The following is a 144179-nucleotide window of genomic DNA, read 5'->3' as shown; positions in this document are numbered from 1 at the left end:
CTAACTTTGCATCTTCATCAATGTGGAATGGTAAGTCATTAATGTATATCAAGAACAGTTACACGGTTAGTCAGGCCATTCTTTTGTGGGGATTATTGAAAGTCAGATTGCGTTGCGCTAAAAATATTGTGTGTCAGCTTAGTGTTGATCAGAATAGATAAAGAGCGAAATGTCTGAGTACGTTCAGTTCTGCTCAGCTGTTTGAAAATCAAATAATGTAAGAGGTTTATCAGCACAGTAATTCATTAAATTTTCTAAGGGGACGTTTCATAAACTTTACAATTTATTTGAATTACATGATACGATGGCATATATTGGAATACTCCTACCCTTGATACTTTTGAAGACTGTATCTGTTTAAATAAATAATTAAATTTTCAATAAAAGGTTGCCTCCTAATCGTGTACGTTTATCTACAACTGTTATCTTCTTGTTCTCAGGGAGAAACTGGATCCAGACAGTTACGATTTGACTTGCATGTGTCAGATTTCCGATACTTAATATGCGATTAGTATAAAGTACATACATATTAATAATATACAGACCCGAACACGAGTAATCATGCTTGAGACTAGTTGAGATTTACTGTACTTTGGCTTGTAAGGAGCCGTTGCAGGAACCCTCTTCTTTCACAGGATGAGCTCAGGAGGGCTTCCGTCGAAGTTTGGGACAGCCGCGAGTAGCAGTGCCTTGTTGTATTGTTTTTATTTCACAATAAATTATTTTTTACTTTTAAAGGTTTATTCTTTCATGCCTGCTCTCCTTGAATCTAAAGCCGCGCACATTCGCAGGAGATGGATTTTTTTTCACTACTTCATGTTGGTGTTATGCCTAAATCAAATAATCTGGCACATTAAGTGCTACACTAGTAAACAAAAAATAATCTGTCTCACTAGTCACAGTATTTGCAATAACCCATCATCACTGTACCGTACAACTGTAATAGCAGTTATATCACCACCAGGCTGAACTCGCCAACTGCAACATCGCCTTTACCAGCTTCGCTCTCTCATTAGCACCGCGTCGTTACCCCACAAGCGATTTCTCGCAACAGAGGGCGGTATTGGATATATACAATGGTGAGCTCCACAGCAAGTTTCCCTAAACACTGAATGACAACAAATCGCTCGGCCCTCAAACAAAAACATCAATTTAAAGATCACTCGACGCGAAATACTATCAGAAGCCGAAAGGATTTAATAATTCCTATTACAAAAACGACAGATGGTGAAAGATGTGAATATTACCGTACTAGCAGTTTAATACGTCATGATTGCAGGATCTTGACAGAAATTGTTTTCAGAAGAATGGAAGAACTGGTAGTTTCCGACCTCGTCTGAGAATTAGAAAATGATTTTGACAAAATGATCTACAATACACTCTTTCAAATTCTTAACGTAGCAGGGGTAAAATACAGGGAGCGAAATGTTATTTACACCTTTTGCAGAAAGCAGACGGCAGTTATAGGAGTTAAAGGGCATGAAAAAGGAAGCAGTGGTTGAGAATGGAGTGAGATAAGTTTGTCGCCTACCCCCTACATCCTTCGGGCTATATTACATTAAAAATGGGGTAAAGAAAATCAAAGAAAAAATTGGAGAAGCAACGAAAGTTCAGGGAGAAGAAATAAAAACTTAAAGGTTTGCTGATGACACTGTAATTCTGGAAAACAGTAGAGGAGTTGGAAGCAAAGTGGAACCTATTGGACAGCTTCTTGAAAGGAGGATACGGGATGAACATCAGCAAAAGCAATGCAAGGGTAATAGAATGTAGTCGAACCAAATCTGGTGACGTTGAGGAAATTAGATTAGTGAATGAGACACTAAAAGTAGCTGATGAGATTTGTTGTTTGGGCACTAAACTAACTGATCGTGATTGAAATAGAGAGGAAATAAAATGTAGAGGGACAACGGCCAAAAAAAGCGTTACTGAAGCAAAGAAATTTGTTGTCTTCGAATGTAAATTTAAGTGTTGGAATGTCTTTGACGAAGACATTAGCCTGCAGTATAGCTTTGTACGGAAGTGGATGACAAACAGTTCAAACATGAGGAGAATAGCTTCTGAAATGTGATAAAGCTGGAGTCTAGACGGTTAGATCGCGTAATTAATGGAGTACTATTGAATAAAATTGGGGAGAAAATAAAATTGTGTCAAAGTTTGAATAAAAAAAAGCGATCGCTTGATAAGAAAATTTCTGAGATATCAAGGAATCAAAAATTTTCATGGAGCCAGTCGAGTACGAGGTCGCAAAAGGCCAATGATGTTTACGGCATTCGACGGGGCACATACTGTCCACCCTGCAACCACAACATTGGCGGCTATTGGCAACAGAGGGTGGTATTGGATATATACAATGGTGAGCAGAGCGTATCTACAACAGCAATTGCCGAATTGAAATTACGTCAGAAAGAACGCAAGGAATTTTGTAGAGTGAGAAATGTACATGAGGAGTACAATGATGTCGATACATGCTTAGCCGGTCAGGGTGGCCGAGCGGTTCTAGGCGCTACAGTCTGGAACCGCGGGACCGCTACGGTCGCAGGTTCGAACCCTGACTCGGGCATGGATGTGTGTGATGTCCTTATATTGGTTAGGTTTAAGAAGTTATAAGTTCCAGGAGACTGATGACCTCAGAAGTTAAGTCCCATAGTGCTCAGAGCCATTTAAACCATTTGATACATGCTTAACAAGTGAAAGTGTTACTGAAGCAGGTGTCGGGCTATGTCGTTTAGCATCCTTGTTGGACAGTGAAACATGGTAAAGGACAACAGTTGTCAAAGAGCGGGTTCTAAACACAGTTATGTGCATGGAAGGTCATCAGCAGCATAGTAAACAGCAGTTTTGGACGGATTTCGAGTAAGTCGGAAGCAGTATGTAGTGCGTAGGAAAAGCTATTGATATTCAAGGAAGGATAAGTTACACTTGTTACAAGGATGCTCGATACAATTTACAGGATGTGCATGATAGTGACCTACCACGTTATGCACATAAAAATTATGCGCGACATAGATTACAGTGATATCAAGGGAAGCAGTGGATGGTTGCACAACTTCAAACAGTTCTACAGAATTGCTAGAAGTAAGATGAAATTGTAAACAAAGCGTCAACTTTACGATGCACCGCAAACTGCGGAATCGGCCCGAAAAGTGGTAGATGAGATAAACGAACTTATCCCATTGGCATTAGTTTTCAACTCTGATCAGTCGGGATTTGAAAAGGAAATGCATGTGAAAGGAACCCTGGAAATCAAAGGTACTAAGAGGATTGTATCAAGTCAGCTAACATCAATGCCTTACCACATTCGTATACAATTATGCCGACTGAAAGTCTGGATGGAAAAATTTGCTGTAAAGTTACTTATTGTGCTGCGAGAAGTTGTAGGTGCTCTGCCGCCTATGATTCTTTCTCGAGGGCGTGATCTTGCAAGGGCAGTGAGAAATATTTACGTGAAAACACGCAAGGATGGGGAAATCGGCGTAAGAGAACTATAACTATAGTATGAGAAGCGCTTTCGGCAGTAGCTGATCAAAATAGTTTGCTTTTGCTTGGTTCCTGGTCCGTGTATAAAAGCCATAATCCAATATAGCAAACCATCCCTCCTGGAAATTGCAGTGTGACATTGCAGTTTATTCTCCCCATAACCACTATAGAAATTCAGCTTCTGGATGTGATTTTTTCGTCCCTACAAAACATATTATCTCATTACCTGCAGCTGCTCCTTAAGAGAAAGCCGTTTCTCGATAAGCTGCACGACAGACTGTTTCGCATTCGGTTGCATGCCATCACATTCCATCAGTAATTATCGCCCCGTTACACAATATCACTATATATGCATTCTTTAAGAGTGGATGCCTAGCTGATTGTCGTGCACGTTTTGTAGTCCACAAGGAGTTCGCCTTCCATTTTGATAACTGTGGTGCACCATTTTCATTTGATCTTCATGGCGCAAGTTAATGTTTTGTTTTGAACATTTCTTGAATGTCAACGATGTCCATTTTGTGAAGTGTAATATGTACTTCTCGTATATAGTTGATCTCTGCATTTTCCGAACATCCTGGGCCCTCTTTATGCACATGGTGAGTCGTTAGGAGCTAGTATTTTTCCTTTTATAATTGTTAGCACAACACTTTCAAGTTAGCCTAACTAAAGATTGAACTTGCGACCACGCACTGAAGGGGTTCTTTGTTAGTATTGGAGGGAAATGTTGTGGTAAGAGTTAAAAATTGTAGAGAGAGAGACAAGGGACGAATACAGATGATCGGTTTTCCAACGGATGTAGGCTACCCAGAGATGAAACTTGTGCAGGACAGAGTGACGTGGAGAGCTGCATCAAACCAGCCCTCGCACTGAAGAGCACAACAACGACAACCACTGGATACATGGATTCCATGGAGTAACAGGTTTTAAGCACATCCATTGGATGAACGGTGCTTATGTGGCCAAACAGTTTACCTGATATCATGTCTACTAAGAACGTCTGCGACGCTCTAAAGCCAGATGCACGGTATTGAAGCAAGCTGCGGACCAGATCACGGGTGACGATTAAAGGGTGTAGGAATGCTGTGTTCCCTCAACGCCGTTCAGAACTAGGTGGCTGTCTGATTCAACTGATTACGTCTGAAAACAAACTTAATCGAAGCAGAGATGAAAATGCACACATTGAGATCAATACTCTGACATTAATAAGTAAGTTCAAAAATGGCTCTGAGCACTATGGGACTTAACATCGATGGTCATCAGTCCCCTAGAACTTAAACCTAACTAACCTAAGGACATCACACAACACCCAGCCAACACGAGGCAGAGAAAATCCCTGATCCCGCCGGGAATCGAACCCGCAAGACCACGAGATGCGGGCTAAAAAATAAGATGATAACGGTAACTCGAAGTGCCTCAGCCATTCATAACATGCAAATCGTGTTGCAAGTAATGGAGATGTGAGGTTAACTGTTCGCGTCCATGAAATGGTCGTCAATGAGACGGAAATTTCCTCATCCCAAGGAATGGCCGCGTGTGCTGGTTACAGCCAGCCACAGCGTCACGGTCGTAAATCGTAGCGGCTCTTTCATCGAGTGGGCCCGGCGTAATTGCCGCCCGCCCTCTCCCGATATTGGCCCTAAATCTGCTGGGGAAAATGCGGAAAACAAGGCGCCACGTGCAGCAAACGCGGAAACGACGTACCTGCTGTCGCACAACTGGCAGGTAGGTAGCGGTAGCGTCGAGTGTGACAGTAATCACTAAGGGGATGAAGCAGTTGCCGTGTTTCGTTTAACAGTAGGTATATAAGCATACATCATTTCAAAAATGATTTCAGCTTAAAGACTGATACAACTGAGAACTAATGTATAAATAAGTTGACGACTCCGGTAGTTGGCAGCTGTGAACATCGCATCAAAAACTGTCAGATGTTCATTGAGAAAATTAAGTGGATTAGAGTTGGTCAAAGCACTAGTACAGACATCCCGAATGTGGTCCCATGGTTTACAAAAGTTCCTGTGGAGGTCACATTGAAACTGTTGGCAGAGCATTTTCCTCCTGAAACGGTAAATTTGTTCCGACATGTTGTAGCGAGCACAGCTTGTTGTACGGCGGTAAATTTTATGGAATGACGGGTTCTCCGTTGTCCCCAGAAATGGCCAATTTTTTATAGAACGTTTTGAGGAACGTGCATGGAATTCGGCTCCCCTTCGTCCGTCTTCATTTCACCGTTATGTTGACAACACGTTTCTGGTGTGGCCACATGGGGTGGAAGCTCTTGGGAACTTCCAGAAACTTATGAACTGCATGCACCCAAACAGCCAGTTCACCGTCGAGACAGAGAAAGAGGGAATGCTGCCGTTTCTAGATGTTCTGGAACAGTGGGATGGTCGGCCGATGTGGCCGAGCGCTTCTAGGCCCTTCAGTCTGGAACCGCGCAACCGCTACTGTCGCAGGTTCGAATCCTTCCTCGGGCGTGGATGTGTGTAATGTCCTTAGGTTAGTTAGGTTTAAGTAGTTCTAACTTCTAGGGGACTGATGGCCTGAGCTGTTAATTCCCATGGTGCTCAGAGCCATTTGAGCCATACAGTGGGACGGACGTCTCGGTCACTCAGTGTACCGCAGGCCGACGCACACTGATTTATATGTTAACGCCAAGAGTTTATGCCATTCAGCCTCGAAAAGGGCAGCTTTGAATACACTGGTAAACAAAGCAAAAGCAGTTTCTGCCGAGGACCACTTAGATTCCGAAATTAATCATGTGATGTTCATATTCCGAAAGAATGGCTATGGGCCACGTGATACCAAGTCAACGTCCTCCAAGAAAAGGAATTCTGAGAATGTTGAGCATTCACGTGATGCGTCACCGATTGCAGTCATTCCCTTCTATGGCGCTACATTCAGCAGAATGGGCACAGTTCCGGGAAGACGAAGTATCAGATTTATTTTACGACCTCCTGAGAAGACAAAGCAGATGCTACGCGCAGTCTTGGTCTCGGCATTCTGGGATTTACAATATCCCATGTGAATGCAAGAGCAATAATATCGGTCAGTCAATTCGCACCGTTTCCGATCACTGTGCACGACATCGACGGCAAATAAACAATCGAGAACTGGAGAAATCTGCAGTTACTGAGTACAGCCTCACTGACAAACATAAAATACTGTTTGACGAAACAAAAGTTTTGTCCGAGGCTCCCACGTGCTGGGACTCTGTAATTTAAGAGGCTGTAAAAATAAGAATGTGTAAGAAAACCTTCAACCTGAGGGCGGTCATAATCTTAGCGGTGCTTGGAAGCGAGCTCTCGATGCAGAGAATTGTCAGAAATATTCGTCGCAATGTTTATGCTAGGGCGGGAACGGTGGCACCACCAGCGCAGATATTGACACCATTTGCGACAGCATGATGTAACTATCGACCAATCAGCCGCTGTCTTTGGGCTGTATAAGGCCGTCACAGTAGCAGTTTTAACGTTTAGTTGCTCCCAAAGAGGTTAGAAAAAGAGGAGATGAAACCAGCACCACCATAATGATGTGTTCATAACATTTTGTCTCGAGTGAGTATTCGTACTGCAGTGCAGTGATACTCTATACTGTATTAAAACACATACTCAAAAGTGACTGCTTATTAAATGTATGAAAGCTGGGATGGCAAGTGTCGCACAGCATTTAATCAAAAAACTCACTTTCTGGGCTCAGCAAGATGGTGCCCCTGGCTTCAATCGATGGTTATGCTAGGAGTAGGTAGTGCCATCTCCCATTATTCTAACCTCCTTGGTTGGTCCTGACGAAGACGATGATGGACACTGTTGAAAGCTTGATGTTTTGCTCTGAACTGATGCAGCAGGAAGTCTGAGAATGTTTCTACATGCATTCAAACAACAGATTTTCAAAATGAGAATTTCGAATGACCGAGTGAACAGATGTAGAAGATACGACAATGAGACTCATAACGTGGACGCGAATTCCACTCTTCACATTTGACTTTTGTGTGGTTTTTTTAATTAGTGAAGCGTATCACAGAATTTATCCATAAACAGTTTAGGACAGCTTCCTTCCCGTCCTTCTATAAGTAAAGAAAAACAAAAAGTAAGTAAAGACTCCATAGTGACTGTATCTTCTTGCACTTTAAGCTATTCATTTCGTATTCTGTTCTCCATTTTTATGTTATTTATACAGATCGTTATCACATTTCGCCTGTTTCTACTTTTCCATCATCATGTAGTTGCCCGTTTTGTACAGGAAATTGAGCAATATGGATGTCTGTAACGTTTGTGAGATAGGCAACCAGGTTATGAGTAGGGAGCAGAAACAAATCAACGGTAAATACAACTGTGTGTCACCTGAAGGTGGGTAATGTAATGCAAAACAAAAACAGTAAAAATGAGTGACTGTTACTGTTCTGCTATGTTCTTTATATTTTAGTGAAAATTGCATGTACTCAAAATAAAAACACCTTGTTTTGTTTAAAGTTTCTCCAATTGGCTTTTTGTTTCGTACTTTATGCCCTCGACATCTTTTGGGAATCAAGTGTTAGCTTCTCTACTTCTTTCGGCCCCATATAATTATAATGAAAAAATCAGAATATTTCCTCTACTGCTAGAACCTTGACCTTCTGTATTCTTTAATTGCAAGTAAAAAATAAATCATAAAAATTTTATTTCTACATCACAGCAAAGGGATTGTTTTTCAGTTCTTCCAATGCTTTCATAGCTTGCAATAATTTATATCCAATTTGCTGTTTCAGCCGTTAACAAGATTATCATGATGTTTTACATCAAAATCAACAAACGATTTTTTTACATCAAAATCAACAAACGATTTTTTGACAATCATTCTCATGATGTTTGGTAAAATTGATTTGGGTTCCAGAAAGTGTAATGTGAAGCAATTAAGACTATACGACTGATCTTAGAAATAATTAAAGAGGTAAACCCACAATAATAAAGTTTGTAGAATTAGAAAAAGCTTTGTTAATGTAATTGAAAATCACAGGACATTTTGAAATCATCAGAGATAAAATACAGGGAACGTAAGGTAACTTGTAGCGAAACCAGATTGCAGTTATAACAGCTGAAGGACATGAAAGGAAGGTAGTAGTTAGTAGGGTTGTAGCCTATCCCCCATATTATTCGATCTATACATAGTGCAAGCAGGAAAGAAAGCTAAGGAGGAATTAGGACAAGGAATTAAAGTTCAGGGAGGAGAAATAAAAATTTTACTGTTTACTGAATAGACTCTCATGTAAAAGGTAAAGGACTTGCAAGAAGAGTTGAATGGACAGATCTTGTCTTGAAAAAAGTTTATAAGGTGGACAACAGCCAAAGCAAAACAAGGGTAGTGAAATGTAGTTGTAAAAAATCAGATGATACTGAGAGTAAGAAATGAGACACGAAGGTTGTAAACCATATTTGCTTTAGGGTAACAAAGTAATTGACGATGGTAGACGTGAAAAGGATATGAAATGCATGCTGATAACAATATGAAAATCTTTTCTGAAAAAGATAAATACGTTAACATATAATATAAAGTTCTGTGTTAGGGAATCACTAGCAACACAGTGGCGTTATAAGGAGTGTGGAGTGTGACGTTATAAGGAAATCAAATGTGCTTATGATACGCTGTGGATATACTACAAGAAGAATTTGAAAAGTAGTGCTTCACACGAATGCAGACAGTTAGGCGGGTAGTAAGCTAACTAATGAAGAGGAACAGAAGAAAAGAAGTTAATAGCACAGTTTTACTAAAAGAAGAGACAGTGAGATAGGATATCACGAGCCAACAAGGTAGCGACAGTTCGGTAATAGAGACAACTGTGGGAGAGGGAGCAGAAACTGCAGAGACAGGCCAAGCCTTGATTACGCTAAGTAATTTCAAGTTGATGTGAGTTTCAGAAGTTATTCGTGGAGTGCTGCCTCAAACCAATCTTTGGATTGCAAATCACAATAACAGCAACAGAATATTATTGTGTGCTGGTGTAACACGTCTATGTAATGTTAATAGTGAATGTAATCAGTGAACTAGCCAGTTGTGGACAATTTATGGCAAATTGTTTTGTCATATTGAATGATCTACAGGTTGGACAATTTGTATTAAAAACGCCAGTTTTGCTATAACTGTCTATCTTAATGGTTATACTGTGGATCAGATTTTATTGTGTTTAGCTGAAAATAAAACACATATTTTTACTTTGAACGGATTTGCAGTTGTATGTGAAGTATTTCCCGAGTATGAGAAAAAACAGTTTGAATTTTGTTTGTGTATTTTTTGTTGTTACTGTCTATGTGAGGTATTTCCCAAGTACGAGAAAAAAACAGTTTGAATTTTGTTTGTGTATTTTTTGTTGTTACTGTCACATTTTCCTGTGTGTGGGAGACGCTGTTAAAGATGTTACGGTAGTATCCATTCACTGTCTTTAATAATGTTCAGTTCTTTATGTAGATGAAGACTGTGTGCTGTGATCATATTGGTTCTGTTGGCTGTATACTTGTTTGCTTGTGGTTGATATAAGAAATGGTGAACGGTATTGTGGGCGACAGTGAAGTTTTGGAAAATTCTAGTTTGTGCTTTTTATTAAGTATTCTTTCCTGAATTTCAGGATATTTTTATCTCAGAGTTAATGTATTATTCATGTAGTTTACAGAATGCATCTTGGTCTATCAAGAGAAAAATTATCACCTACATAACACTTTTTAGTCAAGGATCTTTTTCCCGCTCAATATGCTTAATTTAACGTGTCAGCTGTTTGTATTTCAGTTTTTTTACTGAATTCGTGTGTCTTTCAACTCAAAATCTCCATAAACAGACGTTGCGGTTATTAATTTATGGGCTTCATCTTGTCCTGGTGAAGCAAGCATTCATTTATTTATTATTATGTAAATGTGAAGCTCTCTAAATTCTACATTGTTTAAAGTGAACAAAGCTTCTCTCCGCCGAATAGCTTTCTCATTAGTATATACTTAGTCTGGTTAATTAGAATTACGCACGAATTAAGTTTGTCTTTTTTCTTTTCAGCGAAGAATTATCTCTTAAGAGGTATAGAAGTTTAAATATAAATGCTTTACGCTTGTAAGTAGTGAGATTAATCGCAAAAAGACTGACAATCCCCTGTATTATTTCTTTGATCTTGAATGTTATGATGGTAATCTGCTGAAAAGCGTAATTTACAGTTGATATGGATAAATAAAATGACATTCTGAGAGTAACGTTGTACAAGTGAACCACAATACCTGGTCTCTCTCGAAATCTTCTGCGTTATAGTGGTACACAAAGATAACATAATTAGGAAAATGATTTCTTCGTAAAAAGAAGACGGAAAGTCTTGAAATTAATACAGAACGCACGTTCAATTGTTGTAAGAAACTTTCCGCAAATTGCAATACAGAGGCTTTTTCTTCGCTTCGTAAATCACCGTCTTTGGTACTAGTGCTTTCGAGCGACAGTTTGAGGAAACTGTTTAGAAATGTGCTGACATTTTTGTTCTTCTATTTTACCGTTGAATTCATACATATTATGAAAATGGATGTACATATATCTGTATGTATGCGTGTTCCACATGTCTTCCTAAACCATGGGACCGGGGGTGGAAGGAGCTGGCGGCATGTAAGATATACGGATATGTCTTTTGCCGCAGAATAATTTCTTGTATTCAAATACGAATGTTATGTGCAACATTTTTTTTGTACCTTTGCATCGCTCTGCAGTGTTCATTAAGTCATGGAAGGCTGCCAATATTGTTTTCGTAAATCAAACAGCATTAATACAAACGAGTCCTGAACTCCTGCGTCTCCTAAAATCGCCATTGACTTTCTATGTGTCATGTACAGCCAACTGGGGACACCAGAAAATTATGAAGATACCAGCAGAGGGGTCAAAATGTGGATTGTGAAGGTTAATTCTGAAGACGAACGCGAACACGATCACAACAAGGCCTTTATTTTGAAGCCTGCAGTCTTACAGTGTACGATACTTGTTATATATACATTGTTAGCTTCCAACTCCGCTGTTTACGATTTTGTTCTTCTGCTTGTTTACAAAGCAGTCATTGTTCGTGTCAGTGACGTAGTGGCTGTGAAGGAGAGAGAGACTCATCGGTTGTTCAACCTGTTACCCCTAATGGTCTTCGTTGCGTGTCGCAAGAAGTGGAGCATCGATCGGAACAGCGTAGGCCAGTAAATAGAAGCCACGTCGTCTGACCACCGATCTACGTAGGGTATATTTAAGCAACCGTTGATAGATCAAACCAGGTGATATACCAATGTACGTGTGTAGTGGAAGGTGAAATACCTCCAAATGTGTTTGAATGGAGGAACTTTTTTTTTTAGAAAATATTGCATTCGTAAACACTAACTGTAAAGACAGTGAAGTAACACAGCTCGTTATAATAAGCGTTGTCTTTCGGCTATTTGTAGCGTTGTTGCTGAACGAGCTATAGCTCATAGGTTTTAAAATCAAAGTACTACTTGACTTTATATTCTGTTTCTTTTTCTTAGTGATTATTGTTGTAGTTTTAAATTATTATTTCTAGAGCCAGCTACCTCCGAACTCATGTTTTAATAAGACTCATGGAATGTTGAAAAATCTTAATTCTCGACGAAGTTGATAGTGAAGACTATTTTAGTCCTAAGTATTCTGTGTACAATATTTTGTGTTAGGATCATGGTACTACAATATCCTACGAGACAATCATGGTGAGAATACCAACTCAGAATTTCTTTTTCTGATTAAACTGTCGTAATTAGATCACTGCCGCCGTTATGATTAATCACAATGAGGTATTGTTGTGACGTAGGCGGTTCAGTACAGCAAGATCGGTTCTTTACGGTGATAAGCAAAACATTCTTTCGCGAGAAAAAAAGTACGAGTCAGACGTGCTGTCCCAAAAGATGGATATGGCCGTGGAAAATTTCGTTTTTTCACAATTCGTTGCGGGTTTCATTCATCGTAGCACTCAGTGACATCTGACTGTTGCGTTATGAGAAACATCTGTCTTCCACAGTGCATTGTGTTCGTTAAATCACATGTGGGATCAATTCTTTATTTATTCTTGACACACACACACACACACACACATATATATATATATATATATATATATATATATATATATATATATATATATATATATATATATATATATATATAGTGGATAGTCGTGCCGTTTCTTCCCACTGAAGTATTTTGACATTGCTGTGTACCTGTGGTGGTTAACCGAAATATTAATATGCTGTCCTCTATCTTCAAGACATTTCTATAAATATTGTCGTACTTAATTACGTCGAAAGTAGAAGAGCTACAATTACAAGGCTGTCAGAAAGTGTCTTACAATATCGAACATTGTCTTTTCCGTGATAATATCGGTTCTTAATGATACATTATACTGATACTGAATAGTAATAGAACGCATAATCATGGGAACTTACTGTTACCAAATACATAAAAAAAATTTACATCACCTCGGTTCCGAGAGTTCCGGAACCTGTACAGAAAATTGGATTAGAGATCAACATAAACTTCAATTTCGCCCTTTTTATTGCTCATGGAAAGCACACACTGCGTGTTGTACCGCCATACTGGAAGACCTTCAGAGGTGGTGTTCCAGATTAGTGTAGACACCGGTACCTCTAATATCCAGTAGCACGTCGTCTTGCATGGATGCAAGATGCATTGATTTCTGGAGAACATGCTGACCACTCTAGTCGAGCGATGTCGTTATCATGAATCAAGTCATTCACAAGATGTGAATGACTAGATTGCTGAAAACTACGTTTGTTAAAGTCAAGGGGCAAACTACGTTGGTTAAGTCAAGAGGCATACCGAAAAACATTTTTCTATTTCAAACTCGCTATTGTTGAACTTATGAAGGAAAAGGCTGATCAGGAACGAAAATTAGAACATTCGGAACGGATTGCAGACGTCACATTTTAAGTGGACTTGAATTAACGCTGTCCACAGTAATAGATTACCAGTGTGATTTGATTGGGAAACATTTTAATGATATCGCATTTTGACGAACACAGTCCAGTTCCCTAAGCTAACTGACATTAAGGAAGACGATAGATTTTAAGAATTCACTGTGGCCTTGAAAGAATTACAAGGTTATTTTCTTAAAAAATTTTGAGAACACTGCCAATCATTTATCTGTTTTAGAGCAGTTTTTGAGACCGTTCCCTTTTCAGTTGAAAGTGCACCATATGTGCATATGAAACTGATAGATATGCAAAGTACTTCCTGTTGCAATGGCAAGAACTTTCTGCGCTTCCATGTCTGCATATTAAGGCTGTAAAAGTGCTGCAATATTTCAACAAACATATTGGTGTGAAACTCGTTCTTTCGGTTACAGAACTAAATCCATCATGATTAGATGGCTCCTTTATGCGAAAATCCTGTGCGGCTGACCCCGGCGGAGGTTCGAGTCCACCCTCGGGCATGTGTGTGTGTGTGTGTGTGTGTGTGTGTGTGTGTGTTTGTCCTTAGCATAATTTAGGTTAAATAGTGTGTAGGGACTGATGACCTTAGCAGTTACGTCCCATAAGATGTCACACACATTTGAACATTTTTTATGCGAAAATCTGAGAAAGTGTCAGCATCTGTCAATATGCTGATAGTTCGCATTAAGTCTTCAGTCAGCCAAAATTAATTAAACAATATGTAAATTTGTTTTGTTTGCTATCTGTGTTGTTGAGAAATGTGAAATATAAAGCTGAGTCATATGCAGCGCGACTGCACTGCTATTTAAATACGGCGCATTCACAGTTTCCCCCTGTCTCCCTTCCTTGGTCTCAGCCGACGTGGTATGGCGGTGGGTTAAGGGTGCAGAGAGAACGAGCGCTGTGTGACTCGTGTGCCAGGACATGGCCCAAAAGCCGAAATCTTGGCCATCCCTAATCTAACCGCAACATTCGGACATAATACATGACATATCTTGAACAGTGACGACCCTTTCCGTGATATTTGAAAGTTTGGTTTATTTTTGTTTGGCTGCTTAGAACGTTTGTCAGTCCTCGAATAGTTTGTATTCTATCCACAAGTTTTCTTGCATCACTATTTTCCTGATCAGGATAACAAGTAGCCAGAATATAATAATGTAACGTAACATATTTTATCCTTTCTACGTATCTCGTCTCAGATTCTCAACGAATCTATGCACACGTCCCGAAAGTTCACTGAAATACAAAAAGATGACCTGAGAGTTATGAGCAGGGCGTCAAGTAATTTCACGGAGCAATACGGCGCAGTAGTTAGCACACTGGAGTCGCATTTGGAAGGACGGTGCTCAAATCCCCATCTAGGCATCCAGATTTTGGTTTTACTTAGTTTCCCTAAATCGCTACAGGCAAACACCGGGATGGTTCCTATGAAAATGACGTGGCCGATTTCCTTCACTCACCCTTTCGTAATACCAGTTTGTGCTCCATTTCCAATGAAATCACTGCCGACAAGACGATAAATTCTATTCTTCCTTCCATCGAGTAAATTCCAGCAATATCTGGTAGCGTTGTTTCCAGGTTAGGAACCAGAATCGTGAAATTCATCATGGTGCTTTGGAAGTTAAGAATTATTTTGGCGTTGTAGTGTGGACAAATGTCGCAAGAAATTAAATTTCTTGCTCGGTAAATATTTGACAATACGGAACAGAAGTGGTCGTCAGTAATATTATCTCAGAATGAATCACCCACTTTGCAGAAGTTTGCGGTTAGTCACGAAAATACCTGGCAGATTAATCAGTTTGCCAACTTCGCATTTGAAGGTCAGTTCTCTTATCAACTGAGTCACCCGAGTAGGCCCTGCGGATAAACACTCTCTTTCTTCTAACCACAACAGAAGAAAAGTAACAGCCCGCTGTGGTATCGGTCGGCCGTACTTTGAAATATACTTGCCGCCAACAACACCGCCATGTTTCCTATAGCTGTCACCATAACACGAGAACGCTGCCACGAAAGATTACGCCTGTGCCAATGAGATGCAAGCATCCCTTCCGCAGCTCCAGCGGCAGGTGTACTTCATTTCCAACATTCGTAGACCCACGCCATTTTGAGTGTTTGCCAGCAGAATAATATTTACAGACTTTCATAGTGGCCAGGGCTCGACATTTTCTGAATATACTCTATGTGGAAGACTGACAGATTTATAAATATTTTGTATCTTTACGTATTTATGCATTCAAATCTACTGCTGCCAACTGACACTGCTAGAAAATTATATATTAATGTTACTATTTGCTATTAGATGTGGAAATGTAAATGATGTCCCGTGCTTCTTGACAGAGCGTAGGGGAAGTGGTTTGTAGTTGCCTTCCTCCGACTGTAATTGGGATGAATGATGATGATTAAGACAACAACACCCAGTCATCTCGGGGCAGCTGAAAATTCCTGACCTCGCCGGGAATCGAATCCGGGACTGCGTGCTCGGGAAGCGAGAACGCTATCGCGAGACCACGAGCTGCGGACCTGGTGTTAGACGTAAAATAAATTAATATCTGAATTCTCTGTTCATTAACAGCATCTGTTCCTCACTCCTGCATCCATTAAAGAACTACAACACCCGCGAAAGTCAAAGTTCGTACTTACAGCCACAGTTCTGCGTAAAGTTATTATTCTGTCCAGCAGCTTTCAAGGTGAGTTTTGTAGCAATCGTAGACCCCCAGAGTGACCCGGAAGAATACTCTCCATAGCGTACGTAATATTGCCTCCCCGATTCATGCTCGTTGTGCTGCGATTCTCATCAAACATGTGGTGTTAAACACTTGAAATTGTAGTTCTCATGCAGCAAATCTTGTTATGTGGGCTGAGGAGGATGCTACTATGTTCACTGTAGTACTATCTAAAAATGGTTCAAATGGCTCTGAGCAATATGGGACTTAACATCTGTGGTCACAGTCCCCTAGAACTTAGAACTTCTTAAACCTTATTAACCTAAGGACATCACACACATCCATGCCCGAGGCAGGATTCGAACCTGCGACCGTAGCAGTCGCGCGGTTCCAGGCAGAGCGCCTAGAACCGCTAGACCACCGCGGCCGGCTGTAGTACTATCTAAAAATATCGTTGTCAGCTAAGCGCTGATATAATTTTTATGGTGTAGGCTCTGTTTCGCATTAAGAACGTGTGATGAGCGTACCAGACCACAGTTTGTAGCCCCCTCTGACTTACCAAGTGGACAACCTTAAAAACTACGGTCTTGGCATTTTCTATCGATTTCCTTGTTATTCATACTCTTTCATTAGATAAAGATGGCGCAGTACACGAGAATTCTATGAGACTCGCCGATTCCATAATAGTCTCTCTGTGAAAGATGAAACCGCGTTCGCAGCTGTACAGCTTTGAAACGAGCGCCCATCACCACGCTTCTTGACGTAACCGTGGTTATAGCATCAGACCCTTTTCCTTCTATAGGTGTGGTTCTACCTTGTGGCATGATATAAAGGAAGAAGATTCTAAATATAAAAATAAGGACAGAAGTTGTAGCCCAACTCAGTTAAAATAAAAGCCGACACCGAAAAAGAAAAAAAAAGGACAAATAACATCCACCATTTTCTGGGCTCTAATGATTCAAAATGAATATGTATTTTATTGAGTCTCGTCATGTGATAGTCGAGATTTTTCATCAGCTTACGAACCACACTCATAATACTATAATGAGAGTGTACAGAATAAATTGCTGCTTAGTGTAGCACCAGTGGAAGATGGCAGGGGAAGCAAGACTCTTTTAGCCTTTGATTGGATGGGATGGATATAAGTAAAGGAGCCTGTCCGTTCTGCTGATAACGTGGGGCAATTTGCCTGCCTGGCTTACTGGCAAGCATGGGCAGGCTAAAAGCGGAATGTGTACACCTGTGGTTCAAACTACGTACGAAGAGGTATCTCGATCGGAAATCGCCATCTTGGCGAAACTGTCAACTCTTGAATTGGTAGCAACCAATAGCTGCAAAATTGAAGGACAATAATCCTACACCTTGTCATCATCTCTGTCTATTTATTATCACTCGTCCGCCCTCACAACAGCCATGAAATCACAAAGAACTTAGTATTAATAACTTAACACAGAAATATCTTTGATAGCGGCGTAAGCTTGTAAGGTTGTTAAGCTCGAATACTGATGTGGTTTCACAGCTCCCAAAAGCTGTACCATTACAATTTGCACGTTTAGAGTCTCATTTGAATCACTAACTTACTTACTCTCTGTATGGAGTGAACCACACACTTTTTCTTGATCACCGGGTGTGTTATATACGTCCAATACCGTGTCAACAGCTGCGCAGTCGAGATATTACTTACATGAAATCCGTAATATCTGTATCAACACAGAGGATTAACTACTGACCACTGCAGTTATTGATGCTCCAAATGTCCTATATTTCGAGTAGATATGGACAGTGGTGTCTCTTGGTTGTGACGACGCATTCTACAAGTTATATACTGTACTTGATCATTGTTACAAGATTAAACATGATGGACAGATTATGATTGGTAAAATTTCCGTACCTTATGTGGTATTCTTTACCAACGACATGGTCCTGCAATTATGCAAATAGATGCACGATCACAGAGGTTTCGGATTTCGTATTATTATTTAATCTGAGTGGTCTGAAGTGAATGGAAGGGTCGTGGGGTTTGAAGATTTGTCGCATATCGCCTACGACGCCCGAATTTAGTGACAGGGATGATGGGGAGGGGGAGCGGGGGGGGGGGGGTTGGGGGGGGGGGGGCGGCAGTGCGTAAGATATGCGAGCCGTCAGTTATGACAGGTATGTAGTGAATGTAGCAGCAAGTCGTTAGCCGAATTTGAAAGTGGGATTATAATTGGCGCAAGAAGTCTGGATCTTAACATTTCGAAGATTACACAAGAAATTTTGGAAATTTGTGGTTAGGTCTTATGGGAACAAACCGAGGGCATCGGTCCCTAAGATTACTCACTGCTCAATCTAACTAAAAGTAACTTATGCGAAGAACAACGCACACACCCCTGCCCGAGGGAGGACTCGTACCTCCGACGGGGAGAGCCGCGTGAACCGTGAAAGGCGCCCAAGACCGCTTGGCTAACCCGCACGTCTCGCAATTTTGTTTTAAGTTCCCTTCCTTTTATCAATAAAAATATTTTTATTCGCAAAAATGACGAACGTGCTAAATGCCACACAGTTATCGACATAAATCTCAAGCATTTTTCAGTTTTGTTATAAATAAAAGTTTTACATCTTGAAAAATGACAGTCATGGTAGTTAAATCTTTTTTATTTACAGGAAATGACGTGTTTCGCCTTTTTGAGGCATCACAGATTGGCATAAAAATTAATGTAAAAAATTTTGTGAAGAACCGTAGTCCTATCGTTATGGCATGAATAAAAGTTCCTAGTCAAACTTTACTATTCATTTCTTTACTATTCAGCGATGGGTATGCCTATGATCTTTCAACGTTGTTGCAACTGGTTGTGTTTTAATAAACAACAATTTTACCAGCTGCTAGCGGAGTTCTATCTAACATCATGCCTTTCAACAGCTGCGGTCGCCCGGAATACAAAACAGTTTGTGACTTTCAGATACCGCAGCATGTGTTGCAGATCCTTTATCTTTTCAGTTCACAAGTTACTTTTACATAGCTGTGACAGTAAAATTAGGTTCTTTATTATATCAGCAGTAATCCCGTTCTTGAAAATCTTGTAGGTGCTCCAGTCTTCAAGTCCATTAAACATTGTTCTCGTCTTGACGACTCCAGGTGCAATTTTTTCACTTCAAACGAATTACGTTTAGAAATATTTATTTTTGCTGTCTCAGTATGTGTATCGGCTGCTTTTTTTAAAAATAAAAATTTTCTCAGGCTGGCGCATATAGTAACCACAAATGGATTATTAGTTGTCGCATTCTCCGTACGTTTTACAGTGTTCTTCGGTACTTGACACTCTGACATTCTTGCAGCCTCTTTAAGTTTTTCAGTCTGGGCAAAACCTCTGTCACGTCGGAGCAAACAACACTTAGCCCGCTTTAGCTTCATCAGTGGGCCGGCACATGTCGCTTATGCTCGGGGCTCATATCAACTAATAGCGCTTTTCAGGTTGTGCACAACTGCACTTCGCTTGGTTGTTCGGTTTCTTGTTGTTGTGGTCTTCAGTCCTGAGACTGGTTTGATGCAGCTCTCCATGCTACTCTATCCTGTGCAAGCTTCTTCATCTCCCAGTACCTACTGCAACCTACATCCTTCTGAATCTCCTTAGTGTATTCATCTCTTGGTCTCCCTCTACGATTTTTACCCTCCACGCTGCCCTCCAATACTAAATTGGTGATCCCTTGATGCCTCAAAACATGTCCTACCAACCGATCCCTTCTTCTAGTCAAGTTGTGCCATAAACTTCTCTTCTCCCCAATCCTATTCAATACCTCCTCATTAGTTACGTGATCTATCCACCTTATCTTCAGTATTCTTCTGTAGCACCACATTTCGAAAGCTTCTATTCTCTTCTTGTCCAAACTAGTTATCGTCCATGTTTCACTTCCATACATGGCTACACTCCAAACAAATATTTTCAGAAATGACTTCCTGACACTTAAATCTATATTCGATGTTAACAAATTTCTCTTCTTCAGAAACGCTTTCCTTGCCATTGCCAGTCTACATTTTATATCCTCTCTACTTCGACCATCATCAGTTATTTTACTTCCTAAATAGCAAAACTCCTTTACTACTTTAAGTGTCTCATTTCCAAATCTAATTCCCTCAGCATCACCCTACTTAATTCGACTACATTCCATTATCCTCGTTTTGCTTTTGTTGATGTTCATCTTATATCCTCCTTTCAAGACACTGTCCATTCCGTTCAACTGCTCTTCCAAGTCCTTTGCCGTCTCTGACAGAATTACAATGTCATCGGCGAACCTCAAAGTTTTTATTTCTTCTCCATGGATTTTAATACCTACTCCGAATTTTTTCTTTTGTTTCCTTTAATGCTTGCTCAATACACAGATTGAATAACATCGGGGAGAGGCTACAACCCTGTCTTACTCCCTTCCCAACCACTGCTTCCCTTTCATGTCCCTCGACTCTTATAACTGCCATCTGGTTTCTGTACAAATTGTAAATAGCCTTTCGCTCCCTGTATTTTACCCCTACCACCCTTAGAATTTGAAAGAGAGTATTCCAGTCAACATTGTCAAAAGCTTTCTCTAAGTCTACAAATGCTAGAAAGGTAGGTTTGCCTTTCCTTAATCTTTCTTCTAAGATAAGTCGTAAGGTCAGTATTGCCTCACGTGTTCCAGTATTTCTACGGAATCTAAACTGATCTTCCCCGAGGTCGGCTTCTACTAGTTTTTCCATTCGTCTGTAAAGAATTCGTGTAAGTATTTTGCAGCTGTGGCTTATTAAACTGATTGTTCGGTAATTTTCGCATCTGTCAACACCTGCTTTCTTTGGGATTGGAATTATTATATTTTTCTTGAAGTCTGAGGGTATTTCGCCTGTTTCATACATCTTGCTCACCAGATGGTAGAGTTTTGTCAGGACTGGCTCTCCCAAGGCCGTCAGTAGTTCCAATGGAATGTTGTCTACTCCGGGGGCCTTGTTTCGACTCAGGTCTTTCAGTGCTCTGTCAAACTCTATACGCAGTATCGTATCTCCCATTTCATCTTCATCTACATCCTCTCCCATTTCCATAATGTTGTCCTGAAGTACATCGCCCTTGTATAGACCTTCTATATACTCCTTCCACCGTTCTGCTTTCCCTTCTTTGCTTAGAACTGGGTTTCCATTTGAGCTCTTGATGTTCATACAAGTGGTTCTCTTATCTCCAAAGGTCTCTTAATTTTCCTGTAGGTAGTATCTATCTTACCCCTAGTGAGATAAGCCTCTACATCCTTACATTTGTCCTCTAGCCATCCTTGCTTAGCCATTTTGCATTTCCTGTCGATCTCATTTTGGAGACGTTTGTATTCCTTTTTGCCTGCTTCATTTATTGCATTTTTATATTTTCTCCTTTAATCAATTAAATTCAATATTTCTTTTGTTACCCAAGGATTTCTACTAGCTCTCGTCTTTTTACCTACTTGATCCTCTGCTGCCTTCACTACTTCATCCCTCAAAGCTACCTATTCTTGTTCTACTGTATTTCTTTCCCTCATACTGTCAATTGTTCCCTTATGGTCTCCCTGAAACTCTCTACAACCTCTGGTTCTTTCAGTTTATCCACGTCCCATCTCCTTAAATTCCCTCCTTTTTGCAGTTTTTTCAGTTTTAATCTACATTTCGAAAGCTTGTGGTCAGAGTCCACATCTGCCCCTGGAAATGTCTTACAATTTAAAACCTGGTTCCTAAATCTCTGTCTTACCATTATATAATCTATCTGATACCTTTTAGTATCTCCAGGGTTCTTTCATGTATACAACCTTCTTTCATGATTCTTAAACCAAGTGTTAGCTATGATTAAGTTGTGATCTGTGCAAAATTCTACCATGCGGCTTCCTATTCCATTTATTAGCTCCAATGCATATCCACCTACTAAGTTTCCTTCTCTCCCTTTTCCTACACTCGAATTCCAGTCACCCATGACTATTAAATTTTCATCTCCCTTCACTATCTGAATAATTTCTTTTATTTCATCGTACATTTCTTCAATTTCTTCGTCATCTGCAGAGCTAGTTGACATATAAACTTGTACTACTGTAGTAGGTGTGGGCTTCGTATCTATCTTGGCCACAATAATGCGTTCACTATGCTGTTTGTAGCAGCTTACCCGCATTCCTCTTTTCCTATTCATTATTAAACCTACTTCTGCGTTACCGATATTTGATTTTGTGTTTATAACCCTGAAGTCACCTGACCAGAAATCTTGTTCCTCCTGCCACCGAACTTCACTAATTCCCACTATATCTAACTTTAACCTATCCATTTCCCTTTTTAAATTTTCTAACCTACCTGGCAGATTAAGTGATCTGACATTCCACGTTCCGATCCGTAGAACGCCAGTTTTCTGTCTCCTGATAACGACATCCTCTTGAGTAGTCCCCGCCCGGAGATCCGAATGGGGGACTATTTTACCTCCGGAATATTTTACCCAACAGGACGCCATCATCATTTAATCATACAGTAAAGCTGTATGCCCTCGGGAAAAATTAGGGCCGTAGTTTCCCCTTGCTTTCAGCCGTTCGCAGTACCAGCACAGCAAGGCCGTTTTGGTAATTGTTACAAGGCCAGATCAGTCAATCATCCAGACTGTTGCTCTTGCAACTACTGAAAAGGCTGCTGCCCCTCTTCAGGAACTACACGTTTGTCTGGCCTCTCAACAGATACCCCTCCGTTGTGGTTGCACCTACGGTACGGCTATCTGTATCGCTGAGGGACGCAAGCCTCCCCACCAACGGCAACGTTCATGGTTCATGGGGGGAGGGTTGTTCGGGTGTAACTCAAAAAAAGTTCCTTTTGGCAGTTACCCCGTTATTGATTTCCACGCTGCAGATGTAGCTGATCGATCATCAAAGTAATTCCAGTTTCAAAGATAAATTCTTTTACGTTAAAACTGTCCAGAAATTACAAGTTGTTTAGCTTGGAAATAGCTTCGACGTCTGCATAACGAGACTGCAAACGTTGTACATGGTGTCGATTAACAGGAGTGCTTTAAAGCGAGTACGTGGCAACCTGAGAGACGAAAATCTGCGAAACTGTGTCTGTACTTATGCTGAAAGTCTGCGCAGGATATATATGCTTTCAGCGTTTCACAAGTAATTAAATAATAATGAAAGGATGTTTAGTTTGTGACATGCGTTGTTGAGAAATATGAAAGTAAACTAAGTGGACGTAGTTCAAGTTCCTTGCTAGACTACAATGCCATGTGGAACGTTCCAGTTTCTTCCTCTCTCTCTCTCCCTCTCTCTCTCTCTCTCTCTCTCTCACTGCACTTAGACAGCGTGGCGTGAAAGCGGGAGGAAAGGGGGGGGGGAGAGAGAGGGGAGAGTGAGGTCAGAGGATAGCGACCCGCACGCATGCAGGATTCTTGACCGTCTTTGCTGCAGCATCGATATAACCAGAGAATGTGAGAAGGATAGTACAAAAGAAATAATAATTGGGACAGGTAAGTTTCTATATATATATAATGCTTTTTGCGGGCGACCATGTAATCACACCGGACAATGAAGGCCAATTACAAATACCAGTATACAGAGTAGACAACATAAGCCCAAATTATAACTTACGGTATCGAGGATGTGACATAAATTTTAAAGAAGAGAGAGACGTAAATAAGAAAATTCTGTCGACTTTTATGCGGATTGATATGAAAGCATTAAAGGGTAGAACTAGGAGAGAAACCAAAAGTAAATTTTATAGAGGCATAGCACTACCACAGTAGAAAGTTGGACATTAAGAGCAAGATACCTAAGATAACTTGAAACATCAGACATGATCCTTTGATCAGTGAAACGTTGCGCAAGAGAAGGCAAAATAAGAAATGAAGAAATAAGGAAAGAATTGGGAGTACAGCCATTAGCTGAAAAAGTAATCCACGAATGCAGGGTTGAAAAGAGCATATGTTGCGCATGTAACCTCATAGAAACCCTCGACAAGCGATGGAATATAAGTCTATTGGTGGAAGGAGTGTGGGAAGGCTGAGGAAGAGGTGGTGAGGCCTAGCAGGCCTAATCCTGGTTTGAGTCAAAAGTATGCGGACTTATGCTAGTGGAAATTGAGATGAGGCCATAAAGGTTACTGAAATCTGCCTGCGACACTGGAAAGAAGTCGCCATTCTAACTCAACTCAGACGTTTATTGGGTTCAGACAGGGACTCAGTACAGGCTAGCCCCTTTCATGAACCCAGCGAGGTGGCGCAGTGGCTAGCACACTGGACTCGCATTCGGGAGAACGTCGTTTCAATCCCGCATCCGACCATCCTGATTTAGGTTTTCCGTGATTTCCCTAAATCGCTCCAAGCAAATGCCGGGATGGTTCCTTTGAAAGGGCACGGCCGACTTCCTTCCCCGTCCGATGACCTCGCTGTCTGGTCTCCTTCCCCAAACCCAACCCCCCTTTCAAGAATGTTGTCGTCCACAAACCACTTTCTCATAGGTGCCTCTTAATGACAAGGTGTATAGTCGTTCTGATACAGTCAACTTTTACATGCTGTTCTTCTAATGTGCGCTGTACGCAGGGCTGCTAAATGTGTTCTTATCCTTCCGAATTAAACGTTTTTGTAAGTGTAGTAAGGAAACCACACCACAGCTACGAGAAACACCTCCATACCATAAACACTCCCTTCTCTAAACTTCACAGTTGGCACTACGCATGATGGGAGGTAAATATCTCCAGATATTCGCCAAAAGCAAAACATCGAAGTGCCACAGCATACGGTATGATTTTTCACTCCAAATCACTCCCATCCACTGTCCGGAGGGTAGCTCTTTCCTACTCGTGAAGCGTCTACTGCCACTTTCTACATACACTAAGGTGAGATCGCGTCGTACTTCCTTTTTCCCGGCATAGTGAAGCAACTCGACGTAACATGGAGTTAACAAATCGTTGGAAGTCTCCTGCTGAAATATTGCCTCTACAGCTGTCCATAGTTGCAGGATTTTGTACATGAACTGACCTCTCGATTATGTCCCATAAACGTTGGATGGGATTCATGTCGGTCGATCTGACTGGCCAAATAATTCCAGTCGCTGACATTTATCACCCAGTGACATGGCGCACTGTCACCCTTAAAAATTTCATCGTTTCTTGGGAACATGAAGTTCATGAATGGCCGCAGATGGTTTCCAAGCATTCCCACTCGATGATCGGTTTTGCTGGGCCAGAGAATCCAGTTCATTGCATGGACCATCACCAGGTTGCCTTGTTGACACCCTGGGTCCATGGCTTCGAGGGATCTGCGTCACACTCGAAACCTACCATCACCTCTCGTCAACTGAAATCTGGATCCATCGGACCAGGTCAAGGTTTTCCAGTCTTCTAGGTTCCAACCGACATGGTCACGAGCCCAGGATTGGTGCTGCTGGCAATGTCATACTGTTTTCAAAGACACTTGAGCCTCTCGTCTCCTGCCATAGGAAATTAACGACAAATTTCGCCGCAGTGTACTAATGAATACGTTCGTTGCACGTTCCCCATTGATTCTGCGGTTATTTCACTTAGTGTTGCTTGCTTGATATTACTAAGAACTACTGTGCACATAAACGCTGCTCCTCTCGTTCGTTAAGTGAAGGCTGTGCGCCACTAAGTTGTCTATGGTGAGAGGTAAAGCCTAAAATTTGATATTTCGGCATATTGAATTTCCTAACGACTTCCTATCGATTTTACCATGCCGCATTCCAAGTCTGTTAATACCCGCCATGTGGCCACAATCACGTCGGAAACTTTTCACGTGAATCACCTGAGTATAAGTGACAGCTCCGCCAACACACTGTTCATTTATACCTTTTGTAAGCGACACTACCGCCATACGTGAATGTGCATATCGCTATCTCTTGACTTTCGTCATTTCAGTGTAAATGTGTGGCTTACGAGGAACTGTACCCCATTCTTTACAGCTCGCTTCGCACTTTACGTGCTAGCTGGGCTGCTGGTACCACTTTGGAACTCAGGACTCATCCTTCCGCTGATTTCATGCGCTTCTTTATAACCATCCTGCGCAGTGCTCAATGGTCCATGTCCTTCAGTACATAAGGTCTTCCTGCTCTTAATTTAGCTGTGCTTGTTTCTTCGCGTCTTCGCGTTTTCACTCCAGAGTCACGTCACCGACGTCACCAACCAGTTGAAATGTCTGTGATTTTTTTTTTTTTTTTTTTTTTTTTTTTGACCGAGTGTATTCAGAACGTCGTACTCGGCTGTAGTTGAGGAACAACTCAGCTGACGGGCCTTAACAGCAGTCTCTATTGCAAGAGGAATTTTGTAGATCTTGATCCCAAGATCTTCTTTAATTTCTTAGGCAGTTATCAATGATATGATCGTACCTTTGCGTCAGCCATACTGCGTCACAGGCAGCTGGCGGTGTAGCAGACTGGCAACACTCATTTTAGCAGATGATCTTCGTCAGCTATCTTTGGATAAACGATATACGTGGTAACGGAAATGCGTGGTATTACCATTAGGACAGCGTGAATTTTGTGTAGCTTGTTTTCTTGTTTTCACATATACTACATATGTTTATTTTCCATATATTTGATGTACAAATACTAACTCTACGACATTACATTATATTTGTAAATGTTTTTTTTTTCCATTTCATAACGTTATAGCATCAAGACATGCGACTCTTGTACATCTTTCGGGTGTCAGTTTGTTTTCTATTTCAGTGCTAACATTTTACTCTTTAATTTGAGGAATCCAATAACGAAAGTGCCTTGTGTTTACTTAGAATATTGAGACTGTCTTATTTTTTCACGTATCATACTTCTGCTAAACGTTTTCATAGATGCTCGTGAAACTGTTACAGGAAGTACGCTTGAAAGTGCGTGTGTCACCTGTAACATGTCACTCTTGGCGGAATACTGAAGGAGCATTAAACAACCGAACTGGAGTTATTAGTTCACATACTATCGACACTGATTTGACACCGCAAAATGGAACCGTTCAAAGATTTCAAGGGCCGGCCACGGTGGCCGAGCGGTTCTAGGCGCTACAGTCTGGAACCGCACGACCGCTGCGGTCGCAGGTTCGAATCCTGCCTCGGGCATGGATGTGTGTGATGTCCTTAGGTTAGTTAGGTTTAAGTAGTTCTAAGTTCTAGGGGATTGATGACCTTATAAGTTAAGTCCTAGAGTCATTTGAACCAGATTTCAAGGTGGTCTTCTTTGCTGAAGTTGGTGTGCAGAGTATGATTGTTGCGGGGTAGCTGGTAATGAGTTATGGAACCACCAGCAGTCTGCAGTGCGTCGGTGGAGTGCTTCCAATACTTTGAGGAGTTGACAAGAAGTGTACTGTTGTGTGAGTTGCACGTTTGGCGTCTGTCTTCGCGTGATTTAGCATTTGATAAATTCGTGGTTTGTCACTGTATTTACAGGTAACGTGTGAGTGTTTTCGAATTATATCGACAGGATTCACGGATGAAAGGGGGAGGGATGGGGTTGAGCTTGTGGGGGGAGATCGGGGTGACGACCATATAGGCCGTCTCCTACACAATGGAGACACGCTGCATAAATTTTCCCCTAATATCTGTAAATAAAAGAAGGGTTCAGTTCAGTCCATTACAATCCTTGAGTTTCCAAATAATTCATTAGTAATTTTGTTACAAGTGGTTATTGCCCATTGGCACGTTTTAGTTTTCTCAACTCTTATTTTATGAAATAATAATTTCTCCGAAGAAGACATTGTACATTACAAAGAAGATAAATAAGATTTTGATAGTTATGTAACGATAAGATAGTTGTCCTTGATGTGTTATGTACTCCTTCTTAAAATAGTTGTAATGATCTTTTTTGTATTTTTCTGCTTGCTTAAATTTCCAAGTGAAATATTTCTGTTTGCAGTAGTAACAGAAGGAGTCTATCAGTGATTCACTATATTATTTCAAAACTGCTGAACCACATAAAATCTGGTCTCATTGTAAGGTAACAGGGGATAATATGGAACTCTCTCAAGTAATTTAAAATTTAAAGCACAGCAGCAGAGATAATATGCTGGGCAAAATAGACCGAAAAATACTTGTTTTGTGTTTTGATGGGCGTTGTAGTTCCGTTGCATAGTGTTTTGGTTTTCTTTTAATTGCAACGAATTATATAAGCGTGGTGATAATTTGTAAAATTATATAATGTATTTAGATTTAAGTATTTAAATACTATAAAATATTGAAAACGAATTGTGGCCATGTTTAGTGATTTTGACTACTGTGGTGTCATGTGACCTGACTCAGGACTGTGGATGTGAGCGGGAAAATCGGGGCCTTTTGTCATTGGCCGCGGTGGTGGCGAGTTGGGAGCGGCAAAAGTGCCGCGAGTGCAAGCATGGACGCAAGTATATGCGAAGGAACAAAGTAAAAGTGTGTGGGTGTGAGACAGTGTACGAATTGCACCGATTATTATTTGTGAACTTAAAAATGCATGGCCACAACGTTAAAGTGTTTATTATGAATAAATAAGTTTCAATCTGAACGTGTATAGTTCAATTCACTGCTGTTCAAAAGCCAGCCAATATCTGACTCAATAATAGGGGCGCAAATGCAACCGTTTACTGCTAACCCCCTTTGCAGATGAGTCACGTGAAAAATATGTAGTAAACGAGCCCGAGATCTGTTGCATCATTGGTTTATCACGTGTTTCACATGGAAGTTATATGATATGGGTGAAAACCAGGATTGGTCTAAAAATACGGTATTCGTTTGGAAATCAGTCCTACCTCTATTCTCAGGAAATTGTACAACTGTACGGAATACCATTGTTCTAGCATGACGCGACATGAGCGTGCCTTCCAAATAGCTCATTAGATGAAATGTTACTTGAAAATGTGATTTTAGATAGAACATGTTCATCAGATACACCGATAGCATTAGGTGTTCTTTGACTGAGTTTTACAGGACCATTACTGTTCACAAGGCTTCAAAGTAAGTTGTAAGATAATCTGAGAGGTACTTTCATTGTGATGTAGAACTTTGGGATTATCAGTAGGACGTTATCGCAGCTGGGAAGCACCGACAAAGTCTTTACACAGGAGTAGCAGCACAAACTGGAGGAAACCTACAACGAGGAAAAGAATAATATCTGTAATAAAGTCAGGCTGTGGTACACAGCTTAAAATCCATGTTTCAAAATTCTGTTCATGAGAGAAAAACGTAATACCATATTTTTTTAAAAATACAAGGAAAAAAACTCTACGTATAAACACGGACACTTCCTGAAGCAAAAATATGCTTCTCACTCCGCCGTCTCTGCAGTTAAAGTAATTTACCGGTGAACGCCTGGAAAAATACTATTCTCGTCATGTTTACCTAACTAACTAAAAATCGCAGGATAAAAATTGTAGGAAAATAGCAGTGCTTTTTGTTGAACGTTTTGATATACAGTTAGTCCTCATACTGACTTTATTAGAAATTTTGCTTCATATTGGTAGTAAATTACTACGTGTTGTCTACTTCACTGTACATAGTACCGTGAAACGTCCCAAACAATTTCCAACTTATAGCGTGAACAGATTTTTATGCATAAACTAAACATGCCAGAAAATTTCATTCTTAGAAAATTCAATTCAAAGTTGTGTTTAATCAGTGACTCACCTCTGTTGTTGCTCATACATTCTAGCTGCATAATCTTCTTGGTTTACATGTTCCTCATTTTCTCTCATCCGTCCTTTTGTTTTCCTTGTTATTCTGATCTCTTTAGTTGCCTTTTCAGCTTTGGCCACTCTCATGGACTCAACTGCGACCAGTGATTCCATCATACTGAACCCAGAATATATTCCTAGCAACTCTAGAACTCCACACTAGTTACATAACACTTTTCTAGAGGCATAATAACTTTCGAGAATTGAAATATACCATAAACTCAAACTTTAGAATGGCTAGAAGCAAAACAACCCTTAAAAACCAAAGATATGCAAGGCAAAACATAACAGAATTGCAAAGTTTATCTTCTAACAGAGCTGCCAACTAGAGATACAGTTGTATATTATATTTTTCTCTAACGAGAGTCTAATGATAACATTTCACGTGTGAAACCAATGGAGATATGCGTTGGTTTTTAGCTAGCTTCCAGATAGCCGATACAATCCTTTGAATTGCCATTTTGTTCAAAAAACGCTAAGCGTCTGTTCAAGATTAAAAACGAAATATTGATTTTTTTGAAGTGAGTTCACAAACAAGAGATATTACACGCGGCTTTGTGTTTGTTAAGAAGGAATGACAAATTCGAAGATAAACTGTTGTAAGACGACCAAATGGTGATTTGTCGATATTACTGAAGTGTGTATTATCAAATGACCTGTAAGATGAGTTCATTCACATACGCCAGAATGAAAAACGAGATTAAGTATCCCTTAACTCCGCCCGAACAGGCAGAATACTTCGTGTTACTTGAGTCTTGTAGTATGCTTTTGCAGTATGATAACTGTACATTACCGCACATACCTTATCACTTACCACGTATCGTTCGAGAGTATAACTTTTGTGGCAGTTCAAACATCAGTTATGCAACCTCCCTATCACTCGACGAAACGAACCATTTTCGATTCGGTAAGTCCTCAGATAAGCAACTCCAGTCCTGGCAGCCCGTACTGCTCCATTAGAAGCTGCTGGAACTCTCACAACCGAAAGATAAGGAAAGCAAACAGCTCACGTACTCAAGAGAAGTGTAAGAGGCTAAAAAGTCAACGTAGCAGTCAGATAATTGCAGCAAAAAACTTCCAGAAATTCTTCGAGATTCCGAATGACATCATGTGTCAGTAAAGTGTTAGACTCTTGTCTGTTGGGAACCATCCAAAATTCTCGATCCTGTAGCACTACCCAGCGAACAGAACTTAATAGTGTGCGAGTTGTGATCACACTGCATTTTATTGACACATTGTATTTCAATGTTACCCAGGTCTTTTGTGTTTTCTCTGCATGTCTCCAGGAGAATCCTTTGGTGAAATAGTCAACTTCTCTACAGCCTATTGCTCTCAGCACTTTGCTACTGCTTCGTATCTAAATACCATTCACTCTGTTAATGGAACGCCCTTCTTGCTTCTTATATTCTATTTCGGAAGGGCGAACTTGCCCGGATTTTAAAGAACAGCGATAGTTATTCTCAAGATCCATGCCTAAAGGAGACAGGAAATAGTTTCATGAGCCTTCTCCTGTGTTTGAACTAAGCTGTATATAAATTCTTTAGACGCATTTTGACATCTGTGCAGACTCATACCACAAATAAATGATAGACCATATAAAATTAATCTTAATCCAGAAACAAAGCAGCACTATCACTATTTCTAACGTAACATAAAGTATGTCAGTGCCAGTATGCTGAAAGCATGTTCTGCGTCTACATCTCCATCTACGTGGATACTCTGCATATCTCATTTAAGTGCCTCTGTTATTCCACTCTCGAACAGCGCGCGAAAAAAAAACGAACACCTGTATCTTTCTGTGCGAGCACTTATTTCCCTTTTTCTATTGTGATGATCGTTTCTCCCTATGTAGGTCGGCGTCACCAAAATATTTTCGTATTTGGAGGAGACAGTTGGTGACTGAAATTTCATGAGAATATTCCGCGACAGCGAAAAACGCCTTTGTTTAAATGGTGTCCATCTTAAATCTTCTACCATGTCCGTGGCACTCTCTCCCCTGTTTCACGATAATACAAAACGTCCTGCCCTTCGTTAAACATTTTCGATGTACTTCGTTAATGATGTCTGGTAAGGAGCCCAGGCCGCGCAGCATTACTGCAAAAGAGACCAGACAAGCGTACTGTAGGCAATCCAGACAAGCGTACTGTAGGCAATCTCTTTAGCAGATCTGACACATTTTATAAATGTTCTGCCAATAAAACGCAGTCTTCGGTTTGCCTTCCCTTCAACATTTGATATGTGTTCTTTCCAGTTTAAGTTTTTCGTAATTGTAATTCCTAGGTATTTAGTTGAATTTACGGCCTTTAGATTAGACTGATTTATCGTGTTACCGAAGTTTAACGGATTCCCTGTAACACACATGTGGATGACCTAACACTTTTAGTTATTGAGGGTCATTTGCCAATTTTCGCACCATTCAGATATCTTTCCTAATCGTTTTGCAATTTTTTATCTTCTGATTAGTTTACTAGGCGATAAATGACAGCATCATCTACAAACAACCTAAGACGGCTGTTCAATTTGTCTCGTTTATAGAGCTAAGGAACAGCAGAAGGCCTATAGCACGAGCTTAGGGAACGCCAGAAATCATTTCTGTTTTACTCGATGACTTTCCGTCAGTTCCTACGAGCTGCGACCTCTCTGACAGGAAATCACGAATCCAGTCACGTAACTGAGATGATATTCCATAATTAAGCAACTTCACTGCAAGCCTTTCGGAACTCTAGAAATGAGGAATCAATTTGAAACTCCTTGTCAAGAGCAGTGTACACTTCGTGCGTGATAAAGAGCTAGTTGCGTTCCACAAGAACGATGTTTTCTATATCCGCGTTGACTATGGGTCAATAGACCGTTCTCTTCGAGGTAATTCATAATGTTCGAACACAGTATGTTCCAAGACCGTGCTGTACATCGGCTTTAATGATATGGGCCTGTAATTAAGTGGATTACTCCTGCTACCTTTCTTGAATATTGGTGTGACCTGTGCAACTTTCCAGTCCTTGGGTACGGATATTTTGTCGAGCGAGCGGTTGTATATGATTGTTAAGTATGGAATTATTGCAAAGCATACTCTGAAAGGAACCTATTTAGTATACAGTCTGGACCAGTTACTCATGTTGGCAGCTGTTCTTCATTCGATTTCTGATATATATACTTCTTCCTCTTTGGTGAAGGAATTTCGAAAGGCTGTGTTTAGTTACTCTGCTTCTGCAGCACTGTCGTTGATAGTATTTCCATTGATGTCTCGCAGAGAAGGCATTGACTGTAGCTTGGCGCTAGCATACTTTACATACTACCAGACTCTCTTTAAATTTTCTGCTAGAGTTCGATATAAAGTTTCGTTATGGAAACTATTATAAGGATCTCACATTCATGTCAGCGATAAATTACAGCTTCTGTAAAAGATCGCCAATCTGCTGTTCTCTTGTAGCGACAGTCAACGTGGCCTATACAACAGCTGTAAGGGAGATGCTGACATGGAGATATAGATAATATTTAACATTGTGGAAGACGAATGACGACTGATATGTAGCCATAAAAATTCCAGTTCCGACGCTGCTAAAAGTCTGTGTACTACCAATTTTTAAATCATTTTCTTGAGAGAAAGACACCTGTTTACACTAATTTATTTTTCCCTTCCCTGAGAGCTAGGGAGTATAGAGATATCACATTTCCTTGCTCCCGGTTACGGGTGCCCTTGGCAAAAATATTTCAACTGATTGATAAATGATTTGTTTCCGAGCTCAGCGCGGTGAGATCCCAAAAGGTGAGCTTTATTGCATCTTTAAATTCATGGTTCACACGAAAACGTATCTGTATGTGGCAAGACGAATCGATAGAAGGATTTGATACAACCGACGTCGTGATCAACATCATCATCACCGCCACCGCCACCACCACCACCATTGTCACCCATTTGACAGTGAGAGAACGATAAAGATTTATTCTAGACTTTTTCATGCACTATACTCTTAAACCTTACGCATGCAGACCATTCCTGCGAGTTTCTAACGTCATCTTTCATTAGGTCGTTGACTTTGTTTTGTTTTTCTCTCTTGGAATAAAGCAAACAACACGCTTATCTCTATGGCAAGCTGAGAAAACAACAGTTTTCGAATGGGTTCCATATGCAATGTTCACATCTCACAGGCAAAAGTCATCTTACCATTACATGTATACAGAGAATGGCTATGAGAAACTGACAAGTTCCAATTCGTCACTACACATCTTGCGGTAAATCCACGGAACAAACAATAACTTCCTACAAAATAAAAGCCAAAACACTGTCAAAAACGTGTACTCGATATCTGTTGCCTACAAATGAGTAATTGTGTAGAATTCGCTTATATCGATCATATGTCGTTTATTATAGCACTCCGTCTTCAGGCCACAAGTGGCCCGTCGGGACCATCCTATCGCATGTGTCATCCTCAGGTGAGGATGCAGATACGAGGGGCGTGTTGTCAGCACACCTCTCTTCCGGTCATTATGTTGGTTTATTTGACCGGAGCTGCTACTATTCGGTCGAGTAGCTGCTCAATTGGCATCACGAGGCTGAGTGCACCCTGGACGGTCACCTATCCAAGTGACGGCCACTCCCGACAGCGCTTAACTTCAGTAATATGATGGGAACCGGTGTTTCCGCTGCGGTAAGGCCGTTGCCTCGTTTATTATAGAGCCATCAGAAACTGAAGGAAACGTTGTTTACAACACTTAAATGCCGTTGTCTTTCCTGTTGTCTGTAGCTCTATCTGAAAGTTTTATAGGTTATAACAGTTCTGGGACCCTTGATGGCGTCCAGCAAGTGTAGATGCTTTTCAGGAGTATGTTGTTATGTTTTCACTGCAGTGGTGATTCTACGTATATTTTCAGTAATTCTTATGTAGTGGTATTGCCTGGGGGAAGGGCAAGCAACAGTTCGCACGTGTGTTTGGATTGCTTCCTACTACAAACAGGCGCTCTTTGTTTTCAAGTCATTTAGTGGCCAAGGCTTTGCTTCCATATTTCCACATGAAAAGTTCACCGAAAATTATGTGATAAGTGCATCACGAGGAAGTTCTTCTTTATCTTTTTGGAGATGTCTTTTCCTTGAACGGGAAGTCGGTCACGGACGTTTAGTGGGCTTCCCAGCAATCGCTGTTTCCGCACACCGTTCGCAACTGCAACAGGAAAGAGGGGAGGTGATAGTGGCTCACAAAGTACCATCCACGAAACACCGTTTGCAAGTGTAGACGCAGAAGTAGCACTCCTACCTGTCAATATTAGCATTGTGATTTGTTTAGACATACGGACAGACACAGGCACCTCAATTTTCCCATCTATAATGGCCTACGGATAGTGATCATAAATCTGATTTTCAGTATCATTCAGCATTACACTGTCTGTAGATGTCAGGCAACGTTTCCCATTCGTCAATAACCAGCGCAAGGATGATTAAGTACGTCGCTGTTACGTTATTGTTTACAGTTACTGTAGTGGCTGTTGCTGACAGTGCAGATGAATCCTGTAACATAAGTCGACAAAAATAATAGCGTGGGATGAAAGCTTAAAGGATTCTCTCGAAGAAAAGCAGCAACGCTGCGTGAATCAGATTCAGTACGTGAAGACCTTTCTGGCTACTTAACTGTGTCTATCGTACTGTTTAATATACCTATTAAACGCGTAGCACACGCTTTGCTTGCAATTCAAAAGTTGACGTTAGACTAGCGTCACCATATCCGTTATTGCCCCGTTTTTCTGTCCCATTTGTGTGGTATTCATTGCCATACAATGTTCAGGCTCTTTACGCTCGCTTATTTTTGTAGGGAAGTACTCGAATACAAATAAATGATACTGGTGCGTTATTTTTCAAGCCGGAAATAGCGAAAACATATAGTGGCAATATGTGTTGGCACCATTTAAAGTATGATAGTTGTGCAGTGCCTAAGACACTACGTTGAACGGGGTAAAAGCAACCATGCTCATCATTTTGTATGTATTTCTGTTATTGCAGTGTAAGTATGTCAAGAGCAGGCGAACGTGATAGGTACTTTCGTAAAATAAGGGACAATCGCCTTCAGCCACAATAGTAATTTTATTTCAATATCAGATACATTTAGGACCCTGGGGGCTCATGTTCAGATGCTTTAACAGTCTATTTTTTTTTTCTCTCAGATGTAGTTTATCTCTGGCCCGGCCAAGATTACAGTAGCATATTACAAAGTGACACACTGTGAATATAAGTTTAAAAAACTAAGACAAATCTAAAAATAGCTTACTGTTTCCAGTGGTGGATACAGGGTTTTGAAGCACAGTGTGAATAAACATGATTATCTACATACATACATTTTCCTCTCCATAGCACATTTGTAAACACAAATCAAAACAGATCAAAGAATTTCACATGCAAAGATCTTTATTTCTACAAATACTCGGATGCTATGATTTCAGAGAAGATACGAAGCTATTACGTTATTAATTATACGGAGATATCATTTATAAAACAAATGTTATTGAACATGGCAAATGTGGGTGTATGTTATCAGATGTCTGCACTAGTAACTATTTTTTCTTTAGGAAAAATAGCTTTTAAAATTACTGACAAAAACGTGGCTGCTAACTCATTCATTTGTTCATTCAACATGTTTGCAGAACGGTATTCTTTGTGTAACATCATTTCTAAGTGTTCTAGTAAATCAATTTTTTACCATGGCTTTCTGTGTGTACATTTAGGCTATTGTGGATGTCACTTAGTTTGTCTCTATCAAGGTACATGCGGTTATCTGTTGTGGATTTGTCAAAGTGGTTAAGCCTAAAAGCATCCTTGCGTTCTTCGTAGTGTGTACGTTTTGCCTGTGTTGAATGCAGGACAACTGTTATATCGTAATTTATGTATTTCACTGTGTCCTGTTATTGGGGTGCTCCTGTTTATTGCCTAAATAAGTGTTTCTTGTTTATGGAGAAGGATATTTTAATATCGGTGTTTCTAAATAATTTAGTGATCTTTTGTGATGCTGTCTCATGATAGGAAATGCTTCTGATAACGTGGTCTGTCCGTTATTCATGTAGTGATTCTATTAGTGATATTGGCCTGTGTTTTTTTATATAGTTTCAGAATATGCCAACTACGGTTGTATGCTATAAAATGGTTGCACTATTAAATATTTGTTTCTTTACGAAAAAATTAAATTTTATAAAATTACTGAAATGCCTGAATGCTCATTATTTTATTGCAGCTGCTTTGATCATATCAATCTCTTGTGTTTATGCTTTGCAGCTGCAATTGCTCTTCACGTTAGCCAAGAGCAGTTAGTGCTCTGTGGCATCAACTGCAGCAATCAGCAAGGAATATGTAAGAGGCTAGGGATGATCTAGATATTTGTCGAAACCGAACACCGTTTTCTTAAATAAAATATTTAACGCGGTCTAAACTGCTTTCATCATTAACTTCCGTATTAATCGCAGCACATGTGCTCTTCACATGCACATAATGTACATATCACAAACACGACCACCCACCCACCCACCCACCCACCCAAACACACACACAAACACACACACACACACACACACACACACACACACACATGTTTATAGTTCTTACCAGTGTCTGAGTTGTTTCCACCTTGTTTTTTTTTGTTTTTAGCAACGTTCTGTTATCTTCTATTTTTTTTATCCAGTATTAACGGCAAATTTGTTGTTGGATAAATTAATGGCGAACCCAGACAGGCGACGACCTAAAAATACTGACAGCACGGGGAAAGTGGTGGTGGTGGTGGTGGTGAGGTTGATGGGTGGGGCGAGGAGGAGAGGGGTGTACATTTTCCTGCAGGAAGGGATAGCGGCAGGTGTGCAGAATCTCGGTCTGGTTGTACCCATTGACTTTTCAGATGATCAAGAATCTTGTTTGTTTATATAAGTAGTACCTATTTAACCTGAGGCATAAAAATCCTCAAAAACTATCCCCTCTGAGTTTGACGGGGATGGAATGGTCCGGTAGTGAGTTACTGAATACTGTTTCTGTAGCAAAAATACGTAAACTGGTTTGAAGTAAATTACAAAAAAATATTATGTTTGCCAGCACTTCGTTGTTGCAGTTGTTTTGGAAGCCTCGCTGGAGATCCAAGGAAAAGTGGATCTGATGTTAATCACTAGAAACCGCATGGAACCCCAAGAATGGTCGTAATCTGTGTGGAAGTCCTCTCAAGTCGGCTGCGGTGAGCGGTGGGGTGGCGCCGCGGATTGGATGAACGGACGGTCTGGGCATGCATGTTTCATCTTGTCAGTTTCCTCGTCGATTGCAGGCTGTTCTTTGCCCCATTGCGAACGAAGCATCAATTTCAGCTGCTCATGCAGGATTTCAGCGATGACCAACCATTTTGCAGCAAGCAGGAGGAGGCCGTGGAGCTGTATGCAGCGATGGTGCCGCGAGCAGAAACTCAGTAGAGGAGAGAGGGCATTTGAGGAATGGCGCTCCAGTCACACCAGCTCCACGGCGTGAAGACTAGTCATAACACTGGATGGTGCATATGCTAAAAGAAGTATCGGTAGGGAGCATTGCGGGGTGGGACGATAATTAATTAAGAACTGGAAATTGTTCAGATACAGCGCCCATTTTTACATTTATTGCTCTTCTATTCTCGCAGACTGATTTTGGTCCAAACAAGGTGATAAGAGGCTTGTGGTACGATGTGAGATTAATTGCAATACCGTATAAGATAAAGATTTTCTGAATGTTGTAAATGATTCCTAACTCCACATTGTTGGTTAGGGAATAATAATCTGTTGCAGCTGCTAGCATTTTTGATGAATGCATTCCACGTAATTTTGTGCGGAAGAACTGGTGTGAAGGCATACTGAGGTACATCTGTCGCCAAAACCTAACTTTTCTTCGTATTAGACGTGACTACCGAAAGGACTAATATTAAGCAATTTTTCAGCGTGAGAAACGCGTTTTGACATTTCTGAGAGCATATGAATATGACGCCTGTCGCCGGCCGGAGTGGCCGTGCGGTTCTAGGCGCTACCGTCTGGAACCGCAGGGTCGCAGGTTCGAATCCTGCCTCGGGCATGGATGTGTGTGATGTCCTTAGGTTAGTTAGGTTTAATTAGTTCTAAGTTCTAGGCGACTGATGACCTCAGAAGTTAAGTCGCATAGTGCTCAGAGCCATTTTGACGCCTGTCATTCTGAAGAGAATCAAAGGATGACAAAACAGGGCGAGTTTAGGTGTCGACAATTAGCTGCCGTGTCATAAAGAGAAAGACGTACTTCGGCGTGTAATGTAATTACCCCATTTATGTCCCCTGAAATTAAATACAGTGTGCGCAAAATATTCGTACACTGCAAGGAAGATGCAATTTACATGATTAGCGAAACAATCAACAGCCCTGGATGAGGTAGAAATAAAGCCCAAAATCATGAGCTTCAACCACTTCTGCTATAAAAATCTGTGAGCGTTGACACTCGTTACCACCTTTGCATTTCTTACATCTTTCAGAATAGTGCCTCGATACTGCAGAGAATGGAAACTCGTCAAAATGGGAGCAAAACTCTTAAAAGTGCAGCTATTTACACATGTTGGTTAATGGTCGCATCATCATAGAGAAATTATACGACCCAAGAGATCTCAAATCCTTAATCAAATCGAGAATACGAAATTTTTATTTTAATCTAATCAAGAGAACAATTAATAACCCAGAGCAATGTTGTGAAAAGTGTACAAAACTAAAATAGAATGGCCTTAAACTCCGTTGGACTCTCAGTTAATTGGAAGCCGGCAGGAAGCAGACTTTCACAGCCTGACAAATATTTAATAGACAACTGAGAATTCAAGTTCTATAAACAAATGAGTTAAATGTAAGCAGCGAAACTTACGTCCTTGAAGTACAGTAAGAGGTCGCCAGTCAGCACCTTCTTGCATATTAGGGCTGACTGAGCGTTTGTTATTTCATATTAATATTTCTATGTCACACAACATCAAAAGTGCTGCCCTCTAGCGATATGTGCTCATGTTGTTGCTCCGTTGGCGGTGCCTTGACATTGTGACTTGAACTCAGCTACTGGTTAGGTCTATTTCTTGTATACGACAGCACTTGTTTTACTTGATCTTTGTACGGACATTATCCAACGTTCTTGTAAATGTGTGTAATAATCTTAGATGGTATGTACTTACGTCTTCAAAATTGTGTTTAATTAATTTTCTTCGAGCTTGACATAATTTCATTTCCTTGGTTGGGATATACTGTAAAAAATTATTTGCACTTACTTCTCTTAGTATTTGACACCAGTCTTATGATGACGCACTATGCCGGAAACGCTTTATGAGCACAATAAAGGATTCGACACTATATGGATCTGTATTACATGTGACTTCTCAGCATTTTTAAATTCACTTTCATAGTTGCCGTTATTATGGTAGCACACATCTACCAAGACTTCAGGTCCGCTTTACAATATATGACAGTCATATCACAGTGTGCAATTTCCGTAATAATTCTTTGTTTGATAATGATTGTAAGTGCTTGTGTGTAATTTTTAATCCCAGGAAGTTTATTAACTGCGTCTACATGCAGGTGTATCGTTTTCAAACACTCTTCCTTGGTGTGTGAGTTGATTATTCTAGTTTAGGCTGGATAAAAATCTTCAGGTTTTATATTAATCCACTGTTTCGCAGTGTGCGAAATAAAGTATCCACATTTTTTAATGACTTTTCCATGGTGACCCAGTTACAATGATCTCATTAAGGTAGCTAACGCAGTGGGGAAGTAACTATTCAAAATACGGCTGTAGTATGGCTGGATCATTATCACTTCTGAATTGTAAGCAGTTGTGTTGACATAAGCCGCAAGGCTTGTTAATGATCATGACTTTTTCAGATTTCGTGAGAAGGTAATTGTGAGTACAAAACTTGCAGATTTACTGTTGAGGATATTGGTCTCCAATTAGTTTGAGCATTACTTTCTATAGGCGGCAAACTTGACACTACTAACAGTAACTGCTGAGCAGAAAAAGAAAAGTAAAAAAGAGCGATGGACCAATGAGAGAATTTCAGATTGAAAATATTCAGATTACCATAAATTTACGTAACCGGAATTTTATGGATTTTTGTTTCTCTTCTATTTTATTTTATTTATTTATTTTTTTACCGGCTCATGTAACTGATGCTCATTTCTTGGGCCGCATTCATTCTTGCTTTGCGCAGCGCGAGGTTATGCGAGCCACAGGTTGGACACCTGTGTTGTCTACAGAAATGTGGTTAAAAAGAAGATTTTATTGATATGTGAGCTTTGAAATTGTTAGTGCGACCTAACCCAAGTGTGAAAACAGCACTGCAATATTGACAAAGCGTGTCCCGGTTTGCCAGTGGAATGGTTCCATAAACCAGGTTAACTGTGTCAGGAATTCTGAATCTAAGCAGAAAGAAAGTATTTATACAGACTACAGTAGACGGATTAGGATTTGTTAGGACAGGTAATGTGAATATTCTTGATGCTTTCAAAGACTCACAGCTGTCTAACTGAAGGAACAAGAAATAATATGAGAACATTTTCAAAAGAGCAACTGAGTTATGTATCTTATTCCGACTAAAGCTCATACAGGCGTGTAAGTAAATGAATTTGCTCACCCGTTGGTGAATACCATCAAAATTGTTTCCACGTTGACGCACGACGTGCCTGGTTCTGTCACTATCTCTGAGCTGGTTTCCTTATCGCGTCTCCTCCCCGAGAACGTGGACTTCAGTTCAAGACATGCATCTACGCAACTGACAGGACTGAGTGGTTGGAAATGAGCGAAGAGGGAGATAGCGCGTATTTGGGTCGGTCCTGTGACGCTCTCATTTAGGGATTCCACTTAAAGACGTCTGTCAGATACGGTAATAGCACCACCGATCCAGGGCGAGATAATTCGATTGCATGTGAACCAGGCTACTGCGCGGTGCACTCGGTTTTCCGGGGCCTGTTGCACGCCGCTGGGAGGTACGCCGTCGGTCACCGATCAAGAAATGTTAAACAGATAACAGCGACATTACTTTCGTAAAAATTGTTTGACAAAGGAAGTGTGTCCTGTCAGGCAGATGGTCACTTAAACAAAGGCCTTGGGGGAAAAAGTCAGCTGCTGAAAAAGGGAAGAAAAAGAAAGCTCTTGTTTATTGTTAGTTTTAAGCAAGAAACAGGTCGAAGTATTGTACAGGTTAGCACGGAAGCGGGCACAAGGAACGCAATCTCATAATTTGAGGGGTCTTTGAGGAGTCCGAAGTTCCTAACCCACTTTCTAGTTTTTGTCATATACTGAAGGCTAAATCTCGTCCTTCCAGCCTTAGTCGCCCACTTCACTTTCCATCTGTTTGAAATTCTTGTCACAGTGCTTTCTTCATGTCTCCTAAGGCTACTCTATTCTACCTACCTATTTTACTCAGTATTGTGGCTAAGAGTGTTATGCCTCCGCTGAGGACCTAACGTGTTATCACCTCATCCCTTGAGCAGTGATCTTTTTTTTTTTTTTTTTTCTTTTATGATGTCACGGTCTGTTTTTCTTTCGGTCGAGCCTTTTCTGATTTATACGATCCATATGCAGAGTTCCTTCGCTTATAACTGTACTTCATTTTATCATTGTTCAGCTTTCATTTCTAAGGAGTAGCAAGCAGCAGACGAAAGATTTAACGAAAACTTTCCTTATCGCGACGTTCGCTAAGAGACTTGCCGTTTCCAGGAAGGCACGTTTAAAAAGGACCACTCGCTTTCATATTGTTTATCTAAATCAAAACTAGATCAAACATAGAGCCTAGGAGGATAATTCCTCCAACGTGGCTGAACTATTTCTTCCTTGTGGTCCGCTGATACCTGTCGACAGAGATCGCGGGCGATGGGACATGAAAGTGCAACGATACAATTCATCGGGAAGTAATGGATTCATACGAAAGGGTGTCGGCTTTTCGTATGAATCAGTTGCATCACGATTCGGGTTCACGGCTCCAGTTTTATGGCACCATGCGATAAGCTTATTGATACGAAAAACTCGTATGGGGCCTGAAGATGGGAAAATGAATTGCCGAAACTTGTAGCGTTCGAAATAAAATAAAATACGCTAAAGTATACGGCTGTTTGTAAAGTTTATTGAATTGAGAAACTCTCGTTTATGCAGTATAATTCCTTCTTGATGTTGCGATTTTTTCTGTCAGTATATTTCTAAGGAAGAATGTGGTCCCATTTTGTTACTACGAAGAATATGTGTTCCGTTTTCATGTTACTTCCGAGTACCGAAGAATGTGTGGCGCCCCCGCCGAGCGAGCCATGTGAAGTAGCTGGTTGCTAACCGCATGGGCGACCATGGTCGTTCCTTCAGCGAGACGCGATCACACATTGTCATGGGACGTTATGGGAATTGTTAAAAAAGGATGCTATATGATTTTGCTATTACCGAAAGGTTCATCCTGTTAGGATTATAAGAAATGACATGAAGCCTAAAAAGTAGCTCTATCGCAAGTTGGAGGTTTCATGTCAGAGGACTTAATCTATATCTCTCAATAATTTGCAATGGTTTTTCTATTTCTTTTTGCTTGCTTTTAAGGTAGAAAAGTACCTTCGGAATGTTTTGACTCGAGGTGAAGACTGATATTTCCTGCAGTATCAGATCATATTTTTTATTTGAAAAGAAGCTGTTAATATTACCGAGAATTTCCAGAGTACATTTTCTGCCGACCAGAAGCTGAGTTTTAAGTCTATTAGCAGCATTGTGGAAGAAGTCAATTACAGTCGTCACCCCTGCACTGCTCTCACAGTCTTTTACTATTTGGTACCGCAACGCAACGAATCTCCCTTTATCAGTCGCAGGTGATTCAGAGGAGAGAATTGAGAATATCACTTCATGATGTTTCCGCCTGTGAATCCCAAAAACTGTAACCAGTTTCTCTCTGGAGGTGTGTGGGAATATCATCGCAAGTGGAACGTAGTCATACACGACCGTTTATCCTGCCCCACCAGGTAAACACTGGCGAGGCAAAATATTATGACCACATGCTTAATAGATTTCTGGTCCATACTTGGAACGCAGTACAGTACCGTTTCTATAATTTTCTGGTAGGTTTGTGCACGTATGTGATAACAAACGTGTACACCCAAGTCACGTTATTTCCGTAAATAGCGGGCCGCTGGTTTGTGTATGTTGTGATAGCCTCCGATAGCGACCAAGAAGGGTTCCATCGCATTCACACCAGGTGAAATTTGTGGCCAAGACGTTAACGCGATTTCAATATCACACTATTTAAATGACTGTAGCATGAGTCTGATTCAAGACATGGATAATTATACTGTCGGAAGATGACATCAGAGTCAGGGAAGACATCAGGCATGAAGGGATAGAGTTGGTACGCAGTTAAAATGTCTTCGTTTGCTACCATAGGTTTCACGCAAGCGAGGGAGAATGTTCTCCACAGCAGAATACTGCTCACACCAGCCTGTGTCCATGGCGTGACGCACATTTGGAGCCGCCGTTCGTCTCGATGACAGCGTTTGAGGAGGCAACCATCGGACTGGTGTAGCAAGAAACATCCCAAGAGCCGACACGGTGAAATCCCGGTAGCTCCGTGCCCACTGCAGTCATGATTGTCGATGGGGGGTCAATATGGGAACAAGTAGGCGTGGTCTGCTGCGGAGCTCCATGTTCAACAACGTACGATGAACGATGTGCTCCGAAACACTTGTGGAACCCAGCAGTGAGCTCTTTCGGTAGAGGTACCACGATCACCATTTCTTCTGCTTTACAGAGTAGACAAGCTTCCGAATCCCACGTTCTGTGAAGAGTCGTGAACATCTAGCCATTTAGCGCCTATTAGTAGGTCTACTGTCCTACCTCTTTCCACAGAGGCTGACGACAGAAGCATGTGAACATTCGCCCACCTTCGCCATTTTCGAGATACTGTTTCACAGGCTCTGAGTAATAATAATCTGCCCTTTGTCAGAGTCGCTTACATTTATGGATTTCCCCATCTGCAGCGCATATCTTCGCTAAGATGATCTACCATCCTTCTCTTCACCGCTTACATACTTTCCTTAACGCATCACATGCCCGCAACACCACTAGGCGATATCCAACGCTGCGCTGAGCAATGATCACAATGTTTTGGCTGCTCAGCGTACAGTATATCATTTGAATACTATATTTCATTGCAATTACAGGGTGATTATAGTTAAACTTTTAAGTCGCTGTGTAAATGCCGCCTCTGGTCAGAATGAAGTCAAATTGCAACAGAATATTATCGGAGAAGAGGGAAAACGTATGGCAGAAGAATAGTGTGAAAGTTGATCAATAAATAGCACTGTCTGTGTCGGAATACGTAAATGAAAACACTTGTCTTGCGCACGACCCACTGAAATTAATATAAACACGCCGAGTACATGGACTTTCCTCCTTCCGCGTCTCAATGCAGGATCGAACTCGGCTTATAAAGCTGTATTACAAGAATGATCACGGTCTACCGATGTTGCGGACACTGGTCCGACGACTACCGTGGGTCTGCAGAAAATGATTCGGAAATTCGAAAAGACGGGTTCTTTTGGTGTGCAACCTGGTAGAGGGAGGAAACGAATTGATTCGACGTCAGTGGAAGCAGTGGCCACAGCAGTCTAGGAGGAGAGGTGTGGTGATGTGCAATCGTGTAGTGTACGGAGAATTGGCCGAACACTGGACAGCCCCTTGAGCAGTGTGCGTAAAATCCTACGAAACATCCTTCTTTGCTATCCATGTGCACGAATTGCTTCCTCTTGACCAGCCAGCAAGAGAGACCTATGCTTCAGAATTTCTTGCTCGCGTGGAAGTGAACAATCCGTAAATGTAAAGTAAGAATGAGAGCCTTTCCGCTTCAGTATTTTTCTTTTCGTTTTTCAGCAGACAGTCCGCAGGACTTATTACTGTTTTCTTGGAGTTCCCGTCCCCTGACAAATACGAATTAGAAATTTGGTGTAGATTCAGAGTTCAGCAAATTTCTGGCTAGCGGGAGGTATGCACAGAATTAACGCTGTGAAATACTGCAATTCCGTGAATAACACCCAAATCCGTCGTACCACTACGAAAAGTCCAGGCTCGCAGCATAGGTCGTCAACGAGAGGGAGACCGGAGCGGATGTTTTAAGCAAGTAGAGTGAGTACGACACTGGCCTGTTGCTGTGTGGGCAGCCTTGTCCCGCTCCAGGCGCTACGGGATCACACCATGTGACGTGACACGGCGGAGGGGGGCGTGCCTCAGATGCGTTGTGCGGTGCTTCGCAGGCTGCTGCGCGTGTGTGGCGCCGCCATTTGTGGGGGCCAGCAAACAGTGTCGTGTCCGAGTAGCACTTCACTACGGAAACATCATTTACTGTATTACAATATTTACAAAAATTATCAAGATAGGTTACTCTAATGTTTGGCAACTACATGGTGACAGAGAAAACGGGAACTTTTGGAACCTCCAATGAAATAGAAAAATCCAACAATTTTTTTTTTTTGGCAGCAATTGAACCACTACAGCTTTTTTAAGGAACATTAATCCAAAGGATTAATGTTTGGAAATTACGTCCCATATACTCCTATACTTATTCAAATTTCCAATCAGCTCCTGAGGTTCCTCATTTATTTCTGCAACATATCAGCTGAGATACCAAGAATTTCGTCTTAAATTCTTTGTTTCCGTTCAACCACTGTTCCTGAAAAAAAAACCTAATCACAAAGGGCCAAGTCCGTTGATCCCTCGGCCCTGGGAATGTCTTCGAATCGAGATGACATGGTTACCGAGCATTTCTCACACAACTTCCACTGTTCATGATTGCCTAACAGAGTGCGATGTGGCACCATCCAGTTGAAACCAAGTTTCGTGAAGATTATTCAATACAGGTGGAAAAAAAAGACTGAAAAAGCTCAAAATAACGATTCGAATTGATAGTCACCGTGATTCTTTCTTCATTATCGAAAAACTGAGACCCCACGGCCCCTTGTGACGAAACTGCACACCGTATTGTCCCCTCCTTAACGGTTAAAGGGCTTGACGTCTAAATATATTATAATTTATAATTTTGGCTACATAGGAATTCATGAAGCATATTTGAATGCACCTAACGACACAGTGGCTATAAATGATTTCGCTGAGGGTGGCATATCATCTGTTAGTAAACCAATTTACTCTTGAATGGAGAAAGATATGAGTTCCCTTGCAAGAGTAAAAATAATGTAGAAGTGTTAGGGAATATATCGATTGCTACAGTGTGTGACCACTACTGCATCAGACGTCGTGTCTAGCTAACACAAATCGTGAAAAATGTTTTTAGAATTATATGTGATTGGAATTTTGTACAAGCAAATAATTACCTGCATTAATGAGGTGATAGTTAAATCGTCAAGAATGGGGAAGAACCTACGACGCGAGAATGTGAAATGTGAAAGAGTGCAAGATTTTTACCCGAGTCCTTTCCTAAAAGTTAATTATGAAACTTCTTGCAAAAAGATTTTGCATCTTGAAAATTTGAAATTTTATTTTTTAAAACAGTAACTAAAATATTGATATAAAAACTAGGAATACATTGTCTACACTCACATAAAGTAATTTATTACAGAGTTGCAACTGGCAGCATTTTTTCGGTGGTACTGAACAATGTTAACAATGGAATTTCTCGAAATGTAATTTAACTTCTCTTCAGACAGTATGCGTCGTATGCGACTGATTTTGATCTGCAACTTCCATCTGTTAATTCATATAAGTTACTTAACGGTCTTACTGTCTACATGTTTTGCTGATGTTCAATTTACGTTTAGTCATCAGTAAGTACAGCAGTAAACGTGTTGATATTGTGTGATAGCTACTTCATCAAGCGACATGTATTCGTAAAGACGGTTGTTCAGATGCCAGTCGGCCGTCTATATTTTCTGTGATTTTCCTAAATTGCTTAAGACTAAAGTGACATATTTCCTCTGATAGGGTATGCGCGATTATATTCCCCATTCCGAAGTTACTTATCGTGTCACAGTCCACCGGCTGTAAAAACCTTCTTTGTGCCACACGCACTACACTTATCCTCTCACTGTCGAATTAATGTTTCCTTTGTTCTCATCTCAGCGGACACAACAGTTAAAATGAAAACAAACTTGTAATCTTTTACTTGCTTCTGCAAGAGGAGCGCGAAAAGGCTATACTTCGTCGAAATCACACAGGAGGTTCGTCGTTACTCAAGCGGAAGTGGCATTAGCTAAGCAGCGAGTTCGCCGCGGGCCGTGTCGACACGCCGTCTGTTACCAGTGCGGTCGCCTCGCCACGTCCTGCTCCACTGCCCTCTGCAGCTGATGGCGCGGACTCACTCGTTCTAGAGCCGGGAGACCCTGCTGGCTTATCGCGCTGGGTGGCCTGCTACTGCTCCTACCAAAACGTCTTTATAAACCAGTACTGAGAAGCTTAGCACAAACTGCTAAAAGTCTGATTTTTCACCACCACATTGTTATCTTGTGATCAGATGATATGAAACAAGGGAAAAAAAGCAGTAAACCGCAATATTGAACCTGCTGACAACCATATGAAAATATTTATATCGTTCTGTGGCATGATATACCTTAAAGCTTTTATCGGGTTCGATTCCCGGCGGGGTCAGGGATTTTCTCTGCCTCGTGATGGCTGGGTGTTGTGTGTTGTCCTTAGGTTGGTTAGGTTTAAGTAGTTCTAAGTTCTAGGGGACTAATGACCATAGATGTTAAGTTCCATAGTGCTCAGAGCCATTTGAACCATTTGAATCTTAAAGCTTCTATCCAATTAGATACCGTCAAAAGTAAAACTCAGCAACAAACATGCATTGTCAAACATAAAAGTCAACCTACAACACCTCATGTTGGCGTGTTTGGCCTTGAGAATATAATCTTAAATTAAAGGCAGCCCCGTCACCTACCAGTCCCGAATGATGCTACTTCAAATGGTTCAAATGGCTCTGAGCACTATGGGACTTAATCCGAGGTCATCAGTCCCCTACACTTAGAACCTGACTGACCTTGGACATCACACATCACACACATCCATGCCCGAGCAATATTCGAACCTGCGACCGTAGCAGCAGCGTGGTTCCGGACTGAAGCGCCTAGAACCGCTCGGCCACAACGGCCCACGAATGATGCTACTGCGTGCCATGAAACGTATGAACATTACATTTATAGATTCTGAAATCCAATATTACACGTATCTTTCAACTTGTGCATACACATAGAGTGGGCAACTGCAAACGTAACGCCGCTAATTCGAAGAAATTGGTGGTTGCTTCCCGAGGAGTACAATACTAAAGTGGGCCCCGAGACGCGTGCATTCTCATTTAGTACGCTGACGCATTCCTTTATTACAGTCAAAAAATCTCCACCTGTTCTAAATTTGATAGCAGTCACCCCTTATCCTCGAAGAGCACTGTCCTCATGCTGTCTGGTGAAACCCAACGATTGATGCTTATTTTTGAGGTGCTTCGCCATCGCCGATTAGCCATTCTCATTTATTTAGTCGAATAACCGATTTGAAATGCGCCATAAATCAACTTCGGTTTATCTTCTTTGTGTTTATTTTTCGTTTCCCCTGGTCTTCTTTCATCCTCCGTGTGTCCTATTTCTATCTGGAACCAATTTTCTCCTTCAGCAGACCTCTTTCCTTACTGAAATCCTGTCTTTTGTGTGCTTTTCCAAAAAGTTTTTCGTCGCCAATTATGTCTATTCTAATCCCAGTGTTTTTCAAACCTTTGTCGATTTTGGTGAACTATGTAGGTTTGGATATGTAGCTGTTTAGAAGGTTGAATGACTCCTTGGTTAGTCTTATTGTGCATTTGGTATATGTGGCCATAAAACTGTAGTCTTCTTTTCCTCATTGCATTAGTTAGCTTTCCCATTTTCAAATAGAACTCTCTGATCTTAATTTGTATTCAACATTACTATTACTTCTAGGTCTCAGTATTTTCATTAGAAGTTTTCAAAGTTTTCCAGTTTTTCCTCGAGCCCCAAATCTTGTTATTTTAATTGTTTCTGCTGCATACATTGTTTCAGGCCTTATCGCTGTTTGCTAAGCTTAAGTTTTGCCTTCCAAGATAAAGATTTTTTTGTTTTAAACAAGATAATTCAAACGTACTAAGACAAACTTCGAGAGACATGAAGACGCCTTGAGTAAAAAAATGAGTATACAAACTCTTGTCCGGATATCTCATCCAACGACGCTACAGGAGCCGGCACCTGTAAATATATGCATACGTATAGGGTAATTCCTTTACGATGTTAAAAACTTTCATGGATGATTTAGAAGGATGGATGTATCAATCCGAGGTAGGAGATCATGGTCCGGCGACGAAAATTAGAAACGAAAATCATTCAGATATCTCTAAGAGCGGAACACATGTATCCATAGTGTTTTTGCTAAGATTATAGGGTAGGCTATATTAAGAGGTTGCAGTACGGACAAAAACAAGAAAAAAAAGACTAGTAAACGTGGGCTCTAAATGTATACCTGAGGACCTGTGAGCACTTTGTCAGCTTTGCTCTGTGTGAAACACGTCACATCCGTTGAACAAGTGCTCACGTCTCCTAAGCTATTTTTGAATTTGAATTTGATTTATTGCTCACTTGGAGGCCTGCTGCCTTCGATTTTGTAACAGGTCGTTCATTTTACAGTTTTTCATGTAGATTACAAAACTTATTTCATATTGCAAACAACAGTTATTTTCAGAAATTACAATGGAAGTAATAATAAATTCAAACAACATTAGAAACTGAAAGGAAAACACCAAAAATGTTCAAAATATGATGATACACGATATGAAAGGCATGGATAGAGAGAGAGAGAGAGAGAGAGAGAGAGAGAGAGAGAGAGAAATGTTACCGTGTTTGAGCCAACCCGATTTGAAAGCCTTGGAACTATTTCGAGCCTTGTAGATCTGGTTCACTAGAGTTTAATTTACGAATTGATATTTCTAAACACTGTTTACAAAAACACTAGAAGTATTATGTATATTGGGGAAAGTGAAGTGTTGGGTGAGTGTGAAGTATGTTATTTTTTGCGGCTTTTAATTAATCTTTAGTCCCATATTATGTGCCTCGAGTTTTTCCTATTATGTTGCTTATATACTAAGTGTTCATTTACAAGTGTTACATCCCACCTGTGGTATAATGACCGCGGAATACTTAAGCTAGAATAGTATTACAGGGTTAATTGCATTACACTGTTTATACCAACACAGTTTAATTATTCTAGATATTGTATAAAGCTGTTTCCGGTACGTGTTGGTGAAAGTGTTTGCTGCTATAGTAGTGCCGCTGTCTGTGTTGGTGCACGGATTGGAACTGCTGTCTTATGTGCTTCGTGTGTGTTGCAGTGTTCTATTAGACGAACGTGTCTGCCTGTATGATGTCTTTGAGACATCATCAACGATTTTATTTATTATCTTCTGCTCGTCTTTGTCGTGCTGGGTTGGCGTCTGGTGTGCTGCTCTGTATCGGTGACGGGTGAAAAAAGTACGTTTTCTGGGGATCCATGTTCCCCACAGGAATAAATAACACTCTGGCTGCTCCCGATGTGGTCTAAATGAGCAGGGTAAGGGCCGTGACCTGTCAGAAAGTGAACCACACCCCGGCTGGGATAGATGCGGCTCATTTTCAGACGTGCTCTGACGTCCGAGGAGAAATGATACACACTAACGCCCTTATCGCTTGACTCCCATTCCCTTTCCAGGTACCCACCCGTCATTTAACGAGTTGGTGCTTCTCGGTGATGTCCTTCCCGTAATCTCGATTACCTTATCCTGTCTCCCCCCCTCAGCCAGTTCATTCCAGCCCGAAACCTAAAGGTTATGTCGATAGGGAAGGTTCCAAGCATCACGTGGAGTGATTCCACTGGCGTGGTGAAAACTCCTGACAAACTTATCAGAGCTCTTCTCTGCCCTCGTCGCACGATGTTCCTATTCGTCACCAGACGTACTTGGTGGGCCCATACACTGGCCGCAAAACAGACCACAGACGCAAAGTACGCTCAAAAGTAGTTTCTCAATGTGTGTAATGGTACCGTGAAGTGTGTTATGTTGAGTCTGGCAATCTTGTGATCCTGTCAGTCGTTGTTGCGACGTGTTTGTCAAAGGACAGTCGTTCGTAGAGTTGCACATCAAGATATCATGTTTTTCTTTGTCTGCCAGTGGTAATGTCATGTAGTTTTATGGCTGGATTACTTTGTAGTGTCTCTTTGAGTATTACATAAACTGTTTTGTGTACAGCAATCTTATGTTTATTATGTGTGTACCACTGGCTGATGCTTGTGAGTAGCTGTGTTAACCGGTGTTCGAGCTGCGCTCTTGAGTCCACGGGACGTCATTCACAAATGCTATCGCCCCGTTCGCAAGGTTATCCCTATCCAGTTGATGTAGGAGGATACTAAAAAAGACGGGGCTACAGACTGATCCTTCCGGACAACTTTTGTTGATTCTTTTAATCACTTTCTGACTTCCCGCGCGCCATTCAACCATCCGGTTTCTACAGTAGTCCTAGAGGCTGTCGTAGGGGGCCCTAGGTACCTGCATCTCTCTGAGTCTTGCAGACATTGCGGGACACCCGCAATTATCAAAGATGACTAAAATGTCTATAAGAATAGCAGATGTGTATTTGTTTTCTGTCTTATTAACAGTGCTTAGTACTCTATTTGGGGCATCATCTATTGTCTTTCCCGCCCTGAAACCGAATTAGTGTGGACTAGGGCCAAATAAGCACAAAGACCTAGACGTTTTTGGATCTGATGGATCTCTGTCCTCTGTTTTTCTTAATTACGACAGCATTTGCTGTTTTACAGACTGCAGGTACCCACACCAGTCCTAGTGCTTCGTTGAGTAGATCCGTCAGGTATGGAACAATCTGAGGAACTACAATTTTCAGTGTCTCGGAGTGGATTCCGTCTTGCCCGGGGGCCTTTTTCTTCTTTAGTTTGGCAATCGCAAATTCGACCTCCTCACACACAGGGGAATAATGACGGTACCATTTTATAATAAGACTTATTAAGGTTGGCTGTTCAGTATGAATCTGTTCATTCGACTGTTGCTCGTCATCGGGGAGGTGTTTGTTTAGCAGAACTTCTCCATCCCTCTGTTATGGTAGCGTCATCTCAGCGTTGCTACGACTAATGGCGTCGACAGATACATCGTTTATATTTTGAAATGTTCCCCCAAAATGTTGGTTTGGAGCGGTTTCGGCACGTATGTGTTCCAATGATCTTCTCGTGTTTTTTGTAACTCTTGTTTGTAGAGTTGTTTTGCTTCGCTGATCTGTGTGAGTCTGACATCTCTGTCCCTTGCCATCGTCGCTCTTTGATGTCATTTCCGGTAGTTTCTTGCTTCTTCGCGCAACACTGTTAGTCTTATAGTCCATGGTATATTTAGCTTGTGCCCTGTGTCAGTGGTCGGAAATGCAGCACTTTGTGCTTTTTGTAGTAAGTCAGTCAAAATATGAGCTTTATAATCCACTGACTCCCCAACTGTAGGGGGGAAGGCCTCAATCATCTGTCTTAGATACACTCTGTACACCTTATGAAATAACAGTCGCTGATCTCTGTCCAGTGTAGGTGTGTATATCAGTGTGTCTATGTTCATGACGACAGTAGCGTTGTGGTCGCTGTGATTAGCGCCATCCATGACGTCCCACCCCGTTATAAGTGGCAGAGCATTTGCATTTGCAATTTTTATGTCAGTCCTGCTCCTTTCTCCCGATGGCACTGTGCAGGTGGATGGCAGATTCGGAATGTTGACGACGTAGAGGTTGTGTTTATGTAGTACCTCACAGACTTAGTGCCTCCGATCATACGTTGTATCAGAGTGCCATATAATCGACCTAGGATTTATGTCTGCAGCTATTAGTATGCTACTGTCATTGACATATTTGACAATGTCTCTGATGTAACTGAGATATGGCTGAATTTCGTATACACACTAGGGCAGACATACAATACAGGTGTATATCCCTCTTCAGATATAGTCTTTTTATTTTTTTATTTGAGTCATCAGACTTCTGACTGGTCTGATGCGGCCCGCCACATTTCCTATCCTGTGCAAACCTCTTCATCTCAGAGTAGCACTTTCAACCTACGTCCTCAGTTATTTGCTGGATGTATTCCAATCTCTGTCTTCCTCTACATTTTTTGCCCTCTTCAGCTCCCTCTAGTACCATGGAAGTCATTCCCTGATATCCCAGAGGATGTCCTATCATCATGTCCCTTCTCCTTATAAGTGTTTTTCACATATTCCTGTCTTCTCCGATACTGTGCAGAACCTCGTCATTACCTATCTTATCAGTTCACCTAATTTTCAACGGTCGTCTGTCGCCCCACATCTCAAATGCTTCGTTTCTCTTCTGCTCTGGTTTTCGCACAGCCATGTTTCACTACCATACAATGCTGTATTTCAAACGTACATGCTCAGAAATTTCTTTCCCAAATGAGGCCTATGTTTGATACTAATACTCTGCTCTTGGCCAGGAATACCCTTTTTGTCAGTAGCAGTTTGCATTTGATGCCCTCTTTGCTCTGTCTGTCTTTTATTTTACTGACTAGGTAACAGAATTCCTTAATTTCATCTACTTCTTGACCGCCAACCCGGATGTTAAGTTTCTCGCCGTTTTCATTTCTGTTACTTCTCATTGCTTTCGTCTTTCTTCGATTTAGTCTCAATCCATATTCTGTACTCATTACACTGTTCATTCAGTTCAGCAAATAACGACGCAATAATCGACTTCTTGCCTTCGTGCGCTGTTTCCATAGTTGCCAGGTGTACGGTACATGATGAGCCAGCTGTGTAACTATAAGGTTTCGATCTGTGACCACGATCGCAGCCTTCTCATTGGATGTTTGAGATCAAACTTACTAGTTTGCAATTCCTGATTTAGGGTTCCTGCAAGCAGACCACGTCCACATGAACTTCGTCCATTAGTTTAGATAGCTCCATACTAACTAACGTGTGGTTGTTTGCATTCAGTTTTAAGAGTTCATTGGATGCCGGATGTATACAAAACATATAAATCACTCTTGTTTGTAATCGAAGTATACTCATTCGCGGGCTCTCGCAAGGTCTTTGTATACATTTTCTAGAATGAGCTTTTCTCCAATTCTAGTGTAGGCTTTGTGTAGTGGCGCTGTCACTTTTTTAATATCTGTCGGTATACTGGCTGATTTCAGCAAAAGTCTGTCTGTCTGTTTGGTCTCAGGATACCAGACTGTGGCACCTTTTGAGTTGCCAATTCTAGTCACAAGTCCCTATGCTTAAGGTATACATTTCTTATTTTAATTTCTGCGCGTTTGTACCACATGCTTCATTTCACAACTGTGACGATATTTCATAAACTTCCGCTTTCCCATCCGCCTTTCCCCTCTGCCGGTCGTGTGATTCCCCCCCTGCCAATATGGCTGGCGTGGATATCTCTGCAGATTTTTCTCGTTTTGTATGTTTCTGCGTCCTCACTCTGCAACCATTGTAACGTTTGTGCAACTACTATTTGTAACGTTGCTACGACAAATACACCTATGTACGTCAGTGAAAATGGACTCGATAAGCAACCTGATCTATCAGTAAACGGAATCTAACCTGTGTAACGCCGTATGAGTGTCAGTTTCACTGTCATTTCAGCCCTCAAGAGATTGTTACATAAAAAACATAATACCAACATTCAGAGAAGCTATCTGACTGTGTATTTGAACAAGAATTTTCAAGTGATACAGAATCTGATTCGTGCAACGGAATTTACTGGATTAGAGTACATGACATGTTGTGGTGTGTCAGTGTCTCTGTTTTGGCTCTAAGTTTTGCACTCACCTCTTTAGATGACTGCCTTTTTCGATGTGGCTTACAGCAATTCGCAGCAGCATGCAGCAGCAGCGGCTAAAGCTTGTTGTTACTAAGAACGAATTTAATAAAAAGGAGTTTGCTTGGGTCTGTTAACTACTAAATAACTTGTGAGAAGGGATTTCATAGATTAAGTCTATTTAAAAACTTCAGAATGATCATAACCCATAACCAATAATAGACAATGACAATTACAATGACATGGGTGTCAATAATCGCTGACTGCTAGATTAACAAGTTATTTCAATTTCAAAGTTACATTAACATTTAATAACCACAGCATTTATTTATTAATTAGATGTGGAGAATAATTATTACTATTTGGGGGATAAGGAGGCTTCTTTAACTGACAAACAAAACATGGGATTATTACAAACTCGGACTAATAATGAGGAACCTAACCCTGCAATTGCTTTTGCACTTTGCTTGCGAATTTTCCCTTGAATTCCATCTTCAACAGTCGTTAAGCCATGTAAATCTCTCCTGGCTATATAAATGAAATCAGGACTTGAGTGTGGAAAGATCTGCCATCACCGACGTGAGTGCAGCGTGACACGTCTTCTGTCACCAAGGTCTCGACCGACACTACTACTTCCACTCTCGCAGACAGACCTCGTCTCACAACAATGCTTAGAATAGCGCTGCCATGTTTCGCCCTCAGATATCGATATCTGAGTGCTTACACAATGCAAGGGTGAGCGTTAAGTTGATTATGTTTTCAATGTAATGGAAAGTTCTGACTCACTCCTTACACCATACCATCTATTAATCTTGCGTGAGAACTATTTTCTACCGTTACCTGCCTATGTATTACGCAGGCAAGTACTATCTTTGCTAGCTGAAAGTGGTTGCCTTTAGTTTACAATTGTACCTACAGGCTGTAACACGCCAACGTGAGTGTTGTGGAACGAGTTTTACTTTTCACAGCGTGTGTTTGCTGACGTGTTTTCACTTTTTACGATCCCTAATGGGACAGGAGCTTTAAGATACATTGCAATGCACCGATTACACTTGTTGAATGCGCATTTGGAATACTAGCCACTAACTGGAGCATTTTTCACCATCCTCCTAGGTATTGCGGCTCTTGTTATCCAGAATTTGCAGTGATAACTTTCCTTCCTCCTCCGTGTGATGTTCATGCTGAGTTTCCGAATACCATGTGTGAAAAATATTTACAGTGTTATTATCAGTAGTAATTTTTTTTCAAAACTAGGATGATAACAATATTTAATAGTATTTATTTTATGGTATTATTAGCATGTAAAGTAAAACTTCCACATTATAAGAAATATGAAGTAGCAGTTTATGGAATTAACTTTGAGTTTCTGTCATGTTATGTAAATACTGATGGCTCGTTTCAGCTTTTCACTATTTATTTACTTTACAAGTATTTACAATGATTTGCCTTAGCAAAAATTTTAAAAATCGCAGAAGTTTATAGCAACTGTAATAGAGACAAGAGAGGACTCTCATCCTAGGTATTTTCGCTCTTGTTACCCAGAATTTTAAGTGACAATTTTCCTTCCTCTTTCCTCTCAGGTTCATGCTGAGTTTCCGAATACCATAAGCAAAACATGTTCTTCGTAACACAACTTCGAGAGGAGACAGGATGTATACGAGTTTAACGACACACTATTGTTTTCTTTAGAAAATGTGTCACTTGGGGGAAGTCAAAAGAAAATCAGTGCAAGAAAAAAATTTTGCGGCCTACTTCACTATGTCATGTGTCACTTTCCTGGCAGAATGACTGCACATACAATGCCCGAAAAAAAACCATAACCCCAAGAAGCAGTTGTGTGACATAAACTGAAGTTGGTAGACGTGTTTCTAGATCTGGGAGGTGATGTCTATTCAAATTTCGTAACAGTCTCATGAGAGTGGCAATAGTAGCGCCACTCAAGAGTGCCTTTAAGGCGACAAAGACGCCATTATCAGCCACTGACTGATTATGAACGAGGTCGCGTAACAGGGCAACGAGAAGCTGGATTTTCCTTCTGCGATACACCGACTTGGATCCGGAATGTAGCCACTGTAAATGGCTGCACGCAGCGGTGGTCACTACAGCGAGGGAAGACCATGCTCGGTGTACGACTGGCGCGTCATTGAGCATCTGTAGAAATAATCTGAGCAGCAGTTCACACCAAAGTGACAACGAACTGTTACAAATCGGTTTCTTAGAGCACAGTTTCGAGTCAGACGCCCTGTAGCTTGCGTTCCACTGATCCCAAAACAACCACATTTCCGACTTCAAGGGAGAGTTCATTGGAGGGAACGGTGGAGGCTGTTTGTGTTTTTTGATGAAAGCCTGTTCTGCCTCGGCGCCAGTGATGGCAGTGTGTTGGTTAGAAGCAGCCCAGATGAGGGTCTGCAACGAACCTGTCTGCGTGCTGGAGACGCGTGACCTACACCTGGAGCTGTGGTCTGGGTTGCGGTTTTGTGTGACAGTTTGAGCACTCTGGTGGTTATCCGACGCACCTTGACTGCAAAATTGTACGTCAGTCTGTTATTCGACCACATGTGCTGCAGTTCCTGAACAGGATTCCAAGGGGTGTTTTCCACCAGAAGAATGCTCACCCACATACCACTTTTGTAATCCAGCAAGACCTACAGAGGCTGGAAAGTTGCCTTCGCCTCCTCGACAACCAGTTCGGTCTCCAATCGAGCACATATCGGACGGTGGCTCTAGTGTCATCCACAAACAGCATTAACCGTCCCTGTATTGACCAACCAAGTGTAGCAGCCATGGAACTCCTTCCCACAAACTGACATCTGGCACCTGTATAACAATGCATGCACGTCTGCATGTTTCGATTCAACATTCTGGCTGTTACTGTATCAGAATTTCACATTTGCAATGGCTTACCTCACGCGTATATTAACCTTTGATCTTGAAATGTTGATAACTTAAATGAATGTGTCACCTAGACTAATGTATTACCGAAATTTCATAAGTGCACGTGAATTATTTTTTGGTGTTCCGATTCTTTTTCCGCCAGCGCAGATTCTGGAACTGAGATACTTCCTACTCAAAATAAACTAAAAATCTTAAAAATGTTGATATTGTACTTATAATGCACCTAATTATTTGTAAAACGTGCTTCACAATAGCTACTTAGTAGTTAGTAGTTAGTGAAACTTCATGTATTCATGAAGTTGTTGCTGCTGTATTATTTTAAGAACTATAGATATCATCTACTTCGTGATAGTTTAAGTAAAAGATGTTTAACAATTTCACGTACGTCTAGGTTTGCTTCTTAAACTTCCATTTCCACAAAACTATTTCAAATTTAACGAAAACACTATAAAATAGCAGTGGATTAGCCATAGAGAGCACAGTAGTCGGAACAACAGCACATGTTTTGTTAAATAAGCTAGAAGAAAAATTCTTACAATCACAAAAACCCTGAAGTTCAGCGTTACCTGAAATGCAGTGCTACACGCGGAAGTGATTACTCTGTGCATTGCTGATCTCTGACGCAAGACGCAATCTCTGTGTGATTTATGTTTACTCTTTTTTTTAAAATTATTCTGTGTGAATTCTCTGACTAGCAACCGTCGTATGAGTTACATTATAGTTTTTAACCGTTTGCAAAAAACTGAATTTATTAGACACGAAATAGTTAGTGCCCCACGTGATATTCGACCGTCACCGAAGCCCCGTACCATGTCGTATCGCACTAGGTAACGAACATCTGTGTGTACCTCGTCCGCATCTTTTACGTCCTTTGTCATCGTAACTCCACGATGTCAGAACTGGTACCAATTGCAGACGTGCCCACAGGTGCAGCAATCAGTCACGCAATGCCGCGAGAGATTAGCCGAGCGATCTAAGGCCCTGCAGTCATGGACTGTGCGGCTGGTCTCGGGGGAGGTTCGAGTCCTCCCGTGGGTATAGGTGTGTGGGTGTTTGTCTAGGATAATTTAGATTAAGTAGTCTTCTGTAAGCTTAGGGACTGAAGACCTTAGCAGTTAAGTCCCATAAGATTTCACACACATTTGAACATGTGGGTGTTTGTCCTTAGGATAATTTAGATTAAGTAGTGTGTAAGCTTAGGGACTGAAGACCTTAGCAGTTAAATCCCATAAGATTTCACACAAATTTGATTTTTTTTTTTTTTTTTTTGAATCGCGCAGTGGTACAACCGCCAGAATTTCGCCCTATGGTTCGCGCAGTTAGAAAGTCGATTTGTACTAGCGCAAGTAACCTCAGACGACATAGTCGCAGGGCTGAATGTAAATATGGCCACGGAAGTGCATGACATTCTGTGGTCACAGCTGAGCGCTGCTCGTTACACGGGAACGCCCTGATTACCCGTCTCTCGTAATCCAAGATGTGGAGGTTGGAGGCACTGCTCCGCACTGAAGAGCCAGGGGACCGCACTCCGTCGCAGCTACTGCGCCGCCTGCGTACGTTAGCGAGCAACGCTGTTAATGAACATATCCTGTGGAATATTTGGTTACCGCGCCTGCCACCTGACACGTACAAGATGTTACGAGACCGTGCTGGTGATGTAGAGGCGCCCGCGCAAACCACGAATCGCGTAGCAGAGATGTATCCATCCACGTGCGTCGCCACAGTTTGCCTGCAGCCTCAGGCAGATAACACACTCGCCGCATTACAAGCTCAGAGCTCTCCGCGCAAGTTGCTGCCTTTCGAACTCAGAGCAGCTGTTGCCTATTTCGCCTCCGCCGCCCACAGTGAAAGCGCATCCACTCACCCTCAACGGCAAGTGTCTGCTGGTATCACCAACGGTTCGGCTGTGAGGCGTGGAAGGCAGTCCGCTGTGCTAGAAGGGAAATTCAACAGGAAGTCAGTGATGACGGCCATTGGCTCTCTTAACGTCAGTCGTCGACTGTTCGTGAAAGAGGGATACACTAAGGTGCAGTTACTGGTAGAAACAGAAGCTAACATGTCAGTTTATCCATCTGCCCATTGTCGCTCCACAAATGTGATGACTGTCACCTTTTCACAGCCAATGGTTCCACTGTCTCAACATGTGATCGAGTCACGTTAACATTAAACTTAGGCCTGCGACATAACTTCGGCTGACAATTCCTCGTAGCCGGCACTACACACTTGATGCTCAGAGTGGACTTCCTATCGTTCTGTGGACTCCAGCCTAACCTTTGTCATTGGCACCTTTTTGATACCGCTACCAACATGGTAAATCAAGGATTGGTACATCGTGTGGATGACACTGTAGTGCAGATGATTAGGGATGACTGGCCGTTCGTAGAGTTCCTCAACTAGTTCACTCACCAAATGCCTACACTAGTACTTGTGCAGCACTCGACAGTACAGTATATATTAACTACTCCAGGACCATCACTTCATGCTCGACTGTACAGCCTCAGCCATCCGTTGTGACCGTGCGGTTCTAGGCGCTTCAGTCCGGAACCGCGCTGCTGCTACGGTAGCAGGTTCGAATCCTGCCTCGGGTATGGATGTGTATGATGTCCTTAGGTTAGTTGGGTTTAAGTCGTTCTAAGTCTAGGGGACTGATGACCTCAGATGTTAAGTCCCGTAGTGTTCAGAGCCATTTGAACCATTTGTACAGCCTGATCCGTAGAAACTGAAGGTAGCGAAGCAGGAATTCGCATTCATGTTCCCACAGATGAACAACGCATGGCACCCATGTGGAGAGTAGGCACAGCTCAACGTAAGAACCATCCCCGACCGGTATCCGATATCCGATATCGTATATTCCAATATCCAAATGGTACAAATAGCTCTAAACGCTGTGGGACTTAACATCTGAGATCACCAGTCCCCTAGACTTAGAACTACTGAAACGTAACTAACCTAAGGACATCACACACATCCATGCCCAAGGCAGGATTCGAACCTGCGACCGTCGCAGCAGCGCGATTTCGGAGTGAAGGGCCTAGAACCGCTCGGTCACCGCGGCCGACTCCAACGTCCATGATAATTGCATTTTTTGCTACGTTGCATTTAGTATGGACGCTCTGTCAAATGCCTGTGGTACCATAAGAAATTACTATGACTGACTTTTGCACACCGTTCAGACTGTGAGTTTATTGGAATGCGCTTTCGACTTTGCAATGCTGCCGACATGTTTCAAAAGTTCATGAACGAGGTTACACGGGCCGAGATTTCTGCTACGTTAACATTGACAACGTTTTGGTGATGTCTAGCTCTGAGGCACTGACTGAGGAGCTTCCTGCTGGGCCGGCCATTGTGGCCGGGCGACTCTAGGGGCTTGAGTATGGAACCGCGCGACCGCTACGGTCGCAGGTTTCGAATCCTACCTCGGACATGGATGTGTATGATGTCCTTAGGTTGGTTAGGTTTAAGTAGTTCTAAGTTCTAGGGGAGTGATGACCTCAGATGTTATGTCCCATAGTGCTCAAAGCCATTTGAACCTTCCTGATGTCTTCATGCACATCTACTTATCAACCCATCAAAGTGCATCTTCAGTGCAGCCGAGACTACACTGTCAATGCTAAACGTATACGGTCTCCACAGGAGGAACTCGATGCTGTAGCTATTTTTCCCCGGTCTATGATAGAATTACAATGATTCCTTGGCGTCATAAATTTATATCGTCGTTTCATTCCCAACCACGCTTTCTAGCTGCACCATTGAATGAATTCTTGCGTGTTTCACAAAGGCAAAGGGACAAACTGCCGTGGAATATCCACGCCGAGTTGGCATTTAAGAAGGTGAAGACTGCCATCGCAGAAGCCGCTCTATCAGCACACCCAGTTGCACAGGCGTTTCTCGCCCTGATAGTCGACATGACTGCCACTGCAACAGCAAACAGGCGAACACTGGCAGCCCTTGGGCTTCTTCATCAGTCAAAAGTCATCGCCATCGCAGCGGAACTGGCCCGTGTACTCAACTATACGTTGCATACGCCTCCATTAAGAAGTTTCTCCACATATTAGAGGTACGGCAGTTCACCGTAGTCACAGGTCACAAGCCCCTGACATATGCTTTCCGCCAGCGACCAGAGAAAGTATCACCACACCAGCTGCACCATCTAGACTTTTTCGGACAGTTCACCATCCAAAGTCTATTTTGAGGGTGACCGCTTTCTGCCAGCGCATGCTCTCTCGGGTCGAAGCGATAACTGTCACAGTTAATTTCGACGCTCTCGCTGCAACACCACAAACAGAAAGCGAACTGCGAGGTCTTTTGACGCATCCATCACGCCTGCATCTCTGTCGTATTACACTGTCAGTCTTTCAGCAGCAGGCAGTCGCCTCCTTACAAGGTGTCGCACTTTGGAGTATGGGTCATGAGGAACATAGTGAAGAATTTTTTTTTGCCAAACTTGAACAAAAATTGTCAGCAATATTTGCGCCAATGTGAGCCTGCCGATAAAACAAAGATAGCAGGCATGTCATGGTACTTTTGGCGCATTCGTTCCATCGAACAAAAAATTTGATTGTGTGCATCTTGACGTCATTCCCACTGTCGGAAGGATATACCTACTATCTTACACCGGTTGACCATTTCACACGATGGCTGGAGGTGTTCCCTATGGTCGACATTACCGCCGAAACCGTCACGATCACGTTTTTCCGAGGACGGATCGCCCGTTTTGGTGTACCACTACGAGTTACAACAGACCAAGTAACGCAATTCTAGTCATACATGTTTCAAGCACTCACTGTGCTATTGGGTACGAAGCGTATTAGAACCGTAATTCTTCTTTAATAAGGTCTTAAAGCCACGACCATGGAACTTTTATATAGCCAGTCGATATTTCTGCCCGGTGAGTAAGTACTTCATTATGTCAGACAATCACATTGAAACCTCAGACTTCGTATGCAATCGACGTGCCCAAATCTAGTAAACATATCCCGTTGTTCAGAGGGATCAGCATACCCGTCGCTCTTATGTTTTCGACGAGCCACGGAGATGTGCCTATGCTCTTGTACGACGTGACGCAGTGCAGCCAGCCAACTACGTCACGACTGACCACACCGCTTTATCATTGTTGAGGGAAAGACGTTGAACCCAACCACCATCACTATCAACAGGCTCAAACTAGCTTTCAAGGCTCCCTTCACTGGTATGGACTCTCCCATGGACACACCCACCACGTACTCGACAAACGCGCCAGCCGCTACACTGCCCGCCACAGGTAAGCCGCAATGGACGTCTGAGGCTATCTCTGACGATCTAGCAGCTGCCTGCAGAAGACCCGTTGTGATCGGGTTCGGACAGCAAGTTCAGTTCAAGAAATGTCGTTGTCATTAAGAGGGAGGGGGGGGGGGGGGAGGTTTAGTGCAGCGTTAAGTGAAGTGCAGTGCTACGTACGCAAGCGATTACTCCGTGCTGTGAATATATTTGACGCAATCTATTTGATTTATGTATACTCTGTTTTTTTATAATTATTCTGAATTCTGTGCTAGAAAACGTATAACTTATGGAATAGTTTTTAACCGTTGCAATAAAGTGAATTTATACCCGGAATAACCTACTCTTAAACAAAATCATCTATTATATAGACGATACTGTTCACAAAAAAAAACCACAACTAGACACTTAACTAATCCACCAAGAACTTAATACATTATATCCAAACATAAAGCTTGCCTTGGGAATGAAAAGAAATCCATTACCTCATCATATCAAGTATATTTTCGAAACATGTGGAAAACCAACGATATCTTACACTATAATAAATTACAGCTCTTCCCATCCAAAATTTCAAAAATATGCCTTTTTCCATGTGGTGATGAACGGAATTATACACTTACCATTTGAACAAACAGCCATGCAAAAAGGACAACACTAAAGTAGGTAGCATATAAAAATAGCTTCAACCAAAAGACAGTATAACGATTTTACGACGAAGAATAAAGCTGAAACAACAATCTATAAACAAAAAAGTAGAAAACTCACCAAAACCCATAATCAAATACATAAATGCCATCTAGGTGGGTAAAATACCTAATAAAATAAGTGACACGTTAAGAAGTACTGTGATTAAATTAGCATTCCGAATAAGAATTTGAACACAAAAATCCGTTCATAATAAGCCACTATACCAAATTACTCATATCCAGGAGCACACATAATTAACTATGATAAATTTTACACAGGAAAAACAGGCAGAAATGTCACCATAAAACAAACAACAGATTCAGATAGCAATTTATTTCACTTATTCCTACATTTAAAAACACAAAATCATAAAGCAGAAAACATAGAACCTGCGCTCCACATATTATACAGAATTCCGGAACTGACCTTTCATACACATGGACAATCAACCGGAAAGCAGTTTAAACGAACGAACAGTCCTAAAACATGAACACTAACTAGAAAATTTTATTGCCATTCTAAAACCATAAACCATATAATGTAATAAAAATCTAAAAATTACATACGTAACAACTACAGACGACAACCTAAACATCATCTATCAGAAATATAAACAAATGTAAATGTACAGCGTAAAATAACAGTTAAATTGTTTGGTGCCTCAGGCTTTCTTACAACAAGACGACTGTGCTAGTGAAGGTAAAGTTTAGATGGAACTGAAATCGTAATTAGTTTTTGCATAACATGTTAAAAAGTTTTTTATCATTACCCTTACTGGAAAGGGTAACTTAATGTCAGCAAAAGACGATGACATGAGATAGCAAGACGATGTTCAGCATCTCGTGCGGAGCTCGTTTGCTTCATTTCCATTGTAGACCTCATGTGTCGTATCATAGTATTCGTCTCGACTTCCCCCACACAACAGTGGTACTATGTCAACAGTTGTTCATAATATGTAAACGCAGATATCCATTTTCCATCCTTCCTCTGTCTTTCGTCCTCTTCTACTATTTCACAGTAAGTAGTAATATCACCACCAATGCCCCGATTAGTTATACACTCTACCCTACCGTTCATATGTTATTTTTAATCTGTAGTGTATTGCAGAATGCGGCTTGCAGCAACTGACAGTAACTGTTCCTTTAGACTTTCTGTTTTCTTGTCAACTTCTTGTCTTATGGTCTTGTCTTCTTTCTTTAGATCTAATTACACTTCAGCAACTACATCTTTTAACTTAATCTACCTTTCTGCGCTCCTCTGTTCCAGCTGTTCGAAGTTCAAATTTTAGCTTGCTCTGTTCTGTTTCCATTTCAGTTTTCAACTCTGTCTGAATCGCTTCTATCTCCGTTTCTGTTTTGTCTAATCAGCTGTTATTTCTATTTGATCAACATTTTCCAATTTGCTCATTTCTGTTATAATTTCTTTCTGATTATCTTCTACTTTATCTTCTAAATTGTCCGTAAATTCCTTAAACATGCTGAATAATTGACTGAACATAAGTCTTTATTTCTGCTTATGGATATGTATCTAGAGTAGTATTTGTAGTTCATTGTTGAACATGCAATTCGGTTGTTTCTGTGGGCACTTCCTCTCCTTGTATTGCGGTGTTTCTAACGAATTGCTCAACTATCCCCTCAACTGAAGTTATCTTTATACCCTTCAGTTTTGCTTGAGGTCTGGTAAGCGCATAATCGGTACACTGTATCCAAAGGCTATTGAACTGGTCTACAACAGTCAATGTTAACTAGGATAATAAAGGTGTCCACCACAGAGTCGCTATGTAAAACTATCAATTCCCATCCTCTCTATCTTTCATTACTGCTCTACTTCCAATACTGACACCAATTCCTGGTTAGTTATGTATCCTACACTACTATTCACATAAGACAGAAAACTCATAATGTTTACTAGAATTGGGCTTGCAGCAGTTGACAGTAACAACCAATCCCAAAGCAATAGAATTACTGTCCATAATTAACAAATGTTTGAAGGTTAACAAATGATTTGTACACAACTACGTTGCAATGCTACAGCTGATCAATCCAATCTTATCCCAAAACGACGAACATTTAGCTTGGTTCAGTCCAACAAAAGCAGCTTAATGCTAAGCTGATACTAATACATAATCTGCTCGCCTTTAGCTTCCCGTCTACTTTGATCTTGGCCCGGTGATGTAGACACACACACACACACACACACACACACACACACACACACACACACACACACACGCACACACTCACGTGTACTTACAAAACAGGTAACAAATACAAAAAATGGTTCAAATGGCTCTGAGCACTATGGGACTTAACATCTGAGGTCATCAGTACCCTAGAACTTAGAACTACTTAAACCTAACTAACCTAAGGACACACACACATCCATGCCCGAGGCAGGATTCGAACCTGGTTCCAGACTGAAGCGCCTAGAACCGCTCGGCCACACCGGCCGGCTAACAAATACAAATATACGTAAATGTTTTAGAATGGTTTGAGGATTTAGAACTACATAGAAGATCGTCTGTTTTCTCTTTGAAATATTGTTATGGAAAAGTATATTTATTACATATTAAATGGCGCGGAGCTAAGAGAACGTGAAGCAGTGTGAACTATTAATGTGAACTGGTCGATTAAAACGTTCTTTAATTTTCAGGATGCGCTCACTTATAAGCACTGTCTGTTAAAACACTGGCTATGAATGAGATTTATGTGCTCTACACTACTGTTCGCGTACTGTGTGTTGAAATACTGGTTATTTTTAAAGTGTACATTTTACAAGAACTAAGTTACCAGACCGTAACAGACAGCTCTAGTAGAAATTTGTTTAATCACTCCTAAAATCTTACACGAAAGTAAGAGTAATGTAAAATGTATATATACATTGCTACTTGTGATATGTTAGAGCTTTAGATTTAGCGTATATGAATCACTAAGCGTATATGAATCTGTTCTTTCTTGTATTACATGTGAATGAATTTAGAGAACATAGAAACATAAAAAATTACGATGTTATTGATCATAGTAAGTGATAGTAAATCGTGTTATTTTATATATATGCAGTAATATACATAAGCACTGACGTAGGCTATACGTAAGTGCTAACATACGTAAGATGTATACATATGTGGTTAAAGTCTTTTAAGAATTACAAAATAATATTTTCCACCTGTAAGAAAAGTTCTGAGCTGATAGTAAAGGGAGATATAATTAATTAATTAATTAATTCGGCCTTACTATTCTCAGATTTTTCCAATGGTGTCGACGAACTGCAGATATTCGACGATCACTGTAACAAGACGAGGTGGAGAGTGTTACCTTATCAGTGAGGCACTAATGAATTAAATTACACGATCAAAATTTCCTGTTCCCCTTCGCCATGTCAAACCGTCGAAGAACGCACACTGATAAGAACTGTCTCTGTAAATGATGCGCGACGGGATTGTGCTGGGGTAAAACTAGACACAGTTTAGCACTGGACAACCCCGTAACGAGATACCTGACTGATGAGTCGCGATATTAGTACTCACTTTCAGATGAGGCACACTAATTAGTAAACGAAATAAGATAACCGACTTTGATTCTATCAGGAACCGCTGTGCACAGCGCGATTAGATTCAAAGGAAGGAAAGGTATGCTGGAGTCAGTCGCTATCCTATTAATTTTTATTATGCTTGCAAAGTTTGATTTCACCTACAAATAGCGATCTTCATTTTCATTGCAGTTCAACAGACTCGCGGCATTTCATGTCACCACATTTTATTATTGTGTAGGCAGAACGACACTGAGCTCAGTGCCTACATATATGGTGACATGAACTACCGCGAGTCTGTTGAACTGCAATGGAAACGAAGTGAAGACGGTTATTTATAGTCAGGAAAGCAAGTACTGCTACAGTAAACTCATTCTCGTATGACGCCAACTGCATACATTATGCATTTCGAACAACTACGTTCAGCGACGTATGTTTGTCCTTGCAGTAAGAGGTTAACAGTACATAGCAATGTATTACAACCGTGTGTGTCTTCTCCAAGTTCCCTAGTCGCTACGCATCAAGAAGCCCAGATATTTTGATAACATTTGTTTACACTTTTCCAACATTTTGCGTTGATTATAATCTAATTTTCGATCGATTGAAAATGCTGCTAATACTGCGAGTATTAGTACTGAATGATTGCGCTATCTTTTATTCAGATCTGGCACCATACTACTTCATCTGCCTCCCGCCGAGAGAATGCTTTAGCAGTTATCGCTAACACAATAATAAATGACTACACACAGGCGAATACATTTGTATTTACCCGCATGTTTTTCTAGCTTTGGCTGCTGGCCAAGAAATGGTCTCCTTTCCGTGCCGATAAGGTGCACCGTCCTGTCCTGAAAGGAGAACAATAATGAAAGTTCCTTTTGCTCGCCTAAACTCAGAAAATCTGAGAGTAACCACGGAAGGAAAAACTTGTATGGCGTGTTTTTGAATCTGTTGCATATCCCTTCTCACTAGTCACAAATGATGTACACTGGTGAGCCAAAGCATTATGACTGCTTGGTTTGGTCGCGCGGAGTGGCCGCGTGGTTTCAGATGCCATGTCACGGATTGCGCAGCCTCTCCCGCCGGATGTTCGAGTCCTCCCTCGGGCATTGGTGTTTGTGTTGTTATAAGCATAAGTTAGTTTAATTAGTGTGTAAGTCTGGGGAATGATGACCCCAACAGTTTGGTGCCGTAGGAATTGACACACATAAAAACACACACACTACTGGTTCACTTCTGATACCATGAATTCGACAAGTACTTGATATGTTTCCAGAGGTTTGTGGCACCAAATGCCTATGCATAGGTCACTCTCGTAATTTACGGGCCGTTGGTTTATGGGTGCGGAGATGGCGCCTGATAGCGTCCAATTGGGTTTCAATGGATTCAGAAAAGCCGAATGTGATGACAAGACATTAGCATTCTTTAGAACTATTTTGGCCATGTGACACCGACAGTTACACTGCTGGGAGATGCATCGCAGTTAAGGAAGACATCAAGAATAAGGGGTTACAGGTCGTCCCTAATATCGTTCACGTAGTCCGCGGCTGTCACGGTGCCATCGATTGCTACCGCAGGTTCCATGGAAGCCCTAGTGAATGTCCCCTATAACATAACATTACGCTCACCGGCCTGCGTCCGTGGCTCACTGCGCGGTCTGAGCAGCTATTCACCTGGATGACGACGGATCTGGACACGACCAATCGACCTAGTTTAACAATAAACTGGGTTCATGCGACCAGGTGACACGATTCCATTGGCCCGCTGTTAAATCTCAATGATCCTGTGTCCATTGCAATCATAATTGAAGATGATGTTGGATCAGCATGAGAACACGTAGGGATCCTCTGCTGCGGAACACCATGATGTCCGCTGAACGGTGTGCCGCAATACCCTTGTGCCTGAGGCAGCGCTGTACTCATCTGCCACAGGTCGTCGCCCGTCCTGCTTTAGACTGTGGGCTAGCCTCCGATCCTTATGTTCTGTGATGAGGTATGGGCGTACAACTTCTTGTCGCCTACTCGTGGTTTCAGCATTGTTCAACCAATTTTGGTAAACACTTTGGAAACAGTGATCAATAATTATATTTTAACTGAAGTTCAGTCTTGATCACAACACTTATGTCTGAAAAACAGAGGTCACCGGTTTCAGTTATTTTTATATAATCATCTTCAGACCCTTGGTGACTTCGTAGCAGCTGAGCAGAGCTCCGCCTAGCATCCTCCAAGGAAGCCATGGGTCTGAAGATGGTTATATAAAAATAACCGAAACCGGTCACCTATGCTTTTCAGACATAAGTGTTGAGATCAAGACTGAACTTTAGTTAAAATATAGTTCTTCAACCAATTTCCACAGACGCCCACGACAGTAGCACTCGGACAATCGACCAGCTTCGCCGTTTCCGAGATGCTCGCTCTAATACACTGGGCCAAAACAATCTGGCTTTTGTGAAAGTCGCTTAAGTCGTCGGATTTCCACATATGCTTCACTTACAGTCGCCAGATTGATTCCCCATTTGTCTCTGCTCCGCTCAGATACTTCTCTTACCTCGTCACGTGCCCTCGGTGCCACCAGCCAGCGTACAGCCTCGCAGTGGGCAGTTGTCATAATGTTTCGCTTCATCGGGGTATATACACGGCTAGTCAAATAAAATCATTGGTAGCTCGTGGCATGTCGCTCCCAACATACAAGAGGCGTTAATGGAAAATACCACAGGTCACCAGTTAAAGACAACGGGCACTTGAGTGTATTGTAATTGTATTCAATCCAAAGACTAGTTTGATGTAGCTCGGCACGTTCGTCTATCCTGTATGAGTATGTCCATTTGAATCGGCTTACTGCATTCGTCCCTTTAATTTGTTTGACACCTCCCTCTTCCTATCCTAGTGGTGGTATGAATTGTTTCTCACCAAATTGATTCAGTATGTCAGTTATTCGACATACCTACCTAATCTTCAGTATTCTTTTGTAGCACTACTCTTGAAACGCTTAGATCCTCTCCTTGTCGGAACTGATTATCGTGCACGTTTCTTTCCCGTACAATGCCTGACTGCTGAGCTGAGTGGTAACGTGTTTGCCTACCATACAGCGGGCCTGGGTTCGATTCACGGCCGCGTTGGAGATTTTCTCCGTTCGTGGACTGTGTGTTGCGTTGTCCTCATCATCATTTCATCATCACCGACACACAGGCCACCCAGTGTGGTGTCACCTGAAATAAGAATTGCAACTCGACGGCGGAACTCCCCCGGACGGGGCCTCCCGGCCTTCAGTGCCACACCATCATTTCACTTCCCGTACAATGCTACATTCCACACAAATATCTTTAGAAAGGAATTCTTAACAGTCGAAGCGAATTGGTATGGGTGGAGGTTATACTTAACAGCCGAATTAAGTTAATAATTGGCTCCTTCTACCGACCCCCAGACTCCGATGATACAGTTGCGGAACAGTTCAGAGAAAGTTTGAGTCTCGTAACAAATAAATACCCCACTCATACGGTTATAGTTGGTGGGGACTTCAACCTACCCTCAGTATGTTGGCAAAAATACTTGTTCAAAACCGGTGGTAGGCAGAAAACATCTTCCGAGATTGTCCTAAATGCTTTCTCCGAAAATTATTTCGAGCAGTTAGTCCACGAACCCACGCGAATTGTAAATGGTTGCGAAAACACACTTGACCTCTTAGCCACAAACAATCTAGAGCTGATAGAGAGCATCATGACTGATACAGGGATTAGTGATCACAAAGTCATTGTACCTAGGCTCAATACCATTTCTTCCAAATCCATCAGAAACAAACGCAAAATAATTTTATTTAAAAAAGCGGATAAAGTGGCACTAGAAGCCTTCCTAAAAGACAATTTCCATTCCTTCCGAACTGACTATGCGAATGTAGACGAGATGTGGCTCAAATTCAAAGATATAGTAGCATCAGCAATTGAGATATTCATACCTCATAAATTGTTAAGAGATGGAACGGATCCCCCGTGGTACACAAAAAAGGTCCGAACGCTGTTGCAGAGGCAACGGAAAAAGCATGCGAAGTTCAGAAGAACGCGAAATCCCGAAGATGGGCTAAAATTTACAGACGCGCGAAATTTGGCACGTACTTCGATGCGAGATGCCTTTAATAGGTTCCACAACGAAACATTGTCTCGAAATTTGGTAGAAAATCCGAGGAAATTCTGATCGTATGTAAAGTACACAAGCGGCAAGACGCAGTCAATACCTTCGCTGCGCAGTGCCGATGGTACTGTTATTGACGACTGTGCCACTAAAGCGGAGTTATTGAACGCAGTTTTCCGAAATTCCTTCACCAGGGAAGACGAATGGAATATTCCAGAATTTGAAACACGAACATCTGCTAGCATGAGTTTCTTAGAAATAGATGCCTTAGGGGTTGCGAAGCAACTCAAATCGCTTGATACGGGCAAGTCTTCAGGTCCAGATTGTATACCGATTAGGTTCCTTTCAGATTACGCTGATACTATAGCTCCCTACTTAGCACTCATATACAACCGCTCGCTCACCGATAGATCTGTACCTACAGATTGGAAAATTGCGCAGGTCGCACCAGTGTTCGAGAAGGGTAGTAGGAGTAATCCATTTAACTACAGACCTATATCATTGACGTCTGTTTGCAGTAGGGTTTTGGAGCATATACTGTATTCAAACATTATGAATCACCTCGAAGGGAACGATCTATTGACACGTAATCAGCATGGCTTCAGAAAACATCGCTCTTGTGCAACGCAGCTAGCTCTTTATTCGCACGAAGTAATGGCCGCTATCGACAGGGGATCTCAAGTTGATTCCGTATTTCTAGATTTCCGGAAAGCTTTTGACACCGTTCCTCACAAGCGACTTCTAATCAAGCTGCGGAGCTATGGGGTATCGTCTCAGTTGTGCGACTGGATTCGTGATTTCCTGTCAGGAAGGTCGCAGTTCGTAGTAATAGACGGCAAATCATCGAGTAAAACTGAAGTGATATCAGGTGTTCCCCAGGGAAGCGTCCTGGGACCTCTACTGTTCCTGATCTATATAAATGACCTGGGTGACAATCTGAGCAGTTCTCTTAGACTGTTCGCAGATGATGCTGTAATTTACCGTCTAGTAAGGTCATTTGAAGACCAGTATCAGCTGCAAAGCGATTTAGAAAAGATTGCTGTATGGTGTGTCAGGTGGTAGTTGACGCTAAATAACGAAAAGTGTGAGATGATCCACATGAGTTCCAAAAGAAATCCGTTGGAATTCGATTACTCGATAAATAGTACAATTCTCAAGGCTGTCAATTCAACTAACTACCTGGGTGTTAAAATTACGAACAACTTCAGTTGGAAGGACCACATAGATAATATTGTCGGGAAGGCGAGCCAAAGGTTGCGTTTCATTGGCAGGACACTTAGAAGATGCAACAAGTCCACTAAAGAGACAGCTTACACTACACTCGTTCGTCCTCTGTTAGAATATTGCTGCGCGGTGTGGGATCCTTACGAGGTGGGATTGACGGAGGACATCGAAAGGTTGCAAAAAAGGGCAGCTCGTTTTGTATTATCACGTTGTAAGGGAGAGAGTGTGGCAGATATGATACACGAGTTGGGATGGAAGTCATTACAGCATAGACGTTTTTCGTCGCGGCGAGACCTTTTTACGAAATTTCAGTCACAAACATTCTCTTCCGAATGCGAAAATATTTTGTTGAGCCCAACCTACATAGGTAGGAATGATCATCAAAATAAAATAAGAGAAATCAGAGCTCGAACAGAAAGGTTTAGGTGTTCGTTTTTCCCGCTTGCTGTTCGGGAGTGGAATAGTAGAGAGATAGTATGATTGTGGTTCGATGAACCCTCTGCCAAGCACTTAAATGTGAATTGCAGAGTAGTCATGTAGATGTAAATGTAGATGTAGATTTATGGTCTATGTTAAATTTCTCTTAATCAGAAAAGTTTTCATTTTATGTGTAGTCTGTAATTTATATCCTGCCTACTTCTTCCATCATCAGCATTTAGTTGCTTGAATATCTATGTTCATCTATTACGTTCAGTGTCTCACTTCCTGATCCAATTCTCTCAGCATGGCTTGATTTAATTCCACTACGTCCGACTGCCCTTGTTTAGCTTTGTTGGTGTTGATCTTATACCTTCCTCTCAAGACAAACTCTAACTTCACTTTCGTAGTGCTTTGCCGTTGTGGACTGAATTACCTCACTATCAGACATCAAAACTTCGTTTGATCCCCCTGATCTTTAATTTGCTTTCGAAATTTCTCGGAGGGCGTTACGGAGACGCTTAATGAACTCCAGTGGCAGACGTTATAAGAGTGTATCAAGCAGAAAATTTCGAGTATGTACGCGCAAGAAGAGAGATATTAGTTCCTTCCACATACGTTAGATTTTGTAAAACGACCATGTCGAGAAAAATCAGAAAAATTAGAGCTCTTACGGAATCTTATTGATAATCGTTCTTCTCATGTACCATTCACACATGGATAAAGAGATGGGGGGAAACGAAAGTTCTACAGAAATATTCTCTGCCGCTCACTGCTAGCTGCCTTGAGGAACAAATATGGTCGTGGATACAGGCATGAGCAAATACAATTTGCTTTTAACTTCCTTTCGGGAAAAATGATAATCGTAAAAATCACATTTATACAGTGACAATCGATGGGTCTGGATTTAAGAAACAAGTAGTGGACCTAAACATTTCGACTTGCACCATGAAAGTTGAATCGAAGGTCACCGTTACTCATAGTGCTAACAGTTTCAAATTATTATAATTATTTTCGATTATTCCCATTTAAGAGAGCGTTTGAACTTGAATTCCTTTATGATGATTGTTTATGTTTTTTCTGAGCCCAAATTTTTTTCATGTGTTCACTGTGTTGTTTCTTTCACTCCGCTGTCCATTTGCATCCTGGTCTCTTCTGTGTTGTGGTGTCAAATTTATGTTTTTTGAAGATGTTCCTGAATTCAGTTCTATTTTCTGCATCGTTTACTGTTATGTGTGCTTGTCTGAGGTTCTCTTGAACTTCTTTTATCCATTTTATTTTTCCTCTGCCTGAGTTGATGACTTTAAGAATTCGCTTTGAAATTCTGTTTTCATTCATCCTGTGGATATGTCTGTAGAACTGCATTCTTCTTTTCCTCATTGTATCCGTAATCTTGTCTGTGCATTTATATAATTCTGATGTTGGTCTCTTCTTCCAGATTCATTGCTCTTGTATCGGGCCAAAAATTTTCCTGAGAATTTTCCTTTCTTGTTTCTCTACTTCTTTGATTTTTGTTTCAGATGCATACAGTGCCTCCGGAAGTACGACAGCGTTGTAGCGCCTCAATCTTGCGTTAATGGATATGGACTTTTTGTTATAATAGTTCAACGTGAGATTATGTGCTTTCTGTAGTTTTTTTATTCTTTCCTCATCGGCCTTTAGGTTGATCCCTGATGGCTGGATGATTTCTCCCAGGTACTTTAAATGTGGTACTTGTACGATTTTCCCATGGGTTGTCACAATAGGCTATTTGTCTTGTGGCACTCTTTCTATGTACTGGGATTTCTCATATGAGATTTGCAGGCCAGTTCTTTGTGCAATTTCGTGTAACTATGGCGTTAGTGGCTTCTTTTCTATATTTTATTATTCTTAATATTTTGATGCAACTTTCATACATATAACGTTGTCTTTCCTGTTGCGTATTTGACGTCTCAGTGGACTGGGGGCACCTGGAGTAGAAATGGGCCGACTTGTTCATTTATTCGTTGGTACATGTCCTTTACAATCCTTTTTGCTCCCCTGAGCCCCTCAATGTATGAAAATTTGTGTGTCGTAAATTTGAATGTTTTCACAGGGGCAATACAGGCGCATGAGTAGTATAGAACCATTGCCAAGCTAAATTAATAGGCAAGTTTAACAAAGAAAGGAGACTAGGGCCTACAAGATGAATAAAAGACATGCGATGGATTAACATTTTGTAGCGATGTTGTTGGCTCCAGCCACCCGGTTCTTTTCTTCTCCACCACTTGTCTGAACGTGGAGCCGTTTCTCGGTGCCCGCAATGCTTGACAGGCGTTCGGTCTCTATTACAATGCTTTGTTTAGCTTGTAAAATGTAAAGTCATGTGGCATCAATGGCTGGGAGATCCCGAAGGGCAGGTTCAGCCGCATAAGTTGACAGATTTTCCCCTAGCCTTCACATTCTGCAGGCACCTTTCATTTTCGAAGTATGCGAGCTGTGTGCATGAGTGTATGTATTAAGTGTGTGTGTGTGTGTGTGTGTGTGTGTGTGTGTGTGTGTGTGTGTCATGTTCGTGCTGGAGGTGACGAGAGAAGGGAGAAGTTGAAGCCTAGTGTTGGCACAGACTTCTACTCAAAGAGCACCAAGGTGGCCGTCGAGATTTACGTCCCCATCCTGTAACGGATTGATCACCATCAACAGTATCACATCTCCTCACTTCATAAACTGCGAAGAGGTTTCTAATTGAATTCAGAAATTTTGATGCAAAGACTGGTGACCAGTGACTCCACGTTGCCACCCCTTCTGTCCCCTCTACCGTAAAGACAAATGGGGAAATGTCAAGAGCGCGGCCTATCTGGTCGGTCACCCATCCAAGTACTGGCCACCCCCCCCCCCCCCCCCCCCCCGACGATATGTAACTTCGCCGATCTACGTTAAAAGGTTTATCCACTTCGAAATGACCATTGGCCGTTTGGTTTGTGGAGTCAGGTACCAGAATGTGTTACGTAGTTACAAAATCTTACAATTCCTTTTCTTTCAGAGTTATTCGTGTTGGGGAAATGAGATATGGCTCTGAGCACTACGGGACTTAACATCGGAGGCCATCAGTTCCCTAGAACTAAGAACTACTTAAACCTAACTAACCTGAGGACATCACACACACCTATGCCCGAGGCAGGATTCGAACCTGCGACCGTAGCAGCAGCACGTTTCCGGACTGAAGCTCCTAGACCCGCTCGGCCAGCTCCTGTCCCCCACATGACAGTGATGATGGTAAAAGGAAACACACAACCGAAAAAGTACCATCATCCGCCAGTGATACTGACCCTATACTTACGCCAACATCGTAAGCATTCGAATCACAGTCACTGGTCAGTCCTGTTGACCATTGCCAATCACACCGTGTGTACATAAGTACCTAAGTCAACTAATTATGAGACCAATTATTCTAGTACGATTTCGATACGCCCGTTTGCGTAATTAATGTGCTAAATGTGCTCCAAAATGTCCTCTCGATATCCTCGGCTTCAAGAGAATAAACATTGATTACGAATGAAATAGAGACCCGTTCCTCACACAAATGATTTCTTTTCACCTAAGCCATTGCTAGTCTCCACCAAACCATTTTCATCTAGATACAAAAAGTATGTTTATAATATGGAGATTACTGAATGGCAAAGTACCTATTGGAAATAGGAATGAACGTTTAGGAAAACCTGGAGGTGGTTGTGAAGCAAACTGATTTATCCTATTCACTTGCATTATTCGTTTTGCTGTTAACTATTGTTCCATTAAATATTGACCTAGTAGACGTGGTACCATTAAATATTGCACTATAATATGCACTAATTGGAGTATAGGGTCAGGTCATTCATATATCAATATGAGACTTCAATCGGAGAAAGGTTAGTGTTCGGAAGCACACCCGATCTTATGACCTGCACTAGAAAATTTTACTAGAAGCAAAATTGTAATACATCCAACTTTGAAGTGTTACAACTATTACCACTCTTTCCTTGACGGAAGTAGTATTACAATTCAACCCAGATGGGTGATGCTATTAATAATTTCATTGTGGGTAAATTAAATGTATTTATCCCCCATTTTACGCGATTCGCTTTTTGCATTAAGTCTCTTCGGCGTAAGAGCCAGTGAAATATAAGTCCCAAAAGGATGGATGAATCACAGACAGATACCATCCTAGACAAAGCAGCTCGTCCCTCAGTACTGTCAGAATCTTTGAGTGCTCCAGGAGAAGTGTCTCATCTTTTCCTAAGCTCGCTGTTTGCAAACTAACTGTCAATGGCCTTAACCGGCCCAGCGAATAGAGCACCAGGACTGGGTAATATATATTACGCCATGCTGCCGAATTTATGTGAACCAGCAAAAGAAAGGCTACTGAAAATTTACAATCGAATTTGATTATATGATTCATTTTATGAAGACTGAACTACACATATCGTCATACCAACTTTGTTCCTGGGAGGAACCCAGCTTTTGCCACCTCCTGAAGACCCATAGCACACTTCGGGTGCACTACGAAAACCTGGGAACAAATAATGAAAATTGTCTTCAATGATGGCTCTAAACCAACAATATACTGCCGGATTATCTAAATGGTTTTCCGAAACATTGCTCTACATTCTATAGTACGACGAAATTCACTTCACTTGGACATGCGAAGAGGGTTTGCGAAAAAAAGTGACATCTATGTTCGTGGTTATTGAAGGGGCATAGGGTAACATTATCATCTCCTTATTATGGCAAAGGATGAGAGACTTATCTGTGGTACAACTTCATTTATGGTGTGGACAGTCTTTCTAGGCTGTCCGCTTACGTAGAAAAATGAAACTGTAGCCCCAAGGAATTCCACTGCTGGCCATCCACAGGGATCGATATTAAGCCCTATTCTGTTTAATGTTTACGCAGCAGACATGGAAATCAAGCTGCCAATAACTATTCAAGTACTTCAATATTATGATGATATATCTATATAGGCTTCTGCTGCCAGCCTTGAAGAACGAGGAGAGGAGTGAGTTCAGCAATGTCCCAGTTAGGAACCCGACTGGCATAAAAAGACTTATAACTTTCAGCTTAAAAAGACGTATATTGTTAACTTTGGTAGGCGAAGGATCTAATTATTAAGAATGATAGTGTACTCACAGTTCGTGGACGGAGCACATTACGTATCTCATAGAGAAGATCAAAGATGTAGCACTCGGTTACAAGAGTATCGTGGGGAGTGTATCATAATGTTCTACACTCGACTATGGAAGCAGGCTGTTCTGCAGAGGAAACAGAATATAAGTTTAGAAACTAGAAAAACTCCAGTTTAGCTGCATCAGGTCTTACCTACGACCTATGCTCACCACTCTAATAAATGCATTGTTAAGAAAAGCTGCAGAAATGCCTAAGTCCTTAAGATGGTAATTAACGACAGACATATTGCTTCCGAAACATGTTTCTGCAATTCACCACCCACTGGTACAGAAATTCGATAGATTGAAATGAACAGACATAGAATAAATAAGCAGTATTCAATTGTGTACAAGCTTCATAGATATGAAGGACATTTTACCTGATCTCTGAAGAACGCCAGACGACCTAGTACAAATTACCGGTTTAACGAAATAACTTCAGCGGTTGACGTTTTCTACTCCCCCCCCCCCCCTCCCAAAAAAAACCGCCGAACATTGACATTAGTAAAAACCTGCATTAGTGATAATTTCCCGGAGTATTTGGAGTTTTCTACTGACGGCTCCAAAATCACAGCCAAGGGCAGGGTGAATTGCGCGTTCTTATGTCGAAGCACAGCTTACAAGGAATTATTTTAGTTTTTCTGCAGAATCCACAGCCAGACTCGCAGTTTTAAATTACTTGCAGAACCTCAGATTAAGGAACTTATGTCAACTAACTGTAGAAGATTGCTCCAACATTTGCAGACGCGAGCTATTTTCAAGGAAACTAATCCAATGGGAACGGACATCATGAAAAATAGGAAGGAAACCAAAAATCACGCAAAGAAGGTAAAATGTATGTGGATGAAAAGCAGAAAACTTATTCCTACAAAAGTTGGGCTCCATCAGCCATTAGAAACTAATGAATAAGGTGTGCATGTCATTTTGATTTTGTAAGTTATCGATGTGCACGTCAGGGAAAGAGAAAGTTACGTTACTGTTAAATAATCTTTGGTCTTGTTGTGGTACAGTCGTCGCCTTTCTGCAGTCTTTCTGTGGTAGGTGATGGACGTGTTCAGTAGTGCAGTGTTGAGTTGTGATTGTGCTGTTAGATGCACAAAAATTTCTTGTAAAGGGCAGCAATGATAAGTATGATGCATATATTGAATGGCGAAAGAGATACGAAGTTTGAATGATTCTTATTTTTTTAAAGACGTTTGAGCTAAGACTGCAATGTTTATTGTCAGATAACTTTGTTCACTTGCTTAAAAATGTCAGGTTTTAAAAATGTGACTACGCCTATTCTGGCTGTTTTAGTTTTATTTCTAGACCATGCCCTCTTAGACAAATAATAGATTCAGGTATATCTTCTGAAGAAGGCTCAATTATTTGGGCTGAAACCTAGGTAAAGGTTGGTTTCATTACCGCAATCGAAGCTGATAGTTTCTTATATATTAAAATCGTTGTCTTGGAATATCATATCATAGGAATAGTTACTTTTCCCATGCCACCGTTTAGTGAAGTTTTATCATTACGCATTGCCATATTGCACAGTATGATGTGCATCACTCTGAATATTGTTCAGACATTTTATTTAAAAATAGAAATATAAGTTAGTCGCTGCCTGCATGTTGTTTGCTGATGTGCTTTCGAGAAATCGGCAACAGTGTTGTCAAGATGCGAGGCAAGTGGAAATTTTGATTAGAACCAGACGGTTGTGTCACTTCAGTTACGCATTTAATATGAAGACGAGTTGTATGCAGACCAGTTACAGTTCATTTCAAATCAGGTTCTGTTTAGTCTAAGTTTAGCGTACGAGTTTAGATGGATAACAGTTTGTGGCAGTTTTTGGCAGCGCGTAGGATTTTTATAGGATGGGAGGTAAATGTGAGCTTAATTTCAGACAGGAACACATAGCGGGGAGCTTACAAACGTAGCAACTCTTCTCCATCAAAATAATTTATTAACTTTATGACTAGTTATGAAATTGCGGCATGAATGTAACTTTACTCAGTAAAACTGTAAAACATTGAGAGAGATGGCTGCATTGCTTCAGGCCAAAAGCCTGAAACTTAAAAAAAAAGATAATAAGAAAGAAGACGACTGACTTTCATTGTTGGCTGCCCTGAGCGTCAAGTTGGCCTATGAGGAAGAACCGGGGCAACGATATCGAATCAAATTCAAGTATTGGGTACAACGTCATGAATAATGCTTTGTGCGTGCCTTTGCGTTGGGGAGGCGTACATTGACGTAGCTTATCCTGGAACGCTTACAGCTGCTGTTTATTTATAAACATCGCTTTCGTCCGGTCGCCATCCAATCGCTTGCTACGAAGGCGACCTCTACTAAAACGAGAGAGCTGCAGGGAAAACGATCAATTTGCCTCTTTATTAATAGGCTCCTTGTTTTTCTGAGAGTGCTAACGCCACTTGTCGATGAGGCTATTGTCGTTGTGAATACTACGAAAAAGTTAGTGTTGAAGCTAAGGGAAATGCACCGACCATTACCTCTCACATCGAAAGTTGAGTAATAGCCTCGAGTATAGTGAAGGTAAGAGACATTGACAATACTCTGGAGAAACACGAGTCACTAATGCAAAACAGTGCAGCGATGACCGACCCAGAGGGAGCTTGTTCCAATACCAGCTTCACCTCTGTAATTCGGACGAGAGGGGAAGCACAGTTGAAGTGTCCGTATTCTATGGTTCTGCAGAGTGTCGACGGGTGCCAGAGATGCGGAAGTCGTTTATCGCTTTTCGCAGTATTCGATTGCAGAACCCCACGACATCGAAACACAAGGCGCCCTACATATTTACAAACACGGCAAAACTGGTACGTTCCATGCTCTGCTAGGTACTCGATAGGCCAGCGTTCATATCCGTCGTTTAACGACAGCTTGTCTGTCTAATGCGCCTCTTCTATCTTCATGAGTGGGGTAATCATTGTGGAGTCCTAAATATTACCGTGACATCGAAAACGGTAAGATCAGGTGAGTGGTACGGATAATCTCTTCAAACGAGGTTGTAACGCAAAACCAACAAAAGTAAAACAAGGGTGAAGGAATAAGTCATATTCAATCAGGTGACGTTGAGGATGTTAAATTATTAAATGAGACGCTAAAAGTTGTTTTGCCATTTGGACAGAAAAATAACAGATGGTGGAGGAAACAGAGAGAATATAAAATGCAGACAGGCAACAGCAAGTAAATCCATTCAGACTGTAACTGACCAGAGTGTAGCCTTGTACGTAAGTGAAAAGTGGAAGTTTTAGTTTAGACAAGAAAGGAGGGACTAGAAACTTTTGAAGTGTGGTGTTAGAGAAGAATGTTGAAGTTCATAAACGGTGTTTTGAAATTCCCGTTACAAACTTCTAGGCCTTGTAGAGGGAAATGAGCACATAATATTTTGAATAGGAACCCATGCCCGATAACGTCGTTCAACGACGGTACAGAGCGTCAATGTTAGAGGCTCCGGAGCCTGTAAATGTATGTGTATGCTCTTCGCAGCGTGATTCCTCACATACTAGCAATACAAAAATGTTTCTCAGAAAGTTTCGTCCTACGCATATTTCCGGCATTAAACGGACGTTAAATATTGACGATCTGGCAATCCTGTAATCATATGTACGGGATCCTTTCTCAGCACAAGGCGTGTTTCTGTTGCTGTGCAGTTGTTGCAGTGGATATCGTTAAGTGTGCCGGCACGGTAGCTCAGCGTGTTCGGTCAGAGGGTTAGCCGCCCTCTGTAATTAAAAAAAAAATGAGTTAATGGAACGACGATGAACTTGAACAAACGAACGAACAAACAGAACGAAAAATCACGAACAAAATGACAAAATGAGATAAAAAAGTGTTAGCTTGCAAAAGCTCGAAGCGTGTTTGTTTTAATTTGAGAATTTCATCCTGCCGTATAATGCTGTAGCATACATCGTTTCTTAAGCCACAAGTATCCGATCTTTAGATAGTACAGTGTTTTGTAACGACGAATATAAACTAAAACATGATTGTATAAGTCAGAAAAAACACCTGAAACAAATGACCTGTTATAGGGCAGAATAACTACAAAACTAATGTCAGTTACAAGATGGCAAAGATGACTGAACAGTTAAATAACTCAAAATCTACTTGTCATTTATACTTCATGGTACATCTACGTAGATGTAAGACATTAGCAACCAGTGACAATAATAATTTCCATATTAATCATCGCATGGCGTTTACAAAAGAATACGCTGTCATCTGAACACAACATGATTGCATCTACAGATACATCAGCAGCATGAGCACCCGCTATCAGGTCTTGCACATGTATCGGCAGAGTAGAATACACGTGCTTCGTGTGTTCCCACAGGAATGAATTCACAAGATTTAGGTCAGGCGAACACGGAGGCCATACAACTGAACTTTCCCGTCCGAGCCATTTCTCTGGAAATGTTTTGTCTAAGCACCGTCGCACATCAGTTCCAAAGTGTAGAGGTGCATCGTCGTGTTGGAACCATAAACTCCCCCGAATACGAAGTGAAACATCTTCCAGTGCGTCAGGCGAATGGTTTGAGAGGAATGCATGATACCTTCGTACAGTTAACTGGTTAGGGAACAAGTAGTTACCCACACTCCTTTCTACCAAGATTCGAGCGCAGACGGCGAGGCCAAAACGACCTTGATACCCACAGTCGCGGTTGAGGTGTGGGTTAACTTTACACCAAGGGTGTGCATTGTACATGTTGGATACACCCTCACAAGTGAACGGTGCTTCATCCGTCCATATTACAGCGTTTATGAAGTCATCCTTGGCTTCCTGTTTTTGGAACCATTCATAGAATTGGATGTGCACACGGGGGTCTGCAGGATGCAGGTGAATGATAGGGGTGCAGCCCATGCTCGTGTAGCATGTCAGCGAATATGCGTTGCGAGACACGCAACTGCCTCGCTACAGTACTTTTAGTTCGCTCGGATTCTTGGTGGATGACCTCCAGAATAGCCTCCTCAATAACTGGAGTGCGAAGGGTGTGTGGACAATCTCTGTCACGCGACGGTGGAAGGACAGAAGCTCGAGACGAAACACATTTTTATCTGGATATCGTCAACCAGGACGTCTTGCAGCATATTCAGGAGCGACGACACAACCCTGGTTATCAGATGTACCAAAGACCAGAAGCATATCCATATATTCATCTTACGTGTATGCCACGCTGTTTTAGAATAACACAAGAAGAAAATACGATGTGTGTACAAATGTACATGGAGTCTGCCATGGGCGCGTTACTGTGCTAGCATCTAGGCCCTGTCTAGTGAACAGCGCACGATGGTTTTCCTTCCCGCTGGTGCCACTGGGACGTCAGGATCCCAGTGTTCTTGCCCGCGGAGTATAGATGCAGATGTGTTACACGGCTGGCTAGAGGCGAAAGTTCGAAAAGTCTTCCAAGGTAAAACATTCTTGCCAAAAATTTGAACAATGTCTCAAATGAGGTCGAAAATGATACAGGTCAAAAATTAATTACGAGATCCACACTCGTGTATTTGTCGCTTTCTTACTACGCACTCGCCATTCATTTTCATGCATTTCCTAAGCAATCAGCGCTTTCTTTCGTGATAAGTCTCAAAGCTCTTTTAGTCTCGTTGTTCCCAGATGGGTGACATCCGACACATTCAAACGAGACTGACGCTGGTTGGATGAAACGTGTTTGCATGGAGCCTGATTAAGCTTCAGAACAGATCAAGTCACCTGCAAAACAACTTCAGATTCTCTGATACTTCTAGTTTAACAGAGAGGAAACAGGTTAGGGCTTTTCGATGTTAAGAAAGACTCGGCAAAGCCAAATGTACTGGTTGAGTAAATATTCAATGGCGAGCAGAGAAAAAATAATTTACTATTAACGGATTAATGCAGAAAAATTCTGAAGTTCAAGTTCATTGAGAGAAGACCAGGAAAAAACAACAATATGACCACACTTATTCCAAACCTTCGTACATTTTAGTTTCTCTTATGTGTCTCTGCAGCTGCGAGGTAATTTCTAAAGGTTAAAACCATTTGCAATATCCATCATGTGTTGTGAAACTCTTTATATAAGATGACCTTTGCTGCATCGTGCACTGTTGCTAGCCAGTGTCGGCCTGTGGTCAGCAACTTATTACTTGATGGGATAACGGTTATCTTGTATGAACAATTTTACAATCCACGATGGACTTTTGAAATGATTTTAGCGTTTAGTTTCTACATACTTCCACAGAGTATTTCGTGACGACGTGCCTAAATAAAATCCTCTGACTTCTCAACGAGCGTCCGATTGATGAAGTTTTCAAACTTTTCGTTGTACTGAGGAGGAAAACGAATGCCTGCCAGCATTTTCACTCAGCTTCAAAAACGAGGAGAAGTTTACTAAATTGAGCGCATACACTAGGAAGCAGCATGTTACGAATGAACAAGCTAAGTAACAGCTTTACTTAGTTAAGAAGATAACCACGCGGAGTCACTTTCGGAGACTAATAATGGGTGCTGTCTGAGTGGTTCCACATAAGGCGGCCAAGGTCTCGCACGATCTGTTGTCTATGTGTTACACGTATGTTATCTCATCTGAATCGTGTCAGAAGTACTCGCGCAGATCGAGAGATAAGTAATACTAATCAAGTGCTCATCGTCTACTGACACACTTACGTGAACTGATGGACAACAAAAATATTACGACAACCGAAGAATCACAGACAATCGACAGAGGTTTTTCAGACATTCGAGAAAATAACTGGTCTGTTCTGGGAGTGCTTATCTTCGAAGAACCTGCTCAGGGATACCACCATCACCCCTACCAATACTTCATGTCACATGATATGCAACAATCGTCTGACGCATAATACAGCACCTGCAGCAATCCTAGAAACCTCGCACTTGGAACCTGTGAGTGTAACAAGGCATTGTGGATGCAAATGTTCATCAGTATCAGAACAACGGGTGAGAATCAAATAAAGTTTTCTACAAGACTGCTAGATTATATTTATCGACAGGAAGAGGATCGAAAACTTTAGGCAAGATCTAAAGACACTTGGCTTGAATACCAACTAAAACGTAGACACTAATGGAACATCACAATACAGCTAAATTAAAAGACATATTATGGAGAAAAGAAAGCAAGACGGAAAAAAGTCCGAACGAAATATAAAAGAAAGAGCCAGAAACAAATCCTCGATACAACCGCTACAGATGAGGCTATCACACAAAAATCTGCAGTTTAAACAAAGAGTAGACCATAAATTATTCAGAAGGGGTGGAGCCCAAGAATTTTTTTTTTTTGTACGAATTACTCGGGCCATAATGTACGGACAACTTTTGTTTAAGGATCTCCGGGATTCATTTCTTTAAGACTGTTCCTTAGGAGTATCTGCTGAAACTACTATGTTGTCACAGCGTTCCACATTTTTCTACGTGGGACTGAGTGCATACCAGGAGATTTGTTTGCAAAAGAGCATTAGGTTTTATGTACGATAGACGATGTAGCTTGCTTCATACTTCAGGAAGCGGTTAATTCTATAACTGAATGTTATTAAGGCGTTAAGTAAGGAAGACGATGGGAGCCAAAAGAATGTACTTCAACATTCTCTCTTCGATTGTTGATCTCAGGAAAAAGGGGGACTGCAGCCGTAATCGTCGATTGTGGACGAGGTGAAGAGTTAAGTATGACAGTAAACGGTGAGAGCGATGTCAATTGGCTTTCGGAACATTGCTTTTTTATTGGTGTTAAAAGTAATTGCTGTTAAACATAAAGTGGCTTTTTGAAAGGGCAGACAACGATGCATATAACAGAAACCGGATTCCTCAAACTCAGAAGTAGCATCTATTGCCATCTAAACGATATAAATTTACCGTAGAAACCAAAAAGTTCAAAATATCGCCTAGGCGGTCGAGAGCTAGATTGTAGCGGTAAGATGCTGGTGCCCAAATGAAACAATTTAGTACACAGTATGAATTTATCAAACAAACTCGATATATTGACAAATTACAGAAGTCCGCGGCGAAACAGTTTTGCATCAGACATGGCTCGCATGCAATCAAAGCTTGACAAAATGTAACTCTACTTATTACTGTAAGACCATCAAGCAAAGAGTACTCAAAGTTCGTAGATCAACTGTAGTGACTACTTAAACTTTACACCATGACAAGCATTCAATTAAATTCAATTAGGTGAAATAGTTCTCTGTTGAGTGAAATCAAATCAAGCTTAGAAAATTTAAAGGATTTCAGAAAAACACACTTGGTGGCTGCTCTGAAATTTGCATCAGGGTTGTAGTCAAAGAAATTTATAACGTAGTAAGCAATAGCGAAAAATTTATTAGTTGAATAAACAGCAAAATCAAGATATCTTAATGAAAAATATAGAGACGCTCTACAGACGTAACTTTTGGCAACAACAGGTGCTTCAAGACTAACAACTCACAGCAATGCTTATACTAATGAGGTTTTTCAGGTAACTTAACCAAGACAAATATTGAAAGGTTCTGAAATCATTTAAACTATAACGGTGCTCTGTCCACGAGACAATTTCATGTTACAATTCAGCATCAGAAATGATGACAAGCCACTCACTTCCAACTATCGAGTTAACAGCTCAATTTATTATTAAATACGGACAGATGCTTAACTGGTGGAAGGGTCCAGAAAAACACATCAAATTGGCACGTCAGGGGCACCAAGTTTCGACTGCAATTAACCTTACGCCCAGAGCACGACGAAACAGTTTGCTGATACAGAGATCAAAACAGAGGACGAAAACATATACCTTTCGTCACAAAGACTAGAAAGCCATGGAATCAGTTTTTATGCTCTTTCGAATTCACGCCGCTTAAGGAATCAAACATCTGTTTCAATGTATTGGTCTAACTTTGTGCGTTTAAAACAACTTATGCAAAGCTGAAACGTAGGATATAGCAATTGCTGAACTGAACAGAATACAACGTTACACATTTGTAAAACCAAAAGAAACAATTTAACTTGAAACTGTATAACACGTAAGTCTTTGTTTGAAGTACAGAAAGTTGACAACTTTTTAACCTCCTACCTTGCACGATCACGAATCTTACAAAACCTTAGGTTAAGAGATATAACGCAGGTATTCAATCCAGTACCGCGACCCACATGTCGCTACACTGTATAATACAGAAACCATAAGTGGCACACAGTCTGCCTACAATAGAAACAGAGCATCAAATTTCAATAGCACACTATGCAAATCTGAATGCACACGGTTAATAAAATTGTGCGTGGACTGCCACTGACATAAATCAGCTCACACGGTTTCGAAATAACATCGCCACAAGACAGCAAGACAGTTTTAAGCGTTAACTATTCTCTCCAGTTAACAGCAAATTTATGTTTCACAATAATTAAAAACTACACATCCTAACGCTCATCTGACAGAACTACAACAGACGTGACCTGCCGACACATTAATTCGCACCACACACTGCTGAAGTTCAGTAGACTTGTGGTAGGCAGCCAAATGAACACAATACAAGTGCCTCGGCGACAAAAATATCAAAATCTGCTTAATAGTAAGTCACTTCGATGCTCGCCACAGCGGCCGGCTCCGAGTTTTCCTCTCTAATGTTTCAGTCATGTAGGTACTAAAATTTTGATAGTCTCCTGTAAAAGTTTTTAATATTTTGTTTTTAAATTAAAATCTTAAAATAACTTACAATTGTAAGTATTTGATACCAGCAGTGCATATCTCAGGGTTGTTATTCCTTCTGGGTTTATTGTTAAACAGATGTTTAGCTGCAGATGTGACTGTTAGTGCCACGAAACCAGTAGTGATCCAATAGCAAAGGACTAAATACAGCTGAAGCGGTTTATTAAAACCCAATTTATTAATACTCGTAGCTGTGGTTACCTTACCAGCAATGTTGTCTGCTGAATGCAGCTAGATATTTGTTTTGGTTTTATTTTGCTACGAAAAGAATAAGAGGCACGTTTTATCTTCAAATAGCACTAAGGTTATAAATGTGAAATTGTGATGGAGTTACTTACGAAGTGTTCCAGTATACAGAACGTCTTAAGTAACTCCATCACCACTTGAAATGTATAATCTTAATGCCCTTCAATGACAACAAGTGCCTGTTATACTTTTTGTAGCAGCAAAATGAAACCAAAATAAACAACTACCTGCATCCAGCTGTTACACATGTAACAAGCTATCGCTGTTTTCCACCTGAAGATGATAGCAACGCCTCATGGGATAAAATGACAAGTGACTGACACATAAATTGTTTTATTTGAATTTTTGCTGTGACAATATTTATTGATCGGCAAAGTCTTTGAGTCTCGATTTTCAATCAGCCATCCAGAGATAAGTTTTCTGTTGTCTCAAAGAGGAATACTCTTCGACAAAACAGACCCGGGCATTAATACAGAGGAACTAGAACTGCGGAGATGTGGATGTATAAAAATTATTACAAATAAACAGAAAAAAACAAAAACTTAGATATGAAACCACAAGTAACCTTTAAATATTTCACACAAAAAATTCTAATAGAAATAATTTTCATGAGATCTCGTCACCAGACTTCTAACTGATTTGATGCAGCTCGCAACTGATTCCTTTCTTATTCCAACCTCTTTGTCTCAGAGTGTCACTTGCAATCTATGCCCTTAGTTATTTGTTGGGCTGTATTCCTATCTCTGTCTTCCTACAGTCTTTACCCTCTTCAACTACTATGGAGTAGCATGGAATTTATTTCCCGATGTGAAAACACATGTTCAACCTCTTGTTCCTTCTTCTTGTTAATGATTCCTACATCATTTCTCTTCGCCGATTCTGATGAGAACCTGCTAACTCCGTATCTTATCAATCCAGTAACTTTCTTCTCTAGTACGACTTCTCAAACGCTTCATATCTTATTTTTTCCATTTTGTCATAGTCCATGATGCATTACTGTACAATGCTATGCATCAAATGAACGTTCTCAGAAATTTCTTCCTTAGATTAAGGTCGGTATTTGATACCAGCAGATTTCTCTCGGTCTTGAAAAGCCTCTTTGTCTGTGTTACTTCGTGCGTTTTAAGTCATCCTCTCTTCGTCTGTCATGTGTTATTTTTCTTCCAAGGTATCAGAATTCCTTAATCATAAACATGGATCAAATGGCTGTGATCACTATGAGACTTAACTTCTGAGGTCATCAGTCCCCTAGGACTTAGAACTACTTAAACCTAACTAACCTAGGGATATCACACACATCCGTGCCTGAGGCAGGATTCGAACCTGCGATCGCAGCGGTCGCACGGTTCCAGACTGTAGCGCCTAGAATCGCTCGGCCACTCCAGTCGATCCTTAATCGAGGTCAGAAATTTTGATGTTAAATTTATCGCCGTTCTCATTTCTCCTACACCTCACTATTTTCGTTTTTCTCCGGTTTACTCTCAATCCATCTTCTGTGCTCAGACTGTTCTTTCAACACGTTCTATAATTCCTTTACTAACGAATCTTTCCACTGACATCCTTCCCCTCGTGATTTCATTTCCATTTTTGAGCCTTCATTTTATTTCCGTCATTCGATGTTCAAACTAACCAGTAGGGGTGACATGCTCTAGCCATGTCTTACACACTTTTTGATCCGAACACTTGGCACTACAACTTGTGTTATTATTGTTCCGTCTTGATCTTGTACATATTATATTTTACCCGCATTTCCGTAGAGTTTCTCCTATTATTCTCAGTGCTTCGAACAGTTTATATCATTTTACAATCTCGAAAGTTTTTTGTTATCGACAAATAACATGCAAGTATCTCGATTTAAAAAAATCTACAGTCCATTATCAGTCAAAACGTGAGAACTGCCACTCTGGTGAGCCTACCTTTCTGAAATCCATCGCCATTTAATAGATTGCCAATTTTCTTTTCCTTTCTTCTGTATATTATTCTTGTCAGCAACTTTCGTGCAAGAGCCGTGAAGCTGGTTGTGCAGTAATTTTCACACAGACTGGCAACCACTGGAGATAGGAGCACGCTCACGGCCACTCCTTCTGTGCGCTCGTAATATTGGCTGCCACATAGAAAGTATGTTGCAATCGGTATACGCCTGGGCAGTTCCATCAGAGCATCGTCAAATTTATCTGCAATCAGTTCTAGTGTGTTTTTCGGTGGTATCTTGATCAACAGGGGGACCACGTCAAAATTGGGCCATTATATCTGATTCCGTTACATGTAGGTGCTTGGGATGGCGCAAGAAGTCCTCCGAGTTGCATATTTGGTGAATACACTTCCCCACATATGAGCAGTTTCTTTAGTAGCGCACCCTCTTTGTGTACATTCGGCTGGCCATACGATCCCACATGCTTCTTCACGTATGTTAATGATACCTTTGTGATCTGGCTTCGGGGTAGGGTGGGGCTCAGTAAGTTTTTGGAACATCTTAACTCACTCCACCCAAACATACACTTCACCATGGAGATAGAGATGGATAGCCAGCTGCCATTTCTGTATGTGCGAGTCAAAAGGAGAGAGGATGCCTCGTTTTGTCACAGTGCATGTCACAAACCAACCCTCACTGATTTATACCTGCTGTTATCACCCAGGTCAGAAGAGTGGACTTGTAAAGACATTAGTCCACAGAGCACACGCCTATTCAGAATAAAATAGCTCGAGATCAGAAACAGAGGATCTGTGCTCATTGTTCTGCAAAAATGGAAACAGATTCAGAAGGTCTGTCAACCGGCCATTATGTCACATGATAGAGAAGAAGATGCGAAATCTGTTCCTGCCAATATCATCAGCATTCTCAATCATACCATTCCCTGATACGTAGTTGTCTGAGATGTTACAAGAATCCTCCGAGTTACGTATGTGCTGAATACAATTTCCCGCATATGGGAACAACAGTTTTATCAGATACTCAACGACTATCTAGAGCACCAGTTCCATTTAGATTATATGGACTACTGTAAGTACATAAAGAGGGTGCATGTTGTGTCCACACACCAAAATAAGAGGACTAATGCGAAATGTGAAAGATGAGCTTGGTTTACGGAAAGCAGGAACCTATAAAATACCTTGCCAATGTGGCATCTCGTACGTTGGCCAAAGAACTAGGAAAATTGACATCAGATGCAAAGAACCTCAGAGGCATGCCTGGTGGCGACAGGCAATTAAATAAGACATTGTTGAGCACTCTCTGGAAGTTGATTATACTATAATCTATGAAGAAACGAGGGTTCTGGCGTTGACAACAATGTTATAAGGGAATCGGTACAGGTAAAGATGGTGGAAAACCTCATGAATCATAACACTGGGTAACAACTCAGCAAATCTTGGGATCCTGCACTGTTCTAAAAGCGCAAAAGTTGTAACAGCAGAACTCAGCATAAAGAAGAACTGGGAATATTAACGTGGGGAACGAACACCAGACGTAGCACCAGGTGCATTGCACCGAGATCAGAATGCCATACTGCTGTCAGGCGCACCAGAATGAGTACAGAACGCCAGCTCATGGCCAGGCGCGCCGAACGGGAAGTGGAACGTCTCTGGTTGATTCTAGACTGCAGTCGGAGCACCTAGAACCGACCATGGAGGGGAAAGACATTAAGTACAAATATTGGACCTATTTCACTCGACAAGCAGTCTTAGAGATACTAGATGAAGACAACAAGTCACGTTGTCGAAATATTGTGCATGGACGACTCTGATATCCGGCAGATCACCTGACACTTAAAGAAGTCAAAGGATCGCCGGGAAATCCTGAAGAGTTACAATTTCCAAAACATTTAGAATTTAGTCTTATACATAAGCCTGAAGCCTCCCATCATTTTGCACTGTAAAGCATGTCACATATTAAGGGGCCAATTTATATTTTCCTTAAAACTCGTGGGTCCGTTAGATGACGCTCGGTGGATATTACTGTGAATTTGAACTTATACCTGAAGACATATCGTTTCTGAATTAAAATAAAATCTCACCTTCTGCCCCCTCGTTTGTCTCCATCTATCCTTTCCTCTCTCTCTCTTTCTCACTTCCTGTCTCTCTTTCTTACTCCTTGCCTCTCTTACTTACTCCTTATCTTCCTTTTTCTTACTATCTGTATCTGACTGCCTTCGCTATTTCTCACTTCCTGAGCTTATTTCTCACTCCCTGTCTCCCTTTGTCGCTCCCTGTCTCTCTTTTTGACTACTCTCTGTCTCACACACTTTCTCACTCCATGGCTCTATTTCTCGCTTCCTGTCACTCTTTCTCACTCTGTTTCTCATTCCCTGTCTCTCTTCCTCATTCCCTGTCTTCCTTTTCTCACCTCATGGACTTATTACTCAATCCATGTCTCTCTCTCATTTCCTTTATCACTCCTTCTTTCTCTCTCTTTTCTTTCCACTTTCACTTTAGGAATACCTATGTCATTTCCACACTCCCTGACACATTTTCACACAACTTGCATCTGATCATCAGTTGGGTGAAAGAGACATCGTAATTTACCATAACTATCACAACTATCACGATTGTGTCAACCAACTACTGTAGCAACAATAACTACGCAAAGCTTCATAAGAATTGAGCGGTATGCATTTTTCACATTACTAGGAACCGCCTGTCCCACTAGCAGAAAAAATCCAGATCTACTGCATCAACAATAGATAGCATTTCGTCATTGTGGTTAACTTAGGCAGATGTAACCGATTTAGTAATTCCTCGAATTGCAGTAAATTATTATCGAGCTTTCACTCAGCAGAAACAGGAGTGATGAACACATTGTTTTGCTTGGTTATTCCTGCGGTACAGGAAAGTAAATCTACGGACATGGATTTCCCTTTACATGATTATCCATGCTGCATACTCTACAAGTGCTAGGTGTTTGTCAGGAGAATTTGAAAAACGTGAAATTGAAAGAGCCGTCGGCAGTGATACGCCGACGTGTTTGAGCTACTAAATTCCAAGATGCTAATCCGAAGCACCATTGTCCAAATCCGAATAATACTAGGACTTTTCATAATATTTAGCGTCAGTTTCATCTCTAGCTCATCTATGTAAAAAAAAAAATAATTGTACTGCCTTGCGTTTCATTTCATATCACGACTCTTAAGTATAATGGTGAACGAGCTTCGTGATATTTAATGCGGGCAAGTGGGACCATTCTTCATTCTTCATTTCCATATAGCTAGGTGGGTAATGTTAAGATAATCAATCAGTATTATGTCAGATAAGTTAGTTTCAAGGTCTGTTGTGTTTATACACTCAAGCAGACGGAACGTGATAAGAATCTAGGTTACAAGTCGGATTAAAATTCGTGACACTTGGCCCACATTTTTGCTACTGTTCTTAAAAGAGAGTTGATTAGTTTTGCTGAAGACGAGTGTAATCTTGTTTCCTGGTCGATAATTTTTGAAGCCGAGTGTAATTTTTCACTTCATTTGGAGTTAAAGCAGGTGTGACGATTCAGATCTCAGAAAACCACTGCGATACTAATTGAGGTCAACTTAAGCATGTCGGAGAATGCGTGATTTCAACAGTCACCTATGCAGTACGGAGGATACTTAGGAACAAGGGTGCCAATGTCCCGAGACAGTTATATAATAACGTCTTTTGACACGCATATGAGTGGACTGGCAACAGTTGCCTGAGAAAGTGCTGCGCTGTTAAAACTACAAGGATAACACATGTAACTGGAAAAATTCTTGGCTCTACGATCGAAGATTGTGCCTTCGACAAATGACACAAGATTTGTATGTGTGCCAAGTGCAAGCATGAAACCTTCAGCACTAAAATTTGTTTGTATCAGTATGATACAAGACACTGTAGTACAATGAAATATCTGAACATTCAGTGGATATCCAGAATGTCTTAATTAAATGGTTTTCAATTGAATAGCTCTAAGAAAAATTACATTATTCTGTTATTTAATGGAGTGGAAACGGTGGAAATGTGCTTTTCTGAGGTAGAACGGGGGTACACATTTGACCTGATTACGAGAGAAGTTTTATTTATTTAAATTCTTCATGGTTTGCTTGTCCGCCCCAGGTAGCTGAGTGATCAGCGCGACGGAATGTCAATCCTAAGGGCCCGGGTTTGATTCCCGGCTGGGTCGTAGCTTTTCTCCTCTCAGGGACTGGGTGTTGTGTTGTCCTAATCATGATCATTTTATCCCCATCGACACGCAAGTCGCCAAAGTGGCGTCAAATGGAAAGACTTGCACCCGGCGAACCGTCTACCCGACGGGAAGCCATAGTCACATGACATTTACGGTTTCCTTACGTCTTACTTCAGGAATGTCGGTTACGCCATTCCATTTCTGGATGGCAGAAAGGTTCACATATAGTAAATGAAACAGAATTTTCTGTTATGTGCAAGACATGTAAGTTTTGTAAGAAAAAGCGAATACATTGTTGTTCTTTATTCTGCTTCCGTGGATCATTAGTTTCAAATTTATTATCGTCGCATTAACAGTAAAGAGGATCCAAGTCTGGACAAAGTACATCTGCCTAGCCACCTTACATATGAAACTGAATCCACTTCTGAAAATAAACAGCACATCCAATGTATTCTATATTTGTACTATGACTTGAGTCCCGAATACCAAAAAGGGAAGCTTTGACGAAACATCTATCACTCTGAGGGCTAATGTGGCCTACAGAGCATTTGCTTTTGCTAAACTTGGATATATTTTCCAGCCACGTATCATCTCCTGTTAAATCAAAACAATGATTTCAGTCTTTCGCTAAGTCATAGACAACTTTAAGAATCTTTTCTTCTGGAATGGGGTTAGCCAAGCATAAAAATCTTCCACTTATTTTACTTGCTGTTTTTCACGTCTTTCTTCAAAAGTTGCTTTAAATTCTACTTTAGCAATTTTATTACACGTCGTAGTTATTTGTATGATATTGGTTACCATTGCTACTAAAGCCGAAATCAGAATTTTGTACCATAAAAAAAATCAAACGACTAATTTAATGCTCTTTTCCGACTATTCTTCACGGCCTTCTCCCTGTAGCTTTTTATTAATATATGGGACGTACAGCGAAAAAATAGATCTACTCATAATGTACTTCCTCAAGCTTAAGCCATATTAAATGATTAAAGTCGTACAGTGAAGCGTGGCATCGTATCAAGACAAAGTAATTATCTGCTTAAAAATTTGAACATTTGCACTAGACTTGACATTGTACACGTGAGTCTTATGAACCTTATATTTCCTACCAATTTCCATGGGTCACCAATACAACAGCTTCTAGGCACGAAGACAAAATAAATGAGATACCACGTGACCCCACATAAATTGCTGCAGGCAGTTGTCAGCTTGATCAGGTTGACACTGGCGCCAATTGTGAAACTCTCAACGCACTGCTACCGGTATCTACCTCCAGATTCCAGAAACACCCAGTAAGTGGGACCTGGGGTTCACCTTTCCCCTAAATTAAAAAAAAAAAAAACAAGAAAGGAAAAGAATTGACGTGTTGACTATGTTACTAAATGGTTCAAATGGCTCTGAGCACTATGGGACTTAACATCTGAGGTCATCAGTCCCCTAGAACTTAGAACTACTTAAACCTAACTAACCTAAGGACATCACACACGTCCATGCCCGAGGTAGGATTCGGACCTGCGACCGTAGCGGTCGCGCGGTTCCAGACTCAAGCGCCTAGAAACGCCCGGTCACAGCGGTCGCCTCCAATTCTCGCTGTTCCAGACTCTAGCGCCTAGAACCGGTGTGCCACACCGGCCGACGGCTATGTTACTAAGACTAGTTTCATTCTGAGTAGTTTGTGTGGTAAATGAGTGTTTTATTGGTTATTTTATTGTTTCTGTAATTGTCTATAAATAACAGAAACACGAACTTGCAAGGCAGTTCTGCGGAATGATTTCCAGCAGCTCAGTGGTTGGACGGAAAAGAAAGAATTGTAGAAACGTGATGATGATACTGAATCCGTGAAAACCATTAACCTTCCTACTTCTTTGTTCGTACATAATTTCTTCTTCTTTTGCACAAATCTTTTAGTATCCGCGTACCTATGAGAACCCAAAATACGTGACAGTCCTTTTTACGTGTCCAATATTTGTCTATCTATAAAATTTGACCCATCCACTGCTTCTTCCAATGTAAAGTTAAATATTTCTGGATATCTTAGCAGATGTTCTACTCGCATTAAGCTGTTCCATTTTCCTTGAAACTTTTTTTATAATCTTCTTTCCTTGTTTCTTCTTTCAAGAACTACTTCGGCCTTCATATGAGTACTCGAAGATTCTTTTCGTCTTCATCTTTTGCTTTTTCCCGTTACCTATATCAGCATTGGGAAATTGGTTGAAGTAATGTTAGGGGAATTGGATACCGGGTGCCCTCCTTGTGTACGCCATCTGTCCGCGTCTAGAGTAAATCTACGAGAGTCGAAAAACAAAGAACGAGACAGATTTTTTTTCCTGTAGCTTCTTCGATAAGAAAGTATCTGCACAATAAAGTATTAGCTGTAAAAATATTAATTATTTTGTGTAAAGAAAAGTTATGTTAAAGTGACACGTTCCACATCATTACGGAACGTCGTATTTATGATCTATGGAACAAGGATTAATGTATGTGTAAATATTTGAAAAGAGCGATTCACAGAGGGCAGCACTGCTGTGTCGGTAGTTTGGCAGTATAGTAGTGATCTGTTTTACAGACGTTCTTTGCATTTCGCATACACTCAATGGAGGTGGGGATCGACAGGAGCAGTATGTCGCAACAAAATTCTGTGCCCGTTAAAACCACACAGCCACTGAAACTTAACGAAAAGCTGCAGCAGGGGTACGACGAAGACAAACTACCTCGCACAACAGTGATTAGTCGGTTCAAGAACTTTAAAAAACGTCCGACTTGTCAGTGTTAAATAAGGTGGGTCTGATGTTTCGGCTTGTGTTGTCAACATCAACCCAGCTGCTGCGATTGTCTGTGAGAGGACCAGCGGATTACATATGTAACCTCAGTGAATTGTTGAGAATTTCATATGGCTGTTTCGTTAAGTTTGTCCAAGATCATCTCCGTATGACCCATGTTTGCGCGCAGTGGGTGCCATGGCTGTTGACTCCCGAACAAAGGGCTGCGGGAATAGAGACAAGTCGTGAAGGATTGAGTCTCTTTGGTGATGAAGACGATGCGTTTCTAGAAGCGGGCATCACCAGCTGCATCATTGTCATTCTGAAGGAAAACGGGCCAACGTAGTGTGGAAATCGTTCGGTTCTCCAACACCACAAAAACGCGAAAGTTGTTCCATTTGCAGGGAAAGCGATGGTGATAATACTTTTCAATTGTGGACTGATTTACAACATTTTTTAACTGTTTGAACTCATTGACCACAAGTAGTTCCCCTCACACTATTACTACAGCAGCGTAGTATATGCCAGTGTTGGCTGTAGTGAGGAAGAAAACGACTTGAACTTTCTCGGGCTGCGTGCGACTTCTTCATGACAATGTGAGGTCTCCGTTGCATTTCATGTCACGCATTTCCTAGCTCAATCCAACATTACCTGTGTACCAAATCCGCACTATAGCCCCGATCTTGTACTCAGTGATTTTGTTTTAATCCCACCACTAAAAGCAAAGTTTTGGGGGCATTCGATTTGAGAACACTGAAACAGTGCTCAAGAAAAGTGAACGGCTCGCAAGGACCTGACAAAGAATGGACTACAGCGTGTGTTAGAGGACTGGCAGAGACGCTATAAAAAGTGTATTCAACCCCCGCCCCATCGCCTAACCCCTTAAGGAGAGGAGACTTTGAGAAATATCATGTAAATATTGAAATGGAGTAACAAACATATGTGAAAAAAATACAATCTCAGGGGTTGTTGATCAGCCCTCGTGTTTTAAAGTGGGAAACCGTCATCTAAATGTTTACATAGCGTATGTTTGAGGCGGAACTTGGGAATCAACCCACCATTTACCAAGTCGCATATGGTAAATTGCATAAAAGCCACGTCCAACCTGGCCATCTCATCAAATCTCGTCGTTAATATGCGAGATGTGTTCGATTTGGGACAGACGCGGTTCTCTGCATCGTGGATGCGGTGCCTTAACGCGCTCAATTGTTCGGTGGGTGTGAGTACTTTAGGGTTGGCATACTCCAAATGGGCATGACAGGAATGCGAAAAATCAATCATAGTTAAGAAAGAAGCAAATGGAAGTGCGACTGTAATGCTAGATAAAGCACTCGGCCTTCGTGTCGAAGCTACATCCATTGAATAAACCACAGTTGTAGTTACATAAATAAAGGATGTCTCAAAAATATTTACTCGATTACACAAGATAATATCCTAGATGAGCGAAAGTAGTAACTTGGGGTGTATTTTAACTTGCACTCCGAAACTGAAAGTTAACCTTGGCGCCAGTTGCAAGTTGGCAGTTTGTCTGGTTGCTGGTAGGGATCTACAAGGCGCAGCTAAGTAAATAGCTCGGTCACGTGTTCGTTCATTATCCGGTGAGCGTGGAGGCGAGAGGACGACGAAGCAGCCACAAAAGGCGTTTTGCTTCCTCCGATTCAGCACTCAGCAGGTGCAATTTACTTACAACTCTGCGACGCGATTTTCGTCTGAAACTGCTATAGCTCACAGTATTCGATGTTGGCACCACTAGTTTCAACATACTGGCTGCTAATACAAGGAGAAGTTCATACAACGCCTCCCCCCCCACCCCACCTCCGAGTTCCCGATCAATATGTAGAGTGCATTCAAAAGTTTTATGCGTTGTCTGCAGAAGCAAAGAGCTAGATCTTCTTCATGTGTCTGTTTGGTGTGTTTTGCTGAGTTTGATTAGTCTGAATGGCTGTCGTGCGTCCATTGAAGGGCACGTAGGACATTGACCTTAAGCGTTTCTGTAATAACTTCTTTTTTGGAAAAGGAAGTAAAACAGATTAGAGAAACATTTGATGTGCCTTACAATGATGCACAAAACCATATAAAGAAAATGAGGAGCGTTGTTTCTCTAATCTGTTTTATCCTTTCTTTTCGACAAATCATTTCACAAAATATTTGACCTTTATTTGTAGGTTTTGTCCACAAAGAATGAAATATTATGTATTTAAATATCCACCGCAATCTAGTCGTATTATTGTTAAGAGTAATTAGAACAAGAGAAAGCAGACAGGTTCCAGGTGATGCTGTAATTTGATATTTATTTCATTTTTTCTTCATTTTCATAGCAAGCAGCAGCTGTCCTTGACGTAGGCCTATTTCAATTTCTTCTAAAATCAGTAATTAAATGTTTATTAATTATATGAGTATTTCCAGGTTTATTTCCGCAAAACTAGACCTCATTCTAGTCAGTTAGATATGACATTTGTCCATCTATCACTTTTTGTTTGGCTTTAAAAATTTGGAGAAAAACTTTCCCTCAAATCACTAATAACGTTCTTCTCAATTATCATGATTGCTTTCAATCTTTCTTTGCAAAAGAAAACATTATGGTGTTCAATTGGATACCCCGTTTGCCCATTACTCACTCTTCATTTAGGTATGAAAATTTGACCAAAATCCAGTGTTTAATTTCTAGAGAAATTGTCTACTCTCCATTGAAGCATTTGACCAAAGAGCATCTCAAGCTTGTATGTGTATGGACTCGAAAGATATATTTCTGTAAAATCTGATGGTTGTTTTGAAAATAAAAGCTTTCTATTCCGTTGTGCAAGCTAAAATTTACCTTATCTTCATAAAACGCAGACTTTTGAAACACTAAACAGTTCACCACGTATCCTCTAATACAAAACAGGCAAGAGACACATTATGAAGCAATTACCGGAAAGAGACGGAAATCGGTAGATGAGATGTATACGTACAGATACACGAATGATTAGAGTTACAGAAAATTTGGATGATTTATTCAAGAGACAGAGCTTCACAAATTGAGGGGTTTGGCGAAAGAAGAAGGCACCTCCGCTTTTTGGCTCTATTGAGTTGAGCATTTTATCACATACAAAAAAAAGCCCCTTTGATGCAAGAAAGAGGCAGCTCCACTCACTAGTTTCTGAGAAATCCAACAGTTGGAGCTGCCTGTACTCCGAGTTTGCATGAAAACAGAGGTATCTCCGGCAGCTGCCTCGTTCTTCCCCCAAACAATAGCAGGAAGGAGGTTGTGTTACGTATTGTTCAGCAGACCGGTGTAAACATCGCGCGTTTCATGTTACTGAAGTGGACCAGAGGTTTATTAGCCACTTTGTTGACACGTTGAAGAAATTTTTGTAAACAATCTTTACGTATCATTATCGAACAAGATAATAGGAAAATATTTAATCTCTAAGTACAAAATATTCCTCTATGAACATAGGTAAAGGGATTATTCAATGCAGTGCGACCGTAGGGATGACTGTCTTCGATAATGCGCAAATTTGGAATCAAGGACCTGCAAGTCTCATAACAATGAACCACCTTCATCAAGCTTCTGATTGTCTCCTCCTGCTTAAAGGCCAAAAGCTTATAGAGCTGGCCAGAAAGTATTGTAAGTAGGCTGTTTAGGTTTTTATATTGGTAACGCCACGTAGCGCTCCGTATGAAAATCACTGGCTGTGCTGTGTGCATTGTTGTCTGCCATTGTAGTGTTGGGCAGATTGATGTTAACAGCGCGTAGTGTTGCGCAGTTGGAGGTGAGCCGCCAGCAGTGGTGGATGTGGGGAGAGAGATGGCGGAGTTTTGAAATTTGTAAGACTAGATGTCATGAACTGCTATATACATTATGACTTTTGAACACAACTGAGGTAAATACATTGTTTGTTCTCTATCAAAATCTCTCATTTGCTAACTATGCCTATCAGTAGTTAGTGCCTTCAGTAGTTTGAATCTTTTATTTAGATGGCAGTAGTGGCGCTCGCTGTATTGCAGTAGCTTGAGTAGCGAAGATTTTTGTGAGGTAAGTGATTTGTGAAACGTATAGGTTAATGTTAGTCAGGGCCATTGTTTTGTAGGGATTATTGAAAGTCAGATTGCGTTGCGCTGAAATATTGTGTGTCAGTTTAAGCACAGTCATGTATAATTTTTCAAAGGGGACGTTTCATAGTATGTTGCGCAAAACGAAATGTGGTTTTCGACCCTTTGACTTCAGATGCTTCAAACGATCCTGAGGTGACTGAAGGGGAGCTAGAAGACTGTAGAAAAACTATAGAATTAGTGTATTATGTCAATAATGTCGTACTTTCTTTATTAATAAATTTTTTAAAACTGAAATATGGTTAATTATGAAGAAAATGGTCCTACAAAGAGTTTTTCATTCACTTTAGAGCAAAACGGAGGCAGCTCCAAAATTCAAAACACTATTGCACGTACCTGAGTGCATGCATTTGTGTGTATTCTTGTCAGCAGTATTACATACCCCATAGCCTAAAAGAAAGCAGACAACTTTTTCGTTTTGGTGAAAACTGAATTTTTAAAACTTTTTTTTAACTTGCGACAAACTGGAAAAAGTGGAGCTGCCTCCTTCTTACACCAAACCTTTCAATTGTAAGTCAATAGCGCGTTGGTCTACCTCTAGTCGTTGCGCAAGCAATTATTCTGCTCGGCATTAAGCGACAGCGTTGTTGGATGTCCTCCTTAGGGATATCGTGTGAAATTCTGTGCGAATGGCAAGGTATGTCGTTAAAATCCGGAGATGGTTGGGGGGCCCTGCCCATAGTGATGCAAAAATTTTGGAGACAGACCCGACCAAGGTAGAGTTTGGAAAGCACGAAGACAAGCAGTGGGAGCTCTCGCCGTGTGCGGACTGACATTATCCTGCCGAAATGCAAGCTGGGGATGGGTTGCCACGAAGAGCAATAAAACGAGTCTTTGAATATCGCCGACGTACCGCTGTGCCGTAAGGGTGAGGCGGATGGCAACCAAAGTGGTCCTGCTGTGAAATGAAATGGCACCCCAAACCATCTCTTCCGGCTGTGGGGCCGCATAGCTGACGGCATCAAAATCGTACCCACCGCTGTCCGGAGCGTCTCTCGATACGTCTTCGTTGGACATCGGGGCTCAATTCGAAACGGGACTCAGCACTGAGGAAAATTATACTCCTGAATTAAATTTTCACTCTGTGGTGGCGTGATCTGATATGAAACATCCTGGCCGACTAACACTGCATGCTGGACCGCGATCCGAACTCGAGGATTCTGACTTTCGCTAGCTATTGCTCGACCAACTGAACTACCCAAGCACGACTCAGATTTTCATTCCCACGAGTATCTCGTCTCCTATCTGCGAAACTTCACAGAAGAAAGGTCCCGAGATCGGTTCTCTGTCCGGCACACAGTTTTAATCTGCCGTGAAGTTTCAAAGCCAATGATATTCCAGGTCGAATGTGAGGGACACCACTAAAAATGGATTTGCTGGTGTACAGAGCTCAATGGTAGTCTGCGTAAGGGGCGCCGTGAGCTCAGCCATCTTCCTATGATCCACCTATTAATGGCCTTTTTGGTTACTGAAGCACAAGTTGCAGGTGGTATCGATAATGATCAGGTGCTCTGAGTGCCTGTCTGACGACTGCTCACTTATGATGTTTTGTCGTCCCTCTAGGTCGACCGCTTCCTTCTTGACGCTGTGTTCCGTCATGGTTCACCCATTCCTGCCAACATCGTCGAATAGTGCCATCCCTGCTGTCCAGATGTCGAACGATTCATCGATCACCCCAATCGGCTTCTTTTGGCCCAGCTATACATCTTCTCTCAAATGCTGACAGCGTATATTGTTCACGCGCCTGTCTGCGAGGCGTAGTTACTGTCCAACTGAGAACACGGAACGAAATTAGCAAAGACTTTACGCTCTGTCATCGAGATGCCCCTATTTACTATTCTTGCCAGCAGCGCGGTCAAATTGCGCTGCAGAGTCACAGAGGTCATCAACCACTAAAGTTAATTTTGAATTTTACGCCGATATGTTTACGAATATTAATTTGAGCCCAATTCACTAAATTGTTCAAATGGCTCTGAGCACTATGAGACTTAATATCTGAGGTCATCAGTCCGCTAGAACTTCAAACTACTGAAACCTAATTAACCTAAGGACATCACACATATCCATGCTCGAGGCATGATTCGAACCTGCGACCGTAGCGGTCGCGCGGTTCCAGACTGAAGCGCCTAGAACCGCACAGCCACAATGGCCGCCTCCAATTCACACAACAGATGTCTCATGTTATGTTCCAAGAGATATGACAGAGAGGTCAGAGATCATACGAATAACCTAGTACAGATATTTGCAATAGGGAGCTGAACTTTGGCACCTTTCCTCCTTTTGCAGGCCAAATTATGATGAAATAGTTCCTTCATTAAATAGGCTAGTTTCCAGCACTGATACGCGCTATCAGTTTTGGCACAGATCCTTCAGCGTTTTCCCTCAGCATTATGCGTTGAACTTTGGGGCTGTTATCATTAATCTCCATAAACAGGGTCACCTTTCCAATATTTTTGCGCACTCGCTGCAGCTCGATCAACGCCTCCCACGAATCGCATTACTCTCCGAGGCGCCAAATTAATTTCTCACGGTGCTGACGCACGGGCAATCAGAGTCCGGCGCGAGACAATGTTTCATTACCGGCCTTATCGACCGATGTGTTTGACAACAAACAGCCGCGTGGAAGCTCTGGCCGTTATCTGACAACTCGCTTGCGGCAACAGGCGCGTGCGTAACCCGCTCGCGCTGCGCTGCGCCGCGGCGTGGCGCCGGCTTATCGCGAGAGTGTCTATAGTAACGGCGCGGCGGTCAGCCAGTGGCAACTGCTACGTCCGCACACGTAACACTGCAGGCTGCTCGGCGCCACGCGGACGTCTACGAATACAGAGCGCCGCTCACAAGAAGGAAGGACATACCTTATAAGTATAAGGAGCGTTCAAAAAGAAGCAAGCCGAAGGCATAATTACAGAAAACCAGTACATGTGTGTTAGAAATAATTAACCAGGCTGTTGAGACCCTTGTCCCACTGTGACACAAGGCGGTGAATGGCTGTCTCATAAAATTCCCGGGGCTGTGGTGTGAACCAGTTTCGCACATATAGCTGGACGTCGTCTTCGTAGTGAATCGTTTGCCCCTCAGAGCCTTTTTAAGGGGACCAAAATTGTCGTAATCACAGGGACAACAGTGAATGCCCACTCTCAAACGTTGACCACCCTTCGCCAATATATTCAAAACAAAACAACCAGGCATTCTCACCCGTGGGGTCATTCTGCTACACGAAAATGCAAAGCTTCATACGACGAATATAGTTGCGGCACTCCTGCAGAAATTAAAATGGGAGGTTCTCCGGCACCTTAGATAAGTCCGGAACTCTCTCCTTGTGATTACGCCATTTTTGGTCCCCTAAAAAAGGCTGTGAGGGGCAAACGATTCATCTCGGACAACGACGTCCAGCTGTACGTGTGGAACTGGTTACCCCGCAGCCCAGGGAACTTTATGCGACAGTTATTAACCGCCTTGTGTCACAGTAGGGCAAGTGTATTAACAACCAGGGTCAGTGTTTCTAACATACAGGTACTTTTTTCTGTAATTATGCCTTCGGCTCGTTTCTTTTTGAAAGCCCCTCATACTTATAAGGTATGTCCTTCCTTCTTGTGCACACCGCCTTTGTAAGCGGCGCTCTGTATTCGCAGATGTCCGCGTGGCGCCGAGCAGCCTGCAGTCGCATTTGGACAGAGCTGGGAGGAAGTTGGGGCTCCGAGCTGAAGCAGTCAGGATGACATTTAGCTGATTGCGAGGGGTTGACACCTATTGGTTTTCAATCGAAAGTGTGTTACCGCTGGCGTCCATTGTGTTGCGGTCAGTAGTCTCAGTGGACGACGTGTGTTAAGTGTTTTGGCCACTTCTGGGTTCTGTGTGCCCACGATTACTTGCAATTCGTTCCTGTTGCTACACATCGACCGGTTTTAGTTTTGTTTAAGTTGCTTGTGGAATCGTTTTTTGTTGAATCTGTGAAGAGATCCAACTAATACGAGTCCTACTGGGATCGGCAGAGCAAGTATTGCGGATACTGTGGACTGTTGATGAATGCCCTACTTTGATAAGGTGCAGTATTTGTCACTCCTTTTCGATTTGTTGTATTCGTGGTAGCCACCATCGTGGCCTCGTTGTTTTGAAGTGGGTATTTACTCTCTTAAACTGCTTTGGAGGAATTGTAATTCTTTTTTTTAAATCAAAGCCTTCTGGGGCTCTGTACTGGTCTTGATCTTCTTGTAATACTTAAAAAGTACAAGGCAATTTATAAGCCTTCTGGCATTTGGTGATTATTAATTTTGATTTTGTTTAAATTTTTTGTTGTGAGAGAATTTTAAAGTAAAGCGTAAGCCTTCTGGCAATCCGTGATTTATGATACGTATCTTGTTATTATTTTTTTTTTAATGAGGACTAAATTTCAAAGCAAGTTTTAAGTCCTTCTGGCGCTCGGTGATTATTGGTTGTTGTTAACTAGCTTATCGCTTCATTTCTTTGTAAAGAAAAATTTTAAATGTTTTCACAAAATGAATCTCGATGTTGTCAACCACAAGTGCTGTTGAACCTGGGGCTTGGCGCTTCCATGAATCCCTGTCACCACCAATTAAAGACTATTTCAGTGGCAGTTGCAGAGCGTGGTTGGTTGTAAGTGAGCATTTGCTTTCTTAAACTGCTTTGGAAGGAAGCCACTGAAATAGTGAAACAACAAGAGAGTTTAAAGTTTTGCTTATAGATTACGTAGAAAATCTTCAACGCTACTTTAGAATGTGTAGAAACATAGCACATCTTCAGCAAACAGATCCTCATTGGAATCATGTTATCCATCAGATTTAAGCAGGAAGTTGACCAAAAATAAGAGAGCTTTATCAGTTACTTGACAGGGTTTTATTTCACAGGAAGCATCCTCAGACAAACAACTGGTGTGTTTGGGTTGCACAAGACTGTGTAGAGAAACTAATTTGGCACACACACGTAGTAAGGGGTCACTGTGGAGTTTACACATGCTCAAAAAGATTGGAAAATACTGTCATGCTCCTAATTCAAAAAGAAGTGTCAAGAAACATTAAGGAAATGTCAAATATGTCAAAAGGCTAAACCTTCAAACCACAGCACATGAGGAATTTGACATCTTGTTGACATAGAAGAACCACTACGTGTTGGGTTGATCTAATGGGGAGAGGAAACATTAAATACATTGTAAGAGTTTACTACCTATTTATCGAATTTGTAAAATAGTATCCTAACAAGACGTGTGCCATGAAGTCCATTCTCAATAGACTCTCAAATTATTACATTGTATGTTAGCAAGTCATGTGTACTAATATCAGACAATACTACCAACTTGATGGGACACAGGTGGAAAGATATTTACAAAGCAGCAGGATTAGGCAAATTTTGATCTGTAGGTTCCATCTGGAAGCTAACCCATAGAGAAGTAGTTTCGTGCACTGAACTATTGCCACCGCAAACAAACATTGTGGAAAAACTATGTACACTTTACATACACTTGACTCACTCATCAACTGAGGCCACATCAACAGTACTTCTGTTGAATAAAAAGGAAAACAAAGAGTGGATCAATTGTTGACCAAAGGTGACGGGTATAGAAGGATCTAGGGAGTCAAGATTCGTCGAGCATTAGATTCGATGAAGACAAAAGCACAACAAAAGCAGAAGTGGTATGACCAGCTATTGAAGAGAACTTAACTGCGTCCAGTGAGAACAAAGGTGTTACTAAAGAGTCAGCCAAAGGCGTCGTAACTTAATAATAAAAAATGAACTCTTGTGTACTCATGAACGTATCGGTTTATATCAATACCGAATCCTGGTGCATATGTCTTACGTTACCCCACTAGCGAAATATGAATGGGATGTAACTTCATCATGAATAAAACCATACTATTAAATTCAAAATTAACAGCTTCAGTTGCGGAGTTACCTAGATTTACCTAGGTTTCAATTGGGATAACCCAACCTTCTTCAGAATTACATTTACTAAGAAGGTTGGGTTATCCCAATTGAAACCTAGGTAAATCTAGGTAACTCCGCAACTGAGGCTGTTAATTTTGAATTTAATATTTATACAGTTGCTGACAGGGCCGAGAAATGCTTAAAGTATTGAAAACCATACTATTCTAATATTTAATGATAAGTTTTCGATTAGTGTTCGTTCTCAATCACATTCATATCTCACTGAAACACAGAGTTGAGATATACATTAGTTGAGATATAATTTTGCTGCTATGTATAATACGTTGTTTGTGTTCCCTCCACATTAATAGTCAGTGTATTTGACACTGTTGCAGCAATTTTATTACGCAATTTTGTTATTTTTTTCTTAGTGATAGGCTTTACCTTTCACTGAAGAGAATGCAACTGATGTGTTCCTGCATTACACACACAGAAAACACTCTCAACACCGTCCCCACATACGTTAATCTTAGTTTTGTCTGTCTATAAAGAGATCTGAGTGATGTCTACTCGACTCCTTTGGGCATGTTTCGGTCTTTAATCACTTTTTTCGTGGTTAGGATACCTACTCCCATGATGTTAGTCAGTAGACAGGGATATGAAAATGTACATAAGAAGGTTCAACCGCAATCCATGCAAGTATCCATCACAGTTTTGCATACTTTAGCTTACTTCTAATAAAGGGTGTAAGGACATGTGGGTATAGAAATAACTGTGGGACTATATGTATTCTAAAGACAGCCGGCCAGAGTGGCCGAGCGGTTCCAGGCGCTACAGTCTGGGGCCGCGCGACCGCTGCGGTCGCAGGTTCGAATTATGCCTCGGGCATGGGTGTGTGTGATGTCCTTAGGTTAGTTAAGTTTAAGTAGTTCAAAGTTCTAGGGGACTGATGAGCTCAGAAGCTAAGTCCCATAGTGCTCAGAGCCATTTTATTCTAAAGACATTTTAACACAGTGTTTTCATACAATAATTTAGTGATTTTATCTCCTATGCTATGGCTTTCAAAGATGCATAATGGTGCGCATGAACTTTGTGTAGCGTAGTATTGAAACTGGTGTTGCAACAACACAATTCAACTTGTAATTTTGCGATAATTTGTGCTACCACGTAATGAAATATGGTTCGTGATGAACACTAAATCAGTGTCGTAGACTGTAATCAAGTCTATTTTCAAGATTTGCAATGAACTGTCTTGTCGTAGTAGATTTACATTTCCACGAGTGGTGTGCTACAATTATTAAATGAAGTGGTCGCTAAAGACATTTTGTGTGCCTATGATATTCGAAAGAACATTGTGTTGTGAAGTTTTGCTAATGTATGCGGACTAGAAGCTACATGTTAGTTGTGTTAACAATTCCTAAGATTCTCATGGACAAACGTGAATCTGAATCTCTAAGCAGTACAGATTCGTAGTGTGAGCATGGATTATATACAAGATCTCATCCATTTCATACAGGCACAGCTGGTAGGATTTCTCTGTCACAATTCTAATACGCTGTTACGATGATTGTTCCATGTCCCACCGTCGAGATGTTCACTGCACCAACCTGAGGGAAGGTTACAGTCCATGTCAAACACCCATCGTGAATATATCTCCCTTCGATCCAGATTTTGGCAGATTGTCCTGATAACTTCACCGTCTGCCACCGACGCGACGACAGAAGACACCAACCGTTGAGTCAGAAGAATTTAAAGTTCAATGGTTGTGACAGCAGACATGTATCCGAGTAACTAGACTAAGATTAGGACACTAAAAAGTTTATCGGACGTTTTTCAGCAAACACAGTTAAGTCAATCAGTATAATTTGACACTCACATTGCAATTCTCAACGCTGACGGCCTCGTTGCGGTTTTTTTCTGGCTTTCCCGTTCATCCACGCTCGAAAGAGGAGCAAGTTATAATCCAGTACTGAGAAACGTAATAAAACAGAGTGAACAGCACACAACACTTAAACCTACATAAATACAAGCAAATACAATGCAGATTAATACATAATTATTGTAATGACATACATGAACAACGATTAACTAGACAATGTAATGTAGGCTTACTAACCTATTACCAGTGATGTGGTGTGAAAACGTATTACATTCAGTATTGAAATTTGAACCTTAAACTGTTTAATGCAGGAGTTCAGGATCGATTCGTAACTCACTCTGCTGTACTCTTGGGGAAGCCATTGTAACATCAAATTTTATTACGGAAATAACTTTGTCAGATATCGTGCTGCGTGTGGGAACCAAAGGCGTTACTCCCTGCATAAGAAAAGTGAATATTATCATTACGGTATATTTTGCTTGTATTATTTCTGTTGTTGAATGAAATGTTAGTGTTTGCGATTTTGTTATTGCTCCGATAAAGCCGAAGGGAGCTTATAATTGTGAATATTACGTATTACAACTCGATTGCAAGAGTAAAAGTCGCATTCAAGGAAGAAATAAAGGAGTAACAGTTGCACTCAACGAAGAATTAAAGGGGTGCTCATCTATGGTAGATAATATCACTCTTTTACTAGCTATCGTTTTAATCACTATACAAAGTTTCAGACACACTACGTCGACGTGGAATTGGAGAGATGCTGGGGAGACTGGCGAAGGAAGCCGAAAATAAAAACGGCAAATTTTCAACGAACTGAACAGCACGCAACAAGAAATCTGCTACAGCTCTTTACTGACGTATTACCACACGACAAAACACACACAAGGCGAGTTTAATTGCAATGGACATTTCAATACGCCATATGAAAACAAAGTATACACGCCAATCTTGTTATTATACATTAAATACAATACAAATAACAATATAGGAACAAAGCGGCTATTCTAGTTGTGTAGGATCTATGAAACTTGCGACATAGATAGCAACAGTAGATAAGTGTGGGACTTTTCGCACAATCGGATTAACAGGTCATTCATCTAAGCTGCTAAGAAAAATAATGTATACAAGAATGGAAAAGGAAATCGAGGAGATTATATGATAGTCATATTGGTTTTAGTAAAGAGACCCGGCACTGAAGTTGTACTTGATAATAGAAGTAAGACTGAATAAAAATCAAGTGACGCTCACAGGATTTATCGACCTACGAAAAACGTTAAACAATGTAAAATGGTGCATGATATTCGAATTTATACACAAATGGCAATATACAGAATGTACAAGAACGAAGAGGGGACAATAAGAATGGAAGAGCAAGAACGTAGAGAGAAAGGTTGTAGGGCAAGGATGCAGCAGATCTCGTCTAGTGTTCTGTGTGTACATCAAGGAAGCGAGGATGGAAATAAGAGAAACGTGCAAGAGTAGGACTGAAATTCAGGGTGAAAGGATATAAGATGAGATTCACTGAGGAAATTGCTATTTTAGTGAAAGTGAAGGAGTAGTGCAGCTTTTGTTGGGTGGAATGAACAAGTGGATTGAGAGTAAACTGGAGAAAGACAAAGTAATGAGAAGTAGCAGAACTGAGATTATCGATAAACTTAACATCGAAATTGGGCATCACCAAGCAGATGAAGTGAAAGAATTCTGGTAAATTGAAAGCATAAGAACATACGCCGGACGAGGCAAGGAGAACATAAAAAGCGGACAAATATAGGCAAAAAGAGCATTCTTAGTCAAAAGAAGTCAACTAGTATCAAACTTAGGATTTAATGTGAGGTAGAAATTTCGAAGAATGCGCATTTAGGATACAGCAGTGTATTGTATTGAATCATGGACTGTGGGAGAAGAAGAGAAAGGAAGTGTTTGATATGTGACGCTATAGAATGCTGTTAAAAATTAGGTGGACTAGTAAGATGAGAAATAAGGAAGTTCTCCACAGAATCGACGAAGAAAGGCACATCTGGCAAACACTGATAAGAAGAAGGGGCAGGATGACAGGACATGCGTTAAGGCATCAGGGAATAACGTGCGTAGTACAGGGGGGAGCTATAGAGGGTAAAAAGCCATATGGGAAGACAGCGATCGGAATACATCCAACAAATAACTGAGCAGTAAACGTGGCCAGAGGAGAGGCACACTTGGAGGGCCGCGTCAGTCAGATGAGTGACGATTCAGAAATAGAAAAAAATTGAAGTGTGGCTTCTTTACACTTCCTGCATTTTATTCCAGCTGCGTTCATAATTTCAAAAAGTGCATCCAAGTTGACGTTTGCAGAACAGTCTTTAAAGCGACTAGTGCTGTAAACGTACGTTTGTCTTTTTCCATCAATTTACCTAGATAAGTTACTGCGTCATTTTGCTTTCTAGTATTTCTCCAGCGCCCAAACTGGTATTCCACAAGTTCAGATTTTTTTCATTCATCCATAAGTAATTCGTGTGCCGTCGATAGTTACGATGCCACACCGTAGGTGCACGCTCTCATAAGTTGGCACCACGAGAGAAGACCAACTACACCGACCACTGCGCCCTCTGGCCTACGCTGTGGGGCTCAAGGAGCGCCGGCTTGAATTCCGCCCATTTCATCAAGAGCAGACGGCCTGGAAATATCGCTTCTACTACCAAGTGGGCTAGCTTGCTACTGAGACTATGTATTAATTACGTTCACTTAAAATTTGGACTGCAACGATTATTTGTTAGTTTTGAGATTACACAGATCAGTCTTCATAACTTCACAGGACATTGACTACAGCTTCACAACTACATGGTCATCCTAGTTAAAGTTATTTATGCACTTGATATTTACTTGTGTTTCTGACTCTATTAAAAGTGTTCAAGTCACATACAGAGCGAGGTGGCGCAGTGGTTAGCACACTGGACTCGCATTCGGGAGGACGACGGTTCAATCCCGTCTCCGGCCATCCTGACTTAGGTTTTCCGTGATTTCCCTACATCGTTTCAGGCAAATGCCGGGATGGTTCCTTTGAAAAGGCATGGCCGATTTCCTTCCCAGTCCTTCCCTAACCCGAGGTTGCGCTCCGTCATGACTTCGTTGTCGACGGGACGTTAAACACTAACCACCACCACCACCAAGTCACATGTAGTACTGAAGTGCTTCACCTCTCCTGCTTCTACTCACTTCCCTCACTCTCGGCCTATATTACAGAAGGAGACCCATGTGCCACCTATCCAGATGGGATACAAAAATGCATATCGGTGTCTTGCGTCGTAACTTATTGAAGTGATGGTTCTGCAAAACTCACATCTGTCAGCACCTACCTCTGATGAAATTATGTCATTTACTTTTTCATGAAGTTGAAGACTATTTCGTCTGTCTCACATATCTTGCGTATCACACGGAGTAGTTTTGTCATAGCATGTTCCCCCACAAATTCCAGTAATTCTCAGGGAACATCTTATGTACTCCAGGTGCCTTGTTTCGATTTGGGTCTTTCAGATTTCTGTCAACTCCATCTTGCAGTATCGTGCCTACCAAATTCATCTGCTTTATTTCTGTTGTCTTAAAATTTATTTCTCTTATTGAACCCTCTAGCTACCATCTATCATTCCCATTGTGTATTGTGTGCATTAAACTGGGAACCTAGAAAAGATGGAGAGGCTTCGTTCCGCCATAGACCTCAGTGGTTCACAACCCCACAAGAGGCCACAGCAGTCCATCCACCCCACCGCAGCCCCACACCAGACCCAGGATTATTGCGGTTCAGCTTCCTGTGCCCCCCCCCCCCCCCCCCCAGAAACGTCTCCTACCAGACGAGTGCAACGCCAAATGTTTGTTGGTAGAGTAATGATGGTGTATGTGTATGTGGAGACAGTGTTTGTGCAGCAATCACCGACATAGTGTTGAAACGTCCCCTTTGAACAATTATACATGACTGTGCTTAAACTGACACACAGTATTTTTAGCGCAACGCAATCTGACTTTCAAAAATCCCTACAAAAAAAATAGCCCTGACTAACATTAACCTATACGTTTCACAAATCGCTTACCTCACAAAAATCTTGGTTACTCGAACTACTGCAATACAGCAATATTGCCAGCTAAATAAAAAATTCAAACAAAAAAATCAAACTACGGAAGGCACTAACTACTGATAGGCATAATAGCAAATGAAAGATTTTAATAGAGAAAAAACAATGTATTTACCTTAATAGTCATCAAAAGTCATAATACTTATAGCAGTTCATGACATCTAGTCTTACAAATTTCAAAACTCCGCCATTTCTCTCGCCTCCAACTGCGCAACGCTACGTGCTGTTAATATCCAACTGCCCAACGCTACAATGGCGAGTATTACAACAATGCCAACCAGCCACAGACTGCACACAGCACAGCCAGTGATCTTCATATAGAGCGCTACATGGCGTTACCAATAAGAAAACCTAAACAGCCTACTTACATGGCCCCCTGCTCCCCACAAAAAGTTTTACAAATTGTTTTGGGCACTACCAATACAGATTTGAAAATTTTTTCATAATTACAGTAAGAAAGATATCAAATGCACACACTTATTAATACAATGTTAGTCAGAAGCTAAAATTTTCTCACAGTCCATAAAGACAGTCTTGTACATTCATCACAATTGCAGATTTTTTTTTCTCAAAGTCTGAGTAGTAAAAGAAAATGCACTCGAAAGTAGTGGATTTCCATGCTGTCTTGAAGAAGTAGTGTTGTCCTTCCAACGGAAAGACAGTGCTGACTCTTGACATGCAGACAGGTAATGGGCCACAACAGAGCAAACCCACCGTAGAGTCAGTCGAAGTTTTGAAGAATATTGGTAGGTAGGTCATCACAAAACAGACCCACTGTAGTCCCAGTAGAGATTATGGTATTGATGGGCCATCAGAGGTGCAGACCCAGTGCAGTCCTTGTAGAAATAATGGTATTGGTGGGCCATCAAAGATACATACCCACTGTTGCTATGTAGAGACGGCCAGCAGCCATCTGTTGCGACTTTGCAGGTGCACAACCACCAACGAAGAGTCTTGCAGAGAACATAGCAAGTCCATAAACCACCACTTGTGTACTCACAAGACTTTTTCGAATATCTGTAGAACCAGCAATGCTGTTAACCAGTCCCTTGCTGAATTATCAACACATGTGCAAACACTATCAGTCCCTACTTCTCACATATTGTCCATATACTATGACCAACAGAAATGTGTGCAGTGAAATGAATGCTTTCAAGTTACTTAATTTGATGAACTGGTATCAATTACAATTTTATAACATAAGAATACAATAACAAAGGTACAAAATACATCACTAAAAACATAATAATAAAGATAACGTTAGTAGTAATAAGGGCTTTACAAAAGAATGGAAATAAACATATACATCAGTGTTACAGGAATCATGACGTAAGTAAATACATAAAAGATCAGAATAATTTTCGAAAGATCTACTTCACACGTGAGCATTAAAACAGAACAGAATAAATAATGTTTAAACATTTTTACAAAGAAAATAACATAGTATTTGAAAAATTCTACAACATAAATCTTATTAGCTAAACACATAAAGACAGGAAAAAGACAAATACACAAGGGTGCATAAACACATATCAGAATAACACAGGAGAAAAGGACAGGGTTTGTTTTCAGTGTAATTTGGTACTGCAGTCCAACCAAAAAATGTATTCCATAGCTGTTTCGTCTTATTTCAACATTTGTTTCCACCAAAAAAATCCTATCCAAGCATGCTTTTTGTATTTATATGTTCACATATTTTTTAACTCATTATTTATTTTCCATTATCTTACTTCATCATTTATTTCCAAGAAAATTCTACCTATACCTGCTTTCTGTACTTTTTTCGTATAACTTCTCAATGCATTTCTTCCAATGCATCGCAACTTATTCTCTTATATAGTCTACCCACTCTTAAGCTAACTTAAATCTACTGAGCTCAGATGCTAAACTAAGGGACGAGGCAATGCAGCAGCATACAACAATTAACATAAACAGCAATGGCAAAAAAATGGAAATTGGCAAAGCAAGCAGCAGCAAATGCAATAACTTATATCTAAACATGACAAAGCTTAAGCAGAAAAAATATTACAGTAAAAACAACAATGCAGATAAGGGAAATGTCTATTCACATCTTAATGTCTATATAATTCAAGTGGTGCACCACAAAACTTATTGTAAAAAAAATATTACCATGTACTTGAAAAGAAAATTTTGTATGCAATTCCTAGGAATGGAAATGTCTTTTTGTGCTCCTTCGTTTTTTTAAGTACATCATAAAGTTATTATTTATTGGATCTGTAGGCATAAAATATTTATATTAGTACATCCATTAAATTTTATTGTAACCAAGCTGCAGTGCAGCCTGAAACTAGATATTAAACAAAATAGACAAAGCAAGGCGTGAAACGTCATTCACTAGCTATATGGCGTTTCATAATGCAGTAAACAATCTTTCAACTAGCAAGACAATAGACGTGAAATGTTTCTCATCATTTCATTTCAGTAAATATCATAAATTAAGAACTCTACAGCGTAATCATGTTTCCAAGTTTGAGCGTATCATATTTGCTATGCTTTCTACGAAGAAATGTCAATAGCGAGGATAATGGCCTCTTTCTTCTCCACCTAATGGCTTTTTCTCAAGGCGGCTGGCACACATGGCCGCTCACAACGCATTACGTCACGCTTACCTTTCTTACCGAAATATTTACAGCAGTTTTCTACAGTGCCAGTCTCATAAAAAATTCACAGGTCAAAAACTGCGTTACAAATGTGTAGAAAAAAAATCCTGTAAATGTAACAGCGTCCAAAAAATGATCGCTGGCATTGTGATACATTCACGCATATACACACATTTCATAACTCTTAAAGTACGATTCTTGGTTTCCAACATCCTTTTCATAAATCAGTGTCCCTAACCACTACTCCTTACTCCTTACCTTATTACACATATACATATTCGTCAACACTTCTTCAATATTTCATCATAATAAATACGTAGCATAATCAAATTCCTCATACAGTATCAGCTTATTGGTCATAAACATACCTCAACAGCATAATATACATCGTCGTCGTAATAATAACATCATAACAGAGCAATCACATCTCAAAATCGTCGTAGTTTTCTGAATATTGTAAAACCTAAAAAAAAATCCTCTGCTCATTTCAATAGTGTCATCTACCTCAAATGTACTTTAAAAATCATGATGTCATACCAAATACATCATTCAAAGCTCTCATAGTATCACAATGAATCTGAAAAATATGAAGGGTTCACACAGTACAGACAAAATACAATTTCATAAGTGTGAAGTTATCCAGCTGTGTAATTGCGTAAACATCTGTCACTGACGTAGTAAAAAAAATGTTTAGCTCTCAGTTAAATGATCAGCTAGCTGTGTAATTTATGTGATAGAGAAATATGGTACCGATGTGTAAAGTTGTATAAGCAAATACCATATTAGCTACGGCTCCTTGTGCTTGCCAGACACATGGTACACATAAACTAACCACTGTGTCATCTGGTATCTCACAGAAAGTACTTTTAATCCAGAATGTATTTTCAAGTAAACCAAAATGTTGCATTAAAATCTCATTAGCAATACCAGTATATGTTATAAGTATGTAAGCCTTATAGTCGTTACGTAATCGTGCAACTAACAAGCAAGAATGTACACACACAATAACACTGTGTTATCTGTTCACTATAACAATGCATTCGTAATTACTGCCTAAATATGTTCTCTTGATTCTTGACTGGATATTTAACTTCAAACATTGTTGCATGTTAATAGATTCTAAGTCTGACAAAGCATACTAGTAATGTAAAGTGAAAAGTTATATGGCAAAGACAAAGTTAAAAAGTAGATTATCTTTCAATAAACGGTTTTACATGTGAAATGTGGTGTAAACCTGCACTCTTCCTAGTGGAAAGAGTTCAAACTTCAAAGCAATTACCATGTTGTATACTTCGGTAAGGAATGCTAAAATTTTTCTCAAGGTTAGCGTCTATGTTATTTTTCGCTGAGCCAGCGGGCTCACGTGGCTGCCTGCGGTGCGAGTCATTGTCTGTCTCTTTGTTGGCGCGCGTCGTTATTGGGATTAGGAGACCTAACTTCTACAAATTCACCTTGACAAGAAGGCCCTGCCCTGTTTGAAGCTCGCCAGTTCTGATGGAATTCAGGTCTGTCGCTTTGTCGGTAGTTTACATAGTTTCTTGTTTGTCGGTCATGTGGTGGAGAATTTCTCCCGAAATCGTAACTGCGTGGTGGACCGTTGCGTCTGAAGTTATTCTGTCTCCCGTGATAATAATAGTTCTGGTTGCCATATTATCTTTTTCTATGATTGTCTCTGTTATATTCATTACTTGGGAAATGCGATCTTTCTCTGTAACTCTTACTACTCTTACAATGGTTGTCATACGGGTGGTGTCTGTTTTGGTTACGATTTGTGTTGTGAGAATAGCCTTGTCGTGTCCAGTTATTGTTTCTTTCGTCGCGGAATTGCGGCGGATGTGACCTGCATTTGTTTTCGGGTTCCGCAATTGTCAGTGTCAATTTCTAATTCTTGTAAGAGTCCCTGAAAGGCTTCAGTGTCGTCTTTGCAACGTCCTGCCAAAATAATATGTCGTAATGTTCAGGTAGTTTGATTAAGCAAATCTAGATGAGTTCTGAGGGGCTGTATGGGTTTGACAGGTACTGATTCTCGTGCAACATGTCTTCAAAATATTTCACAAGACTAGAAAATTCAGACTGTTCGAAATGTTTCATCATAATGATGCTATGTTTTACTCGGTCTTTTGTAGCTTGAGACCAATATGCTGAGAGGAAGGCATGATAAAATTCTCCTTCACTGTGACAATCGTGAATGACCGATCGCATTCTTACAGTTGGTTCGTTCTCCAAGTAGCCACACATAAATTCTAATCTGTGCTCTAATGACCAGTTGGGAGGAAAGCAATGAGAGAATTGATGGAGCCACGCTTGTGGATGAATGTCGTTGCCAGAATTCTTAAATGTTTTGAATTTACGTGCAGTAATGAACAGCTTATAGTCAAAATCATCGTGTCGGCGAGTAGCATATCAGTCATTGTTACGTCGTGTCGGCGGTTCCACTCAAAATTCGGTGCACCTTGCCAATTTCTTTCGTGATTTCCGAAATGCCCTGTGTTATTATTTTGTGGCTTTTCCCTATTTCTAAGTTCCTCTTCCCATGTTGGAGCGCGAGTGTCCTCTGAAATATGTAATTTTTGTATTACCTGCGTCAACTGATCTTGTACTTCCCGGATTTCTCTTTTCTATTGCGTATTAATTTGATTCTGACTTTGTTTGAATTTCTTAATTTGTTCATACTCTTCTGTGTCAGAGATGGCTACAGGTCTTGTGTCATTCAGATCAACATCTACCTTTGCAGATAAATTAGTGAACTGATCCGAAAGTTCTTCTACTTTCTCCGATAGTGAACACATTTCCTCAGTGTGTTTTTCTGAACCAAATTTCAGAGTGTCCATTAGTGTTGAAATCGAATCTACTGTGTCCTTTAAGTTTTCCTGAGTTCTTGTAAGTTTCGTAACCGAATCGGTGGATGCAACTGAGTCCATTTTAGGTTGCAAGGTGTCGTGATTTTCACGATCAGTAGTTTGCAGTTCATTTATGGCTGCTTCGTGATTCTGTAATGCATTTTCATGCCGCGAAAAAATAGGTTTAAAATGCTCACAAATTTGTGTTTTTACGTCACTACAGATTTTTTGACATTTCGATTCAATGTTATGTAACTCAGTAGTTAAATCTTCACGTGTTTGTTCAAGTGTGGTGTCTAACTTCCGAAGATTATGTTCCATTGTGTCCAACTGTTGCTGTGTTTGTCTCTGATTTTGTTCCATTGTGTCTAACATTTGAAGATTTTGTTCCATTGTATCTAACTGTTGCTGTGTTTGTCTCTGATTTTGTTTCATTTGTTGCATTAATAGCAATAATAATGTATTAATGTCTGGAATCTGTTCCTCTATGCTTTTCGGCAGTGCATTTGCACCAGCAACATTCACATTTTGTCTAGCAGAAAATGTGTCTTGACTTATTTGAGAAAACGGTGAGGACGCAAAACCTGAATGTACAGTATTTACAAGATTGTGTCCTGTCATTTCGGATTCGTCTCACGAGCTGCTGCTGACCGATCGATCGATAATGCTTCCCTGTTCACTAATTGTTTCACTGCCTACACCATTATTTGCAGCCCGCTCCATTTCCCTATGCTCTATTACCAAATTACTACTTTGAACATTAATTATTTCATTACATGGTGGCGCTAACACACTGCTTTCCTATTCACTGTCATTTCTCAGTTTACTTTGGAGCCTAGTATTACGTTTTTCACACGCCATTATTGTCCCAATATTTCACACGATAACACAGAAAAGCATAATTTGAAGAGCAAAATAAGAAATCACATTAACATAGCACTGAAAATAATATCTCGTTAATTGCAAGCGCAGCTGCGAAATACTTGCTGCAAATCTACAAGCATGCCACAACTGTTTTACTGTACAACAATGAAAGACTACAACTACAAAGGAGATTCTCTCTATAATTACGCGCTAGCAATAAACAATAGCTACGCTAATTACAGAAACTACAAGAAAAAAATCTGAAGATTCCAATGAGGTATCCTCGGCTAAGGGTCGCCATATGAAACGTCCCCTTTGAACAATTATACATGACTGTGCTTAAACTGACACAATAATTTTTAACGCAACGCAATCTGACTTTCAAAAATCCCTACAAAAAAAATAGCCCTGACTATCATTAGCCTATACGTTTCACAAATCGCTTACCTCACAAAAATCTTGGTTACTCGAACTACTGCAATACAGCGAGCGCCACTACTGCCAGCTAAATAAAAAATTCAAACTACGGAAGGCACTAAATACTGTTAGGCATAGTTAGCAAATGAAAGATTTTAATACAGAACAAACAATGTATTTACCTTAATAGTCATCAAAAGTCATAATATGTATAGCAGTTCATTACACCCAGTCTTACAAATTTCAAAACTCCGCCATTTCTCTCCCCACATCCACCACTGCTGGCGGCTCGCCTCCAACTGCGCAACGCTACGTGCTGTTAACATCCAACTGCCCAACGGTACAATGGCGAGTATTACAACAATGCAAACCAGCCACAGACTGCACACAGCACAGCCAGTGATTTTCATATAGAGCGCTACAGGGCGTTACCAATAAGAAAACCTAAACAGCCTACTCACAGTGTAACTGAGAAGGAATAAGGGGAATCAGGCCGCATTCACCGAGGCAGATGGAAAACCGCCTTAAAAACCATCCACAGGCTGGCCTGCACACCGACCTCGAGACTAATCCGCCAAAGCGGATTCGTGCTGGGGACCGGCAGGCCTTCCCGCTCGGAAAGCAGAGCGTAAGACCGCGCAGCTAGCCGGGCAGGCGTCATTCCCATAGCCAGGCATGCTTCTACAGATTTGCATTCTCCTCTAGATACTGTAACTGCAAAGATTATTTCTTGTTGTGGAAAAAATGTGTGAAACACCCTTTTTCTCAGTAGATTTCGACTGAATCATCGTCTAATTTCCATATCCGAGGTCGCTAATGCACACCAATGCTAGACTCGGAGATAGTAGGTTTAAATTCTGGTTGTCATAGAAAATTGCACTTCTAATATTTGCCCAGCAAGGGAAGGAGAGCTGATAACGTCAAGTTCCTGATCACTAGACTTTGCGCTATTGTCCTGTATTCATTTCCAAATCTCTGTACAGTGGCTCATGAAATGAAGCCTTGTGATACCGTTGATGATCATCCGTCTGTCGGACGGGGACATGAATCTCAGCAGTCCTCTTGGTGCTATTCCAGTGAAGTTGGCTATATGCCAGCACCAGGTTACACTATCTCCCCGCTCTAACCATCATACCAATCAAACATGACGTCTCACTACACACACACACACACACACACACACACACACACACACACATCTCAGTCGCCTACGCACAAGTAATGCCCTTATGATATAATCCACACTGACCCTGAGGAAAGGGGACACTGTCCGTGGAGGAAGATTACCACAATCAAATAGGGCGGCTAAAACTCCCCCTTGGGTTCTATCAGCTACCAGTGGATTTTTTCTTTCTCTTTCCGACAAAGGTACGAGGGGTAGATGAGCGAACCATTATACAAACAATCGTAATAACTACAATAACGTAACAGCAGATTAGGGAAAATAAGCTTGTACATATATTACACGAAGATGAGTTTAATCCCAGAACGATAAAGGCACGAATGGAGAAAAAGCTGGTGATGCATTTAGTAATCGATTGAAAAATAAAGGAGCGACATCAACAGACTAAACCTGACAATGGAGGAGCCACTTCGGGTAGAGGTAGTAGAGGCATACCAATATCACAAAAAATGTAGGATGTTGGAGATGCTAGATGGAGAAAATATGGAGTATTGAATATTAATCCCAGATTGGGAATATGGAGGACGGCTTAGGGCCATTCTGAACTCCAGTGACTTCAAACCTACTCTACCACATAAGACCAGACTGAAAATCGTACAGCGTTGTAGATCATCTCAACAAATGGAAAAAATGAGAAGTTGCTTATCTGGTTCACTATTATACGTTCGTTAGTATCGCTATTACTTGCTTGTTGCTTATGTATCAAAATTCTGTGTGGTTTGGTCAACGTAATGTAAATTAATTTTGTTCACGTTTTCTGACCGTGCAGCTATACATGTTCAGAATCATTAATAATTAAATTATGGCTTTTACAGAGGTGTGGCTCTAGCAGTCACTTAGCTGTTGAATAAGTTTGAATTCCCAGCAGTTTCGTGATAAGAGTTCCTAGTAACTAAGTCCAAGACAATCTCTTGTCTGCGTCAGAAGGTTATTTTATTCACGTTTTCTGACCGTGCAGCTATACATGTTCAGAATCATTAATAATTAAATTATGGCTTTTACAGAGGTATGGCTCTAGCAGTCACTTAGCTGTTGAATAAGTTTGAGTTCCCAGCAGTTTCGTGATAAGAGTTCCTAGTAACTAAGTCCAAGACAATCTCTTGTCTGCGTCAGAAGGTTATCTACCTGCAGTTATCAGATGACAGTTCATCTCGATACAGCGACTTTTCAGGGCTGTATTACTTAATTACATACTTTTCTGTTGTCTTTCCGAAGTACTTTGAGCCATAAGATTAAAAGGCCTGTGTGGATATAGAAAGTACGTGACATCTAATCGAGCATCTGACTTCAGTCTTTCTCGTACATACAGCTATTTATCAAGCAGTCGTTACGACAGTTCATCAGACGTCATGCTGAAATATTACACTTCAGTTGGAGGTCAGGTTTTATTTTTATTATTACCAATTCAGTATTACAGGAAAGTGCTGGCAGCAGACGCATTCGACAGGTGAAAGCCACTGAACATACGGAAACGTTGATGAAAACTGAAATATCTAGAAATGATAGATCAAATAAATAAAAACTGAGAGCATGTTTAGACGACCTACTAGCACCAAATGATTAATATAACAAGGTGTATGAGTAGGCCTCCAAAAGTTATAACTAGTAGAATCACTGTTACCCTAATTTCGGTTGATGGAGAGCCTTCAAACGTGAAACGTCCAACAGCGCCATGTCATCATAATGGGCAAGGTCGTCTAGAATTATCTTGCTCTGGAAAATTCATTTGTAACGCTACCACAACAGGCCATCCAGTAAAGTTTCTGACGAACCAATACATACCCACACCAAAAAAAAAGTTTTGTATCACTTTGGCTCCCAGAATTCCTCAAGATAGACGTTGACTGTGGATCTTTATCACAGACACAGTCCTTTTGACTGTTCAGAGATGTTTCTAAACCAGCCCAAAGATGTAAACAACTATGCATGAGCAGCGCCAATTAGACGGAGGGGGTGCGACAGCCGATCAGTTCCAATCCACATGAAAAGAGGTACACGACTAATGTTGTCTGTAGTTCAACCATGCCCAAACGGTCAATACCGCGCTTCGATTGGGTCTGCATTGATACTTTGTGCCAGGAAGGGCTCTCAACAAGGAAGTGTCCAGCCCTCTTGGAGTGAACCAAAGCGATGTTGTTCCGACATGGAGGATATGCAGAGAGACAGGAACTGTCGATAACATGCCTCGCTCAGCCCGCCGAAGGGCTACTACTACAGTGGATGACGGCTTCCTACGGATTATGGCTCTGAGGAACCCTGACTTCAACGTCACCATGTTGAATAATTCTTTTCGTGCAGTCACAGGACGTTGTGTTACGACTCAAACTGCGCGCAATAGGCTGCATGATGCCCAACTTCACACTCGACGTCCATGACAACATCCATCTTTGCAACCACGACACCATGCAGCGCGGTGCAGATGGGCCCAACAACATGCCGAATGGACCGCTCAGGATTGGCGTCACGTTCTCTTCACCGATGAGTGTAGCGTATGCCTTCAACAACACAATCGTCGGAGAATTGTTAGCATCAATCAGGTCGGACTGAACGCCTATGACACACTGTCCAGCGAGTGCAGGAAGGTGCAGGTTCCCTGATGTTTTGGAGTGGTATTATGTGAAGCGAGGCCTGCGTGCGCCACTGGTGGCCACGGAAGGCACAGTAACGGCTGTACCATACGTGAATGCCATTCTCCGACCGATGGTGCAACTATGTAGGCAGAATATTGGCGAGGCATTCTTCTTCATGGACGACAATTTGCGCCCCCATCGTGCACATCTTGTGAATGACTTCCGTCAGGATAACCACATCGGTCGACTAGAGTGGCCAGCATGTTTTCTAGATATGAACCCTATCGAACATGCCTGGGAAAGATCGAAAAGGGCTGTTTATGGACGACGTGACCCACCAAACACGCTGAGGGATCTACTCCGAATCGCCTCTGTGGAGTGGGACAACATGGACCAACAGTGCCTATATGAACTTGGGGAAAGTATGCGACGACGAATACAGGCATGCATCAGTGCAAGAGCACATGCTACTGAGTATTAGAATTACTGGTGTATACGGTCTCGCTAAGTGGTGGTAAAACACGCAATGTAAGGTTTTCATGAGCAATAAAAAGGGCGGAAATGATGTTTATGTTGATCTCTACTGCAATTTTCTGTACAGGTTTCGTAACTCTTGGAACCGAGGTGATGCAAAACTTTTTTTGATGTATGTAGAACATGGTTGCGAGTAGCGGTGAGTGAATACTGCAAGGCGCAATGTGCCGTCATGGAATGACACATCTTGTCTCCGTGATTATGACGTACTGTACGGTTTCCTCCGTATTGTTGGCTCTGTAATAAAGCGCTACAACAGATGTGAATCTCTTAGAAAGAACGACATATCAGTCGTGCATAAGACATCAGTGATCACTGAAATGGAGTGGCCGAGCGGTTCTAGGCGCTACAGTCTGGAACCGCGCGCCCGCTACGGTAGCAGGTACGAATCCTGCCTCGGGCATGGATGTGTGTGATGTCCTTAGGTTAGTTATGTTTAAGTAGTTCTAAGTTCTAGGGGAACGATGACCTCAGAATTTAAGTCCCATAGTGCTCAGAGCCATTTGAGCCATCACTGAAATATAATGGGATTTATACCAAAAAGATAGTATTATTACCATGAATGAAGAGTTAAAAATTCTACCTAAAACCGATTAAGGAAGAAGCGAAGAGAGGCTTGAGGAATTATTAATTTACGTTGCTAGCCGGCCGGTGTGCCCGTGTGGTTCTAGGCGCTTCAGTCTGGAACCGCGTGACCGCTACAGTCGCAGATTCGAATCATGCCTCGGGCATGGATGTGTGTGATGTCCTTAGGTTAGTTAGGTTTAAGTAGTTCTACGTTCTAGGGGACTGATGACCACAGATGTTAAGTCCCATAGAGCTCAGAGCCAATTTACGTTGCTAAACGTAACCACAATGAGTTTGCACATAAATCATAATTAAAAACACGGAAGGAAAAAAACCGCAGCAGCAAAAATTAATGAATGGTGAGTAATGAAATACGGGGAATCCATCTGCCTAGGTAACATATTTAAGTGCGCGAGACAAGAAGGTGCAAATGTGAAATGCTGGTACATACACTCCTGGAAATTGAAATAAGAACACGGTGAATTCATTGTCCCCGGATGGGGAAACTTTATTGACACATTCCTGGGGTCAGATACATCACATGATCACACTGACAGAACCACAGGCACATAGACACAGACAACAGAGCATGCACAATGTCGGCACTAGTACAGTGTATATCCACCTTTCGCAGCAATGCAGGCTGCTATTCTCCCATGGAGACGATCGTAGAGATGCTGGATGTAGTCCTGTGGAACGGCTTGCCATGCCATTTCCACCTGGCGCCTCAGTTGGACCAGCGTTCGTGCTGGACTTGCAGACTGCGTGAGACGACGCTTCATCCAGTCCCAAACGTGCTCAATGGGGGACAGATCCGGAGATCTTGCTGGCCAGGGTAGTTGACTTACACCTTCTAGAGCACGTTGGGTGGCACGGGGTACATGCGGACGTGCATTGTCCTGTTGGAACAGCAAGTTCCCTTGCCGGTCTAGGAATGGTAGAACGATGGGTTCGATGACGGTTTGGATGTACCGTGCACTATTCAGTGTCCCCTCGACGATCACCAGAGGTGTACGGCCAGTGTAGGAGATCGCTCCCCACACCATGATGCCGGGTGTTGGCCCTGTGTGCCTCGGTCGTATGCAGTCCTGATTGTGGCGCTCACATGCACGGCGCCAAACACGCATACGACCATCATTGGCACCAAGGCAGAAGCGACTCTCATCGCTGAAGACGACACGTCTCCATTCGTCCCTCCATTCACGCCTGTCGCGACACCACTGGAGGCGGGCTGCACGATGTTGGGGCGTGAGCGGAAGACGGCCTAACGGTGTGCGGGACCGTAGCCCAGCTTCATGGAGACGGTTGCGAATGGTCCTCGCCGATACCCCAGGAGCAACAGTGTCCCTGATTTGCTGGGAAGTGGCGGTGCGGTCCCCTACGGCACTGCGTAGGATCCTACGGTCTTGGCGTGCATCCGTGCGTCGCTGCGGTCCGGTCCCAGGTCGACGGGCACGTGCAGCTTCCGCCGACCACTGGCGACAACATCGATGTACTGTGGAGACCTCACGCCCCACGTGTTGAGCAATTCGGCGGTACGTCCACCCGGCCTCCCGCATGCCCACTATACGCCCTCGTTCAAAGTCCGTCAATGCACATACGGTTCACGTCCACGCTGTCGCGGCATGCTACCAGTGTTAAAGACTGCGATGGAGCTCCGTATGCCACGGCAAACTGGCTGACACTGACGGCGGCGGTGCACAAATGCTGCGCAGCTAGCGCCATTCGACGGCCAACACCGCGGTTCCTGGTGTGTCCGCTGTGCCGTGCGTGTGATAATTGCTTGTACAACCCTCTCGCAGTGTCCGGAGCAAGTATGGTGGGTCTGACACACCGGTGTCAATGTGTTCTTTTTTCCATTTCCAGGAGTGTATAACCGATGTAACCGCCAGAATGTCGAATGCAAGCATGCGGACGTGCACGCATTGTGTTGTAGAGGTGTCGGATATCAGTTTTTGGGACGGAATTCCATGCCGGTTGCATTGCGTCTGTCAGTAGAGAGACGGTTAATACTGTTTGTGAATGGTACGGGAATTGTCATCCGATGATGTCCCATTTGTATTAGAGCTGGTGTTCAAGCAGACCAAAACAACATGTCGACACGCTGTAGAACATGCTCTGTTACAACAGCGGTATGTTGGTGATCGTTATCTCCTTGGAAACACTCCCTGGAATGCTCTTCAGCCGCCCGGGATGGCCGCGCGGTCTGTTGCGCCTTGTCACGGTCCGTGCGGCTCGCTTCGTCGGAGGTTCGAGTCCTCCCTCGGGCCTGGGTGTGTGTGTGTTATCCATAGTGTAAATTAGTATAAGTTATATTAGGTAGTGTGTAGGTTTATGGACCGATAACCTCTGCAGTTTGGTCCCAAAAGACCTTACCACAATTTAAAAAAAAAATACTATTCGTGAATGCAGCCCAACAGTTCGAATCACCAGACTGATGTACAAATTTGTAGTCGGGGGACGTGGGATAGTCACTAAAGTCCTCCGTTGTCACATGAAATCACAATCCAAGACTATAACTCTAGGAACTGGTGCAGTATGTCTTGCCCACAGACAGCTTGTTGCAGGCCCTCAACTGGCCTCAAAAAATGGTTCAAATGGCTCTGAGCACTATGGGACAACTTATGGTCATCAGTCCCCTAGAACTTAGAACTACTTAAACCTAACTAACCTAAGGACATCACACAACATCCAGCCATCACGAGGCAGGGAAAATCCTTGACCCCGCCGGGAATCGAACCCGGGCGTGGGTAGCGAGAACGCTACCGCACAACCACGAGATGCGGGCAATTGGCCTCCTTCTAATCAATATACGGCCATCACTGGCGCCGAGGCAGAACCAGCTTTCATCAGAAAACGCAACAGACATCCATCTTGCCCTCCAATGAGCTCTCACTTGACACCACTGAAATTGCAAATGGCGGCGTTTTAGGGTCAGCGGAATGCATGCTACAGCGCGTCTGGCTTACAACTGTACTTGTAGTAAGCGATTCATGACAGTTCGTCGCGTTACTGTGTTACACAGGCGCCGGATGTCAGCTTCTGTTATGCAATTCCATGCCTTTTGCACTTGGTCGGTCATTACAGGGACGGTTAATTCTAGTTTTGGATGACACTGGAGTTGTCTTGAATGATATTCCACATGTGCTCGATTGGAGACAGATTTTGCGATCGAGCAGGCTAAAGCTACATGTCGACACTGTGTAGAGCATATGGAGTTACAACACAGTATGTAGACAAGCGTTATCCTGTTGTAAAACACTCACTGGAATGCTGTTCATGAGTGGTAGTACAACAGGTCGAATCACTAGATTGACGTATAAATTTGCAGTCATGGTGCTTGGGATAACCAAGAGAAATGAAATTGCATCCCCTTCCTTCTAACCAACACGCGACCATCACTGGCACCGAAGCAGAACCAGTTTTCATCAGAAAACATGACAGACCTCCATCCTGCCCTCCAATGATCTCTGGCTTGATACGATTGAACTCGTAAATGGCAGTGGTTTGATTTCGGTGGATTGCACGCTACACAGCGTCTGACTCAGAGCTGTCCTTGCAGTAACCGATTGGTGACACTTTTTTGTGTCGCTGTGGTGCCAGTTGCTGCTGAACTTGCCCCTGCAGATGTAGCATGACGCGCCAGAGTCACAAGCCGAACACGATGGCCTTCCCTCTCGATAGTGCTACGTGACCGTCCGAGACCCCGTCTTCTTGCGACCGTATGTTTCCGTGGGCAACGCTGCCAGCAATCGTGTACAGTGTCTACACTACTGCGAAGTCTGCGTCCAGCTTTTCTTATCTCTATTACATGCACTAAGATGTCGGTTTAAAGGCATTCTTGTCTAACACCAACTCACGTCCAATCTCAAAGGTAACTGACGCTCACGACCAATATAGCGTGTATTTAAACTGATTTACATCCTCATACTGGCGTTACTAGGGCCACTCTTATGCGATTGGCTTAAGATTTGAGTAGACGTGATCTTTCAGATGAAGAAGTACCCCTGCCAACTTTCGTTTATGTCTCGCAACTCCTTTTTGGTGCTGCGTTTTTTTCCTGCCCCTGGTGTCTGTTGGTTGCCGGTGTGTCTGACATACCTCCGAGCAAACACTAACAGGGGGGATTTTGCATTGATATCAGCAATAATTATCATTTTCCGTCCCTCCAATGCCATGGTCACTGTAGTCAGGTGGTCGAGATGTCTTTCAATGTTGCCACCGTATTGAAAAAACATGTTAATTAGTGTTATTACTCCTACGGGAGGTTGCAACTCCACGACATTGCAGTGACTAGTCGTGTATTGTGCAAGTATCGTTGGTCTCAGGGCTTCGTTTGTAATTATTATCGCCGCTTTCGGGTCTTCCCCTCGGCTGATAACCTGGCAGGTCGCGGCTGCAAATGCTATTTTTCGAGAGTGGGAGTACGGCTCCTGTAGGTAGAGCACATCCAGCGTCCTGTCCTCCACCTCTTTACGCTGCTCCTGCATCACTAGTCTGCTGTTGTGAGTGTTAAGTAGGCCAATGGTAATTTTGGTCATTAAGGAAAGTAGGTATATATGTGGTCGTTATGCCATGTCTACTCCAGTCAAACATAATCCGTCCATTTACCAGCACTGATTGTTCACAGATGTCATTGAGGATGAGTTTCTCACCTCATCTTTAAAAAACTATCTTTAGTGGGTCTCGCAGGGCACTGAAGACGGGGGGGGGGAGACTCACTGACTTTAGCTGGTATCCTATATACAGCCTCCATTACCGAAAAGGTGACTTTTCTGCTGTCGAACCACATGGGTGCGTCCAGGGCTGCTAAAAGACTGCCTGAGGAGCTATTGTAAGGATCGGAGGTCTGGCTGTCATCCCCTACTGGGAGAATTGGAAAATCAATAACAAAGGGATGCCCCCAAGGTTCCGTATTAGGACTCCTCTTTTGGGACAACCACATGGAGCCGCTATTGGATACTTTACAACAAAGCGAAGAAGTGCTAGAGGTGATAGCCTACGCAGATGACCTCCTCCTGTTGGTTGGCGGCCTTAGTTGAGAGGACATAGAGCCCAAAATACACTCCTGAAAATGGAAAAAAGAACACATTGACACCGGTGTGTCAGACCCACCATACTTGCTCCGGACACTGCGAGAGGGCTGTACAAGCAATGATCACACGCACGGCACAGCGGACACACCAGGAACCGCGGTGTTGGCCGTCGAATGGCGCTAGCTGCGCAGCATTTGTGCACCGCCGCCGTCAGTGTCAGCCAGTTTGCCGTGGCATACGGAGCTCCATCGCAGTCTTTAACACTGGTAGCATGCCGCGACAGCGTGGACGTGAACCGTATGTGCAGTTGACGGACTTTGAGCGAGGGCGTATAGTGGGCATGCGGGAGGCCGGGTGGACGTACCGCCGAATTGCTCAACACGTGGGACGTGAGGTCTCCACAGTACATCGATGTTGTCGCCAGTGGTCGGCGGAAGGTGCACGTGCCCGTCGACCTGGGACCGGACCGCAGCGACGCACGGATGCACGCCAAGACCGTAGGATCCTACGCAGTGCCGTAGGGGACCGCACCGCCACTTCCCAGCAAATTAGGGACACTGTTGCTCCTGGGGTATCGGCGAGGACCATTCGCAACCGTCTCCATGAAGCTGGGCTACGGTCCCGCACACCGTTAGGCCGTCTTCCGCTCACGCCCCAACATCGTGCAGCCCGCCTCCAGTGGTGTCGCGAAAGGCGTGAATGGAGGGACGAATGGAGACGTGTCGTCTTCAGCGATGAGAGTCGCTTCTGCCTTGGTGCCAATGATGGTCGTATGCGTGTTTGGCGTCGTGCAGGTGAGCGCCACAATCAGGACTGCATACGACCGAGGCACACAGGGCCAACACCCGGCATCATGGTGTGGGGAGCGATCTCCTACACTGGCCGTACACCTCTGGTGATCGTCGAGGGGACATTGAATAGTGCACGGTACATCCAAACCGTCATCGAACCCATCGTTCTACCATTCCTAGACCGGCAAGGGAACTTGCTGTTCCAACAGGACAATGCACGTCCGCATGTATCCCGTGCCACCCAATGTGCTCTAGAAGGTGTAAGTCAACTACCCTGGCCAGCACGATCTCCGGATCTGTCCCCCATTGAGCATGTTTGGGACTGGATGAAGCGTCGTCTCACGCGGTCTGCATGTCCAGCACGAACGCTGGTCCAACTGAGGCGCCAGGTGGAAATGGCATAGCAAGCCGTTCCACAGGACTACATCCAGCATCTCTACGATCGTCTCCATGGGAGAATAGCAGCCTGCATTGCTGCGAAAAGTGGATATACACTGTACTAGTGCCGACATTGTACATGCTCTGTTGCCTGTGTCTATGTGCCTGTGGTTCTGTCAGTGTGATCATGTGATGTATCTGAACCCAGGAATGTGTCGATAAAGTTTCCCCTTCCTGGGACAATGAATTCACAGTGTTCTTATTTCAATTTCCAGGAGTGTAGAAAGAGCCATGAATAAACTGCAACTATGCTGCCAAAGCACCAAAATGAAAATATCACCAAGTAAGTCAACTTACCCGTTACTAAAAGGACAATTAATTAGAAACGCAACTATGATAATTTAGGGCTCACCGGTTCTTCGGCGATGTGAGACACGGTACTTGGGAATCATCATTGACGAATGGTGGAACTTCGGGAAACACATTGACACCGTAACGCAGAAAGCCCTTCAAACACTAAACAATCTCATCTCCATTCGACAAAAAAGATTTCATCTCATAAAACTATACCACAACAGTATTCTAACATCAATAGTGGGTTACGGATCGGTAGTCTGGGCACACAGGCTCACGAGGATTGTGCCTGTCATGACAGTGAGAAGGGTTCAGAGAAATATGATACTGAGATCTGTAGGGGCCTATAGAACATCTTCGGGGGAGCCCTATTAGTCATAACAGGGCTCTGCCCCCTGGACATCAAAAATCGAGAGCAGGCTGCGTGGTTCTGGGTTAAAAAAGGAAATACAGCGAAGACAGGAGATATATTAGATATTGGGGTTGAAGATAAGGATGAGATAAGGCAAAGAGGTGAGCAATTGTGCCAAAAATTATGGGAAGTAGAAGAAACAGGGCGTAGAACTTTTGAATTTCTTCCTAGCGTCAGAGAACGACTGGACATGAGATAGTTTGAACCTACTCGAGAACTGATCCATTTTCTCACTGGTCATGGCCCATACCCGACATATTTACAGGTATGTCGGTTCGGGAAAAGGGCCACACCGGCGTGTGAATGTGGTGAATCAGAGGGTACCCCCGATCATGTGGTCTATGAGTGCCCTTTTCAATGACGTAGCATCCACATTAGGCGACCAATTACCTGACCATGACACATACCACTTACTAAGACGAGTAGACAATTTTCAAACTCTTAACCAATTGGCAGATGAGGTACCACGAAAAGTGCTGAAGGAATATCTGAGGGACCTAAACTAACGTAACAAATTGACACACACCAAGTACTGAATTTTGCGCCCTATTCCCATACAGGCCGACTTTCCTCATAGGCTGGAATCCGCCGCGTACATGATTAGGGGGAGTGGGGTACAACATCACCGATACAGGACAAAGCACCGGATTTGACTTAGGGTAGAACTAGTTTGTAGGACTTAGATTAGGAAATTAGCAGTTTGGGAACCTGCACGAATAATATCCTTGGCCTTCCCAGTTTCAGGGGCACACCCATCGGGATTAGCTCGATGGGCAAGGCTCTAAAAAATAGGTTTATAAACTACTGACACAACTGTGACGCTGCAGGCAATAGAGTTTAGTTTAGCGTAGGTAATATACATCTAAAAATAATAATAATAGACAATTCAGTTGCAGCAGACACTGTTGTCTTATCTCCTTTCTAAAAGATTCACTTCTGTTATTGTGCTTCATCACAGAGCCAAGACAAGATGGCGGTAATCCCATGAGGTCTCACTACAGGGTCTGTATACACGTACCGGTGCACAAAACCCTCTTCTGTCTACTGGTTCCTCGGACGCGTTAATGCATGGTAAGCTGAAGCTGAAAAATAGCGACGTTACAGATACAATAGCTTTACTACGTGCGATGTACCCATATAATGACCTGGCACCCTTTGACGTCAACGAGGTAGTACGTCAATTGCTTTCACGTTTGATGATTCCTTATCACTGGCCCCACTAGCTACGATTTTTCATGCTGAAGCTGCGGGTCCACGGCGCTCTATTGCGCCCGCTGTCTGATGGTTGCCGGTGTGGTTGGCAGACCTGTCATCTTAGTCATTTGTTACTGGTACAGTGTCTACTTGTTCTCCCACTTTGCTTTTATTTGACCTATTATTTCTGGGTATTGCAATTTTCTTAAACGTTTTCATCTGTTCAGTGGCTTGGACGTAATGAGTTTGTAATACAGCTGACCTCCAACTGTACTGAATATTTAGGCATGACATCTGTTAAACTGTCTTAACACGTGCATGATAAATAGCTCTATGTAATGAATATTGACCCCTATGTATCATATTGGAATTTTGAGCTTAGTTCCCGTCCTTGCAGAAAAATAATACTGAATTAAGGTGCGTCCACTTTTTTGTAAGTACAGCAATTAGGGCCCGCCAGAGTGGCCAAGCGGTTCTAGGCACTACAGTCGGGAACCGCATGACCGCTACAATCGCAGGTTCGAATCCTGCCTCGGGCATGGATGTGTGTGAAGTCCTTAGGTTAGTTAGGTTTAAGTAGTTCTACGTTCTAGGGGACTGATGACCTCAGAAGTTAAGTCCCATAGTGCTCAGAGCCATTTTTGAACAGCAATTATGGTTTTGTATTAAGCTTTGATAAGGAAAACTATTTCGTGTAGTTCACGAAATAGTTCGCCATACTTAAACTTCACAAAACGTTTACAACGTCCACTGGTTCAGCTCAGCTACATAACAATACGTTTCGTACGTAAAAATAAACTTGTCACAGCTCAGAACTAGCCAAATACTACAAAGGTAAGACCAAAAAACGGGCATATGTCACGAATTTTAGCGGACGTCACGTTTTAAAGATTGGATAATAAACGAAAATTCAATGCATACGGTTTTCTAACATCCCTCATGTTTGCAGATGACGTATTGTAGTAATTTAGACCTGTGGCTGATTTTGGTTGGGAGCCACAGGATACACAAAATAAAATAAAAGGTGAAGTGCATCTACAATTTAAATAACAACAAAATTTGATGTAGCATATTACGAACCTCAACATAGGTTGTATTTATATATTTCAGAGAAATAAAAGAAACCCTAAATGAAATGTCGTGTGACGAGGGCCTCCCGTCGGGTAGACCGTTTGCCTGGTGCAAGTCTTTCGATTTGACGCCAGTTCGGCGACCTGCGCGTCGATGGGGATGAAATGATGATGATGAGGACAGCACAACACCCAGTCCCTGAGCGGAGAAGATTTCCGACCCAACCGGGAATCGAACCCGGGCCCTTTGGATTGACAGTATTTCGCGCTGACCACTCAGCTACCGAGGGCGGACAAAGAAACCCTAAGGACCCCACTACTATAGTGAAACACGTTTGGGCGTGAAAACAAAACAATAATTTGTATCTTCTAAAAAGGCGGGCCCATCCTTAATTCATTATTCTTGAAACCTAGCCATTGTTCTGGTTGTCGCAGGCTTCCTCCATATAATGGTGCCTGTCTACCCGTTACCATTCAGTGAGCTTGATTACTGATCCAGAGTCATCTCTCAGCTATAATATCCACTAACCGTCAGTCCTTCACAAGATTCACTCTTTCATACAAAGCCCCTGTTGCATTACTGTTGCACACACTGTTCTCCAGATTATACTTTTTTCTTTTCCCTCTTAGCGAGGGTCCCGCACATAACATTGCGAAGCACCGTTATCTATATTTTTACTTGAATCACTTCATTGTCGACGGACCAAGGTGGGCTAGCGGCTAAAAGCTTGTCTGGAAACAGAGTGGTCCTGGGATCGAATTCCAGTAGCACAACAGAAATTCTCAATCTTCCTTTCACATGTCTTTTACCTGACAACGACGTGAGGAGCCGCAAAGATCGACAAGTTGCTATCCTCAAGCTACGAACTGAGACTACAGGCATTAGCTCCATGTGCGATATGGCATTTCCAACATCATGGCACAGCGTGCAACACACTCATTTTACAAAATAAGAGTTTTTTCTTTTAACGACAAGTATCACCGATAAGGAGGAAAAAGCAAACCAGAGCACGAACTCCGTATCTGCTACTTATTAATTTAGCTCATTTTGTCATGTAAGCGAGAGTCTGTAAACAAAGTTTCATAACCAGGCGGTATCGTGAACAAAACAAACACTGACACTATCTTGGTGTAGTATGAAAGCTGAAGATGCAGCGGCGTTCAATCATTCGCTTCAATTTAAGATGTGTCAATACTGAGAGAGGACAGATAAGATATCTCACTGCAGATTTTAGAATAAAGTTTAATTTTAGAAACAGCCACGTTTAGCTAGGTGCACCTTTCTTATTACAACATAACCCGTATTCTTAGAATTAATTCTTCATCGTTGCGTAGCACTTTGAGACAAAGGCTTCGACGTCATCGGAGCAGGCTATTTCAGATTGTTACCTGACAACTGGGGATTATTAGCTGATTTACGACTGCCTTGCCGTTTGTTGTGTTCTCTGGTGCCACAAAGGTGAGGAGGAAGTAGGCGGTCATAGGTGGCACTTACTATTTACATTTATTCTCTTCCAACCCCTCGCCCTCAATCCCCCTAGGTCTGTCTACCCCGCCCATTTATGTTTCTACGGGTGTGGATGTGCAGATGTCAAGTTTCCACGTGAAAAGAACTCTGATGTCTCTTTAGTCGAGCTCCGTCGAAAATGATTATTGGGGTTTAGAGCCCATTGCGTTCCCCAAATGCCCTGCAGAATTGTTTCTCGCAAGGGAAAGGCAATCACGCATGCAAGAAGCAGGTCGAAGGCCAAATGAAACTTTTCAGCAGACTCCATCCAGAACTACTGTTACTGTCATTTGTGTTATTACTATCATTTGTGTTATTGTTATAACATTGACTTTCACAATAGCCAACTTATTCGTCTTATCTACTCGTAGTTTTCGTACAAGTGATCAGATGTTTTCCCAGTACTTGTTACAAGATATAAGTGCTTTTATGGATTAATACACACACCACAAAAGTTTTGTATCAACTCGGTTCCGAGAGTTCCGGAACCTGTACAGAAAATTGGTATAGATATCAACATAAATATCATTTCCGCCCTTTTTATTGATCTTGGAAACCTCACATTGCATGTTGTAACATCATACAGCGAGACCTTCAGAGGTCATGGTCCACAATGCTGTACACATTGGTACCTCTGATACCCAGTAGCACGTCCCTTTGCATTGATGCATGCCTGTATTCGTCGTGGCATACAATCCACAAGTTTATCAAGGCACTGTTTGTCCAGATTGTCCCACTCCTCAAAGGCGATTCGGCGTAGATGGTTGGTGGGTTACGTCGTCCATGAACAGCCCTTTTCAATCTATCCCGGGAATGTTCGAAAGGTTTCATATCTGGAGAACATGCTGGCCACTCTATTCTAGTGATGTTGTTATCCTGAAGGAAGTCATTCACAAGATGTGCACGATGGGGGCGTGAATTGTCGTCCATGAATACGAATGCCTCGTCAATATGCTGCCGATATGGCTGCACTGTCGGTCGGAGGGAAGGCATTCACGTATCGTACTACCGTTACGGCGCTTCCATGGCCACCAGCGGCGTACATCGGCCCCACATAATGCCGCCCCAAAACATCAGGGAACCTCCACCTTGCTGCACTCGCTGGACAGTGTGTCTAAGGCCTTCAGCCTGATCGGGTCGCTTCCAAATACGTCTCCGACGATTAAGTTGTTGAAAGCATACGCGACACTCATATGTGAAGAGAACGTGATGCCAATATGCCAATCCTGAGTGGTTCATTCGGCATGTTGTTGGGCCCATCTGTACCGCGCTGCTTGTTTTTTTTTTTTGCGAAGGTGGACCTCACCGTGGGCGGCGGAAGTGAAGTTGCGCATCATGCAGCCTTTTGTTCACAGGTTGAGTCGTAACACGACGTCCTGTGGCTGCACGAAAAGCATTATTCAACATGGTGGCGTTGGTATCAGCGTTCCTCCGAGCCATAATCCGTAGGTAACCGTCATCCACTGCAGTTGTGTAAGTAGGCTGTTTAGATTTTCATATTGGTAACGCCGCCGCCACGTAGCGCTCTGTATGAAAATCACTGGCTGTGCTGTGTGCAGTCTGTGGCTGGTTTGCATTGTTGTCTGCCATTGTCGTGTTGGGCAGGTGGATAAGCGCGTAGCGTACGTAGCGCAGTTGCAGGTGAGCTGCCAGCAGTGGTGGATATGGGGAGAGAGATGGCGGAGTTTTGAAATTTGTAAGAATGGATGTCATGAACTGCTATATATATTATGACTACTAAGGTAAATACATTGTTTGTTCTCTTTTAAAATCTTTCATTTGCTAACTATATCTATCAGTAGTTAGTGCCTTCCGTAGTTTGAATCTTTTAGTTAGCTGGCAGCAGTGGCGCTCTCTGTATTGCAGTAGCTTGAGTAACGAAGATTTTTGTGAGGTTAGTGATTTGTGAAAGGTATAGGTTAATGTTAGTCAGGGCCATTCTTTTGTAGGGATTATTGAAAGTCAGATTGCGTTGCGCCAAAAATAATGTGTGTCAGTTTAAACGCAGTCATGTATAATTGTTCTAAGGGGACGTTTCATATGCCGACTCTTAGCCGAGGATACCTCACTGGAACCTTCTGATTTTTTCTTGTAGTTTCTGTAATTAGTGTAGCTGTTGTTTATTGCTAGCGCGTAATTATAGAGAGAATTTCCTTTGTAGTTGTAGTTTTTCATTGTTGTACAGTAAAACAGTTGTGGCATGCTTGTAGATTTGCAGCAAGTATTTCGCAGCTGCGCTTGCAATTAACTAGATACTATTTTCAGTGCTACGTTAATGTGTTCTCTTATTTTTGCTCTTCAAATTGTGCTTTTCTGTGTTATCGTGTGAAATATTGTGACAATAATGGCGTGTGAAAAACGTAATACTAGGCTCCAAAGTAAACTGAGAAATGACAGTGAACACGAAAGCAGTGTGTTAGCGCCACCATGTAATGAATTAACTAATGTTCAAAGCAGTAATTTGGTAATAGTGCATATGGAAATGGAGCGAGCTGCAAATAATGGTGTAGGCAGTGAAACAATTAGTGAACAGGGGAGCATTATCGATCGATCGGTCGGCAAGAGCTCGCGTCAGGAATCCGAAATGACAGGACACAATCTTGCAAATACTGTAGATTCAGGTTTTGCGTCCTCACAGTCTCAAATAAGTCAAGACACATTTTCTGCTTGTCAAAATGTGAATGTTGCCGGTGCAAATGCACTGCCGAAAAGCGTAGAGGAACAGATTCTAGACACTAATACATTTTTATTGCAATTAATGCAACAAATGAAACAAAATCAGAGAGAAACACAGTAAAAGCTTCAAAAGTCAGACAACAATGCAAACCAGCCACAGACTGCACACAGCACAGCCAGTGATTTTCATACAGAGCGCTACGTGGCGGCGGCGTCACAAATATAAAAATCTAAACAGCCTACTTACAGTAGTAGCCCTTGGGCGTTCAGAGCGAGGCATGTCATCGACAGTTCCTGTGTCTCTGTATCTCCTCCATTTCCGAACAACATTGCGTTCGTTCACTCCGAGGTGCCTGGACACTTCCCTTGTTCTTGGCACAAAGTAACAATGCGGAAACGATCGAACCGCTGTATTGATCTTCTACGAATGGTTGAAGTGCGGTCAAACTCCATCTAATAGGCGCTGCTTATGCATGGTTGTTTACATCTTTGGGCAGGTTTAGTGACATCTCTGGGCAGTCCAAGGGACTGTGTCCGGGTACAATATCCACAGTCAAGGTCTAGCTTCAGGAATTCTGGGAACCGGTGTCATTCAAAAGTGTTTTTGATGTGTGTATTTGCAGTACGTCGCTGTTTCGAATTTAAGATAGAAAACTATTTTCACTGTGCCATTTTGATTCTAGGTCACCGATTGTCATTTCTCGGTTTTACTGTGCACTTTAACGTAGCAGTTTTAGGTGGCGGTGTTTTGAACTGTGGTTGCATAACATACCTCTAGAGACGAGACTGAAGTACTGTTTTTACGACACTGCCAACCGAAGCAAGTACTGCGCAGTAGCCATCACCAAATGTTTTGTTTACTCCACTTTGGTTTGTGCGTTGCTTTCTTATTTTGAAATGTGTGAAGAGACTAATCATGGTCCATCACGGGATTCAAGCACGACTCCCATGACTCCGAAAGGAATCAAGGAGCCACATAACAGTCTGTCAGTTATGCTTTCGTAGAAACAGATGATAGAGGTGTCGACTAAGCCAGGGCTTTTTCCTCATAACCTCTCCTCTCCTCTCGGCTGTTCCATGTTCTCGTTTGCTTGCACGCGCGGCCGCCTACCATGTCACAGCGTCCAGACTTCGCTTACGATTCTTTCCTACGCTCGTGCTGCTCCATGACAGTGCAGCCAATGCTATTCAGTTGTCCCTACTGCTATCAGTACGTTTTGAACATTTCCGTGGAGAGATCTTTATGTACATTTACAGTCGGTGAGTCATCGTACGGTTTGTGGATGAAAGAACTTCATGAACTAATATCATTTGATCCCTATCGTTTAAGGAAAAGTGTGCGGAAAGAATGAAAGCCGGCAGTAACCGCTAAAGCTCGAATTTCTCTCATTTTTATCGTAATTTCGCGAGATGCAATATGCTGCTCCACTGTTCTAGGAGCGTGCGCTGTGTAAATATTAATTATTAACCTCTTTGTGACGTACAATAACTCACTGGATGACCACATGATTGACGTCCAACGCTTACTGTTTCAAAAAGAGTCACCCGATTACCCTAGTAACTGAAGGAAGACACAAACTTGGGACGCATTTTAACATCTAGCATAAGATTTAGGTGCAGTGTGGTTCGGGGTGGATGTTGTGCAGACTTAGAGCTCCATTCCACAGTTGTTTTATTGAACATCAGAGTACTTCTGGTAACATAACAGAGATACGTTTTCAATAAAACAAACTATTCCTGTAGCCAGTAATAATTCTCTAGTAAGACCCCCATTGTCAATACAAAAATGTCTTTCACTAAACAAAAATTGAAATCCATCTTCGCTCTGATATACGCAACTGAGCAACAACATTAACAATTTACAATGCCTGATCCTCGGCCACAACTACTCCTAATATCTGAGCAGTAGTAGCACATAAGATGGCAAAGCAACTTTTGACTTAACTAGGATCATAACACACAACTATGGCGAAATTCCAGAAAGTTCTAATAGCTGTGCATTAGCAAGTTCTGTTAATCAGTACAACGAAAAACGAGTCAAAAGTTGCAAATTTTACTTTATTTATTAATTTACTTATGTTTTGTTTACTCGATTACCACTTTCGGGCCGAGACACATAGTTTGACAGTAGCGCAGGACGATTATTTGAAAATGGGTCCCTGCCCGAAACTAGTCAGCGACTGAAAAAAAAGTAAAATTTGCAACTTTGGACTCGTTTTTCGTTGTCCTGACAAACTACGAATTAGTCTACTAGTAAGTTATTATCATCACCAGATAACTACCAAAACAAGCAACACACAACGCTTTACCAAACTACTATGCACATATCTTACTACATTTTTGTACAATAATGCAAACTATTGATTATTCACATATAAGATGTAAGAAGAAGCATTCCCAGTAGTCATTCTCACGGCGTAGTATGAATAAAACACCTTAGGAGTAACACAACTAACCACTCTCGCAGCCTGTAGTTAATAAGTAAAACTATTGTTGCTCACAGTGTACATAACAACACTCCTGTGTGCCGTCAGTAAATAGCTACAACTTGTTACACTACAATCATGGACTTCTCTGAGGAAATTGTGGCTAGCAAACACATTCAATACATCGCTCGTACAGCACACAACGCTCTGTGTCAATCATAAAGTCATGAGCGTGCATCTGTAGGCTGCAAAAGCACCCAGTAGTGCTTCTTTTGACATCCAGAATCCCCTTTCTTCGCTTCTGGCTGGGAAAAGACATGAGACGTCCCACCAAGCTGTTAGGTCCATACTAGAGCCACACACTGTGCAGATCATAATGACGCCCAGGTGACAGTACCGCAGGAGGCCAGTTTCTCGAGGTCCATTGCTCTCTGTTCTCCTCAGAACTCGCTTGTTCGTCTCCACTCGTCTCCATGCAGCAACTGACCCCAACACCTGTAGTCACAGAGGACCTACACAAAGCCTGCAATAAAAAAGTATATAAACAGCAAGAACAATCACACCCACGTTTGGCTATAACAAGCCATGACATCAAATAACATTATTCAATCAGGCACCTTTAAAATAGTTTCATTACACAATTAGGCACATTTAAAATGGAACAAAACACTAAAGTACCTGGTCAAAACATGCCAGGACACCAAACGTGCCTTAAAAATCTTAGTCACTGGTCCTGCCTTAGCTGTCTGTCCAGGAAATGGACCATGACACGCTAACAGTAAAGAACAACCTACCGGACGGCACTGTATCCTGGTAAGATCCAACCCCACCGCCATGCCATCCTATATAGGAGCTGCAGTAGCCCCTCGCAGACAAAAGCCACTTTTCAGGTTCACAACAAAGTTGACTACCCTGAAAACAACAAACGACACAATATAGCAAAACACATTCCATGGTCCTAGTCGGCGACCAAACGTGCCTGGCCCCATGAAGAACACTGAACTTTCAGAAAAGAGAAATAGCAACACAAATGAACCTTAAGGATGACCAAATGAACAAGAATACTAATCCTCTCGTAGTATTCTCCCGCTGTTGACTGACAAAGAACTGCCACTATTTAAGAGGAACAGTACAGAATTTTCTTTTTTTGGAGACACCAACTGAGCGACGGTTGTAACAGCGGTTACCTCAAGCAGAAAGACAAAGGGGGCAATTTTCAGTCATATAACCAATTCCTAACAGCAATGACCGACTACAAGTTTTAAGTTTCAGAAAGTGATTGAATACCGTAACTAAAAACAGGATCGGTTACAGCCGTGAAGTAATGAATTACTGCTAATGATGCGGTCAGTAATATTTTAGTAGATAACTGTACAACCACAAGATCAAGGAATCTGAGTCGTTAGTGACACAATGTATATCGACTCTTAATGTGAGTAACATCCCGAAACGTGGGGTTCAGTAATTATCCATCTACATTATGGAAATACAGCCACGGTATGTACTTGTCATTTTTTTCGTTGTTGAATGCAAACGCTGTGGTTCTGTAGTTCTACCATTTCAAAAATTTCTCACTATGATTTGCATTCGTGACAGATAAACCTGAAGACACGTCTATACCGACATTAAACCGGTGGTTGCGAAAAATGCACTTTCATAGAGCTATGCGGCTTTTGGAACACATCATTCTTGACTTTACATTCATAACCTCTACGATAATATGAATGGTTAATGAGTGTTGAGAGTTGAGTGTTGTTACCGTTAGGCATCTAATAATGTAGTTCAAAACCTAACTAAGGACTACCCTAAACCTCCAAGGTTAAATAACACGAATGTTATAAAAACCTTCACCTTTTGAGATACCGGCGGCCGCAACAGATAAATAGCACAAACCTGCAATCGGCAGGACTAATCGTTTAAGCCACTCAAATAACCTATTGAAGTTAGTGTTCTGACGACAAATTGTGCCAGTTGAGGTTGTGGTGGTTCAGAAAGTTAATGCTGTGCCCAGCTGAAACTTATGACACGAATTACTCACACGGTAGAAGTAACACAAAATTACAGGAAATCCACTGTTCCAAATGGTATGCTAGCTACACACATATGCACACAACAGAACCGCTCGCTACAAGTACGTGCATTTTATAACAGCAAAACAATTTCATAAGTCTTGAAGCGCTTCTATAGGCTACGCATCTTCTGCATTCAGTGTATACATTAATGACACCTGATGTACAGAACGCTGAATCTTTAGAGGCCCACTAAATCCACAGGTCTGTCATTCACCAGAAAGTGCAGTCGTGAATGAATCCATGCTGCGTCCGCTCAACGGACTTTAATTCAAACGTGAGTGTGACAAAAAGTTGCCGGTTCCGGCTGCCGCCATCGGCACGGCTTAGCCGAAGGTATGAACATTCGCTGCCACGGTCTTGCACTCGCGGTCACACTCCACCTCGGCTATTTACAGTCACAGCGTACCTCTAATCCAACTCCAAGTGCCTACACTTGGACCACGCATCCAAACTTAAAATCTCCTTTTTCCGCCCTCTGTCCTGATCTGTCGGTGCAGACCATTAGCCACAGATATTCCAGCCTACCGCTATATCAATATTAACGTCCAAAGACATCGTTAAAGCTGACGTGCGGAACGATACTGACCTCAATGAAAAACTGCTCCTGAAAGCACAGTTTAACAATGTCGAGATATGGATGAAGTCAGCATACCATTGCCTGCTCTCCTTCGTCAACTAGATGCTGGATGCACAAGGATGATGTGCAATCTAAATAAATAATTGAGATGGTGATAGAAGGATCAGCCAACGCCTTGAGTTGCGCGATGGTCGTGCTTTATTTTGTTACAGAACGCATTTCGCTCCCTGTGGGTCAATCACGAAGCGCAATTCATTACATTAGCTCTCTTTACACTGGTCGAGATGATGTAGCAAAGTGCGTCCTGTTACAGGCAGGGATGTGTTAGGATTCAGAATTAGCGGATCAAACAAAACAAATGAAAAAGGAGGCTGAAATAACAAAGCGCGAAAAAATTAACGGAAAATCTAAGTGGAACATTACTTTCGTTACGATGACGTTTAATGCTATCAGCTGCACTTCACAATTGCTTTTGGGCGCTGCAGATGTTTTTAGATGTTCGAAAAGCATATCGTTGTCCTGAGTCACCTTGTGACAATTTCGTTAATAGTACATCGGAAAGTTCTGATGATTTATCGTATATCAT

The sequence above is a fragment of the Schistocerca gregaria genome, chromosome 1 (assembly GCF_023897955.1).
Source record: "Schistocerca gregaria isolate iqSchGreg1 chromosome 1, iqSchGreg1.2, whole genome shotgun sequence".
NCBI lineage: Eukaryota > Metazoa > Arthropoda > Insecta > Orthoptera > Acrididae > Schistocerca > Schistocerca gregaria.
This window is presented reverse-complemented; position numbering follows the sequence as displayed.